Source organism: Cnephaeus nilssonii (genome assembly GCF_951640355.1).
Source record: "Cnephaeus nilssonii genome assembly, chromosome: 17".
Taxonomy (NCBI): Eukaryota; Metazoa; Chordata; class Mammalia; order Chiroptera; family Vespertilionidae; genus Cnephaeus; species Cnephaeus nilssonii.
Genome location: NC_137088.1, coordinates 59,406,333 through 59,550,511, shown reverse-complemented (window position 1 = coordinate 59,550,511; position 144,179 = coordinate 59,406,333). Strand labels below are relative to the sequence as shown.

The following is a 144,179-nucleotide window of genomic DNA, read 5'->3' as shown; positions in this document are numbered from 1 at the left end:
CCATGGTACAAACTGTTCAAACTTCTCAGTTTGTACAACCAGTTAAGGAAAATGTAACTAAGACCTGCCTATACAAAAAAGAATTGACAGTCAGTTTGAGATAGAATTATTAGCACTAAAGTCTACAGTCTTGTAGATGGGTAATAAAATCCACATCTTAGAGAAAAGAATATCCTTGCAGTGTCATTATAATTTTTCCCAGATTTGTATTACCCCCATTCCCTTACGCCCTTGGGAATCAATAAAAAAATCACCTTCTTGGTGCTTGGGGTAAAGGTAACACAACCCTTGATATTTTAGAATTATAACAGCATATTGTACAATTATCCCAGGCAAACTTACAAACTAATTCTTTAGATGCCTGGCAACAATTTTAAAAAGACATGAAAGAAGTTAATATTTTCCACTGGATCTCCTTACATTTGCCTCTTAGCATAACCACTATTGCCTTTATCATTCTTGTTCTTATATGTTTATTTCTAGTCCTCAGATGCAGAATGAAGAGTCTTGAAAGAACTCGAACCTTTCAGGCAGCATTCACTTTTCAAGATTATGGAAACCAAAAGGGGGATATGCTGGAAGATAACTATTGTCTACAATATCAGGAAAGTGCAAACAAGGACCCCAGAAGACTGATGGACCTTGAGTTTTGGCAAGGGCTAAAGCTATGCACCCATTGTTCTGTTGAGACAATGGTGGCTCAAGCAATTTCCTGACCAAATAGTCTCAAAATCTTTACTAATATTTACTGACTTTTAAGATAGACTGTCTCCTACTGGAATTGCCTGCCTGACTAAGGGCAAGATGTTTATGTAAAAATTGAATAAAAAGCTAGCAGGGCTTGGGCATCAGTGAATCCTTTCCTCTTGAGAAAGACTCTCTGCCAAGCCTCCTGTAGTTTCCAAATTCATATTTCTTGTCTAGTCTCTTCATTTGTGTGTGGTCCTTCTCCAGTTCCTGACCCCAAGCTACCCAGGTCATGGCTTTCACAACGGATCACATTTCACAGCTCTTTAATCATGAATTCTCTATCCCTACAGATTTCTAAGCTCTGTAAAAGTGAATTCTAAGTATTTCAAACACATTCATAAATATTTCCCAGCTCACTCAATGATAATTCTAAGTGTTTCAATCACTCACCTACACATTCCAATATCTTGAAACGTGAAATCTAAGGATTTCAACCATTTTCCTACATATAGCCAAACTCCTTCAACATGAATTATAACTGTTTTTAAAGACTTTCCTACATATATCCCAGCGTTTTCAACGTGAATTCTGTTTTCACATTTCCAGCTCTTAAACATGAATTCTCAGTAAACATTTCCCAGCATTTTAAAGATATTTTAAGTGTTTCAAACAGTATCCTAACCATTTCCCATCTCTTTCAATGTGAATTTTAAGTCTTTCAAACACAATTCTACAAATTTCCCTACAACAAATACTAAAGGATACACCTAAAAGTAAGCCTTAACCCTAACCCTAACTACTAACTCTAACCCTAAACCTAACCCTAATCCTAACCTTAACTCTAACCCTAACTCTTAACCATAACCTGAACACTATCTTACACATTGTGAAGCTCTATCAATGTGAATTCTAAGTGTTTTAAACACTCTTCTACACTTTTCCAAGCTTTAAATGAGAATTCTAAGGGTTTTGACAATGTTCCTACACATTTCACAGCTCTATAAACAGATTGAATTCTGTGTTTCAAACACTTTCCTATACATCTCCCATTATATCAACATGAATTCTAAGTGTTTTAAACACTTTCCCACACACTTCACAGCTCTTTCAACATGTACTTTCAGTGTTTCAACACTTTCCTACACTTTTCACATTTCTTTAAATATGAATTCTAAGTTTTTAACCACTTCCCTACATATTTTATGTTGCTTTCAACGTGAATTCTAAGAGTTTTAAGCACTATTCTACACATTTTCCAGCTCTATAAATGTGAATTCTCAGCATTTCAAACACTTCCATAAACATTTACCAAGCTTTTCAAAGATAATTTTAAGTGTTTCAAACAATATCCTAACCATTTTCAGTGCTTTCAAGTGAATTCTAAGTCTTTCAAACACAATCCTATACATTTCCCTAATCCAAACACTAAATGCTAACCCTAACAGTAATCCCTAATGGTAGCCCAAACCCTACTCCCTGACCCCAACTCCTAACTCTAACTCTAACCTTTATACCTAACCGTAAACCTGATTCTAATCCTAACCCAAACCTTAACTCTTACTCTAACTGTAAACCTAAAATTAACTGTAATGCTAACCCTAACTCCTAACCATAATTCTAACCCTAACACTCTCCTACACATTTCCTAGGTCTCTGAACATGAATTCTAAGTGTCTTAAACACTTTTCTAGCCATTTTCAAGCTCTTTAAACATGAATTCTAAGTGTTTCAACCACTTTCCTACACATTTTACAGCTCTTTAAATGAGAATTCTGTGTTTCAACACTTTCCGAAACAATTCACACCTCTTTAAATGTGAATTCTGAGTTGTTCAACCACTTTCCTTCATATATCCCAGTTCTTTCATCATGAATTGTCTTTTCACTTTCCTACATTTTTCTCTTAGCTTTCAACATGAATTTAAGTGTTTTAAACACTATCCTACAGATTTTCCAGCTCTATCAATGTGAATTCAAAGTGTTTCAAACACTTGCCTATATATTTCTCAGCTCATTCAACTATAATTGTGTTTCAATCACTTGCCTAAAGATTTCCATGATCTTTGAACCTGAAATCTAAGTATTTCAACCACTTTCCTACATATTGTATATCCAAGATCCTTCAACATGAATTATAAGGGTATTCAAAAAATTCCTACACATATCCCAGCAATTTCAACGTGAATCATAAGTGTTTTAAACACTATTCTACACAATTCACAGCTTTTTAAACATGAATTCTCACTGTTTCAACACTTCCTTACACATACCACAACTCTATAAATGTGAATTCTAAATGTTCAAACACTTCTGTAAACATTTTCTCACCCAATCAAAGATAATGAAAGAGAAAAAGAAAGAAAGAAAGAATCTCTTTTCTGGCTGATTTATCTTCCGAGGCTGTCTATGCTTAGCTATATGAATACTTAGTATTTAAACCATTGTAAAGAGGTCTTTTTTTAATTTTTATTGATTTCAGAGATGAAGGGATAAGGATAGAGAGAGACAGAAACATTAATGATGTGGATCATTGATTGGCTGCCTCCTGCACGCCGCCACCCCATAGGGATTGACCCCACAATCCAGGCATGTGCCCTTGACTTGAATCGAACTCAGGACCCTTCAGTCCACAGATTGATGCTCTTTCCACTGAGCCAAAGCGTCTAGGGCTCTAGCCCAAACCCTAGTCCCTAACACTAACCCCAACTACTAACCCTAACTCCTAATCCCAACCCTAAACCTAATCCTATCCCTAACCTTAACCCTAACCCTAACTCCTAATCCCAACCCTAAACCTAATCCTAATCCTATCCCTAACCTTAACCCTAACCCTAACACTAACACTATCCCTAAATCTAACCCTAACCAGTTCACTGTCCTACACATTTCAAGTCTCTTTAAATGTGTATTTCCTTAAACATTACCCAGATCTATCAATGTGAATTCCAAGTGTTTTAAACACATTTCCAAAGAATTTAAATGTGAATTCTAAGTATTCCTACCACTTTCCTACATATCCCAGCTCTTTCAGCATGAATTATAAGTGTTTTCAAACACTTTCCTACATATTTCCCAGCATTTTCAACATGAATTCTCCATGTTTAAACACTATCTTACACATTTCATAGGCCTGTAATTTTGAATTCTCAGTGTTTTATATTTTCCTACATATTTTCCCGCTTTATAAAAGTAAATTCTTAAGTATTTCAAACACTTTCCTGAACATTTCCCAGTTATACCAAGGTGAATTGTGTTTCAATCACTTCTCTGAATATTTCCCAGCTCTACTAATGTGCATTCTAAGTGTTTGAAACACATTTCCATGCTCCTTTTTACATAGTGGTAGCTTTAGAATGTCCTGGGACATTAGGTTGGAAAATTGTTTTGGTAAACAATTGGTGGCAATTTTGATAATTGCCAATTGTTTTGGTTGCTGTATGGCATCTAAGAATTCCACAACCAGTTTTCCATTTTCTATGCACTGCCCTGAGGAAGTTAATAAGCCTCACTGCTTCCATAACATTCCACAGTCACGAGATACACCAAATGCATAGTGACTATCAGTTAAATATTAGCTACTGGATCTTTGGCCAATTGACAAGCCCAAATTAGACCAATTAGTTCAGCTTGCTGGGTGGATCTTATTTCAGGTAGATAAGAACTTTCAGTTATGTCCACCATGGAAGTTCCTGCATGTCCAGCTCAATGATTTCCTTGTTCATCTTTGAGATAAGATCTATTTGTAAAACAAATTAAGTCAGCATTTTCAATAAAAGATTGATATAAATCATTCCTAGGAACAAGAGGATGCTCAGTAAGCACAATACAATTGTGAGTACCATATTTTCTGGCGTATAAGACAACTTTGTAACCCAGGAAAATCTTCTCAAAAGTCGGGGGTCTTATATGCCGGAAAATACGGTATTTTCATCCTGTAAAGAGGGTAACAAAGTTCAGGATTAACATGATTACACCAAGTTAAGTAATATTAGGTGCAGAGAAGCCAATCAACTGACAGAGAAGTGTTGAGTATGAGGGTTCAGTAAAGATTAAACAGAATGATGCCTGGCTGGCATAGCTCAGTGGTTGAGCGTCAACCTATGAACCAGGAGGTCACAGTTCAATTCCTGGTGAGGGCATCTACCAGGGTTGTGAGCTCGATCCTGGTGTGGGGAGTGCAGGAGGCAGTCGACCAATGATTCTCTCTTATCATTGATGTTTCTATCTCTCCCTCTCCCTTCCGCTCTGAAGTCAATAAATATTTATTTTTAAAAAAGATTAAACAGAATGAGGAACATAAATAGTTAAAGGAAAGCCCATAAGTATCTCTTCTGTTTGTTTACATAACATGGCTGTAGCAGAGATGGCCCTCATACAGGAAGAGAGCCCCTTTGCTGTGGAGTTTGGTGGCTGACTATAATCTCCAATAGGTCTATGATGATCTCCACGTTTCTGAGCTAGAACTTGTAAAGCATTTTCTTTATTTTTACATGAAAAAGAAAAGTGTGTAAATAAATGCCCTGGAGCTGGAGCTTCACATAGCACTTCCTTTAGGACTTCTACAGCTTGTTTCCCCGCAGGGTTCTGTTGAATTGGACCAGGTGGATCTGACTTTAATAGGACACATAGAGTCTGGACTATTAATGAAAACTTTGAAACCCAGTTTTGATAATATCCAGGCCAACCCAGGAATCATCTAAACTGCTTTCTTGTTTTGGGAAGAGGAAAAGACAGGAATCCTCCAAGTCTTTTAGGGATAATAAGTAGCCCATCTTTAAATATGAGATGGTCAAGGTATTTTACATGAGGCAAGCAAAATGTAAGCTTACCTTTTGAGACCTATGTCCTTTTATAGCTAGCTGTTGTAATGGATAGATTGTGTTTTTTTGGAAGTGTAGTAATGTCCTAGAGCAGTGATGGCAAACCTATGACACGCGTAGCCATTTCTGATGACACACGGCCGCGGAGGCAGCCGCATGCCGAGGATGAAACATTTGCTGCTCCTGAGGATGAAACATTTGCGAAATAATGTTTTTTCCTCAAAGTGACACACTACTCGAGTTATGCTCAGTTTTTTGGCGAAGTTTGACACACCAAGCTCAAAAGGTTGCCCATCACTGTCCTAGAGCAAGGGTGGGGAACATCTGGCCTGTAGGCCACATAAGGCCCAAGAAATTATTTGGTCTTGGCCCTGCCAAGGCATTAGGGGTGATTTAATTAAATGTTTGACCAAATACAATAGGCTAATTTCTAAGTTGATAATTTTCTATGGTCTGCGAATGATGTGGATTTATAGCTCTGAAATCCTGTACAAATTTCCATCCTTATCCATTTGGTTTCTTAACTGGAAGGATAGGAGAATTAGAGGGTCTTGCACATGGAATTATAAGTCCCCTTTTTAGAAGAGAAAACAAGATGGCAGCATAGGTAAACACTTGAACTTGCTGCCTCGTACAACCACTTCAAAACTACAACTAAAAGACAAAACGGACATCATCCAGAACCACAGGAAGGATGAATGAGTGGAAATTCTACAAGTAGAAGGGAAGAGAAAATCACACTGAGACTCAGAGGAGGTGTGAAAGTAACGTGCAGAGGTATGGAGGCACGCGTGTGGGGAGGGCTGGCAACTGTGTACGCGGCTGGCTTTTTCAATCTGCAGGGAGACACAAGCTCCCCACTGTTCTGAACTCCAGTTCCAGGTGAGACTCTGGGGACCCAGATTCATACGGGTAGAACTGGACTGTCTGGCAGTGGGCAGAATGTGAGGGCAGCTTTCTCTCATAGGCACTTGCAGCAATTACTGATTACCATGGGACACTGAGACCTGGGGGCCTCATAGAGCAGGGCTGACAGGAAGCCATTGCTGTTTTCTCTGCCCTGAGAATCTGCCCCATCCAAGCTGTTCGCAGAGGCTTTTGCATATGAATGGCCTGGTCCTTTGAAACATAAACCTAACAAACTGCAGCTGAGTCAGAGAAACCCAGAACATCCAAAAGAAAGCCCATGGCCCCACAGCAGTTTGCATTGCTTTACAGCTGGGCCTCATCCGGGCACCGCCAAAACCCAAACAAAGAAGAGGAATCTTCATATCTCTCCGTAGCTCCTGCTGGGTGGCCTCAGGCAGAGGCTAAATTAGCACCTCCTTGGAGATCCAAGAGCCAGTGTACCCAGGGGTCAGAGTAGGACCATCTAGATTACAACTCCTCAGATAAATAAAGGACACACTCAGGGAACAGACTCAGTGAGCACCAAAGCCCCGCTGAAGCAAGTCTTGCCTCATAAGGGTGTCTCCAGCACAGAAGTTCTCCCATTGTAGACACAGCTGATCCTCACAGCCAATTGGCCTGGAGGTCAATTCCTCCCAGTGATACCAACAACAATCAAGGCTTAACTACAACAAGACTGTGCACACAGCCCACAAAGGGTTGCACCAAGAGTGTCCACCTCAGGTGACTGGTGAGGCTGAGCCACTGGGCCCTATAGGACACCTAGCACATAAAGCCATTCTATCAACTCAGGGAAACAGCCAAAATGCGAAGACAAAGAAACATGTCACAAATTAAAGAAATGGAGGGAAGCAAACTACTGGATATAGAGTTCAAAACCACAGTTATAATGTTTTTCAAGAATTTTCTATAAAAAGCCGATAAATTTAGTGAGACCCTCCAGGATATGAAAAAGGACACAGCAACTGGAAAAGCAAAAAGAAAAAAAGAATCAAAAAATATGAAGATAGTGTAAGAAGCCTGTGGGACAACTTCAAGCGTACCAACATCAGAATTATGGGGGTGCCAGAAGAAGAGAGAGAGCAAGATACTGAAAACCTATTTGAAGAAATAATGAATGAAAACTTCCCCCACCTGGTGAAAGGAATAGACTTACAAGTCCAGGAAGCACACAGAACCCCAAGCAAAAGGAATCCAAAGAGGACCACACCAAAACACATCATAATTAAAATGCCAAGAGCAAAAGACAAAGAGAGAATATTAAAAGCAGCAAGAGAAAAACAGTTAGTTACCTATAAGGGAGCACCCATACAATTGTCAGCTGATTTCTCAACAGAAACTATGCAGGCCAGACGGGAGTGGCAAGAAATATGAAAAGTGATGAATAGAAAGAACCTACAACCAAGATTACTCTACCCAGCAAAGCTATCATTCAGAATTGAAGGTCAGATAAATAGCTTCACAGATAAGAAAAAGCTAAAGGAGTTCATCACTGCCAAACCAGTATTATATGAAATGCTGAAAGGTATTCTTTAAGAAGAGGAAGAAGAAAAAGGTACAGATAAAAATTATGAACAACAAATATGTATCTATCAACAAGTGAATCTAAAAATCAAGTGAATAGAAAATCTGATGCACAGAATAATCTGGTGAATATAATAGAATCAGGAGCATAGAAAGGGAGTGGACTGACAATCCTCGGAGGGGAAAGGGGTGTGGGGGGTTCGAGAAGAGACAGGACAAAAATCATACACCTATGGATAAGGACAGTGCGGGGGAGGGGAAGGGGTTGGATGGGAACTGGGTGGAGGGAAGCTATGGGGAGGGGGGAGAAGAGAGGAACAACTGTAATATTCAGAACAATAAAGATTTAATTTAAAAAAAAGAAATTAAAAAAAAATAAGTCCCCTTTTTAAGTAATCTTGTATAATGGGGTTAATTCCAGCTAGTGTATCAGGTCTAAAAGATATTGGTGAATATTAGGTAAAGGCAGAGTGAAATATGGTAGCAACTATACTTAGGTAAAAACTGCTGTTTAAATTTTAACCCTGCTATTCTGGCTTCTGCACTCACTTGCTTAAACAATAGGGTAGTTACCTCAGCTCCAGATTGAGACCTGGAAACTCACAAAGGTCATTTTCCTGTGCCTGTGAACCAGAACCACAGGAGATTGATTCCCACTGACTCAGTGGCTCCAGGAGTTGACTACCTTTAGAGATTATTAACCCTGCTCAGTTCTGGTTTTGTCGCAAGATAGATCCACATTCCAATGTATTTTGAATTGAGAACAAAGGGAAATTCTTGTGGTTTAGACCTTTAAAAGGACTGCCTACACCTAGGATGGTGCAGTCGTGAGGGTGGCCACCTGCTTTTGGTGCCCTCGCGGCCGTCCTGGCCAGTTCAATAAATCCTTGCCTGCTTTTTTTAATCAATTAGCAGCCTCCGGTGGTCTTATTTTTGACTCCAGGTTTCAACCCCACAACATTTGGAGGCTCCAGCGAGATACCGAAGAGAGAGTTGAGAGGGACCCCCCACAAGGGGCTGGAGGCTCTCCTTCCCGAGAGAGGAGAGAGGGACCCCCCCCCAGAAGGGGCCGGAGGCTCTCCCTCCTGCGAGAGGAGAGAGGGACCCCCCAGTAGGGGCTGGAGGCTCTCCTTCCCAAGAGGGAGGTGAGAGGGACCTTTCAGTAGGGGCCGGAGGCTCTCCCTCCTTTCGGGGACCTTAGCCGGAGACAGGAGCCACAAGGATTTATTAAAAAACGGGGAGACCGGTCTCACAGGAGGTAAGGCGCCTAGGTTGAGATCTCAAGGGTGAGTCTGTCAGAGGGCTGGACGCAGCATAACCTCCAGGCTCTGGCTGAAGGACACGACGGTGTCCTCGGCCCAAGGTGAGAGGAGAGAGGGACCCCCCAGAAGGGGCTGGAGGCTCTCCCTCTCAACATGTGTTTGTTTTGTGTTTTGTCGTGTTGGTGTCAAGACTGTTTGTTTTATCTTTTTGTCTTGTGTTTGTCTGTCATATTTGGGCCCTATGTGTGTATTATTTGTTGAGTTTTGATTTGTCAAGGTTTTGTCAGTTTGTTGTCAGTTTGTTGAAATCCTCTTGGAGGACATTGAGTGGTTCTTCCCTTCTGTTAACCTTTGACTGTGTGAATAGATTACTGAGCTTTTTATCAAGGTTCCTTACCTCTCCTAGAATAACGGTTTTGCCTCTCCTAGAATAACTCTCTATATGTAACCTGTCCCTCCCCGACTAAGCACTCTTTTTCCCAGGTCAATGCCAGACTGCAGGATGACTTTTCCCTCACAGTCTCTGGCAGACTCCAGGAATGGTTTTAACTTTTTTTTTTTCTTCAACATACTGGTCCCGCCCACTGGCCTGCGGCAGCGGTGGCAGCAGAGCCAGAAAAAGCAGAGGCTGCGGTGGGGCAGTGGAGTTTGCAAGTCTTGTTTCCTTTGTCCAACATGAGTGCCATTTCTGTTTTGCTAAAACGTGGGTCAAAAATCCTGTCCTGGGATGTGGGAAAGGGAGGCCCCTACGTCTGTTCCTGTTATCTGCTCAGATCCCAAGACTGTAAGAGTACTTGTATACTGAAAGGGTATAAGTACAGATGTTTGTTTGATATTTTGTCTGTCTGCCTGGGTATAATTATTTGTTCATGTCAGTGTGGAAGTCTGTGAGAAGAAAAAAGAAACATTTAATTTATTTAAGGCTGAGTGCTCTGACAGATAGCAACCCCCCTGAGTGGCCACTGGGATTTCTTTTTCCCAGGAGTGCTTGCTCTCTGTCAGAGGAGGAATCGGCCCGCCTAACAAAATTTCTGTATATGTTTATTAATTTGAAGGTATGAAGTTGTAACAATTGTGGTCCAAAGAGGTTAAAAGCAGGGACCAAATTTTAAAGTTAACTATTTACAAGAAGGAAGCCAGAGCTGGCAAAGTCACAAAGTCTACCCAGCAAGCTCAAAAACTAAATGAATCTTATTTCTGACACCTGCTGCCACCCAGTCTTAATCAGTGGTGGAGAAATGGTCTCAGAAGTGTTTCAATTGGCCATTTAAGTTTGATGTGATTAATGATTACAGTACATTGCAAAGTCTTTAGAAGGAAAGGAAAATATTTTGTGGGCCACTTGGTCCTTGTGTGTGTGTATCAACTCTTAAGTTATAGTTTTAAAATCAGTAATTTTAATGGAAACACACTCAAGCAGAGGTGCTTTTCAGAAAGGTCAGGGAGTCTGATTGCAGTGTAAGGGTCACCGGTTCCCCCCACACCACCTTTGCTGGCAGGAGGCAAGCGCTTTTCCCAGTGGGAACAGAGATTGGACTGCCAGATGAAAACGCTTTAGTGGGAGCCCTCCTTCGCCACCTGGGACCCACGCCGCGCTCCCTGCCTCCAGGAGTTGTTTTGAGTAGCTAGAGAAGCGGCTAAGAGGGAAATTCCCTTATGACCCCCTGCGCCCCAATGAGACCCAAGAACCCCTGGCGACTCCTTGGACACTTTTCACCGTGTTCTGTTAGGGGGCTTAAAGGTGTGTTCTGTTGGGGGGCAACTAGAAATTCCCCCATTATCTCTTAGGAAAAATATAGCAGTTTGAATTTCAAGCAGCTGGAGGCCTGGGAACAGGGTGCTAGGCCTGCTCCCTCCTCCCTCTGCCTTTTATAAATGTTTTAAAATAGCATACAATACTAGAATATTGATTGTTAGCAGAGAAAGGGTTAAAAGAAAGGCCAGCAACAAATAAGAAGGAATTAGTATGCCTATTATAGGAAGCAGGGGCACTGGAAGAGAGAATGTCCTGGCAGGTTAGCTAGAGAAGCAAAAGGGAAGACTCAGACTCCAAGGGTCTTTAACTTAGAGGAAGAGGACTGACAGGCCTGCGGCTCCTTTCCATTAAGCCCCCAGGGTAACCTTACAAGTGGGGGGCAAACCAGTTAGTTTCCTGGTGGACACTGGGGCAGCCTATTCAGTCTTGACAGAGCCGATGGTACCCATAACCTCTATGAAGACATCAGTCCAGGGAGCTACCGGACTAACTGCCTGTTTTCCTTGGACATCAAAAAGAACTGTGGACCTCAGAAGGAACTCGGCCACTGAACTGGACCGAAGTAGAACAACAGGCCTTTGAGGAGCTAAAGAAGGCTCTCATCTCAACACCTGCCCTAGCCTTGCCAGACGTCACGAAGCCCTTCCACCTCTACGTGAATGAGGTAAGGGGCATTGCCAAAGGGGTTCTCACTCAGACTCTAGGTCCCTGGAAGAGACCTGTAGCCTATCTGTCTAAGAGACTAAACCCCGTGGCAACAGGGTGGCCAGCGTGCCTCCAGGAAGTAGCCACCCCAGCATTGCTGGTGAAGGAGGCAGATAAGCTGACTCTGGGCCAGGAACTAGCCCTGACAACACCCCATGGTGTGGAAGCCCTCCTTCAAGGTGCTCCAGAGAGATGGATGTCAAACACCAGGATCACCCAGTGCCAAGCTCTTCTCCTGGACCAGCCCTGTGTCCGGTTCCATAAGACACTGGCCATCAACCCTGCCAGCTTGCTTCCAGATGATAATCCAGAGGAACCCATTCATAACTACATAGAGGTAGCAGACGCAGTACAAACAGCTCGCTCAGACCTGACAGATGTCCCGCTATCATCACCAGACAAGGTACTGTTCACGGATGGGAGAAGTTATGTTCAGGATGGCATCCGATATGCAGGGGCAGCGGTAGTCACCCTGGATCGCACCATTTTGGCGCAGTCCCTGAATAGGGGAACCACGGCACAAAAAGTTGACAGTGCCATCCCCCAGGAAAGAGGGTTACCAACTTCAGCCGGAAAGGACATTAAGAGATTTTAGCCTTATCAGAGGTCATCTGGCTCCCAAGGGCAGCTGCAATAGTGCACTGCAAAGGACATCAGAAAGGAGAGACAATTGAAGCCAGAGGAAATAGAGCTGCAGACCAAACTGCCAAGGAAGCCGCCCTAAAACCAGTGGGGCCTTTACAAGTCTTAGTAACCCTGCCGGACCTGGACCTACGCAGACCCCCTCTTACACCAAACAAGAGGAGGAACTGGCAGAACAGAAGCAAGCCATCAAAAGACCAGATGGTTGGTGGACCCTACCAGATGACAGACTGTTGGTCCCAGAGGCTCTAGGTCGGACATTAGTTGCCCAGTTACACCAGGCTACATCACCTCTGAACCTCTGCGAGGCAGGTACTACCAAGCTTAGATAAGGTGATTTAAAGCATAGTCATGAGAAGTACAGTCTGTGCACAGGTAAATTCTAAGTAAGGTAAGAGGGTCCCTCTGGGAATTTGGGCCCCAGGAAAATTCCCCAGGAGAGCATTGGGGGGTGGATTTCACAGAGATTAAAGCCACCAGCGTCAGGGTACAAATACCTGCTAGTTCTCATAGATACCTTCTCGGGTTGGGTTGAAGCATACCCCACTAGAACAGAAACTGCCTCTATAGTTGTCAAGAAATTACTCCAGGAGATTATACCTAAATTCAGGCTGCCAGTAGTCATAGGATCAGATAATAGCCCCGCCTTTGTAGCCAAGGTATCTCAAAGTATAGCTCAAGCCTTAGGACAGGCATGAGCAGGACTCTAAAAAGGAGTTTAACTAAATTTGTCCTAGAAACCGGTGAAAACTGGACCAACCTCCTGCCCTTCGCCCTCTTTTGGGCCAGGTGTACCCCCTACCAGGAGGGGTTCCCCTTTTTTTGACATCATGTATAGTAGACCTCCCCCCATCCTTCCCAGGGTCAAGGGAGAAACTGAAAGCTGGAATTCATAACCATTCCCTTACTCAAGTCCTTACAGGCTCTGCAGTATACCCAGAGAGCCACCCATAAGCTTGTTCGAGATGCACTGCCAGTGCCCACCGCGGACCCTGTACATCCCTTCCAGCCTGGGGACTCGGTGTGGGTAAAGAAGTTCACTGCCCAAGGACTCACCCCAATCTGAAAGGGACACTACACTGTTATCCTGAGCACGCCCACAGCTGTTGAAGTAGATAGCATCCAGACCTGGCTACACCACTCCCAGCTCCTACACCAGGAAACGGCCTGGATCCTGGCAACCAGCGGCCTCACCCGTGAGATCCCTAGCCTGGGCTCCACGCAGGCCAGGAGACTCCACGCCTGCAGGAGGGGAAATGGACTTCAGTGTGGACAGTACTAATGGGGACTATGGTACTAGGGGCCTTGGTAACTGTAAGAACATTTTTGCTAGCCAGTGAGAAAGTCCAGGGCTAAGTAAGGCTAGATGTGCTAGGGGACGGGAGAGCAGAAACAGAACAGAGAATGCCCTTAAAAGAAGTAAGATGAGTCCATGATTTGACTCATGCATATAAAACCAGTGGGGGATGAAATATGGTAGCAACTATACTTAGGTAAAAACTGCTGTTTAAATTTTAACCCTGCTATTCTGGCTTCTGCACTCACTTACTTGCTTAAACAATAGGGTAGTTACCTCAGCTCCAGATTGAACTGGAAACTCACATTAATTCATCCCACCTCACAAAGGTCATTTTCCTGTGCCTGTGGACCAGAACCACAGGAGATTGATTCCCACTGACTCAGTGGCTCCAGGAGTTGACTACCTTTAGAGATTATTAACCCTGCTCAGTTCTGGTTTTGTCGCAAGATAGATCCACATTCCAATGTATTTAGAATTGAGAACAAAGGGAAATTCTTGTGGTTTAGACCTTTAAAAGGACTGCTTACACCTAGGATGGTGCGGTCGTGAGGGTGGCCACCTGCGTGTGGTGCCCTCGCGGCCGTCCTGGCCAGTTCAATAAATCCTTGCCTGCTTTTTTTAATCAATTAGCAGCCTCCGGTGGTCTTATTTTTGACTCCAGGTTTCGACCCCACAACACAGAGTATTACCAATAGTTAGTTACTCTAATAGGAGTGGCTGATTTGACCTTGTCAATGTCTGTGCTGGAAAGGGCCAAAAGTTGTGGTGGAACATCCTACAACAAATGTTCAGTTTCAGAATTATGTTCCTCTTATGGAAACTCCTTTAAAATCATTACTTTCCCAATTGGTTCAACTGTTGCAGAAGACCAAAGAAATACCAAACATGTTTCCTAGAGAAAGGGAGGGACCTTATAACCTTCTGGGGTCTTTGTCTGGCAGATATGGTTCCGCCCCCTTTTGTGGGCTTACAGGAAGGCCCCCAAGTGTTGGGGATCCCTAGGCCATATCCGATGATCTGTCCTGGGGCCAGTGATAACAACTCTCCCCGCCCCCCTCAGGTCAGTGCATTGTTCACAGTTTTATGGCCTGACATGCCTTGCAAGACCAATTTCTTCCTCATTCCCCACCCTGCCTTGTCCCACAAGCTTCTTTTAGCCTTATAGAACAACAACCATGGGATGTTATGGTGAACAGGGGTGACAACCACTCTTAGCTACTTCCTACTGGAAAGAGACAATGACCAAAGGGTTAGCATCCTGCTTCTTACTCTCAGAGGGGTTGTAGGGAGTTCTTCTGGTGTGTAGGACCATCTGAAGTTTAAAGGCATTCCCGTCCAGTTTCCAGGGAGGCAGAGGTAAGCAGTGGTCCCACAGGCATGGAATGTTACTGCAGGGGTCCCCAGGGGTAGGTGGTGTTTTCAGCCTTGGGGGTAGAGTTGCATAGTTCATCTGGGAGGTGACCTGTTGGATGTTGGCCCTGCATACTGCTGAAACAAATAGGAGCAACATTAGTTAGCTGCACATTGGCCATGACAGGTCCTATTATTATTTATTTCCATCCAATAAAATTCCCCCCCCACACACACACACACACATGCATTTGATAGTAGAGTCGTAACATGCCACAGGCTGATAAGTATAGCTAACAAAAATCTGGCTTGATTGGGTTTTCTCGCGAACTACCCAGTCTAGCATATTTGGGTAGCGAGTTTCTAAGCAAGGAGCAAAGGATGGCATGACAAGGTGTAATCCAACAATTTATGATAAGGCCTTTGTTTCCTTGCTGTGTGGGGAGCAGTAATTTTATTGTGCTTCTGTATCCCAGCAAGAGCAGATGAGTTCTACTCCTAGTACTAGTCTCAGATTCCACTGGCACTCATAAAAAGACAAAATAAGAATTATTAGATAAAACCAGTGATTATCCAGAAATACTAGAGCATGTTACGTTAGGAGGAGATAAGAAAGAAAGATTAGTGTTAGGGAGAATTCAGCAGGGTGTTATCTGAATTCCTTGGAGCAGGTTGCTCAGTCAGGTCTGCTGTCTTCTTGCAGGTGATCTGCACGGGGTGTTTCTGGTCAGAGGTCACCTTCCACTCAGACAGGATGTCACTCGGCTGGTGGGCTGCCTTCACCCAGGAGTGGTGGATCCAGGTGTTTAGTCCTGCAACCTTAAGAGCTGTGGGGGTGGTTAATATGACTGGATAGGGTCCCTTCCAGTCATATTAGATCTAGGCTTGAGGGGCTCCTTTTTCCAATCCTTTACCCAAACCTGGTCTCCAGGTTTGTAAGAATGTACAGCTGTTCCTAGAGAGAATAACCCATCTGTGGACCTCAAAGACAGTTTTTCCAAGTCCTTGTAGTTGTTTCTGGATTTCTAAGTTCCCTATGTTAGAAATAAGGCGAGCCCCCCAAGTCAGGGGTTCTGGTAGAATACAAAACATTTGGGAGCCAGGAAGCAAGGTGTTATGCCCAGATTTCGTGATCCCCAAAGACCACCAGGGAGCCGAGTCCAATGCAAAAGCAAAGAGCCTTTATTCGAGCTAGCTCGAGCTCAGTCCCACACACACACACACACCCCGGCGCAGCGGCGAGGTGGGGAGAGAGTGAGCTTCAACAAGACAAAGGTCTTATAGGGGTCTGGGGCAGGGGAAGAGGTGGGCTCCTGAGTTGGCTGACCTCGATTGGTCAGCTCCAGGTCAGGGTTTTATTTCAGGGTTTTTCAGCAGGGACTTACAGCAGGTCCTGCACACGCAAAGGATAGGGAATGATTAACCCATTCCCGGGTCTGAGCTATGCCTTGCTACTTCCTGATGGGGAAAGCAGCATGCTACGGTATAGCCTAATTTGGGCCCAACTGCTTTCCCACGGCCTTCCGGAAGGGAGGTTATTTTGGGGACAGGATGAAAGGCCTTGCACAAAAATGGAGTCTCTGCCCTTTCAAAGGCAAACATATTTACTTCTACGTAGAAGGGTGCACACACATGGTCTGGAAGAGCGTGCGCACCGAGCACACTGTCTGCTTGGCTTTATAATGTCTCTTGCTCTTGATTGGAGCTCAGGCGCACAGTCTTTCGCGATTGGCTAATTCAAAGGGCAGCCCCCAAGGGAGCTGCAAGCCATGCAGCCAACATGGTGGCTGCCAAGTCACGCGGTCCAAAATGGCGGCTGTCTAAACTGTTCTTTGACAGAAAAGATGACTTGTTTATTCTCACAATTCTCCCCTTTTCTTTATTTAAACTCTTTTCTTCAAACTCGGCTGACATCCATTGACTTTCTTGCTCTGCAGTGTCTAGGACAGTGATGGGCAACCTTTTGAGCTTGGTGTGTCAAACTTCGCCAAAAAACTGAGCATAACTCGGGTAGTGTGTCACTTTGAGGAAAAAACATTATTTCGCGAATGTTTCATCCTCAGGAGCAGCAAATGTTTCATCCTTGGCATGCGGCCGCCTCAGCAGCCGCTTGTCATCAGAAATGGCTACGCATGTCAGTGCTGACACGCGTGTCATAGGTTCGCCATCACTGATCTAGGAGGAGACTAATTTGCTGTTTGGTCAATGCTGTTTCAATTAATCCTTGGATAAGACATGGGATGATGTGACATCCCAACGCTGTAGCTCCTAAACAAAGGGGTGAAGTGGACACCATTGTTCTAGTGCATCAGAGAAAGGACCTCGAGCCTAGGCTCCAGCTCACTCGTCACTAAAACTGCCAGTGCCTTAGGCTCAGTGATAGTCCGTCTGCTGTGTTGTCAGGGATGAATGCACAGAACTGGCCCCAACATTACATCTTGTTTTCCCAGGGCACCCTGCTGCTGGCATCTAGCTGTTCACTATCCCTTTAGCTGCATCTCAAGCCTAGTTAACAAGCCTTGGCTGGTTCTAGAAAATATAACTAATCCACCACATTCTTGTTCACAGTGGGCCACCAATACAGGACTCAAACCCTACAGCAATCTGATTTCTAGCCTTAAACTCCTTGGCACTCCTCCTAGAACCCAATGTGTATATGGGGAATCAAAGAAACCAGTTTGGCTCAGTGAATAGAGCGTTGGCCTGGGGACTGAAGGGTCCCAGGTTCGATTCCGGTCAAGGGCATGTACCTTGGTTGCGGGCACATCCCCAGTGGGGGGTGTGCAGGAGGCAGCTGGTCCATGTTTCTCTCTCATCGATGTTTCTAGCTCTCTGTCCCTCTCCCTTCCTCTCTGTGAAAACATCAATAAAATATATTTTAAAAAAAGAAGAAGAAAAAGGTTTACGATATGCCAACGTGAAAGGGATAGCCAATTGTATCAGAGCACAAGGTCTACTCCATTTTCTGGGCAAGGCCACAAGTCAGGGTCCCCCATGACACCTCCAGACATCAGCACAGGGTACCAACAGTACAGCACGATGGGCTTCTGAGGATACTCGGCCATTTACGCATCTGGATGCATTCTTCATAAACCCTGAGCACTGTTCCCCTCCTTGAGAGGCAGGAGGTATAGTTTATGTCGGAGGATGGGCCGGATTGTTGTCCTAGCTCTTTACCTCTGTTGAATGGGAACAACAGGGCGAGAGTCTTCCAGGAAGCGTTTCCCCAGTGGTTTCCTCCTGGTACAAGGCAAGCACACATCCCATCCCGTTACTGTCTGAGGTCCATCCGAATGGGAATGGGACCACTTGGGCCTCTAGCCTTCCTGCCACGCAAGCGTAGCAGTCACTTTTATTCAGGGCGTGTACAGAGTATTTAATCCATTCCACCCAGGCATTCGTTCCCTTATATCCTACTTCTATTTGCATGGTGGTGGCAGTGGCCTAGGGGATCCTGTGACATCTACTCCTAAATCTAGTCCTAGCCAATCTTTTGACCTAAAGGCTGAAATATCCAAGTCATTCAAGTTATCTATAACTGATAACTTAACTGGGTAAGCATGATCCAGATTGTACACATTTCTCCAGCCCACATTGTAAACCCCTGCAATTTGCCAGATTCCTTAAGCAAATAGAGCCCAGTACATGATGGTTATTAAGACAGCTCACAGTTTTTAGCATCACTTTCAAGGGGATATGTCCTGGTATGGCAGCTCAAGTTGAGATGTGTCCACCCTTAACCCATGTGTAATGGGTCCAACCTCACTCTGCAGTCCAAACAGCAGTCTCTGTGGTAAGCAAGACAGGTAAGGTCCTTCCCAGGAGGGTTCCAACTTGCTTCCCTTCCAAATCTTGATTAGAACAAACGTAGTCTTCCAGTCAATGGTGATAAACCGGAAACTCAAGAGGGCCTTGGGTCAGGCCTTCTAACCTGAGAGAGATTAAAGTAGAAGAGATACCTGCCGAAACCGGTTTGGCTCAGTGGATAGAGCGTCGGTCTGCGGACTGGAAGGTCCCAGGTTCGATTCCGGTCAAGGGCATGTACATTGGTTGCGGGCACATCTCCTGGTGGGGGATGTGCAGGAGGCAGCTGGTCGATGTCTCTCTCATTGATGTTTCTGGCTCTCTATCCCTCTCCCTTCCTCTCTGTGAAAAATCAATAAAATATATTTTTAAAAATATATTTAAAAATAAATAAATAAATAAAGTAGAAGAGATACCCAGTACATAGTTCTTAAGAAATTGGTCTCTAGTTTCCATTGTAGGAAGATCTTGAGGGTCTATTGGAATCACCTACAGCCAACTAACTCTAGGTAAAAAAAAACTTTTCTTAAAATTCAAACCCTGGGAAGATTGTCAAACTTGATTTTACCAAAAGATTATAGTATTAAAAGTATATTAGACAGGAACATAGGCCAGAAAACTTCAGTTCCTATGATTAAAAGATGATCTTTTTATTAAATACCTGATAAATATAACATAATTATTTTACTAGAAAAGAACTAACCAAAATAAGGCTTATTTTCTAACTTCATTTGTCCTTGTGTGTGGACAACAAATGACACTAATTGGATTTCTCCCATTAGTCTTCCTAAGTACTTTGGCATAAGCTATTTACCCTCTGTTTAGGGAGGAAAAATGCAAATCATTGACTCTTAAGTGTCCTTGGTTTAAGGAAGACAGTTTCCTAGGTGGTTGCAAACTGCTGTTTTAATATTTCAGTTTCCCTGCTCTGTCCTGGCTTACTGGCCTATATCATTTAATCAATTTCCTTTTAACATTTCATTTTGATAAACTTCTTATAATTTCCACAGACATTCTTACAACTTTCAAAAACATTTTTACAATTTCCAGAAATAACCACCTTTAGAAACCATCTTCTTTTTCCTTCAAAATGCATAACCATGCCTCAGTCCTGCCATTAAGCATCTCCATTCCGATATTCTTTCTTTCTGTCACACCATCAGCAATTTGTACAGACCTCTTTCTTTTAATGTATTAGAATTCTTCATTCTTAGAAACATTAATTTTTTCAATAATTTCCAAAAAGTAAACATCCAGCATTTCTTAGATTAACATTTATCAACACAGTTTTTGTAATTATTCTAAAAGACATTAATTAAATTTAAACCAGTTTTAATATTACAAATTTGGTTCAGACCAATTAATCCTTTTTCTTTAAATCAGACTAATAAAATATTATATCCTAGGTGAAATTCTACCACACATATTACACATAAAGACTACAATATATTTTGAACTATTTTTTCCAGAGAAAATGAAAGAATTATTTTTCTCAAAAATGAATTTCTATACTTTATGCATTTTTACAACCATATAATTTCTCCCAACTTAATTTGAACTTTTAACTCTAGGAAGCCTCAAATTTTAGGTGGCAAGTTAAATACTTAGCATTTCTCAGGTTAGTAATACATTTATATTTTAAGGATATATCTCAAATAAAATACAAGACATATTTAGTTAATAGATTTATATCTATCCTCTAGATTTTTCATATGAGGCAAACATTAATATTTCATTTTAAAATACCTAGATATTTAATAAATTTTATTATTTAATTCAGCAAACTACAAAGTTTTAAGTTACCAAAGACTTTGGAAAATTATGTATAAACTGTTACCTTCTTCCTTAGAGATACATCACCTAAGGTTAGTGCTGCCCCTTCTGTTTCTGGCCCTCCGGGCCAGCCCTTCCCTAGGTCACTTTCTTGAGATGTCAGGCCAACTATTGGTGACAAATCCTATCTAATAATAGAGTAATATGCAAATAAACATCACTCCGCTACGCCCACGATTGGGCAGCGGGAGGCTGGGGGGCGGGACTCGGGGTGGCCTATCCAGCCATTGAGAGGCGCAGGGGGCGGGACTCGCGAGTCCCACCCCCTGCGCCTCTCAATGGCCGGATCCTTCGCCGCTGAGGGGAGACCCCTCAGTGTTCGCAGGTCCAAGCGGTGGCGGCGGATGGGGGCAGGTCCGGGCACCGCCGCCTCCGCCGCCCCTGGAGAGACCCCGCCCCTGCCGCCGCCGCCGCTGCTGCCTCCGGAGAGACCCCGCCCCCACCGCCGCCACCCCCCCCCCCGGAGAGACCCCGCCACTGCCACCGCCACCGGAGAGACCCCGCCCCCACCGCGGCAGCAGCGGCGGGGGCGGAGTCTCTCCAGGGGGGGGGAGGGCGGCAGCGGGGGTGCCCGGACCCGCCCCCATCAGCGTTCGAGGGGCAGGACGGGGGCGGCAGCGGCGCCCGGACCCGCCTCCGTGCACCTGCACTGGGGAGGGCCTGGTCAGCAGCCGCCAAGGCTGCTTCAAGGGCCAAAGAGGGAGGCAGGGCCAGACCCCAGCGGCTGCAGCTGCTGCGGGGCCGAGGAGCCAGGCAGGGCTGGACAGGCAACCTCAGGGTGGGCCTGGGGGTGGGTGCAGCAGTGCAGCTTGACAGCAGACAGCAGGGCCTGCTTGGTGGTAGCTGCCGGTGACCCACTACAGGCAAGTGGGCCTGCAGGCAGCACCCAGCAGGGCCTGCTTGGCTGTTGCCGCGGCGACCCGGGAACAGACAAGCGCAGCTGCAGGTAGCACCCAGCAGGGCTTGCTTGCCCATCGCTATGGTGTGGAGCAGGCAAGCCCCGCAGAGAACAGAGAACCACAGGGAGTGGGCCTAAGCCGTCAGCAGGACATGCCCTGAGGGCTCTCGGATTGGAGAGGGTACACGTCGGGCTGAGGGACCCCCCGTGCATGAATTTCATGCACCGGGCCTCTAGTGTAATTTATAATATTTCTTGGCCCAACAGGTCCTCAGGGTCTGGCCCAGAGTACTTCCTCATTTGATCTTTTAGTCTTGGTAAATTCAGGAGACCCTTCTTTGCCTTGTTGAATATTAAAGGCTTTACTTAGGTTCTGAGACTGGCAACTGCTTTCCTAATTCCTTTAATGATTAGCTCCCTAAGGTCTCACATGTGCCCTCTATGGTCCATGTTGTTATGGTCCCACTGGGGCTCCTGGTTTGGAATTCTTACCTCTGCTGTGCCCAGGGCCAGCGGGTGCTCTTGTTCCCCGAGAGCCATAGCTGACATTCAGATCACTCCCCGTCTTTTAGTCTGCTGGTCAGCAGAGCCACGAGGCTCTTCCAGCAGCATTTTTAACTCTTTTTTTTTTTTAACTGCTCCTACTCCTTTCGCAGCCTAGAAAAGCTGGTTTCCGGTGGTGCAGTGACCTCGTGGCAGTTGGAGCCTTCCTTATCCACATAGCTCTCCTCCCGAGAGGGAGGCTGGGATTGCAAATTGCCATCTTGGCTCTTCCCTCAGATCTTCCCTGGGTCGCATAGGGAGGGGGAAGGCAGGACAAGGGTCTCATTCCTGTCTGCCCTTGTTCTCCTTTAGATTTTTACTGAAAAGCTTTATATCTTAACAACTTAGAGATTTTTTTTTTAAGCCAAGTATTATCTAACTGGGAGTCATGTGCCTCCAGGACCACCCTTTGCGGACCATCCCCATTCAAGAACCGCCCCTTCTCTAGCTGCTGTGCCCCAGGGCAGCCTTAGTTCCCCCGGCTGGCCTGGGTGGGCTTGTGATGTCACAAACAGGAGCCGGCAACCCGCTTCCCATCCCGGGCCGTTCTGGCCCCGTTCCATTCCGGTCCCATCCTGGTTAATACCAACGCTGACAACTGGATATTTAATGAACATGATGCTGGGCGGGGTTTTGCGAATTTCTCCACCCTTCCCAGTTCGGCAAGCACCCAAGTACCGCCTTCCATTCTGCCTCTTGGAAACCTCCGGCTTTTTTCTTTCCCCTCCCACTTCGCCTCAAGTGGGGAAGATAATGGTTTGTTAACCACAAGCAGTTATCTCCCTTTGTTTTATTTTTTATTTTTTTAATAATAAATCTTTATTGTTCAGATTATTACAGGTGTTCCACTTACCCCCCCATAGCTCCCCTCCACCTGATTCCCCACCCCACCCCATACCCTTACCGCCCCCCCCCCCCCCACTGTCTTCATCCATAGGTGTAAGATTTTTGTCCAATCTCTTCCTGCACCTCTCAGGCTCCCTTCCCCCTGAGAATTGTCCGTCCCCTCCCTTTCTATGTCCCTGATTCTATTATATTCAGCAGTCCATTCTGTTCTTCAGATTTTTTACTCACTTGGTTTTTAGATTCACTTGTTGGTAGGTATGTATTTGATGTCTTTTTGTTGTTCATAATTTTTAACTTTACCTTTTTTTTTCTTCTTCCTCTTCTTAAAGAATACCCTTCAGCATTTCATGTAATCCTGGTTTGGTGGTGATGAACTCCTTTAGCTTTTTCTTGTCTGTGAAGCTCTTCATCTGACCTGCAATTCTGAATGATAGCTTTGCTGGGTAATCTTGGTTGTAGGTTCTTGCTGTTCATCACTTTGAATATTTCTTGCCATTCCCGTCTGGCCTGCATAGTTTCTTTCTTTTTTTTTTTTTTTATTAAGGTATTATATGTGTACATATCTTACCATTGCTCACCCCACACCCCACTCCCATATATGCCCTCACCCCTCGCCAGAGTTTTGCGTCCATTGGTTATGTTTATATGCATGCATACAAGTCCTTTGGTTGATCTCTTATCTTCCCCACCTCTCCCTAACCTTCCTGCTGTAATTTGACAGACTGTTTGATGCTTTACTGCCTCTGTATCTATCTTTCTGTTAAAGTTTATAATGTTCTTTATTATCCATAAATGAGTGAGATCATGTGGTATTTTTCTTTCATTGACTGGTTTATTTCACTCAGCATAATGTTCTCCAATTCCATCCAGGTTGCTGCAAATGGTAAGAATTCCTTCTTTTTTATGGCAGCATAATATTCCATTGTGTAGATGTACCACCGTTTTCTGATGCAGTCATCTGCTGATGGGCACCTAGGCTGTTTCCAGATCTTAGCTATTGTAAATTGTGCTGCTATGAACATAGGGGTGCATATATCCTTTCTTATTGGTGTTCCCAGTTTCTTAGGATATATTCCTAGGAGTGGGATTACTGGGTCAAATGGGAGTTCCATTTTCAGTTTTTTGAGGAAACTCCATACTGTTCTCCACAGTGGCTGCACCAGTCTGCATTCCCACCAGCAGTGCACGAGGGTTCCTTTTTCTCCACATCCTCGCCAACACTTGTCGTTTGTTGATTTGTTGATGATAGCCATTCTGACAGGTGTGAGATGGTACCGCATTGTTGTTTTGATTTGCATCTCTTGGATAATTAGTGACTTTGAGCATGTTTTCATGTGTCTCTTGGCCTTCCTTCTGTCTTCTTTTGAAAAGATTCTATTTAGGTCCATTGCCCATTTTTTTATTGGATCATTTATCTTCCTTTTATTAAGTTGTATAAGCTGCCTGTAGGTGTTGGAGATTAAACCTTTATCAGTGATACCATTTGCAAATATGTTCTCCCATGCAGTGGGATTTCTTGTTGTTTAGTTGATGGTTTTTTTGCTGTGAAAAAGCTTTTTATTTTGATGTAGTCCCATTTGTTTATTTTCTCTTTAGCTTCCATTGCCCTAGGGGCAGTATCGGTGAAGAAGTTCTTTTGGCATATGTCTGAGATTTTGCTGCCTGTGGATTCCTCTAGTATTTTTATGGTTTCCCATCTTATGTTTAAGTCCTGTATCCATTTTGAGTTTATGTTTGTGTATGGCGTAAGTTGGTGATCTAGCTTCATTTTTTTGCATGTATCTGTCCAATTTTTCCAACACCATTTATTGAAGAGACTGTCTTTATTCCATTGTATGTTCATGCCTCCTTTGTCAAATATTAATTGAGCACAGTGGTTTGGGTCAATATCTGGATTCTCTATTCTGTTCCATTGATCTATATGTCTGTTCTTGTGCCAGTACCATGCTGTTTTGAGAACAGTGGCTTTGTAATAAAGCTTGATGTCTGATATTGAGATCCCTCCTACTTTATTCTTCTTTCTCAGGATTGCTGTGCCTATTCGGGGTCCTTTTTTATTCCAGATGAATGTTTGGAGAGTTCTTTCAAGGTCTGTGAAATATGCCGTTGGTATTTTAATGAGGAGTGCATTTAATCTATAGATTACTTTGGGTAGTATGGACATTTTAATGATGTTGATTCTACCAATCTATGAACATGGTATGTTCTTCCATCTGTTTATGTCTTCCTCTATCTCTTTTTTCAGTGTCCTGTAGTTTTCCGTGTATAGGTCTTTTACCTCCTTAGTTAAGTTTATTCCTAGGTATCTTAATTTTTTTTGGTGCAATGGTAAATGGGATTGCCTTTTTAGTCTCTCTGTCTGTAAGTTCACTATTGGTGTATAGAAAGGCCATAGATTTCTTGGCGTTAATTTTGTATCCTGCTACATTGCCAAATTCATTTATTAAGTCTATTAGTTTTTTGACGGAGTCTTTCAGATTTTTTATGTACAATATCATGTCGTCTGCAAATAAAGACAGCTTTACTTGTTCTTTTCCAATTTGGATGCCTTTTATTTCTTCTTGTCTAATTGCAATGGCTAATACTTCCAGTACTATGTCAAACAGGAGTGGTGAGAGTGGGCATCCCTGTCTTGTTCCTGTTCTTAGGGGAAATGTTTTTAGTTTTTGTCCATTGAGTATGATGTTTGCTGTGGGTTTATCATACATAGCTTTTATTATGTTGAGGTATGATCCTTCTATTCCCACCTTGTTGAGAGTTTTTATCAAGAAAGGGTGTTGGATTTTGTCAAATGCTTTTTCTGCATCAATTGATATGACTATGTGATTTTTATCTCTCAATTTGTTTATGTGATATATCACGTTTATTGATTTGCGGATATTGTACCATCCTTGCATTCCTGGGATAAATCCTACTTGGTCGTGGTGTATGATCTTTCTGATGTACTGCTGGAGCCGATTTGCTAGAATTTTGTTGAGGATTTTGGCATCTATGTTCATGAGGGATATTGGTCTGTAATTCTCTTTCATTGTGTTGTCTTTATCTGGTTTTGGTATTAGGGTGATGCTGGCTTCATAGAAGGAGCTTGGAAGTGTTCCTTCCTCTTGAATTTTTTGGAATAGTCTGAGGAGGATAGGTTTTAGTTCTTCCTTGAATGTTTCGTAAAACTGTCCTGTGAAGCCGTCAGGCCCCAGGCTTTTGTTTGCCGGGAGCTTTTTGATGACTGCTTCAATTTCTTCCATAGTTACTGGCCTACTGAGCTGTTTAGATTCTTCCTGATTGATTTTTGGAAGGTTATATTTTTCTAGGAATATGTCCATTTTCTCCAGGTTGTCCAGTTTGTTGGAATAGAGTTGTTCGTAGTATTTTGTAACAATCCTTTGTATCTCAGCGTGGTCTGTTGTTATTTCACCTCTTTCATTTCTGATTTTGTTTATTTGGGTCCTCTCTCTTTGCTTCTTGGTGAGCCTGGCTAGATGTCCATCAATCTTGTTTATCCGTTCAAAGCACCAGCTCTTGGTTTTGTTGATCTTTTGTATTGTTTCTTTGGTCTCTATGTCATTTATCTCCGCTCTGATCTTTGTTATTTCCTTCCCTTTGGTTACACTGGGCTTTTCTTGCTGCTCTTTTTCTAGCTCTTTGAGTTGTAGGGTTAGGTAATTTATTACCATTGTTTCTTGTTTTTTGCAATAGGCTTGTAGAGCTATGAACTTCCCTCTCAAGACTGCTTTCGCTGTGTCCCATAGATTTTGGATTGTTGTGTTTTCATTGTCATTTGTTGCCATGATGTTTTTCATTTCTTCCTTGATCTCTCTGTTGACCCAGTCTTTGTTTAATAGCATGCTGTTTAGTCTCCATGTGTTTGATTTCTTTGGATTGTATTTATTGTAGTTGATTTCCAGTTTTATGCCACTGTGATCTGAGAAGATGCTTGATATAATTTCTATCTTCTTGAATTTGAAGAGACTTTGCCTGTGACCCAGCATATGGTCTATCTTTGAAAATGACCCATGTGCACTTGAGAAGAATGTATATTCTGTGGCTTTGGGGTGAAATGTTCTGAAGATGTCAATTAATTCCATCTGATCTAGTGAGTCATTTAGGATTGATGTTTCTTTGATGATTTTTTGTTTAGAGGATTTGTCCAATGGTGATAGTGGGGTATTAAAGTCTCCTACTATGATTGTATTGCTATTAATCTCTCCCTTGATATCCTCCAGGAGGTTTTTTTTTATGTATTTGGGTGCTCCTATATTGGGAGCGTATATGTTTACCAGAATTATTTCTTCTTGTTGGGTTTCTCCCTTTAGTATTATGAAGTGGCCTTCCTTATCTCTGTTATGGCATTTACTTTGAGGTCTATTTTGTCAGATATAAGTATTGCTACCCCAGCTTTTTTTTTTTTTCATTTCCATTTGCCTGAAAGATATTTTTCCATCCCTTCACTTTCAATCTGTGTGAGTCTCTTGTTCTGAGGTGGGTCTCTTGTAGACAGCATATATATGGGTCATGTTTTTTTTAACCATTCAGCCACTCGATGTCTTTTGATTGGAGCATTTAGTCCGTTTACATTTAAAGTTATTACTGAAAGGTATTTGTTTGTAGTCATATCTATTTTTGTGTCTGTATTCCTTCTTACCTGTTTATTTCTTCTTTTTACAGTATTCCCTTTAGCAATTCTTACATTGCTGGTTTGGTGGTGATAAACTCCCTGAGCCTTTTTTTGTCTGCGAAGCTCCTGATTTCCCCTTCAATTTTGATTGATAGTCTTGCTGGATATAGTAGTCTTGGATTCAGTCCTTTGCTTTGCAACACTTTGTATACCTCCCTCCATTCTCTTCTAGCTTGTTGTGTTTCTGTTGAGTAATCATTTGACAATCTGATGGGTGTTCCTTTGTAGGTAACTCTCTGTCTCTCTCTTGCCGCCTTTAAGATTCTCTCTTTATCATTTATATTTGCCATTGAAATTATGACATGTCTTGGTGTGGGTCTTTTGGGGTTGGTCCTGCTTGGGACTCTCTGTACTTGCGTAACTTTTATCTTCCCCATATCCGGGAAGTTTTCTGTCATTATTTCTTCAAATAGATTTTCTAATCCCTGATGCTCTTCTTGTCCTTCTGGCAGCCCTATTATACGCATGTTACTTCGTTTCATGTTGTCCCGAAGCTCCCTTAGGCTTTCTTCCTGCTTTTTAATTTTTTTCTCCAATTGCTGTTCAGATTGAGCTTGTTTCTGTACCTGATCTTCTAACTCACTAATTTGGTCCTCTGCTTCTTGTAGTCTACTGTTGAAACTTTCCATGGTGTTTTTGATTGTAGGTATATCACTTTTCATTTCTTCCTGATTCTTGCATAAGTTGTTGATTTTCTCATCCATCCGATGTATAAATTCCACGACCATTACTCTGAACTCCTTTTCGGTCATTTTGCAAGCTTCAGTTTCACTAATTTCCTTTCTTGGCGACTCCACATTTTCTTTCCTCTGTGAGTTATTTCGTTTCCCCATTCTGGTTATCACCAGAAAGCTCAAGCTTCCGTTTGCGTGGACCTGGGCTGTGTGCTGTGGGGACTTCGCTCCACCCGAGTTTCACTGAAGTGCTCTGACACTAGGACGTGTGGCTGCCTTTGGTTGGTGGGAACCAGACTTGCCCAGGGTCAGTGTCCCCTGTGTTCCGTGTGGTCTCGTGTGCACACTTAGAATCAGGGGTCCTGTCTGCTCCACACTGTTGGTATGTGCCGAAAATGAGATCCTTACCATGTTCCAGGAGTCAGAGTTTCCCTGTGTCTGCACCAAGAATTGAGTGTCAGAGTCTCTGTTGCCTTGTGTGGTTTATCATTAAGAATCAGGGTCCCTGTGTGTGCATGCACCAACAATTGGTGTCACTGGCTCTTAGTGTGAATGCGCTGTGAGTCAGGGATCCCAGGCAGCTGTGTCCAGTGTGCCAAATTCCCTGAAGTGAAGCTGCGTCCTGTGTGTGCTCTCTCTACTGAGCCAGACCGGCTAGGGCTTCGCACACTCTCAAATTCCTGAAGGGGAGCTGCCTCCGTGCACTCTCCAAGATTCCCCGAAGAGGGGCAGAGTCCGTCCTGCGCGCCAAATTCCCCAAAGGGGAGCCCCTCTGTGCGCGCTCGAAGATTCCCTGAAGGGGAGCTGTGACCCGCAAGCCAAATTTCCCAAATTCCCCGAAGGGGAGCCCTCTGTGCGCACTGTCAGATTTCCCCGAAGGGGAGCTTCTTCTGTCCCACGTGCCAAATTCCCTAAGGGGGAGCGCGTCCCTGCGCAAAGTTCTGCAGCTTGGGGGAGAGGCGGGTCTATCAGTTACTTTGGTGCTATCCGTGATCCTGAGGGCACTCTGAAGCTTGGGCGAGGGGCGGGTCTATCAGTTACTATGGCGCTATCCGCGCGCCTGCGTGGAGGGGGATAGGCTCTTTGACTCACGGAACTCTGCTGCCGGGAAGTCTGGATTCTTGTTGTTTGTTGGTCTGAAGCTGTGATAGCAGTTCTCTGTCCCCTGTGGCTGCAGAGTCCTGGTTTGTGTCTGAAGCCAGGATCCTAGTCTCAGGCAGCTCTGTTTCTCAAGATGGCGTGGTCTCCGCGTCCGCACCAGCCGCCCAGAAGTGTCCGCTTTGTGCGCGGGGCTCTGCCGTCTAGGACTGCCCGTTTAGGCAGCCCCTTGGAAGACCTGCAGAATCTAACTGACCGTAGCTCATATACACACACACACACACACCACACACATCTACACTCTCCTCTATGGGTTCCTCACTCACACTCTCTCTCTCCCTACCTTCCTGCCGGTTGCCATCTTTCCAACTACCTGGCCTGCATAGTTTCTGTTGAGAAATCAGCTGACAGTCGTATGGGTACTCCCTTGTAGGTAACTAACTGTTTTTCTCTTGCTGCTTTCAAGATTCTCTCTTTGTCTTTTGCCCTTCGCATTTTAATTATGATGTGTCTTGGTGTGGTCCTCTTTGGATTCCTCTTGTTTGGAGTTCTGTGCGCTTCCTGAACTTGTAAGTCTATTTCTTTCACCAGGTGGGGGAAGTTTTCTGTCATTATTTCTTCAAATAGGTTTTCAGTATCTTGCTCTCTCTCTTCTTCTGGCACCCCAAAAATTCGGATATTGATACGCTTAAAGCCGTCCCAGAGGCTCCTTAGGCTATCCTCACACTTTTGGATTCTTCTTTCTTTCTGCCTCTCTGGTTGGGTGTTTTTTGCTTCCTCATATTCCAGATCTTTGGTTTGACTCTTGGTGTATGGTGATCTACAGTTTAGTTTCTGTATGTTCTTTATTTCAGACAGTGTATGCTTAATTTCTGACTGTTCCTTTTCCTTTTTTTTTTTTTTTTTTTTTTTTTTGGTATTCTCATTAAGGTCCTTGAAGGTCTCTTCAAAGTCTCAGCAGTTTTTAGAAGATTCTTGAGTAACCTTATAAATGTGGTTCTGAACACTGTGTCATCCAGAAGCTTACTTTCCTCCATCTCTCCTATTCGTGACCTGCTTCGGTGTCTCTGCATTTTGGCTGCCTCCCTGTGTTGATGGAGTGGCTTTGTGTGGTCAGTAGCTGGTAGCTCAGCTTCCCCAATCACCCTAGGTGGTCGCTCTTGGTACATCCCTTTGTGGGCTGAGTGCAAAGTCTTGGTGTTTTTAAGCCTTGATTGCTCTTGGTACACTGGGAGGAATTGACCTCCACGCCAATTGGCTGTGAGGACCCACTGTGTCTATAATGGAAGCACTGCTGCGCTGGAGACACGCTTATGGTACAGGGCTTGTTTCAGCGGGGCTTTGGTGCTCACTGAGTCCACCTCCCGAATGTGTCACTTATGGATGTGAGGAGTTGAAATCTGGTGTCTCACACTGACCACTAGGTATACTGGCTTCTGGATCTCCAATGGGGTGCAGTTCAGCTGCTGTCTGAGGCCACCCTGCAGGAGCTACAGCGAGAACTGCTGTCCTCTCCTTCCTGCTTGGAGCTTGGAGGCTTTAGAGCTGTCTGTACAGGGTTGCAAGTTTGCTAGGTTAAACTGCAATAGAGAAGGCCATTCATATGCAAAAGCCGCTGCTAGGAGCTTGGGTGTGTGTGTAGATTGTGCAGGGGCGGAGTCTCAGGGCGTCACTAGGCTAGGCGTGGCAAACAGCGATGGCTGGCAGTGAGCCACCTCCAACCGCGTCCCCGCATCTCGCACCCGGCGCCACCAACAATTCTACCTCCACGCAGCTCTGCTAGCAAGCCACCCTCACTCTCCGACCCTATGGCAGACAGCCCAGTCTCTCCCCAGAAACTGGATTTCAGAGTGATTGGGGGCTTGTCTCTCTTCGAATTGAAGAAAGCAATGCCCGCCTCCAGCTGGGCTCTGCCGCCATCCCGTTTCGTGCGCGCACGCTCCCCTGTACCTCAGTTTTTCAGCGTTTGTGCCCTGATTGCTCCCGTCTCTTTCGGTCTAGTTGTAGAGGTTCTGCTCAGCCAGCTTTCCCGTGGTTCTGGGTGATAGATGTTCTGTCTTTTAGTTGTAGTTTTGGAAATTGTTGTGGATGGTAGCAGCCCAGATGTTTATCTATGCTGCCATCTTGGATCTCCTTCTCTTCCTTTGTTTTAAACTCCCCTGGATTACAACCTTTACAAATGTTATACTTTTAAATTCATCTAAGACATATAGACAGAAATTTCACAGCTAAGTAAACAAATTAAACAAACAAATAAAAAACCAGACATAAAACATCAACACACACTCTCATACAGCTGCGCACACTAAAAGTTTACACCCAGAGCAATGTCTCTGTCCCTGGTTCGGGAACTTGCCTCCCCAGAACCTCAGCATTCTCCCAATGGACTATTTCAGGGGAATGTATTCCCTAGGCCTAGAATATCTGTTTCCCATCCTCAGCAGGTCCCTTGTGACTATGTACTCAACCCCCCATGTTGGAGGTTTCTCGTACTCCCCGAGATCTGCTTCGTCCCTCTCTGGCCGCTTCCCTCACAGGAGAACAGGACCACATATAGAATTTCAAAGGGAGAGAAACCTACCCTGGCCCTTGGAGCACAGCGTACCTGCAGGAGTACAAGAGGCAAGATATCTATCCAGGGTAAGGTTGTCTCTTGGTATAGCTTAGCCATAGCCTGCTTTAAAGTCTGGTTCATATGCTCTACTTTCCCTGAACTGAGGTCTGTAAGCTGTATGTAGATTCCATTTAATTCCTAAAGCCTTAGCTACCTGTTGTACTATTTCTGCTACAAAGGCTGGGCCATTATCGGACCCTATGGTCAGAGGCATTCCATACCGTGGAATTATATCCTTCAGCAATGCCTTAGTGACTTCTCTTGCCTTTTCAGTGATAGTGGGATATGCCTCGACCCAGCCTGAAAAGGTGCAAAGACTAGCAGGTATTTATTCCCTCTGCTAGGCCCTATTTCTGTAAAATCTACTTCTAAGTCCTCAAAAGGAGCTTGTCCACAGTGCTGAACTCCTATCGGTCCCATAGGACCCTGATTAGCACTGTTCTGAGCACAGAGGAGGCAACGCTGAGAGACTGAGGCACACAAGGAAGGTAGACGAGCAATTAGGTAGTACCTGCCTAACAAAGCTTCTAGGGCAGCCTTTTCTAAATGAGTGAGTTCATACTGCTGGAGGAATACCTTATGGGGTAACTGTTTTGGGACATAGACCCTAGATCTGGGAATATCCACCAGCCTTCCATTGTTCTCTTGCCCCCTTCTTTCTGTGCCCATTTCTCTTCCTGAGGAGTGTATTTTGGAGGTTCAAGTAATTCAGGGGCCAACATGATCCGTGACGGTGCCACTTGTTCTTTAGCAGCCAGCTTGGCTGCGGCATCAGCATACTGGTTTCCTTCTGACACTGAGTCTTTCCCTTTCTGGTGACCTTTGCAATGGATGATGGCTATTTTCTTAGGCTCCCGAACTGCTTCTAATAACTTTAAAATCTCATTCTGATTTTTTATTCCTTTTCCTCTTGCTGTCAAGAGCCTCCTTTCCTTATATATGGCTCCATGGACATGCAGGGTAGCAAAGACATAGCACGAATCAGTGTAGATGTTGGCATGCTTATTCTTACCGAGTTCTAGGGCTCTTACTAGGACCCAAAGTTCTTCCCTCTGTGCTGACCATTCTTCAGGCAGGGCCTGTGCTTCAAAGTTTGATACCACTGCATATCCGGCTCGTCTTTTTCCTTCATCTAAGAAGCTGCTGCCATCTGTGAACAATACCAAGTTCGTGTTTTGCAGGGGCCTATCCCTTAGGTCTGGCCAGCTAGAATAAACCTCCTCTAGGACTTCCAGGGCCCCCTCAGTGATGGATAGAAAGGTGGCAGGATTAAGTGTTCTCACTGCTTCTAATCGTACCCGTGGATTCTCACATAACAGCCCTTGATACTGAATCATTCAAGCATGAGTCAGCCATTGCTGCCCCCTTGCTTCCATCAGGGTGACAACAGCATGAGGTACTTTTACATTTAAGTTTTGTCCTAAGGTAAGCTTATCGGCTTCCTTGACTAATAATGCCGTGGCTGCAAGGACCCTGAGGCACAGGGGCCACCCGGAGGCAACCAGATCAATCCGCTTGGAGAGATAAGCTACTGGTCTTTGCCAAGTTCCAAACTCCTGGGTTAGAACTCCTAGGGCTACCCTGCTGTTCTCATGAACAAAAAGATTAAAGTCTCATGTCACATCTGGTAGTCCTAGTCCCGGGGTAGCTTTGAGCTTTGCCTTTATGGTGATGATGGCTTTCTCCTGTTCAGGACCCCAGTCAATGGGTGCCTTCTCTTCTCCTCCTAAAGCTTCATAGAGAGGCTTGGCCAGGTCTGAAAACCCTGGGATCCAAATTTGACAGAATCCTGCCACTCCCAGGAATTCCCGAATCTGCCACCGGGTGCTAGGGACTGGGATGGCACATACTGCCTGCTTCCTTTCAGTCCCTAGCCTTCCTTTCCCTTGGGTGATCCAGAAGCCTAGATACTTGACTTCTTTCTGACAAATCTGTGCCTTTTTCTTAGACACCTGATAACCTGTTTCAGTTAGTAGTCTCAGAAGGGCTCGTGTTCCCTCCCAGCACTGAGCTTGTGTGGAGCTGGCCAGTAGGAGGTCATCTACATACTGGAGTAGAACACACCCCAAGTCCTGTCCTGGGAACTTAGACATATCAGATGCTAGTGCTCCACTAAAAAGAGTAGGGGAAAGCCGAAACCGGTTTGGCTCAGTGGATAGAGCGTCGGTCTGCGGACTGAAAGGTCCCGGGTTCTATTCCGGTCAAGGCATGTACATTGGTTGCGGGCACATCCCCGGTAGGTGGTGTGCAGGAGGCAGCTTGTGGATGTTTCTAGCTCTCTGTCCCTCTCCTTTCCTCTCTGTAAAAAGAGTAGGGGAGTTCTTGAACCCTTGTGGCAGTCTGGTCCAAATGAACTGCTCCTTGGCCCCCATAGTTGGGTTTTCCCATTCAAAAGCAAACAGGGGCTGACTGGAAGATGCTAATCAAAGACAGAAAAAGGCATTTTTCAGATCTAGGCATGTAAACCATTCCGCCTCTGATGGGATGAATCCCAGAAGAGTGTAGGGGTTCAGCAGTGCTGAATGCAGGGTTATAAAAGCCTCATTAACAGCCTGTAGATCCTGGACAGGGTGGTAGTCGTTAGTCCCAGGCTTTTTGACAGGCAAGAGAGGTGTGTTCCATGGAGACCTGCATCGTTTAACAAGTCCCCATGAAGCAGCCAGTCTAAGTGGACCTGAATTCCTAGGTGTGCTTCCATTGGAATTGGATATTGGCGGATTTTAACAGGCTGTGTCTCAGGCTTTAATTCAGTTAGCACCGAGGCGTAGTCCTTAGCCAGTCCTGGAGGATTCCCTTCTGCCCAGCCCAGTGGGAATTCCTTCTCTAATTCAAGTTCTAATGGTGAGGCATTTGTCTGGGGGGTATAAAGTCTCCATTCTTCATTCCTCGGCATTGCTAAGGACAGGATCGTTGGGAAGGTCTCCTCACTTAGGCGAAGCTGTGCTGAGCCAACTGGAGCAAAAGTGATTTCTGCACCCATTTTGGCTAAAAGGTCTCTACCCATTAGAGGCACTGGGCAGTCTGGCAAGTACAGGAATTCATGAATTACTTGATGACTGCCAAGTTGGCATTGGCAAGGGCGGTAGAATGGTCTACGGGTCTGGTCCCCAGTAGCTCCAATAATGGTGACCTCCTTTCCTGAGAGAGGCGCTATTTTCTGTGTGACTGCTGAGTGCTCAGCTCCTGTATCAACCATAAAGTCCACAGTCTGGCCCTCAATTTTCATTCTGACCATGGGCTCGTGGGGGCCCAGCTGAGAAGAGCCCGGTCTGGTCTGTCCTAGTCGGAATCAGCCATTGCAGCCCAATGAGATCTGCTTCAGGTGCTCTGGCTGATAGCGACTGGGTGGAAGGGGGCCCAGTTTTCTTACTTTGTCGTTTGGGACATTCATTCTTCCAATGTCCTGTCTCCTTACAATAGGCACACTGGTCTCGTCTCAGGCTCTCTCTTCCTTTTCCCCCTGATCTGTATTCTTGCTTCCCTTTCTGATCTGTCTGGGAGCCTGAGCCTCTAAAAGCTGCTGCTATTATATTGGCCCTTCTTTGTATTCTCTTTTCTTCCTCCCTCCTTGCTGCACTGTCTTGATTGATGAAAACATTGTTAGCTATCTCTAGCAGTTCAGTAGCATTCTTTCCTGCAAACCCTTCCAGTTTCTGTAATTTTCTCCTGATGTCAGGCTGGGCATGGCCTACAGAAATGGCATTTACCATGGTTTGATTTTCCGGGGCCTCAGGTCTTAAGGGGGTGTAGATCTGGTATGCCTCACATAGTCTCTCATAGAAAGCTGCTGGACTTTCATCAGGCTTCTGGAAAACCTCAGAGATTTTAGCCATATTGGTGGGCTTCTTGGCTCCAGCCCTGACCCCCTAGAGGAAGGCCAGCTGATATCTTTCTAGCCTGGTCCTTCCATCTTCTGAGTTCGGGTTCCAATCAGGTTCCTCATCTGAGAAGTCCTTCCTGGCCCATCTGTCTGTATATAATATTCCTGCTGGGGCCTGGGTCTGGAGCCACTTCTGAGCCTCTGATACTACTCTCATGCACTCCTCAGTGTTAAAGAACGTGAAAAGGAGCTGCTTGCATTCCACCCAGGTGGGCTTCTGTGTCTGAAAGATTATTTCTAGGAGGTCTATCATGGCCTCAGGTTTTTCAGAATAAGCTGGGGTGTGATGTTTCCAATTCAAGATGTCACTGGTGATAAAGGGCTGATAATAATAGACTGGCCCTCCCTCCAAAAAGGTCCCATCTTCGCCAACTACTTTGGCACCCCAAATCTCCCTTAGAGGCATCTGATGTGCTGGTTGTGGCCTGGGCCCTTGATCAGCTGAACGCAAGCGCTGCCCAACTGGCTCTGGAGAGCCTAGTTGAGGAGAAATGGAAGTGGGTGGTGTTTCTGGACCTTTCAGACTAGCTGGAGAAGCACTTGGTGCTGCCTGTAAAACATATGGAGATGGTAAAAGTAGTAGGACTTCCTCAGGGGATCCTGGCAGAACAAGGGGTAGGGTTCCCTTCTGAGAAACCTGTTTCTTTTCTCCTACTACTAAAACCTTACAGAACCGGGAGGAACCAAGATGGCGGCAAAGTTAAACAACTAAACTGCCGCCTTGCACAACAATTTCAAAAATACAACTAAAAGACAAAACGTCTACCACCCAGAACCACGGGAAAGCTGGCTGAGTGAATGATTTACAACTAAGAAGAGAAAGGAGCACAAACGCTGGAGAGCTGAGGTACGGAGGCGCGCGAATCGGGCTGGCGGCGGGCGACTGGGCATGCGGCTTTTCTTCAACCCGAAGGGAGACAAGCTCCCAATCACTCTGAAATCCAGTTTCTGGGGACACGCAAGGGACCCAGACGCCTACGGGGAGAAGCTGGACTCTCGGCCATCAGGTCAGAAAGTGAGAGCAACTTTTTTGCAGAGGTGCGCCCAGCAATCAGTGTTTACTGCGCTGGAGCACAGGACACGGGGACTTCAAAACACAGAAAGGCAGAGACGGCAGATGGCAGCCATCGCCATTCGCCACACCCTAGCCTAGTGATACCCTGAGACCCCACCCCGCCCTGAGACCCCGCCCCACACATTCTACAAACCCGCCCAGGCGCCACATAGTGGCTTTGGCATATAAATGGCCTGTTCTGTGGCAGCTTAACCAAATTAACTGCAGCTTCAGTCAGACTGCTCCAAAACCGCCCAAGCAAAGAGGAGAAAACTGTAGTTCTTGCTGTAGCTCCTGCTGGGGGACCTCAGACAGTAGCTGACCTGCACCCCATTGGAGATCCAGACACTAGTGTATCTAGTGTTCGGTGTGAGATGACACCAAATTTCAACCACTCTCATAAAGGACACATTAAAGAGGCAGACTCAGTGAGCACCTAAGCCCTACTATGTCTCCAGCACAGCAATTCTTTCATTATAGACACAGCGGGTCCCCACAGCCAATTGGCCTGGAGGTCAATTCCTCCCAGTGACACCAACAACAATCAAGATTTAACTACAACAAGGCTGTATACACAGTCCACAAAGGGGTGCACCAAGAGTGTCCACCTCAGGTAACTGGGAGGCTGACCCGTTGAACCAATAGGACACCTAGTACACAAAGCTACCCAACCAACTCAGGGAAGCAGCAAATGAGGAGGCAAGGAAACAGATCCCAAATGAAAGAAATGGAGAACAAACAAATGGACATAGAGTTCAAAACCATGGTTGTAAGGTTTTTCAATAATTTCATGGAAAAGGCCGATAAATTTTTTTTAATATATTTTATTGATTTTTTTACAGCGAGGAAGGGAGAAGGATAGAGAGCTAGAAACATCGATGAGAGAGAAACATAGACCAGCTGCCTCCTGCACACCCCCCACCGAGGACGTGCCTACAACCAAGGTACATGCCCCTGGCCGGAATCGAACCTGGGACGCTTCAGTCCGCAGGCCAACGCTCTCTCCACTGAGCCAAACCGGTTTCGGCAAGGCCGATAAATTTAATGAGACCCCCGAGGATATGAAAAAGAACCAACTAGAAATTAAACATACACTGACTGAAATAAAAAATATTATACAGAGACCCAACAGCAGACTAGAAGAACGCAAGAATCAACTCAAAGATTTGGAATACAAAGAGGCAAAGGACACTCCTCCAGAGAAGCAAGGAGAGAAGAGAATTCAGAAAGTTGAAGACAGTGTAAGAAGCCTCTGGGACAACTTCAAGCGTACTAACATCAGAATAATGGGGTGCCAGAAGAAGAGAGAGAGCAAGACACTGAAAACCTATTTGAAGAAATAATGACAGAAAACTTCCCCACCTGGTGAAAGAAATAGACTTACAAGTCCAGGAAGTGCACAGAACCCCAAGCAAAAGGAATCCAAAGAGGAACACACCAAGACACATCATAATTAAAATGCCAAGAGCAAAAGAGAAAGAGAGAATATTAAAAGCAGCAAGAGAAAAACAGTTAATTACCTACAAATGAGCACCCATACGATTGTCAGCTGATTTCTCAACAGAAACTATGCAGGCCAGACGGGAATGGCAAGAAATATGAAAAGTGATGAATAGAAAGAACCTACAACCAAGATTACTCTACCCAGCAAAGTTATCATTCAGAATTGAAGGGCAGATAAAGAGCTTCATAGATAAGAAAAAGCTAAAGGAGTTCATCACCACCAAACCAGTATTATATGAAATGCTGAAAGGTATTCTTTAAAAAGAGGAAAAAGAAGAAAAAAGTAAAGATAAAAATTATGAACAACAAATACATATCTATCAACAAGTGATTCTAAAAGTCAAGTGAATTAAAAATCTGAGGAACAGAATAAACTGGTGAACATAATAGAAGCAGAAGCATAGAATGGGAGTGGATTGATAATTCTCAGGGGGAAAGGGGTGTCTGTGTGGGGGGTACGGGAAGAGACTGGACAAAAATCATACACCTATGGATAAGGACAATGGGGGGGAGGTAAGGGCAGAGGGGGGGTGGGAACTGGGTGGTGGGGAGATATGGGGGAAAAAAGGAGAAACAATTGTAATAATCTGAACAATAAATATTTATTAAATTAAAAAAATAAAAATAAAACCTTACAGAACCGGACCCAAGGTGGCAAGGTTTGAGCAATTCCTAACCAGCTGTAAGGGAACTGATCTGGGTGTCCAGTGTCTGTTGTAACTACTATTCCAGACCGCCCTGACCAGTCCTTCATCTAAAGAGCCTTCCAGGGGCCAGCCAACCCCAAAGGCTGGCCATTCTAATTCACAGAATTTCCTCAGTGTTTTGGGGTTCATTTTAATACCATAGTCCTCAATAAAACCCTTTTCAAAATTTTCCAACATGCAATGGGTTTACTTTGTCCCAACCCCATGATTATCAGTGACGAGACCCAGACAAGGGTGCAGGGAAATTTACTAAAAGCCTAGAGGGTCTCCTTAAAGAAAAGATCCTTAATCAGCACATACAAAGGCAGGGCGGGTAAAATCTCTCCACCCTTTGGAGCTGTGAGCCCCACCCCTGAAAGTCCCAGCCAGCCAAAAGAGAAAAGAAAAGCCACAAATACCTTTAAATCTACCCCAGAATTCCAAAACTTCTACCTAACACAGCAAAATCACAGAGCAAACCAAAGCCCCTAGAGTACACAAACATAGACAGAAATTTTTATCTACTATCCCTCCATGATAGAGAGCAAACATCTCTGAGAAAACTAACTCAACAGCGCTGCTTGAGACTTTTGCAGACCATCACGGGTTCAGCCTTCAGTAAATCAAACGTTTTAACCAGATGAGCAAACAGAAAATCAAAGTAGCTTTCTCTTTCACACAGACCAGTTAATCAGCAGATAATTATGCCAATACAGACAAACATCCGTACTCACACTCTCTCAGTAGACTAGCCCAGACTGGAGCTGAGCAGATAATGCCCAACTCCACAAATGGGCATGGGGGCACTCCCAGCACCCACGCCCCAGAACAGAATTCTCGACCGATGTCTCGGTGAGAACCTACCAGAGGAGCTAAGACTTCGTCCAGCCCCCCATCACCCATAATTCCTTAATTGAATCTGAATTCACTCACCTCCGGAGTCCTGATTCCTGATTTACCTGACGAAGTCCTACGACTTCAGGGGAGGTGATCAAGCTCTCCCTTCCACTCACTTGGAGTGGGCCTGACTGACGGGGGCCCCTACCTTACCGATTCTGTCAACAGGTCCAGAGGTGTCTGTCCACTTTCTCCAGATGCCGGCCGGGTCCTAGGCTGAGGTCCGGGAGCATCTGGAGTCCCGTCGTCCCCCCCACCCTGTTCAATTCTGCTAAAATCAGCAGCACGCGCCTTCCGGAGGCCTGGCCCTGGCCCCTGGGCCCCAAACCCTGTCCACTCACCGGAGGCAAGAGCCAAATGCGGTTAGCTTCCCGGTTCAGGGAACCAAATGTTGCAGAAGGCCAAAGAAATACCAAGCACGCTTCCTAGAGAAAGGGAGGGACCCCGTTTATTAACACTAGTGGACTCTGGGAATAATTTCCAAATCAGAGTGAAGAAACATGCACAGGGCTTCACTTTTTATAACCTTCTGGGGTCTTTGTCTTGCAGATATGGCTCCCCTCCCTTTCGTGGGCTTACAGGAAGGCCCCCAGGTGTTGGGGGTCCCCAGGCCATATCCGATGATCTGTCCTGGGGCCAGAGATAAAGACCCTCTCACCCCCCCACCCCCCTACCCCCCACCCTCCCCACCCTCCCCCCCCCCCCCCCCCCCCCGACCCCTGCCCAGGGCAGTGCATTGTTCACAGTTTGTATGGCCTGACATGCCTTGCAAGACCAGTTTCCTCCTCACAACATCCAGTTCAGTTTGTTCTAAATGAATTTCACCCTTTGGGGGAAAGAATATATGGGCAGCATGAATTTCAAGAAAATCTCTCCCTACCAGGTGAATTGAGGCCGATTTGACCAGTAAGAATATATGTTTCCCCGAAACATTCCCTGGCTGAAAGGGGACTGGTTCTGATTTTAAAAGACATTGGCTGGTTAGACACCCTACTATTTGCATAGATGCTTTACTCCAATGGAGAGGGAACCTTAAATGAGAGGGTTAAGAACAGATAAAATAGCCCCAGTATCTACAAGGGCCTTCGTAACTTCCCTTTTTGTGATAATTTCAAATTATCCTAATGTATTAGTAAGGAGAAGGGAAATGCCCTCTCCTAGTTCTCAGAGCAGCCCTATGTTTGCTTCTGTTTGTAAATCCCATTTCCGTTTTCTACAACCCTTCTTATGGTGACCTGGCCTTTTACAGTAAAACAGACTCCTCTCCCGCCCCTGTCTAAGAGACCTTCAAGCAGATCTGACTTATTGCTTAATTGATGGAGCTATAACTTCATAACTTTGGCAGCTTTATCTTTTTCTCTCCTTTGAATAGTTTTAGATAGTTAATCAGCCAGAATAGCCAGTTCATCAGCATGGGTTGTCTTCCCGTTTAATTTATGTTGTTTGATCAACATGTCCTTCAAAAAAATGCTGAATTTAGTAAGGGATCATTTTGGTGATCCTTAAAGTTGTCTGTAGACAGACAAAACATTAAGAAAACAAGCACTGGTTTTCAGATTTCTTTCACATTGCTGGATCTTGGTCCGGTCCATTTTACAGGGTAAAATCTCAGGTATGGCTTGGTAAAGCTAGTGAGCTAATTCCCCGCATGTTCCCAGTCTGTCTTTCTCTGTGTGCCAGCAAATCTTATTTGGCCATTCTGTTGCCTTGTTCTCAGAAACCAATAAGTATATTAATTAGAATAGGTTAGAATAGCCAAGATCAGATGTTCTAACAGTTCAATCAGATTTCTTTGCAAACCCATCAGGGTCCTAGAGAGGGTCAGGGAACTCTTTAGCTTTCTTAATTCTGTTCTCGTCCAAGGAACATGTACAGTCACTGGTTCCCCTCTACCAGAAGCAGGCCTTTCCCTGAAGGAAGCTGCTAGAATCCCTGGATTATCCTGTTTCCCCAGGTCAGTGGTCGGCAAACTCATTAGTCAACAGAGCCAAATATCAACAGGACAATGATTGAAATTTCTTTTGAGAGCCAAATTTTTTAAACTTAAACTATATAGGTAGGTACATTGTTAATAACTCAATTAGGGTACTCCTAAGCTGGCCTTTGCTAAAAACTCAAGGGGCCAAAGAGCCGCATGTGGCTCGCGAGCCGCAGTTTGCCGACCACTGCCCTAGGTCAATAAGGAGTATTAGTGGAGGAGATATAAAAGGAGAAGGAAGAAGGGAGGTGGAGGGCAAGTCTGCACAAGGAAGCTAAGGGAGCAAAGGATATAGTGGAGGAACTATAGAAGGGGAAGGAATGGGGTCTTGGCACTTAGTGGCTTCAGAAGCCTTCTTTAGTTCAGAGACAGTCCCTAAATTTTTCTTATTAACTTTCTGAAGGGAAGACATTTTATCTGAGACTCTCCTAGAAGCTTCTACTTTCCAATCAAGACAAGTTTCCCACTCATTCTATTTAAAGCTGGCTCTTTCTAATTGAGCACACATAATAATAAATCAGGAGGTGTGAAAAAAATTTAAAGGTGTCAACAGTCCCCTATTTTGGCTATTTCAAGCTAATATTAATTTAGTTAAATTTCCCCATTTTTGTAGACACTTGCATGTTGAGATCCCATACAAATTATACATATAAATTATGGGATTATTAATGGGGGACTGAGATTCTTGGGGTTCATCAACCTTAGCGGCACAATTTCCCATTTTAATTTTAGTTTTTATTTGGATATCTGCAGTGTCTGAACACTTTCTCTAGGGCTATTGTGTAGCAGGCCGAAGTGAGCTGCTTCCGGATTGAGCGCCACAAGGATCTTACCCTCTGAGTTGCATCAACCCTCTTTCATGCCTCAGTTTCTCTCCCTGGCTGTCTAATTCAGCCATGAGGGCTCAGAGTGCTACATGACCAACTGTTAAATGTGCAGGGAAATGAGTTGGAATTTCCCTATGAGGCTCCTATAAGTCATGAGGATTGCCCTCTGACACCTCTACAAAGATTCTTAGTTGCCTAAGAATTCAGGCTGGAGGGAGAAAGTGCCTTGTCTTCAGAACTGAATGAGTTCAGGCTCTCATTTCAGCAAAAGATTTTGTTCAGAGTCATAGTAAAGTAATTCCAATTGAAAAGTTTAAATTAAAACTAGCAACCCATCTCAACTCCTAACATTTAGTGCCACCCTGAGGATTTTCTAAGAACAACTTAAATAAAGTTAGACCCCACAACCAAGGGGAGGTCCTGGATTCTAAGAAAAAACTCACCCAAGTTTACCTGAGATGGCAGGGCAGCCAGTGGGGCTCAATGGGTCCCCTGCTGGATCCTAGCACTGGGTGCCTGTCCACGGGGAGGTCCTGGGTGAGTTTCTTTGGAATCCTGCCACACTGTGCCAAGTAAATGTAAACATAAGTAACATTCAAACCTGTGGAGGATTTTTGTGAGTTTATTTGAGCTAAATTGATGACAATTGCTGGGAAACAAAATCTCAACCGATTGAGAAAATACTCTGGAAAATGACAGTTCTGCACCTTGATTTATACATTAAAATAAAAAGAGAAGATGTAAGTGGGTTACATGAAACCCATTGATGATAGATGAGGGAGGCGGGGAAAAACAAAGCCAGGGGTGGAAGCGGGTAACTTCTGGGATTGGATAAAAAGTAAAATGAAAGACACATACTTCTTTTACATAGATGGGTACAGGATAGTTAACAGTCAACAATTACATCATAACAATAACAATGAGGGCATTTATGGTCTCCTCTCTGGTGTGGTGACTGCTTTGAGGGGTCTGGAAAAAGGAATTTACTTTGATATTCCAAAGGTATGTCATTGTAAAGACAATAGATGGGGCTCAATTAAGGTAAAGATTGACCTTTGTCAGAGGAGACTCTAGCCTAGAACATGACTATGTGCCATAAACAGCTTTTAGTTAAAAAGTTTTAATTTCAGATCATTCTATGCGGTTACTTAGGTCTCTGAGTTTGTAAGAACGCCATGCAGGCCTCCCCTGAAATTTCAGGTATAGTATGCGGCCCCTTTTCATCCACATTTGGATGCTGGATGGAACAACCAAGAACCTACAGAATATCTCATAACTATGTGTTAGTGACATTGTTTAAAGCCAAAAGCAAAAACTATATATCTTGGACTATTGCTGTTGTTTAGCTCTCACTGTTTCATGCTTAACTAGCTATGTATTTTATCTTCTCTTACACATTTATCTGGAACTTGCTGTATAGATAGTCCTTCAGAACATGATTAATATACTTAATCTTTGACTATAAACTACATGGGAACCAAAGAACTGGAAACATTAAAGCCTGTACCTGCATCTCCAGGTGTTGACTGTCACCTTCGGTCACTTATATTAAATGACATGGTATTTGCATATTTAACTATGCATACCCTCCCATATACCTTTTTTTCATAGTTTTATTTTTGTTTTATTTATTTTATATATATGTATATTTTAATTGTTGACAGTATTACATATGTCTCCCATTTACCCCCACCTTTAACCCCCTTCTATCAGCCCCTATTCACCACCCCAGGTCTTCACCACACTATTGCCTGTGTCCATGGGCTATGCATATCCTATATAATAAAAGCCCAGTGACCGAAATGGCAGAACGACCAGAGACCAGAATGACCACGGCCCCTCACCCCAGCCAGCCATCCCCAAGTGAGCAGTTAGGGACAATTAGGCAGACAGGCAGAGTGCTTAGGGGCAATCAGACAGGCGTGCAGACTGGTTAGGGGCAATCAGGCAGGCAGGCAGAAGTGGTTAGGGGCAATCAGGCAGACAGGCAGAGTTCTTAGGGGCAATCAGGCAGGCAGAGGCAGTTAGGGTCGATCAGGAAGGCAGGCAGAGTGGTTAGTGGCGATCAGGCAGGCAAAGGTGGTTAGGGGCTATCAGGCAGGCAAGCAGAAGCAGTTAGGGGCAATCAGGCAGGTAGAGTGCTTAGGGGCAATGAGGCAGGCAGGCAGAGGCAGTTAGGAGCAATCAGACAGGCAGGCCGAGGTGGTTAGGGGCAATCAGGCAGGCGAGTGGTTAGGGGCTATCAGGCAGGCAGAGGCAGTTAGGGGCAATGAGGCAGGCAGGCAGAGTGGTTAGGGGCAATCAGGCAGGCAGGCAAGCAGTTAGGGGCCAGCAGTCCCAGATTGAGAGAGGGATGTCCACAACTGCTAGTTTAGGACTGATCTTCAGGGATCCCTGTGGGATCAGGCCTAAACCAGCAGTTGGACATCCCCTGAGGGATCCCAGATTTTGAGAGGGTGCAGGCCAGGCTGAGGGACCACCCCCCACCAGCCCCCAGTGCATGAATTTCGTGCACTGGGCCTCTAGTAAGTATATACATTCTTTGGTTTATCTCTTCTCATTCCCCCATCCCCACATCAAGGTATGTCAGTTTGTTCCAAGCCTCCCTGCTCCGGGTCTTTTGTTCATCAATTCATTTTGTTCATTAGATTTCACAAACAAGTGAGATCATGTGATATTTGTCTTTCTCAGATTGTCTTATTTCACATAGCATAATATTTTCCAGGTCCATCCATGCTGTCCCTCTTTTTTACAGCTGCATGGTGTTCCATAGTATACAGTGTAAATGTCCCAGTTTTTTTGTTTTTTGTTTTGTTTTTTTTATCCACTCATCTACTGATGGACACTTGGGCTGTTTCCAAACCTTAGAACACAGCAATGCCTATTTTCTTTCTGATTGGTGTTTTGGGGTTTGTAGGATATATTCCCAGAAGTGGGATCGCTGGGTTAAAGGGAAGTTCCACTTTTAAGTTTTTGAGGAAACTTCATACTGTTTTCTGTAATGGCTACACCAATTTGCATTCTCACCAGCAGTGAACTAGGGTTCCCTTTTCTCCATATCCTCGCCAGCACTTGCTATTTGTTAATTTGTTGATGGTAGCCATTCTGACTGGTGAGGTGATACCTCATAGTCATTTTAATTTGCATCTCTCTAATGATTAGTGAGATTGGGCATTTTTTTCATATGTATGGTGGCCATTTGTATATCTCTTTGGAGAAGTGGCTGGCTATTCAGGTCCTCTGCCCATTTTTTATTATTTATATTTTTATTGATTTCAGAGAGGGAGAGATAGAAACATCAATGATGAGAATCGTTGATCAGCTGCCTCCCACACACCCCCCACTGGGATCGAGCCCACAGCCTGGGCACATGCCCTTGACCAGAATCAAACCCTGGAACCTTCATTCCGCAGGCTGATGCTGTCCACTGAGCCAAACCAACCAGGGCATCTCTCTGCCCATTTCTAAATTTTTATCTTCCTTTTGTTGAGTTGTATGATTACTTTATATATTTTGGATATTAACCTCTTATCAGATGTATCATTGGTAAATATGTTCTCCCATATAGAGGGCTCCCTTTCCCCATTTTGATTTCTTTTGCTGTGCTTTTTATTTTGATGTAGTTCCATTTGTTTATTTTTTCCTTTGTTTCTCTTGCCCTAGGTGAAGTATTGGCAAAAATATTGCTACATGAAACGTCTGAGATTATACTGCCTGTTTTTTCCTTAGGGTTTTTTTATGGTTTCTTGGCTTACATCTTTTATCCATTTATGATGTAAATTGATGGTCTAGTTTCATCTTTTTGCATGTATCTTCTCATTTTCCCAACACCGTTTGTTGAAGAGACTATCTTTATTCCATTGTATGTTCTTGCCTTTGTCAAATATTGACTGTAATGATGTGGGTCAATTTCTGGGGTCTCTGTTCTGTTCCATTGATCTATATGCCTGTTCTTGTGCCAGTACCAGGCTGTTTTGATTACAATGTCTTTGTACTATAACTTGGTATCTGGTATTGTAATCCCTCCAATGTTGTTCTTTCTCAAGACTGTTGCAGCTATTCAGTCTTTTATGGTTCCATATAAATTTTTGGAGTATTCTAGTTCTGTGAAGTATACCTTTGGTGTTTTAATAGAGATTGCATTGAATCTATAGATGCATTGGGTAGTATGGACATTTTAATTATGTTAATTCCTCCAATTCATGAACATGATATATTCTTCCACTTTTTTATATCTTCTTCTCTTTTTCTGTAGTTTTCACAGAACAGGTCTTTTACCTCTTTGGTTTATTCATAGGTATCTTATTTTGTTGTTGTTTTGTAACAATGATAAATGGGATTTTTTTTCTGAGAATTCATTAAATAAACTATGGCTCATCTCTACGCTGAAATATTACACAGCTATTAAAATGACTGGGACAGCTTTCTGGGTACTGGTATAGAAATATCACAAAAATACATGAAACATTTTTATAGAGACAGGTTGCATTTCAATGTGTGTAATGTGTACTCGCTGTGGAAAGGAAAACTTTGGGCTTGCAATGGTATGAGGTTATCTTTGGACACATATAGCCTATGTCTTTTAAAATGCTATTTTTAAACTCATATGCATGTAGTGCATGCTATATGCCAGACCCTTTTCCAATGGTTAATTCATAACAGCCCCATGCAGTAGGCACTCATCTTACACAGAGATCACACAGCCAGCAAAAAGGCAGAGCACACAAATATATTTTAAAAAAACACAAACCTCTTGATAAACTTTGAGAGATTGACACCTCTGGATAGGTCTTCTAGACAAAAAAAAATCACCAAAGAAACAGAAGCCTTATATAACACACTAGATCAGATGGACCTGATTCTTAGAGAACATTTCACTCCAAAACAGTATGTACATTCTTCTCCGGCCTCCCCAGAGCATATCAGCTGCACTTATGGTCTCACCTGTGCATCTCTTCAAGTCCAGGGACATTGCTATTTTTCCCAAAAGGGACTGAGTTCTCAAAGGTCAGAAATCTGCTCTTTTAGACCCCAGTACTAACAACTCACACAGGCTGCCTCCTCACAAGGGACAAATACTTGTTCGTACCTGTATGTCCTGTGTACTTTTTCTTTCCATTTATTGGAGTGAAATTTGAAAACATAGACTCCAAACTGAACAAACACTTGGAATTTCTTTTTCAAATGTATTTTATTGATTTTCCACAGAGAGGAAGAGGGATAAAAAAAATAATAAATAATAAAAAAAAAAGAGAGAGAGAGGGATAGAGAGTTAGAAACATCAATGAGAAACATTGATCAGTTGCCTCCTGCACACCCCCACCGGGGATGTGCCCGCAACCAAGACACATGCCCCTGATCGGAATCGAACCTGGGACCCTTCAGTCCGCAGGCCGACGCTCCATCCACTGAGCAAAACCAGAATTCTTAAATATATTGGAAATTTATCTCCAATTTCCTATATCTGCAATGTATTTCTAGTATTCAATACAAAAACATGATCACAAGGCACTGCAAATTCTATTATGAATCACCAAATATTAATATACTAGAAGCCCAGTGCATGATTTAATCATGCACGTGTAAGCTGTCTGTCCGCTGGTCGGCAGCTCCGAAGTCCCTGGGCCCCTAGGGCGAGGCGGGGCGGGGGCGTGGTCCTCCTGCGGCCCGAGCCCAGGCCAGGGTCTTGCCTTTGCCTCCCGCCCAGGAAGGCTGGGGCCGCTGCCACTTGCTCCTGCGGCCCAACTGCCGCCAGACTCCTCCCCGGGGAGCCGCGCCGCCGCCCACCGCCTGCCGCCTCCAAACCTCCAAAACGCTGGCTCGCTGCCCCAGAGGCCCGTCTGTGCTGCAGCACAGCCATGGCGCAGACGCTGAGCTCGCGTCGCCGCTGGCAACGCGAGCTCAGCGTCCTGCCGGCCCAATCACCACCCCAGCCACCCCGAGTCCCGCCCCCTGTGTCACCCGCTGGCCCAATCATGGGCGTAGCGGAGTGATGGTAATTTAAATATTACCTTTTTATTATGTAAGATATTTAGTCGTTGATGTTGCCTCCATAAACCTTCTTTAAAAAACAACCTGGCAAGCTGCTGGATCCCCCAACACACCTCAATCTATGGAGTTCAAACTTATACTGCAAACACTGTGGGAGGCGTCTTAAACCCTCATTAGGATTTGGGCCACATTTCCCAACAGAAATACTACAAATGCTTAATTAACTACTAAATCACTCACAGTAAGGACTGAACAAGCTTCATGTGTAGTGGCCTGACAATTAGCTACACTTCTAATAATTTATTTAAGAAACTGTATTCTGAATCCAAGTAACTTAAGTTTAGGTACCCAGCCAGGCTGAAGGTGGGGCTGAGTGCACTACTAAATGCACAGGAGAATGGTCAGTCACAGCAAGGAAGCTTACCCTCCGTACTGCAGCAGTATGAGCAATGCGAAGAAAAACAACCATCTAAAATGAAGACAGCCAAATACCACGTTTATCCCTCAAATAGCCAGCATTAAAAGACTTGGAAGCCTACTCAACTGCAAAGACTTCTTGATGCAAACATCACTGACCACATATCAAGTACCATTATACCACATCTAAAGCAAAACTTGGCTAGCTTACTGATCCGGCCCACTCAGAGAAACACCCGTCCCCCACCACGTGAGGGTGTGGTGTGCCTCTCTATGGTCGGGGTAACTGGTCTTGTCACAAAAGTTTTGTTACTGGGTCGCACATTTCTTAGTGATTGACCGTCTGCCTGAGGCTCCCAATATCACAAACCAAGCAACACAAAAAGCTCAGGGATAAACTCAGTACCTTGAAGTGAGAAAGTAGTCTCACAATACATTTTAGTTTTAATAAATGTATTGCCTTTGGAAAAACCTTGACATTTACAAATAAATTCAAAGACCGGATACTCAAATGCTCAATATTAAACGAAAGGGGAAAAATATCTGTTGTTCTAAGACTGTTAGAACACAAGGGAACAGTATACTCTTCATTCTAGACAGCCAAGAAGCCAGACCTCTCACCGAGTCAGTTGAAGAATCAGTCTTACTATCATTAATTCAAAACTCTGTATTAGCTATACCATCTAGTAAATAAAGTGGGGATAAGTGAAATTAAATGAGTTAAAACTCAAAAGTATTTCCATTTAGAAACATGCTAGTACCCGTAGTTTTTTTTTCACTTCAGAGTATCACCTCTTGTGCAATATGTATAAAGAAATGAGAATCCAGAATTGAAAACAATCTATCCACTTAGGGGGATTCTACACATCTTACCATGTAGTTGTCTGAAAGTGAGATTTCTAAAATGATTCTAAACAAATGTTATAGCAACAACTTAATGCCAAGAGAAATTTGACATAGTAAATATAAATTTTGTCAGATATTGTTTGAATTGCTCAGCAAAGAACAATTGTCCATTCAACTCAGATGCATCCTCTTTGCAAAAATAGTACCACTTAAGCAGCAGAGCTATAATAAAGTAATGAATACATTAACCTTTCCTCCCTGTAGATCAGGAAATGCTAATGGATGCTGGACTATGAGGTCAGTAGGATGGGGGAAGCAGGGGAGGGATTTGTGAATTACTATTGCAAATAAAATATTCCACACACAGTCTTCTAATTTATATTTTATTGCATTATGAAAATAATACATTTGGCAAAGTAATCTATACTCCAAGTTGAAATAAAAATTCTCAAAGTGTACTGATATTTTTAAATGTGAAATATTAGATGTATTCTAACATCCTAGCATTCATATTAGGCCGATAATCCAGTAAACCTAATAATTGCATATGAAATGACAAGGTGATTTTGCATTCATCCATTTTAATAGCACAAATCTCAAGAGAACTGAACTTCATTTGATCAAAATGAAAAAATGAAAGGAATTCCTGTTCAGAAGACAATTTGAAACACTACCCCACTTTTTATTTCCTTTACTTCTACAAGTTGCATTTGCATCCTTACCACAAGATACATTTCTCATAATCACACATTGTAGCGGTTTTAGATGCTGTCCAACTATCTTTATAGGTAAACTAGTATATTATTTTAAAAATCGCTAATTTTGCCCTGGCCGGTTGCCTCAGCGGCAGAGCCTCAGCCCAGACAGAAGTGTCACGAGTGGATCCGGCCAAGGGCATGGACCGCGGTTGCAGGCTCAATCCTCTTGCTTGCCGGGGGAACGTGCAGAAGGCACCAAATCACTCACACTCTCTCTCTCTCTCTCTCTCTCTCTCTCACACACACACACATTGATTTTACTCTCTCCCCCTCCCACTTGCTCTAAAAAAATTTTTTTTTAAAATATCCTCATGTGAGGATTAACAGTGAAGTTGCTGATTTTACAAATGCATAAATACATGCCTATCTACACCAGCAAAGCAAATACTCTGAGCCTCAATGTTTTCACAGGCCATGTCTTCTGGCCACGATTTCATGGATGCCTTTCCATGCTGAAGGGTTATGGCTCCCTACCACTGCTCAGGACACACTTTTGACAGATACAGTTAATAATAAATACTAACTGGATTGAACTTACCTAATAATTAACACTTTCCCACTAATTGCACTCCTGCTATTCAGAACTGAAAAGCTACATTTTAAAAAATGTAGTAGGATAATGTTTTATTTTAAAGAGAAAAGTGCTAAAGATGTATTACCTGCATATTTTTACTTTTTTGACCAGCAAGAATTTCAAATTCTTTTTGCATGCTGGGTTCAGAGTATAGTCTTATAGGTAAACAATCTGCTCCAGGCCAAAAAAGTAAATTTTAATCATTGAAATTAAAATTAATCATTACAATTCTTTAGATCTTTTAATATGACTTTGCTGGTGGTATGTTAAGAAAATGTGCCTAAAATTAGTCTTTTAAAAAGTCTCATCTGACCCTGGCTGGGTTTCTCAGTGGTTAGAGCATCAACACATGGACTGAAGGGTGGTAGGTTCAATTCCCAGGCAAGGGCATATAACTCAACTACAGGCTCAATCCCTGGCCCTGGCCGGGGCACATGGGGGAGGCAACCAATCCATGTCTCTCTCTCACATCTATGTTTCTCTCTCTCTTTCTCTCCTCCCCTGCCCCTAAAAATTAAATTAAATTTTAAAAAATCAATGGAAAAAATATCTTCAGTTGAGGATTAAAAAAAAAATTCACATGTAAATCAGTTATGAGTAGAACTGACATTTTCATGAAGCAAAGTCTAAGTGCACCTATGCACACCTGTGGAAATTTACTTCCAAATGGGTATCAGTATCTTAAATCAGCGGAACAAGGTTCCTCAGTTTAACTACAGAGGTAGTCCATCTATTCTAAAGATATTCATGAGCATTCTACAGTTTTCTGTATAAAAAGCAACAAATTGATCAATATATAAAACTTAAATATGAAATTAAGCTACAGATCAAAATGCAGATCTCTCATAGAGTTAAGTGACAGCATTTTGGACATTCACCATTATTGTACTTTATTTAATAAAGATATACATTTGCCCTTGCAAAAATAACAATCGCAAGTTTACAAATGAACCACAGACCTCAAAGTCATGATTGTTAAAACTTCAACCTAAAGCAACAAAGTAAATCTGTTTACAAATGGTCCATGGCACAATTAAAATAAAAATATCAAAGTTCACAGGGTCTTAAAGAACAGGTTTATTGACAATAATTTCATAAATATGCTAAAGAAAATTTCAAGATTTCTTAACATGTTTACAAATCTGTTCTCATTGGCAAAATACCCTTCAACAAAATAAGGTTAATAAGTCACTAAAAAAGAATATCACATTTAAAATTTGCTTCATTTTAACATTTTTGCAACATTAAAAAATTTGTGTGATTTTTCTCCGAGTACAATAAATCAGTATTATTCTTATTTCGACTACTAGACATATTCATAAACATATCTAGCTGCTGTGAACCTGACAGTCAAGCCAGTCAGTAGTATGTTACCCTATAAACATAAACGGAGCCAAATTGTCCTAGTATTTTTAGTCATAGCAATTTAAGTAGTCAAAATGCAAAACTGTAGTTGCCATTCAAATCACCCAAAAGCATATGATACAGTGTGAGAAATTGTTTGCATCAGTTTTACAAGTTCATCTGTGTACTTCAGGTATCTGAAACTAAAAAAGAGATTTTATTTTTGATAAAAATGTACTCAAATATTTCATAACATTAGTATTTATTGCTTTATATGAATACTGTATTGAAAGCCCAAGCACTCAGTTTACACACAGAAATTATACAGTTATATACCGCGTCACAAAGGCAGTGAACACATTACATCCTACAAAATCTACTTTACAGAAATTTAAAAATTCTAAATATCAAAAGGTACAGCCAAAGAAAACAGGTATAAATTTGGCAGCCAGTAATTTGACAGGAAAATTGCATCTTACATGACATTAGATATGTGAATTTGAAAATATTGAGTTTAAAGTAATTATTGTGCTTTGTGTTGATCTGAAAAATATAACACTGGCTGTTGAAGAAGCATGTTCAAAAATATTTAATTCACTTCAAAATGTCATACAAATTATGGTGATTTCTATGCACCCCTAAAGCTTCTGTCATTTAGCTCCAGTACATTAATAAAGTAATATATTAATTCTTCCAGTACAGTGGTGTTTCATATCATTGACATCTGTATACTCTAGAATAATTTAGAAAGAAATGTGTAATATTCACAATGTTCAGAAAAGCAAGCAAAAAGTTAAGGAAACTGCTCAGTTCTGAGACGTTCTCATGTCAGCTTTATAAGCGTTCATTCTACAAAATAGTAAGCTCATGTTTGAACACAATTTCCAAGATAAAGCACATTTTCTCATAAATAATGAAGTCGTTTTCTCAGGCACCTCAGAGGTATAGAAAAGAATTTTAGTTTGAACAGATCTCTTGGAATGTGTTTAACCTGGTATTTCAACAGACTCTAGATTTCCAGGGTTTCACAAGGGCCAAATTTTATTTGAAGAGAAAGAAACTGTCTTCTGAAAGAGTGAAGTCATGACCAATAGAAAAAGTATCCACTGTATTTATTCATCTCTTATAGAAACAGAAAAATATAACATTTCCCCCCTTAGAATAATATATATGTGTGTATATATATGTATATATATATATATATATGTATGTCTATATGACTTAAAGTTCCATTGTACAGTCAAAAACAATAAAATCTGGAAATCAGCATGAAACCCTAAAATTCACGTTAAAATGTTGAAACTATGACCAAAATATGAAAACTGCTAGAGCTGTCAGAAAAAGACAAGACAAAAAGCTTTTTTTGTGTATGTATAAGCTAAATAACCTCCAAAAGGTTTTCAAAATAATTACTTTCCAGTTAAAAAACTTTTAATTCTAAAAAAAAAAAAAAAAATCTATACACAAACCACTGATTTGACCAAACCAAAACAGTCAGCGGTAAGCAGGACCCATGGAACTGATATTCATAGTTCTTACAACTCTTTCAGGATTTATCCCACAAAATACTTTATATTACAACCTGCTTCTCTTGTAAAACTAAAGGTCCACTTTATTACATAAAAGTTTTATACAGTGTAAAACCAGAACTGTATGTAAAATACTGTATCTAATTAGTCTTGTTCCATTGGTTCCTCTGTGACCTCTGTGGCTGCATCATCATTTTCCATGGATGATTCTGAGAGAATCTCTCCAGTTTCACTAGAGCTGGATTCTACCAATTCCTCTGTTTCATGGCAATTAGAACCACTACTGTGAGGGCCTGTATTTTCACTACCTTCAGAATGTAAATCTTTCCCAGCTTGAGTCAGATCAGATTCTTCCATCTGCTTATTTTCCTCAGAAGTCTCTTCATTCACAGTTAAGGCATCAGATTCTTTTCCTTGATTTTTTCTTTCAGGGACCATTTCTCTTGATGTCATAAAAGACTCTAAAAATAAGCAAATGTTGTTGTAGTTAAATTTTATTTTCAAAATACCTCCAAGAGTTAAGTCTCATGAATTGTGATATTCTACAGTTCAAAATCACATCCCCTGAAATTGAGCAGCAACTAGATAAATGTGGGAGAAAAGCCCAACATCAGCATTATGTTACGCTTTATTTGAGGATCTCCTTACTCCACCCTTTTACAGATGGTTTCTAAATACCTTCTTCTCCCTCCTCTTCCTCCTCTTCCTCCTCCTCTTCTGTACAGTGTTGCCTGGTACAACCACTTTCTTTGTCTTTATCCTGAGATGAAGATGATGCATCTGTTTCTTCTACCGTAACTGAAGGAATTTCACTGGAAGATGTCTGACTGGCCGTCTCCCTGACTTCACTTTCTCTGTCAAACCGAAGCCTTTTTACCTCATGCCCCTCGGCTTCCACGGCATCTTCATCCGGATGTTTAGTTTTCATAGGGCTCACTGAGGAGCTTTCTGGTCCAGGTGTCGGAGAGTTACTGTAAATGGTTTTTCAAAGTGTCATTAATAAAATTATTTTCTTCATCCTCTACATTCTCATTTTAAAGATCTAGTTAATTTTTTTATTGTATTTCACTGTCAAAGTTAAATTATACCACCTGGGCCAAGAAAACACGAGAAAATTTTCAAGGGAACCTAAACTGTTTAATGAATGTTTACCATTAGGAACTAGTCAACAAGTTATATGACCTTTCTGGTTCAATTCTCTGATAAGTTAAATGTCCTCCTATAATAAAACTACAGTCTTCCATATGGGCATGCTCTTTAAATCCTCTCATTCAGTCTTCTTTCCCTTAAGTGATGCAGAAAATTTGATGAGTTATAAATAAAATGTTTCATTTTATGATCTATATAAGAAATTACCCACAAAATTTCAACTCATTTACAAATATATTTTCTAGTAGCTTTCAAAAAAAATTAAAATGCATCATGACCACCTTATTTTCTTAAGACCCTATTATAAAGAGGACCTCCATAATTTAGCAGTTTTAGTCTTTTCTATGCCCATCTTCAATGTGTGCTAATAGCTCCTATAACCACATTAAAACCTGTCTATACATCAAACATTAGTAAATTATGGATAGTAAACAATGAGTGCTAAAAATCACCAATGTTAACATTTTATAAACAGTTTTTGTTTTTAAATATAAATCTCAAACACACCTGTGACTTTTGTCCTCAGTTTGCTGTAAGTTTGACTCTTTGTCATCTGTGCTCTCAGGCAAGCCATTGGTTGTCATGGGGACTGACAAAGAAACCTTTGGTCGATTAATTGGCCTAGGTGTTCCTGGCCCATTTATATTAGCCCTGTGGTAAGACAAGTGAACATCATTTTCCCATTTTGCTAAAAGTCATCCCTTTCAAGGTCATTCTGACTTTCAGATCCACATTAACTAATATATGTTCTATTATCCTCCTAATGCCTAATTTTTTTAAAAAAATATTGAGCCTGCTACTCAAAACTAAGAATATGTTGCCCTAATCGGTTTGGCTCTGTGGATAGAGTGTCAGCCTGCGGACTCAAGGGTCCCAGGTTCGATTCCGATCAAGGGCATGTACCTTAGTTTCGGGCACATCCCCAGTGGGGAGTGTGCAGGAGGCAGCTGATCGATGTTTCTCTCTCATCGATGTTTCTAACTCTCTATCCCTCTCCCTTCTCTCTATTAAAAATCAATAATATATTAAAAAATATCTTTAAAAGAAAAACACCTAAGAATATATAAACTCTTTCTTTAGATATTAAAAATCAAGAATCTCACCTTTCAGTATAAGTTGGTGAATTTCCAGGAAACATAACACCATTCATTCGATTTAAACTATTAGAATTGTTTTTCCTTTGAGACAAAACAAACAAACAAACACTGTTATGGATGGTTTCATGTACTAGTTTTGACAGGAATCAAGAATTTACATCTTTTGTTAAGATATCACTGTTGCAAAACCAAACAATAAGACCTCTGTGAGAAATAACTATCATGGGATTATCTTAATTCATAACATGTATAATCTTGAAAAAATTCTGAACAAATTCAGGTGTTTTTTTTGCCCTGACCGGTTTGGCTCAGTGGATAGAGCGTGGGCCTTTGGACTGAAGGGTCCCAGGTTTGATTCCGGTCAAGGGCATGTACCTTGGTTGCAGGTACATCCTTAGTAGGAGGTGGGCAGGAGGCAGCTGATCGATGTTTCTCTCTCATTGATGTTTCTAACTCTCTATCCCTCTCCCTTCCTCTCTGTAAAAAAATCAATAAAATATATGGAAAAAAAATTTCAGTTTTTGTCTATTAAATCATAGGTATTTTTAACCTTAACACGTTAAGCGCCCAGTCAGTCACCAGTGACTGACACTATACTTTCTGTCTGGAAGACAAAACAGGCTGGGCGCTTAACCTTGTTAAATCAATTTTTTCTCAATGAGAGGCAACTTCCTCCTCACAATCCCTCTACCCCACACTGCATCCCGGAAGACATTTGACAGTGTCTAAAGACTTTTTTTTTTTTTTTGGGGGGGGGGGAGACTAGTGACAGGGGGTAGAGGCCAGGGACACTGCTAAACTTCCTGTAATTTCCAAGATATCCACTCATTAACAAAACGTTTATAGTGCCAAGGACTGTGCCCTTAACCGATATCTTATAAATCTGGAGAACTGGAAATAGTTTTCCATCATGAAGAGGAATGTAATCAAGTAGCTAAATTTCTAAAGATGCCCTGGGAAAGTATCTAGGATAGGGTCACAGGGCCCTGAGAGCCATGACAATACACAAATCCAACAATGTGAAGATTATGGTAAATCACAAATCTCCTTAATCCAAATCCCTTTATTGCAGAAACACAAAGGTAATATTGGTAATATTCAATTTTGAAAACTGGGTGGTAGATTCACAGGTATTTATGAATGTAATTATGTTTCATTACATATAAAATAAATGCAACTTTTTAAGACTAACATATTAGAAATAGAAAAGTTTCTCTACTTACTCCGAAGAAGGATGTACACAGCTAACAACCATCACATTCTGCAAACAAAAATTAGTGATTTAACTTGAGGAAAAGTACTACAACATAAGTTTAATCATTTGTTTCTAATTTCTCAAATTCATCCTAGTAGGTTAAATTTCTATTTATTCTGATTTTACTAATAAAAGTTTTAAAATAAAAACTTACAAACAACAAAAGACCAAAATCTAATATCCTACTAATGCATTTTTTTTGACAGTCTTGTTTATTTCTTTTTTACTCTACTTTAGTTTCTTTGGAGCCCTAACATTATATATTGCATATAATCAAGTAGAACCACCCTCTCCTTATTTTAGTTAGAATCGCCCCCAAGATACTTAGCCATTAAAGTTCTAGGCCAAGTATAAATGAATTTCCTTACAAAGCAGTACCAATCAAAGCCTGATGTGTAGTATCATATACCACAAGAGACTAAAAACATTAATCCGGTAAGGCCTTATGATCTATTGTAAATGACTCATTAACAGTTTTGGATTCCAGCTCCCAGGGTAAATAAACTGAATTTGAATTATAACCTTAAAATGAACACTGGACTAGGATCAATCACCAAGTGAGGGGATTAGCCACCCACTGGTCCAATCTTGGTTTCCAGGGCTCCTTCACCTTCTTTACACAAGTCAACTTCCTCAAACACCTTGATGTTTTTGCTCATAATGCTCTTCCCTCTGTCCAAAATGTCCTTTCCTTATTACTAATATCTCCTCAACTCACAGAAAACCTAATGTTTTCTTCATTCTTCAAGCTGACCTTTACCTTTCACAACATCTAATTTAAATGCTTTGTATCAGTGATTTTCCAGAGTTGTGTACATCTGAATTCCAGAACTGAAATAAATGAATTCCATGGATTAACAAGTTTGCAAAATACTCTATTAAAGTTAAAATATCAATTATAGAACTTCACAGGACATTAAATATACTGATATATACTATGAATATCCAGGAGAGAATTCCTAAGCTACTTTCCTAAACTTAATTAAGCCCTCATCTGCCCCTCTATTAAATCTCTCAGAAACTCTGACCACAATTCAGACAATAATTTGGGAAAAACTTCAAGTAGGTTGAGAAACTTGTTTCAAGAAAAGGTGACTACATTAATTCTTACTCAATGCGTTTTTCTGAAATCTATTATGCTACAGTTTAATATAATTTCAATAACAAAATATATACCTTCTCTACTCCTCTGAGAAATTTGTCTGTTCCTGTATAATTTCTCCTTGGATCAGTTAGCAATTCACATAGCCGCTGAATAGTAAAAGGGATACTGCAAAAGAATATAATTTTATAATTTGAGGTAGTTATTAAGAAAATTAGAAATATTATCAGTCTCACTTTTTAAATCTAGTCAAGCATGTGTTAAACTACAAAAGAAAATGCTACAATAGGGGAATGAATGAGTCATTTGAAAACAGGCAAAACAATAGGCACAACCTATCTTTTTATTTACAAAAATACCCCAAACAATTTTCCATTCCTTGCCTTAAAAAACAACACAGAATATCCAAAAGTAACAGGAAGTTTAAAAACGGAGAAAAAAAATTTGTTTCAACTCAAAATTTTTTCCTCAACCATTCAATCAAGGCATGGGAGAGTTTTCTGGGAGGATGGCCGGCCACGGGAGGTTGGCCGTGAGAGCGCACCTGATCACCAGGGGGCAGCTCCTGCATTAAGCGCCTATCCCCTGGTGGTCAGAGCACATCATGGCTACTTGGCCGGCTGTCCGGTCATCATAAGAGTCACTTAGGCTTGTATATATATATAGATACATTTTAAATATATTACATGATTTCAGAGTATAGCAATATACCTGAACCTCAGCCCCTCTTCTAGATCACTATCTCCAATCATTAAACTCACACATCATCACCTCCACCTGTTATTTCCTCGGTAAATGTCTCATAGTGATTCTGTAATTAAAAGTTTATGTATTAACTAAAAATACACAAAAAAGCATCCTGTGTTAAGAATTTTTAAATCCTTCACTGGCACATACTTAAACAGATAATGTCTTTCCTCAAAGTAAAATTCTTTCACACATCAAAAGCTAATACTTTCTCTTGAATGAAAATAAGCTTTAAAAAATTAGTATCGGGAGAAATCAAAATGGCGGCATAGGTAAACACCTAAACTGCTGCCTCGCACAATTTCAAAACTACAACTAAAAGACAAAACAGACACCACCATCCAGAACCACAGAAAAGCTGGCTGAGTGGAAATTCTTCAACTAGAAGGAAAGAGAAAAGCACATTGAAACTCAGAGGAGCTGCAAAAGGCTGAGGTGCGGTGCAGAGAGGGCGGGCAATTGAGTGCACGGCTGCCTTTCTCTAGCGGGAGGGAGACGAAAGCTCCCGAAAGCTCCCGAATGCGCTGAACTCCAGTTCCAGGGGAGACTCTGGGAACCCAGACTCAATCAGGGAGAAAATGGACTGACAGGCAGCGGGCAAAACTCAAGGGCGGCTTTCTCTCAGAGGTGCCTGCAGCGATTACTGAGTGACACCGAGACCCAGAGGCCTCATAGGGCAGGGCTGACAGGAAGCCAAGACTGTCTGCTCTGCCCCAAGACTCCGCCCCATCCAAGCTAAGCACAGAGATTTTTGCAATTTTGCAAGTCTTGTCTCAGAAGGCTGTCTCCAGCACAGTTCTCCCAGCGTAGACACAGCTGATCCTCACAGCCAATTGGCCTGGACGTCAATTCCTCCCAGTGATACCAACAACAATCAAGACTTAACCTTTTGCACTCGGATGTCGAGTGTTACTCGACACAGTTAGCATCGGTAGCCCATCCCTTTCCTCCCTCCATCCCTCCTCCTTTATTTGGGCTTTTCTTACATTAAATAAATAAGTTTGTATGAAAAGAAACTCCAGTTTTTTATTCTACTGCCGCGCTTTGTAAAATCTGGGGTATTTAAAAAATTAAATCCCGAGTAGAATAAAGGAATCGAGAAAAAAGCAAGCGAGTGCAAATGGTTAGCTACAAAGCTGTACACACAGCCCACAAAGGGGTGCATCAGGAGTGTCCACCTCAGGTCACTTGGGAGGCTGAGCCATGGGGCCCTATATAACACCCAGCACACAAAGCTACTCTACCAGCTCAGGGAAGCAGCCAAAATGCGGAGACAAAGAAACAGATCACAAACGAAAGAAATGGAGGAAAACAAACGACTGGATATAGAGTTCAAAACCACGGTTATAAGATTTTTCAGGAATTTCCTAGGAAAGACTGATAAATTTAGCGAGACCCTCGAGGATATGAAAAAGGACCAACAAGAAATTAAACATACACTGACTGAAATAAAAAATATTACACAGAGACCTAACAGCAGACTAGAGGACCACAAGAATCAAGTCAAAGATTTGAAATACAAAGAAGCAAAAAACACTCAACTGGAAAAGCTAAAAGAAAAAATAATCCAAAATTTGAAGATGGTGTAAGAAGCCTCTGGGACAACTTCAAGCATACCAACATCAGAATAATGGGGTGCCAGAAGAAGAGAGAGAGCTAGATACTGAAAACCTATTTGAAGAAATAATGACCGAAAACTTCCCCCGCCTGGTGAAAGAAATAGACTTACAAGTCCAGGAAGTGCACAGAACCCCAAACAAAAGGAATCCAAAGATGAACACACCAAGACACATCATAATTAAAATGCCAAGAGCAAAAGATAAAGAGAGAACATTAAACGCAGCAAGAGAAAAACAGTTAATTACCTACAAGGGAGCACCCATACGACTGTCAGCTGATTTCTCAACAGAAACTATGCAGGCCAGACTGGAGTGGCAAGAAATATGAAAAGTGATGAATAACAAGAACCTACAACCAAGATTACTATACCCAGCAAAGCTATCATTCAGAATTGATGGGCAGATAAAGAGCTTCACAGACAAGCAAAAGCTAAAGGAGTTCATCACCACCAAACCAGTATTATATGAAATGCTGAAAGGTATTCTTTAAGAAGAGGAAGAAGAACAAGGTAAAGATAAAAATTATGAACAACAAATACTGAACAAAATTATGAACAACAAATATCAACAAGTGAATCTAAAAATCAAGTGAATTAAAAATCTGATGAACAGAATAAACTGGTGAATATAATAGAATCAGGGGCATAGAAAGGGAGTGGAATGACAATTCTCAGGGGGAAAGAGGTGTGGGGGGGTGCAGGAAGAGACTGGACAAAAATCGTACACCAATGGATGAGGACAATTCGGGGAGGTAAGGGCAGAGGGTGGGGTGGGAACCGGGTAGAGGGGAACTATGGGGGGAAAAAAAAGAGGAACAATTGTAATAATCTAAACAATAAAGATTAAATTAAAAAAATTTAGTATCTTTATTTAAGCTTCCCATTTAACAACATTTACACTAAATGGGTAATTTTCTTTAGGAAGGTAAGTAAAACTGTAGTCAGTTATGAACAATTTATGTTTGGGTGATTATCATTACTGCTTTCAGGGGGAAAAGGTACATTATGTTTGCACAACAATGTTGGCAAAATTAGTTTTAATTCACAGACACTTTCAGAAGCCTTTAAAGTCATTTTGTCAAATGTCCAAGAGATGGCACTAAAATGTCATAGAACACTTCCCTTCCTCACTTGAACAGGATATTATTTACTTGTAAATAACAGAATCCATTGGAAATTTTAACATCGTAATTTTGACAACTACACTAAAAGGTGTCTTTACATAGAGTTAGTATTTTCAAATAAATAGGAGAGCCTATTATATGCTGGAAAAACTTACTACCCAAGAAGACATACATGTAAATAATTACAGTAATAAAAGGTAATAATATTATGTACCAGTGCAATGAGGATAGAATAAAATGCATGCCAGGGAAGTAAGCATGAACGTGGGAACATTTAATTTGAGGTAGGTCTTTGAAAGAAGGCATAAGAATAAATCAGATAAATCCAAAATGAATGCTTGGTACAACTATAAGAAAGGTTTGGTTTCTGTTACTCTTCCATTAGACATAGTACACAAAACAGTTTATTTTATCTCCTGAAAATATTAAGGCTCTTCCCAATAAAATTCACTAAACTAAATTCAGATACATGTGCCAAAAGAAAAAGGACGCGACTCACTTTCAATGAAAAACATGAACCAGAATCCCTAAATTTGGTTAATGGGGGAAAGATGTTCATTAGAAAAGGTATACTGTAAAATAAATAACTTAGTAGAAAAAATATTTTGGGTTATTTTAAAAATAATGCATTGTTTACTTTGTAATATATTACCTTTATTTTGCCCACATTGTAAGATGGAATTTTTTCCAGTATTTAAGGAACTGAAAAAAACACACACATTTAAAAAGGCCATGACTAGCCAGCATTTTTTTTTAAATAATGCCTACAAAATCTAACACACACACACACACACACACACACAGCTAGGTGCCTGGGAGACCTTGCCCAAATTGAATTTACTTGTCTTAAATCATCATGTTCTTATATCAGGAAAACAGGGCTTCTGAAAGCAAACTTCTTACATGATATACATAAATCACTAATAGTACCTGAAATATTTTATGAAATGTTCAATAAATCTTAGTTCCTATTATCATCCTGGTCCCTCCTACTATTTAACAGAGAATGTAGGAAGACACAAATACTTCAAAAACCAACTGCAGAGGCACAAAACCAAAGATATATCTGTTTTTAAAAATGTTCCTTTTAATTCCAAGGAAATAAGGTTACACATTTTACATTAGTTATATATCTTACTCTGACTGCAACCTGCCCCCATTTACTGATTTAAAAAAAGAAGTCTGGCCGGTGTTATTCAATGGTTGAGTGACACTCATGGTTCGATTCCCGGTCAGAGCATATGCCCAGTTTTGTGGGCTTGATCTCCAGTAGGGGTCGTGTAGGAGGCCACCGACTGATGCGTCTCCTTCATCATTGATGTTTCAATTTCTCCTTTCCTTTCTCTATAAAAATCAATAAAAATATTTTTTAAAAATTTTAAAGAAAGATCAAGTACCTAATAGCTATGGAAATTCAAATACCAAGAAATGCTACTAAGCAGAAATCAGCAATCCAATGCTATTCTTTAAAAGAAAAAAATTTAGCCCTATCCGGTTTGGCTCAGTGGATAGAGCGTCGGCCTGTGGACTGAAAGGTCCCAGGTTTGATTCCGGTCAAGGGCATGTACCTTGGTTGCGGGCACATCCCCGGTAGGGAGTGTGCAGGAGGCAGCTGAATCGGTGTCTCTCTCATCAATGTTTCTAACTCTCTATCCCTCTCCCTTCCTCTCTGTAAAAAATCAATAAAATATATTTTTAAAAGAAAAAAAATTTAAACAATATGGCTAAGGTCTAAAGGAGTAATTTCTTATCTTTAAAAATGCGCTTCAGATTTAGGAAGGACAACCGAGATGGCAGCATAGGTAAACACCTGTACTAGCAGCCTCCCACAACCACACCAAAATTACAACTAGCCCTAGCTGGTTTGGCTCAGTGAATAGAGCATTGGCCTATGGACTGAAGAGTCCCAGGTTCGATTCTGGTCAAGGGCACATGCCCGGGTTGCAGGCTCGATCCCCAGTAGGGGGCATACAGGAGGCAGCCAATCAACGATTCCCTGTCATCATTGATGTCTCTCTCTCTCTCTCTTCCTTCCTCTCTGAAATCAATAAAAATATATCCTCTCTAATAAAATGGTAATATGCAAATTAACCATCACTCTGCTACATAAGCCACGCCCACCAGCCAAGCCACGCCCACCAGCCAATCAGGGCGAGTATGCAAATTAACCCAAACCAAGATGGCTACAGCCACAGAGAGCAAGGTTTCCCAGGTAACAGAGCAAGCCAAGCTTTCCCATATCCGTTGCAGGCCTAAGCCTCCACTCAAACTACAAAGTTTCAATTATAGAAGGTAAACAAATTCAAACAAATGGCGGCAGAATGGAGCTTGAGAGAGCAGGCCAGGGTTGCCAGCGGCAACAGGGGAAGCAAAGCTTTCCGCACACCCTGGCCGGGCTCACCTGCTTAAGGCTACAAAGTTTCAATTGTAGAAGGTGAATTAACTGCCACAGAAATGGCTGCCGCCCCAGAGGGAACAGCAGGCTTGGCTCCGCTCCAGGCTACAAAGTTTCAATTGTAGAAGGAAAATAAATCCCAGATACCAGGGCCTCTGCTTGGGTTGCCAGGGGGCGTGGCCGGCCTGCAAACCACCACAGGCCCCTCGCTCAGGCCTCCCCACGCCCCAAGGGATCCCCACCCTGATCCAGGACACCCTTCAGGACAAACCAGCTGGCCCCCACCCGTGCACCAGGCCTCTATCTTATCTAATAAAAGAGTAATATGCAGATTGATCATCACTGCAACACATAATATAGCTGCCCCCATGTGGTCAAAGATCCTGCCCCCATGTGGACACAGGATGGCCACCACAAGATGGCCAGCAGGAGAGGGCAGTTGGGAGGCACCCGGCCTGCAAGGGAGGGCAGTTTTGAGGGACCAGGCCTGCAAGGGAGGGCAGTTGAGAGGGACCAGGCTTGCAAGGGAGGGCAGTTGGAGGTGATCAACTCTGCAGGAGAGGGCAGTTAGGGGTGACCAGGCCGGCAGAGGAGGGAAGTTGGAGGTGATCAACCCTGCAGGAGAGGGCAGTTAGGGGTGACCAGGCCGGCAGAGGAGGGAAGTTGGGGGCAAACAGGCTGGCAGGGGAGCAGTTAAGCATCAACCAGGCTGGCAGGGGAGTGGTTAGGGGGTGATTAGGCTGGCAGGCAGAAGCGGTTAGGGGCAATCAGGAAGGCAGGCAGGCAAGCAGTTGGGAGCCAGCAGTCCTGGATTGTGAGAGGGATGTCCGACTGCCCGTTTAGGCCCAATCCCACCAGGATCGGGCCTAAATGGGCAGTCGGACATCCCTCCAGGAGTCCCAGATTGGAGAGGGTACAGGCTGGGCTGAGGGACAACCCCCCGCTGTGCACGAATTTCGTGCACCGGGCTTCTAGTCCTATATAATAAGCTAATATGCAAATTGTCCCCTCGACTGGGAGCGGGGCCAGCAGGACAACTGCCTGCAGCCCCTCCCTCCGACGCCATGGGGCAGGCCGGCCAGACCCCACCCATGCACAAATTCAAGCACCGGGCCTCTAGTATAAAAAAATAAAATAAAATAAACTACATCATTCAGAACTGCCTAAAATCTGACTGAATGAAGTCCTACAACTAGAGAAGCAAAGAAAAAAACACATTGACACTGGTAAGAGGGGTGGAGGCTTGGATAGGGCTGGCCCGACACCCATGTGTGACTTTTTTTAGATCAGGAGGGAGACAGTCCCTGTGGAGGCTGTGTGTGAGGAGCAAGGGGACCCAGCCCAGGGTTCCAGAGCTGGCAAGAGAAAGCCCTGTAAACTACGGGCTAGCTGTAAAAACCAAGGGAGATGGGAGCTCAGTGACACAGAAGCTGCTGAAGACCTTAGTTATCGCTCTTAAAAGGCCAGAACATGAACTTACTCGAACTCACTTCCTCTGAACTCCAGTACAGGGTGACTCTGGGGGACCCAGACACATAGGGGAGAAACTAGATTATCTGGCATCAGGGCGGGAACTTGGAGGTGGCTTTCTCCCAGACTGGGGTGCTTGTAGGGGTCATTGTTCCTGTGCTGGGACCTTCCCTGTCACAAGGCTGACCGACAGCCATATCTGAATCTCCATCAGCCTGGAGCACACAGTTTGCTCTGCCCTGGCGATTCCCTGAGAATCCGCCCCACCCAATCTGTTTGCAGCAGCTTTTCCATATGAATGGCCTGTCCTGGCTCAGGCAAGCTGCAGCTGGTGACAGTGTGTCTCAAACCTATAATAAAAGGCCCAAGACTTGACTCTAGTATCAGCCTGCCTTGCTTCACAGCTGGGCCTCACCTGCACACCTCCAAGCCCAACACAAATAGCAGCCGTCTGCAGAGCCCTCTGTAGCTCCTGCCCAGTGGCCCCAGGCAGAAGCTGACTTGGCACCTCCCTGGAGGCCCTAGAGACAGTGCCCCCAGTGGACAGCTTCAGACCATACCAGATTACAACTCTACACATCCACAAATGAGGCAGACTCAGTGAGCACCAAAGCCCCACTGAAGCAAGTCCTGCTCCACAAGGGTGTCTCCTGCATAGTAGCTCTCCCACTGTAGTCACAACTGGTCCTCATGCCAACAGCAATCAAGGCTCAACTACAATAGGGGCACACCTGGCTCACACAGGGGCACAACTAGATGCCCAATCAGGTGACTGAGGAGGCTGAGCCACTGGGCTCTACAGGACACCTAATACACAAGACCACTCTGCCACCAATCCCAGAAGACATAGCAGCCCTACCTAATACATAGACACTAACACAGGAAAGCAGCCAAAATGCAGAGACAGAGTAGCATGTCACAAATGAAAGAAATGGCAGCAAGCAAACTACTGGATATAGAGTTCAAAACCATGGTTATAAGAGCAAGATATTGAAACCTATTTGAAAAAAATGACAGAAAACTACCCCTATCTGGTGAAAGAAATAGACTTGTAAGTCCAAGAAGTGCAGAGAGTTACAAACAGGAGGAACCTAAAGAGGCCACACCAAGACACATTAAATTAAAATGCCAAGAGTTAAAGACAAAGAGGATCTTCAAAGCAGCAAGAGAAAAGCAGTTAAGTTACCTACATGGGAACACCCATACAACGGTCTGTTGCTTTCTCAACAGAAACTTTGCAGGCCAGAAGGGAGTGGCAAGAAATACTCAAATTGATGAATAGTAAGGACCTACAACCAAGATTACCCAGCAAAATTCTTATTTAGAATTGAGGGTCAGATAAAGAGCTTCACAAACAAGAAAAAGCTAAAGGAATTCATCATCACCAAACCAGTATTATATGAAATGCTGAAGGGTCTTCTTTAAAAAGAGGAGAAAAAATATCCTATCTAATAAAGAGGGAATATGCTAATAGACCCTCACGCTGTTGCAAAGATGACAGCGCCCACAGCCTATAAGGAGGGAATATGCTAATTGACTGCCCCAACCTCAAAGATAGCAGCGCCCACAGCCACAAGATGGTGGCATCCAGTCCCCTCAGCCCCACCAGGGTGTAAGGCACGTAGCCAGGCCGGGCACGTCCCTAGGCTGGCCCAGCCTTGCCGCGTGCCTGTCTCCGGAGTCCCCCAGTCCCCTCAGTCCCCCAGGGCCGGCCCGAGGCGCAGGCAAGCCTCAGATGGCGGCTTCCCAGCTGCCCAGGGCTGCCCGAGGCTCAGGTAACCAGGGCTGGCTGAGGCTTGCACTGCCCGTAGTGGCAGCAGCAGAGGTGTGATGGAGGCGTCGCCTTCCCCTAATCGCAGGGTCGCCTCCCGCCCCTAAGGGCTCCTAGACTGGGAGAAGGGGCAGGCCAGGCTAATGGACCACACACCCCCCCCCCTGCCGCCAGTGCATCAATTTTCATGCACCAGGCCTCTAGACAACAATAAAATTACAAAGAGAGCAACAAGAAAAGCCCAGAGTGAGCAGAAGGAAGGAGATAATAAAGATCAGAGAAGAAATAAATGACATAGAGACCCTCTACCCCCCCCCCCAAAAAAAAACAATACAAAAGATCAATGAAAACAAGAGCTGGTTCTTTGAAAGGATAAACAAGATTGATGAACCTCTAGCCAGGCTCACCAAGAAGCAAAGAGAGAGGACCCAAATAAACAAAATCAGAAATGAAAGAGGTGAAATAACAACAGACACCGCCGAAATACAAAGGATTGTTAAAAAATACCATGAACAACTCTACTCCAAAGAAACTGGCCAACATAGAAGAAATGGACATATTCCTAGAAAAATACAATCTTCCAAAACTCAATCAGGAAGAATCTAAAAATCTCAATAGGCTGATTAACTATGGAGGAAACTGAAGCAGTAATCAAAAAGCTTCCAGCAAACGAAAGCCCTGAGCTGGACAGCTTCACAGGGGAGTTTTACAAAACATTCAAAGAAAAATTAAAACCTATCCTCCTCAGACTATTCAAAAAAATTCAAGAAGAAGCAACACTATCAACCTCATTCTATGAAACCAACATTACCCTAATACCAAAACTGATAAAGACAACACAAAGAGAATTACAGGCCAATATCCTTCATGAACATAGATGCCAAAATCCTCAACAAAATTTTAACAAATCAGATCCAGCAGTACATCAGAAAGATCCTACACCATGACCAAGTAGGATTTATCCCAGGGATACAAGGATGGTACAATATACGAAAATCAATAAATGTGATACATCACATAAACAAATTGAGAGATAAAAATCACAGTCATAATCAATTGATTCAGAAAAAGCATTTGACAAAATCCAATACCCTTTCTTGATAAAAACCATCAGCAAAAAATTATTAGACTTAATAAGTGAATTTCGAATAGAGGGATCATATATCAACATAATAAAAGCCTTCCTTATACGATAAATCTATAGCCAACATCATACTCAATGGGCAGAAACTAAAACCATTTCACCTAAGAACAGGAACTAGACAGGGATGCCCACTCTCACCACTCCTGTTCAACATAGTGCTGGAAGTACTAGCCATTGCAATCAGACAAGAAGAAATAAAAGCTATCCAAATTGAAAAGACGTAAAACTGTCATTATTCCCAGATGACATGATACTGTACACAGAAAACCATAAGACTCCATCAAAAAATTATTAGACTTAATAAATGAATTTGGCAATGTAGCAGGATACAAAATGAACACCAAGAAATGTATGGCATTTTTATACACCAATAGTGAACTTACAGAAAGAGAGATTAAAAAAAATAATCCCACTTACCATCACACCAAAAAAATTAAAATACTTTGGAATAAACTTAACCAAGGAGGTAAAAGACCTGTGCTCAGAAAACTACAGGACACTGAAAAAGGAGATAGATGAAGACAAACAGATGGAAGAACATACCATGTTCATGGATTGGTAGAATCAACATCATCAAAATGTCCATTCTACCCAAAGGAATCTATAGATTCAATGCAATCCCCATTAAAATGCCAACTGCATATTTCACAGACCTAGAACAAACTCTCCAAAAATTCACCTGGAATAAAAAGACAACGAACAGCTGCAGCAATCCTGAGAAAGAAGAACAAAGTAGGAGGGATCTCAATACCAGATATCAAGCTGTTTTACAAACCCACTGTTCTCAAAACTGCCTGTTACTGGCACAAGAACAGACATATAGATCAATGGAATAGAATAGAGAATCCAGAAATCGACCCAAACCACTATGCTCAATTAATATTTGATGAAGAAGGCAAGAGCATACAATGGAGTCAAGACAGTCTCTTCAATAAATGGTGTTGGGAAAATTGGACAGATACATGCAAAAAAAATGAAACTAGACCACCAACTTACACCACACACAAAAATAAACTCAAAATGGATACAGGAGTTAAACGTAAGATGGGAAAACATAAAAATATTACAGGACTCCACAGGCAGCAAAATCTCAGGCATATGCCGAAGCAATATCTTCAAATACTGCTTCTAGGGCAATGAAAACCAAAAGAGAAAGTAAACAGATGGGACTACATCAAAATAAAAAGCTTCTGCACAGCTAAAGAAACCATCAACAAAACAACAAGAAAGCCCACTGCATGGGAGAACATATTTGCCAATGATATTAACGATAAGTGTTTAATCTCCAACATTTAGAGAACTCATACAACTTAACAAAAGGGCACACCACTGTTTTGTGGGCTCCATATCCAGTGAGAGGGTGTGGGGGAGGCAGCCAATCAATGATTCTCTCTCCTCAATATATACCAATTGATGTTTCTCTGTCTCTTTCCCTCCCCCTTCCTCTCTGAAATCAATAAAATATTTTTTAAAAAAAGATGCAAATCAAAACAACAATACGGTACCATCTCACACCTGTTAGAATGGCTATCATCAACAAATCAACAAATGACAAGTCCTGGCTAGGATGAGGAGAAAAAGGAATCCTCGTGCACTGCTGGTAGGAATGCAGACTGGTGCAGCCACTGTGGAGAACAGTATGGAGTTTCCTCAAAAAACTAAAAATGGAACTGCCATTTGACCCAGTGATCCCATTTCTAGGAATATATCCCAAGAAACTAGAAACACCAATTAGAAAGGACATATGCACCCCTATGTTCATAGCAGCACAATTCACCATAGCTAAGATTTGGAAACAGCCTAAGTGCCCATCAGCAGATGAGTGGATTAAAAAACTGTGGTACATCTACACAATGGATCACTATACTGCAATAAAAAAAAAAAGTAATTCTTACCACTTGCAGCAGCACGCATGGAACTGGAGAGCATTATGCTAAGCAAAATAAGCCAGTCAGAGAAAGATAAATATCACATATCTCACTCATTTATGGAATATAATGAACAACATAAACCGATGAACAGAAAGAGATCCAGAGACAGAGAAGCATCGATCAGATGCTCAAACCTCAGAGGGAAGGGAGGGAAAAGTGGGGGTAAAGGGGAGAGATCAACCAAAGGACTTGTATGCCTGCTTATAAGCATAACCAACGAACACAGACACCAGGAGGGTGAGGGCATGAGCGGGAGTGGGAGGCGGGGAGGGGTGGGGGAGGACGGGCAATGGGAGGATAAGGACACAGATGTAATACCTTAATCAAAAAGAAAAAAAGTGAAAAAAATGGCAGTAAATACATATTTATTAACAAATGAATCTAAAAATAAAAATGAACAAGAAATCTAATGAACAAAATAAACTGGTGAATAAAACAGAATCAGAGGCATGGATGCATGGAACAGACCGACGAATCTCAGAGGGAAGGGGGGAGGCAGGGACAGGAAGAGATTAACCAAGGATCTTACCTATGGACACAGACAGTAGGGTGGTGAAGGCCTGGGGTGGGACAGGAATGGGGTAAAGAGGGGCAATGGGAGACATCTCTAATACTCTCAACAATAAAGATTAAACATAAAATAAAATAAATAAAAATATTAAAAAATTAATATGCATTTGACTTAAAGTCTAAGAAAAACAAATTCAGATAATTAACTACCTCATCTCTGTGTGTATAAGCAACTTTCTTCACGAAAAAGGTAAGTACAGCCCAGCAGGTGTGACTCATCAGTTAAACTTGACCCAGGAACCAAGAGGTCACGGTTTGATTCCCTGTTAGGACACATGCCTGGGTTTCAGGCTTGATCCCCAGTAAGAGCGTATGCAGGAGGCAGCTGATAGATTATGTTTCTCCCTCGTAGATGTTTTTATATCTCTATTCCTCTTCAGTCCTCTCTCACTCAAGTCAATAAAAACATAATTAAAAAAAAAGATAAATACAAAATATAACAAAGAGGCCAGTAGTGTAAAAGGCTAAAGAGATAATCATTAAATCAAACATCTTATTTAAGAAAAAAGCTAAAATAGCCAATTCACTTTTGTTCTGTGCTTTAGTTAACACTATTTAGGTGGAAACTAACTTAAATATCTCACAATTTTCAAAGGCTGAATGGGTTCAGTTTTGTTTCCTCTGAAGTCCCCACAAGAGACAGAAATGCCACTGGTTTTCTGCAATATTATCTTTACTTAAACTGCAAGCATGTCACACTCATGGCCCGCCAACCGCGAGTTTGACATGCTTGAAAGCAATGGGTTCTTTCTATACTCAGACTTTATTTAATATGTGGATAAAATATACACATACATCAATATTCATATACATATACCAGAGGCCTGGTGCACGAATTCGTGCACAGGTGGGATCCAGCCAGCCCACCCCAATTAGGGTCAATCGGGCAGGGCCAGCCAGCCCCACCCCCTGGTCGAACTCTAGTCAAACTCCCGGTGATGGGGACAACTTGCATATTACCCTTTTATTATATAGGAGGATTTTATACCTTAAACCAAACTCCAGAAATTCTGAGATTAATTGAAGATGTCATTGTGAAATGGTAAGTATAAAAAATGAAGAAAATAGCCCTAGCCAGTTTGGCTCAATGGATAGAGTGTCGGCCTGTGGACTGAAGGGCCCCAGGTTTGATTCCAGTCAAGGGCACATGCCCGGGCTGCAGGCTCAATCCTCAGTAGGGGACTTGCAGGAGGCAGCCAATCAATGATTCTCTCTCATCATTGATGTTTCTATCTCTATCTCCCTCTCCCTTCCTCTCTGAAATCAATAAGCATGTATTTCTCTTTTAATTAAGAAAATAAAGAAGCAGACTCTTACAATAAGGGTAAATAAACTAATACCTGTACCATTTCTCATCCCAAAATAAATCTCTAGCAATTGTCAACACTTTTAATCAAAAGCCTACCGTAGTATGAATTATTGAACTTGCATCAAATAAAGTCAAGAAAAAATTCATTGGATTTCTGCTAGTTCCTACCTTTCAATTTAAAACTTTTTATTAGAGAGAGCATCACCTCAGACCATATTACCACGAGACAACATTTTGGGGGGGGGGGGGAGGGAAGGTTACTAAATTAATCTGATTAGCAATTAGTTATGCTAAATAGAATGAAAGGGAGTGAAGAAAAAGTAAATAAACACATTTGAACTACTAGAATAAATATGTTCAACCAGCAATGACACAAATACTTTTTAAAAGTGCAAAAACTCTATTTTTCCAACCCAACCAAGCAGCAGAAAATCCAGTAAGTACTAATAGGTCAGGTAAGTAAGAAAACAAAGTAACAAAGAAGGCTAGAATAATCTTAAACTGTAAAGCAAACAAAAATAAAACATGAAGTATGTGTTTTATATCTACAAGCCAGACCTAAGAGTATAAAAATCTCACGTGACTTTTAAAAGACGTGTAAAGAGGTTCTGAAGTGCAGAAACTTACAAGAAATGTCTGTGTTTGTGCATACACATAAAACAATCATGTGAAAAGTTTTCAGGACTAAGCAAAATCTGATTAATCATGTGTATTAAAATAACTTTAGAGAAGAAATTCAAAAGTCGGAAAGACTATCATGCCAGAAGACGATAAGCACCTCTTAGTTATGACTATGCCTGCCTTAGAGATGATGTAACAAAGGTTTTTAGGTATCAGGTGGTTCTGTACTTTTTCCAGACCCCTCTTGCATAGCCACATTATATTTTAGCAACTACGCAAAATAATAAAACTTCCTGCTTATTATTTACTAGAGGCCCGGTGCACGAATTCGTGCACGGGTGGGGTCTGGCTAGCCCACCCCAATGGGGGCCGTGGGCAACTGACCAGCAGGGGGGAGGGGCCACAGGTGGTTGGCGGCGGGCCCTGCCCCCGATCGGGGTATTGGGGGCTGATCAGGACCTGGATCAGGCTGGTTGGCTGCTGCAGTGTACTTCATAACCACCGGTCATTCCGCCGTTCTGGTCACTGGGCTTTTATAGATATACTAGAGACCCATGGCAGGAAGATTCCTGCAAGAACAGGGCTTCTGTCGGGCTTCCCTCCCACCACCACCACCTCTCCCGCCCCCCTGCGCTTTCCCTGCCGCCTCTACCCCCCACCCCACGCTTTTCCTCCCGCCGCCGCCCCCCCACCCTCCGCGCTTTCCCTCCCACAGCCGCTGCACCCCTGCGCTTTCCCTCCCACCGCCACTGCTGCCCCATACTTTCCATCCCGCCGCCGCCTGGTGCTTTCCCTTTCCTCCCGCCGTCTCTGCCCCCCACCTCACGCTTTCCCTCCTGCAGCCGCTGCACTCCCCCCGCGCTTTCCCTCCCGCCACCGCTGCCCCGTGCTTTCCCGCCACCCGCCCCTTCCCTCCCACAGCCGCCTTGCTTTCTGCTTTCCCTCCCTCTTCCTTCTATGCTGTCTTCAGTCTTCACTCCTCCCTCCCTCAGCGTATGCAAATTAACTACCATCTTTGTTGGGTTAATTTGCATACTCGCTCTAATTGGCTGTGGGCATAGCAAAGGTACAGTCAATTAACATTTTTCTCTTTTATTAGTATAGATATATACTTACTTATTTTTCTTCCTGCTTATTTTAGAGAGGTTGTAGGTCTAACATTGTCAAAGGAGAGACAAGACTTAATTAATTTACGTTTACATTCATTAATCCTTTCAGTCTCAATAATTCAGAGGACAATTTTTTAAAACCTCTAGAAATGTAAGTTACATTTTCTCTACCCCTCAAAACCAGGAGTTTCTAAATTATATTCACGGTGTCCATGATAAGAAGAGGATTTTAAAAAGTGGCCCTGGTTTAATAGAATAAGTCCATATACACTTATTGTTTATTATAATACTAAACAGAGGGCATAAAAGGGCAACAAATATGTTTTAATTGACCATCCCATTAAGTTTCTAGTTTTATTTTAATTTTTGGTGCCTTCTCACCTAAAAAAAAAGTAACTTCAGTTCTGGAGAATAACTATAATCTATCTTCTCTTATAAAATCTTAAAGTTCAAAGGTAATCTGAAAAGAACTAAATTAAAAAATAATAAAGGACCTAACTAAACATTGAACCATGTAATTCTATTTAACATTCCCCATCAAGTCTATTTAACATGCCCCATCAAACCAAATATAGATATAGAAATGTGCCTTTATTCCTTTCCTTTATTCATTCAATACCTATATTACAGTTCAGGAAATCAAGCAAACATGTGAATGGACCATTTCCACCTCAAAGTGGGAAAATTTGTAAGATGACAACATACAAAAGTAATTTTAAAAAATTGATAATCTTTTTCATGTCCAAAAACCATGTAGCATTTACTAAAACCATGTAGTTTATACTAATTAAAAACAAAAGCAAAACAAGATGAACTTGCCTATTAGAAAATCAACCAAAAAATAATAAAAAATATGAAACAAATTCATAAGAGTCAATAAGAACATAAAAAGATGTTCAATTTCACCTGCAATCTAAGAAACAAATCCATGCACATACACCCAAAAATAAGGAAGAATTCTACTATCTGCACTCATGTACCCATGGAAGCGTTTATTTGTGAGGTCAATTTGCAAGTATCAATGAAAATTTTAAGTGTACATATAATATGACCTAGCAATTCCATTTCTACAGATTTTAAAAAGGCAACAATAAATCCATACATATAATCAATATATGACATTCATCAACACAAGAAGGTGTGTACCAGGATGCTTGTTATAAGTACTGGTAACAGCCAAAAATTAAACATCAGCCACCAATGGGGAAAGGGCAAATGAATTTATAACCTGTTCATATAATAGAAAATAATGCAGCCATTTAAAAAAAACAAAACAGACGAACAAGACAGAGCTGTAAATGTACTGATAATAAAGATCATCAAAGCTCTTCCAAAAGGAAAACACAACTAGCATCTAACACAGTCCTACTTTGATTCTTTTAGATACTCCTATTGTTACAGGATAGTGAGAAGCTAGGAAAATTCCAGGGCATGCATGAGGAATAGAGAAACTGAGACACAAAGAAATTAAACAAGGCCAAACATGTAGGCTAGCTTGTTGCAAAACCTTATACTGAGAACAAATGTTTCTCCTCACTAACCAAAGAATGCAGGAAAGAGAGGGGAGTTTTTAATGCCTCTTCTCCTCAACCAGAGTATGTATACACAGTGTAAATCACCCTGGAACTGTGAAGGCAGAAGGGGGAAGAAGGAAAGAAAGAAGGGAGAGATTTATCTCAAAGGCAGCCTTTTTGGGGAGTGGGGGGAGAAGAGGGAGTGTTAACTGTTTAAACAATTTATATTCAAAACATGAAAATAAAATCGAAAGATATAGGCATGTTTAATGTACCAATATATGATATTATAGTACAGACAAAAAAGGGTAAATTTAAAAAATATTAACATATCACTAATAAAGATTGGATTATGCTTGATTAGAAAATGATTCATAAACTTTCATTCTAAAAATTAAAGTTCAAAACCACGGTTCAAAGATGAAAAATATTTTAAAAGCAATTATGTTTAAGTATGCTTAGGTATTTAATGACCATTCAAGTCATTTTTGAAAGTAGGTCAGTTACCTGTTTCACAGATTAACAAATTCATTTAGATTTATTTAATAGTCTACATATATCAATGTCTGGTCCAATTTAATTTGAAAGAATTGAAAGTGGTATTACTAATTCAGAATCACAAATAAATTAGCTTAACGTTCACAAAGCAGTGGTACAATTTGACCTGTTTCACCTTAACTCTTATGTTTAAACTAGTGGCCTGGTGCACAAAATTCGTGCAAGGGGGGAAGGGTGTTCCTCAGCCCGGCCTGCACCCTCTTCAATCTGGGACCCCTCGAAGGATGTCCTACTGCCAGTTTACAGGGATCAGACCTAAACCGGCAGTCAGACATCCCTCTCGCAATCCGGGACTGCTGGCTCCTAACTGCTCACCTGCCTGCCTGCCTGCCTGATTGCCCCTAACCACTCTGCCTACTGTCCTGCTTGCCCCCAACTGCCCCCCTGCCAGCCTGATCACCGCCAACTGCCCCCCGTGCCAGTGTGCTCACCCCCAACTGCCTCCCCTGCCAGCCTGCTCACTCCAAACTGCCCCCCCTGCTGCCCTGATCACCTCCAACAGACCCCCACTGATGGCCTGCTCACCCCCAACTGGCCCCCCTGCTGGTCTGCTTACCCCCAACGGCCCTGCCCCCCAGCAGCCTGATCACCCACAACTGCCGTCCCATCCTGGCCTGATCACCCACAACTGCTCTCCCCTCTTGGCCTCTAACCGCCTCTACCTCAGCCCCGCCACCATGGCTTTGTCCAAAAGAACGTCCGGAAGGTCTCCTGGAAGGTCTCCCAGTCTAATTAGCATATTACCCTTTTGTTAGTATAGATGGTAGCCATTGCCCTGGTCGGTTTGAGTGTCTGCCCATTGACTGAAGGGTCCCAGGTTCGATTCACACTCAAGAGCACAACCAATTGATGTGTTTTTCTCAGGTAGATGTTTCTCGCTCTTCCCCCTCCCTCCTTTCCCTCCTATTCTCTCTAAAAGTCAATGAAAAAAATATCCTCAGAAGTGAAGATTTAAAAAAAGAAAATTAAAAAATGGTAGCCATAATTTACTGAAAAGATAAATCACCATAATGTCTAAAAAGCACTCTTATCTTGAACACATTTCAATCAGTAGTAAATCTTATGCAACATCCTCTCTAATAAAATGGTAATATGCAAATTATCCATCACTCCTCTACATAAGCCACGCCCACCAGCCCAGCCACGCCCACCAGCCAATCAGGGTGAGTATGCAAATTAACCCAAACGAAGATGGCTACAGCCACAGAGAGCAAGGTTTCCCAGGTAACAGAGCAAGCCAAGCTTTCCATAGCCGTTGCAGGCCTAAGCCTCCACTCAAGCTACAAAGTTTCAATTATAGAAGGTAAACAAATTCAAACAAATGGCGGCAGAATGGAGCTTGAGAGAGCAGGCCAGGGTTGCCGGTGGCAACAGGGGAAGCAAAGCTTTCTGGACACCCTGGCTGGGCTCACCCGCTTAAGGCTACAAAGTTTCAATTGTAGAAGGTGAATTAACTGCCACAGAAATGCAGTCTTGGCTCCGCTCCAGGCTACAAAGTTTCAATTGTAGAAGGAAAATAAATCCCAGATACCAGGGCCTCCCCTTGGGTTGCCAGGGGGCGTGGCCGGCCTGCAAACCACCACAGGCCCCTCGCTCAGGCCGCCCCACGCCCCAAGGGATCCCCACCCTGATCCGGGACACCCTTCAGGGCAAACCAGCTGGCCCCCACCCATGCACCAGGCCTCTATCTTATCTAATAAAAGAGTAATATACAGATTGATCATCACTGCAACACACAATATAGCTGCCCCCATGTGGTCAAAGATCCTGCCCCCATGTGGACACAAGATGGCCACTACAAGATGGCCAGCAGGGGAGGGCAGTTGGGAGGCACCCGGCCTGCAAGGGAGGGCAGTTGAGAGGGACCAGGCTTGCAAGGGAGGGCAGTTGGAGGTGATCAACCCTGCAGGAGAGGGCAGTTAGGGGTGACCAGGCTGGCAGAGGAGGGAAGTTGGGGGCAAACAAGCTGGCAGGGGAGCAGTTAAGCATCAACCAGGCTGGCAACGGAGTGGTTAGGGGGTGATCAGGCTGGCAAGCAGAAGCGATTAGGGGCAATCAGGAAGGCAGGCAGGCAAGCAGTTGGGAGCCAGCAGTCCTGGATTGTGAGAGGGTACAGGAGTCCCAGATTGGAGAGGGTACAGGCTGGGCTGAGGGACAACACCCTGCCGTGCATGAATTTTGTGCACCGGGCTTCTAGTATTTCTAATAAACAGTATGTGACTTCTTGTGGGTATGTGCGTAAAAAAGTAGCATCAATAAGTAATATATATGTATACTAGAGACTCGATGTATGAATTCATGCTTAAGTCCCTTGGCCTGGCCAGCAATCGAAGCCTATGGAGGTGGAGGGGGTGTGAGGGGACCACAGGAGGCTGGCTGTGGGAGCACACTGGCCACCAGGGGGCAGCTCCTACACTGAGTGTCTGTCCCCTGGTGTGTGTCATAGTGACTGGTAGACCAGTCACTCTGTTTTAACGGTTGCTTAGGCTTTTATACATATACTAGAGGCCCGATGCATGAAATTTGTGCACGGGGGAGGGGGGGAGAAGAGGGAGGGGGGACAGGCGGGGGAGATGTCCCTTCAGCCCAGTCTGCACCCTCTCCAATCCAGGACATCCCTCTCACAATCCTGAACTGCTGGCTCCTAATTGCTCACCCGCCTGCCTGCCTGGTCACCCCTAACTGCCCCCCATGCTGGTTAGGTCGTCCCCAACTGTCCCCTCCCAGCCAGCATGGTTGCCCCTAACTGCCCCCCCCTTGCCGGCCTGGTCGCCCCCAACTGCACCCCCCCCCCCCCCCACTGGGCTCTTACTGCCTCTCCTGCTGGCCTGGTAACAGCCACGCAGCCTGCTTGTTCAGTCATTTGGTCATCCCTCGGGCCAGACCTGGGTGGCTGAGTAGCCACCATCTGAGGCTTGCCTGAGCCTCAGGCCGGCCCTGGATGGCTGTGGGGCTGAGGGGACTGGATGCTGCCATCTTCTGGCTGTGGGTGCCACCATCTTTGAGAGCGTGGCAGTCAATTAGCATATTCCCTCTTTATTAGATAGGACTAAAGGTCCAGTGCATGAAATTCATGCACAGGGGAGGGGGAGGTCTCCCTCAGCCCAGCCTGCACCCTCTCCAATCCAGGACTCCTTGGGGGACATCCCTTTCACAATCCTGGACCACTGGCTCCTAATGGCTCACCTGCCTGCCTGGCCGTCCCTAACTGCCCCCCTCCCCCGCCGGCCTGATCGCCCCTCACTGCTTCTGTGTGCCAGCCTGGTCACCCCTAACTGGCCCCCGCTGCCAGCCAGGTCGCCCCCAACTGCCCCTCCCTGCCAGCCTGGTCGTTAACTGCCCCCTTCCCCCACTGGCCTGGTCACCCCTCACTGCACCCTCTGCCTGGCCTGGTCACCACCAACTGTCCCCCCCCATCGCCTGGTTGCCCATAACTGCCCCCCCCCCCCACTGGCCTAACCACCCCTCACTACCCCCACATGCTGGCCTAATCGCCCCAACTGCCCTCCCTGCCAGGCTGGTCGCTCTCAACTACAACCTCCCCACTGACCTGGTCGCCTCTTACTGCCCCCCCTGCTGGCCTGATCGCCCCCAACAGTCCTCTCCTACTGGCCAGATGGCCCCCAACAGCCCTCCCCTGCCACAACCCGCCTCATCCACGTGAGGCAGCAGAGGCACCAGGACCGGCCTCCTCCACGCCGCACAGAGCTGCAGAACCCCCAGGCCGTACTTCGCGGAGCGGCTACCAGGCCCTGCCTCCGCTGTGCCCGCGGCCATCTTGTGACTACATGAGGGCATGACGACCACTGAGGCTATTATTAGTATAGATGGTTTAATAACTTTCAACAGTACAACAGAGTGCACACTGAAAATAAGTCTCTTTCCCATCCTAAATCCTCAAGGTCAACTATCATTAATGGAACTCGAAGCTGTAATTTTCCTCCATTCCCCAATAAAGTATTTTAGGAACAGGCCTGGCATCAAAGCATAAGGATTTGATATTTTAAGTAAAACTCCTAAACTTAAAAACAAAGGAACATGGAATACTGAATTACACTATCTGTTGGAAATCACATTTGATAAAATAGCTGAAGGAGAGAGACTATTATGCTAACTAAAAATACTCACAAGTGAAACCCCTTCAAATAAAATCTGTCCCTAAATATAAATTTATAGTTAACATACCCACAATTCACTAAATTTGGTATTGTCACTCCACACTCTCAATTGTTAATGCCAAACTAAATACTGAACAATTCAACTTCAGAAATACTACTCTCCCCTTCAATAAAGAAAACCCTAAAAATACTGCCCTGGAAAGTATTTAAAATGACACAGAATGAGACACAGCAACATTTTTTAAATATCAGTTTTATTATAGTGGAGAGTATCTTTTCAAGTGCGATGTTTTACATAGGGCTAAAAATGGTTACTTGGGGAAAAAGAGGAGAACTCCCAAAATATTTTTTTAAAGTCACTAAAGTAAAATACTTAACACAAATTGTTAATTTTTGTGTTTTTTTAAATGTGACATCTCATGTGTAAGTTCTATACAAAGTATAACAATTTATAACATTAAATATAAAATGCAAAAAGGACCCATTAAAATATTTCCTGTTTGATTATTATACCCATTTCAAGTCTGAAAGCCACTGATATCCATTAAGGTAGTTCAAGTTTTTTTTAAAAAAAAAGCTACAGGGAGCATTTGAGATCTTTGTCCCAGGCATATGTTGTCAGTTTGACTCAAACTCATAAAAATTCTCTAAAAGTTTGGATGTTTAGGTCAACATTTATTTGACATAGTCGACAGGATTCTGAAGGACAACACTGCAGACCCGGACCCTGTGCTGGGTAAAAGCAAGGGTCCACTGAGCCCACCAGTTCGCTGCTTCACATCGGGTAAACTGGGTGAGACTTCTTCCATGTAAAACTGTCCTACAGGGACGTCCACCACATCTGGCTGCTGGAAGGACTGGTTTGCATATAAGGACTGTTTTCCCTAGAAGTTTGTTCAAACTCTACAGATCTCAAAATTAATGGAAAAATCATGCCTCCCGGGCCAAAAAGGCCCATGACAGTCAGCCTCCCATTAATACCACGAATACCGTTCATAATGCGGATTCTGTAATCAAAGAAAACACGATAATTTCAAGAAAAACATCAAAAGTGCTTCCTTCAAAGTAACGTTCATTGCTAGCTATGCATTTCCCCCATCTTACAGGTAATTTGTGGATACCATCCCAATAGAACTTTTTTTGTTTTAAGCCAAACCATTCAGAGACCCAATTTTCCACTTCTTCGTACGTTTTGAGGTGCTGCTCAGAAAGTGGATCGGAACAAGTGGTCATCTGAAGGAGCATGTTCTGGTGAATACAGCAGGTGGGTTAATACTTCCCAGGCAAGATCTTTTAACGTGTCTTTGACTGGTTTTGAAGTGTGTAATGGTGCGTCATCATGAAGCAAAATTACTTTGCTGTGTCTTCTGGCCCATTCTGGTCATTTCACGATTTTAACACCACACCTTCCTCATCCCACCAAATGCAGAGCATTGTCTTCTTTTCGAAGCGATTTGGCCTTGCAGTCCATGTTGAATGGTTGACCTGGATCAATCCATAATTTTTTGCGTTGGTATTCTCAAAATAAATGCAATTTTCATCGCCAGTCACAATTCGATGCCAAAAAGACTTTCTTTCGTGCCACTGAAGCAACATTTTACTGATGAGTTTTTGGTTTTCCATTTGTCTTTCGTTCAGTTGATGTGGCACCCATTTTCCTTCCTTTAAAATCTTTCCCATTGCTTGTAAATGATTGGAAATTGTTTGCTGAGCAACGTTTAATCTTTCTGCAAGTTGTTTTTGAGTTTGACATGCATCTTCATCCAATAATGCTTGTAATTGTTCTTCAAACTTTTTCGGTTGACCTGGACGTTCTTTATCTTTCACATCGAAATCATCACTTTTAAAGCATTTACAGCAGCATTCCCAAGTATCTTGAGATGGAGCATGTTCACCATAAGTTTCCCGAAGTATATGATAACTTTCAGCAGCACTTTTCTTCAAAATAAAGTAACGAATTAAAACTTCCCGCAAATGCTCTTTTTTTGGCATGAAATTCATTTTTAAGTATAAAAATATCTGATGTTAACACCTTCAGAAAAATTGACATATGAAATTTTGAAGCTTGTTATCAATACAACAAAAGAGCATACATATCAAATCGCATATATATCAAAATATGTATTGAAAAAAATCCACATTATTAGCCGGTACACCTGGTATTAAGATGGCCAAGATGAGGATCCTTTGGTACTTCTAAAATAATTTTTGCACACACAATTAGAAAAAAGGCGGCTATAAAATTAGGCAGTAAGAATGGAAAGCATATTTAATTGGTCTCTCAAAGCTTCAAAAAGGATTTAGATAAATGGATCAATCTATGTCTTTTAGGTGTCAACCCAATTCTTTGAAGTATTAAAAACATAAAAGGTCATTTGGAACTTGACTTGAAAATAAAATTTGAATCCAACAGTTTTTTATTTTTGTCTATCCTGTACATCTATTATATGTATACTATAAATGTGCAATTTCAATATCTAGATGGTATTGTTACAATTAATTGAAAGGCAAGTGCTTATAAGGACTGGGTATTCAAAAATTCTTAGAAATATGGAAACGCAGTAAGGGCAGAGGGTGGGGTGGGAACCGGGTGGAGGGGAGTTATGGGGGGGAAAAGGAGAAACTATTGTAATAATCTGAACAATAAAGATTAAATTAAAAAAATTAAAAAATATGGAAACACAAATGCTTTTTAAATTCACGTGACTTGAGAAAAATACTTGTAAATAAAAGCTAGCTTAACTTTGTAGGTTTAAGTAACATAGACATATCTTTATTTTTACCTGGGTTTCACAAAAATAAATGTATTTTAATATCTGACTTTGATGTCTATGAAATGTTTCTAGAGGTCACGCAATGCCTTCAATATATCTGCCAGTAAAACGTCTGTTTCTAGAGGTTATAAAGTGTACTCACATATCTGCCAAGCTAAAGAAGGGCACCTGAGCACCGCAAGGGATTTTGTCTTTTATGCTAAACTGCATGGGAGAAGAACTGATTGAAACAAATAATGAATAGTTGGGGCTATGGAAACCCAAGAGACAGCCGCTTGGCTCTTCTCTGCTCCCTGGCTCCCCACTTCTCAGTTTTTTACATTCCTCTATGCATCAGAGTGCGTTTAAGCTGAACTTACATGAAGGAACTTATGAGCTGACATTATTGAAAGGAAATATCTTACACTATTGCCAAGGTTTGACAGAAACACTTCAAGAAAATGCCAAGCTCTAGCCGGTTTGACTGAAGGGTCCCAGGTTCGATTCCGGTCAGGGGCATGTACCTTGGTTGCGGGCACATCCCCAGTAGGAGGTGTGAAGGAGGCAGCTGATCGATGTTTCTCTCTCATCGATGTTTCTAACTCTCTATCACTCTCCCTTCCTCTCTGTAAAAAATCAATAAAATGTATTTTAAAAAAGAAAAAAAGAATAAAAGAAAAGATAATGCCAAGATGGTAGCTGCTTCCTTTCACAGTTAATTCTAAGGAGACACTGACTTTAGATACTACTTTTGGGAAGAGACACTCTCCAACCTGTTTGGCAGGAAACTTATCAGGCACCTAAACACAAATGAACACTTACCCCTGCCTCTGGCACCTGCCTCCACCTACAACAAACATCAAAGACTCCTCAAGGATGAGAACCTGCTGACATCAGAGGTAGACTGCGATCCCAAGACATTGACAAATGGGATTGATACTGAACTCAGAATCCATTTTGTCTTTACCTGTCTGCTAATGATATTAGTCATAATAGTTATAATTGTTCTTTGTGTTTTTCTATATAGCCCAACTATTTATGATTATTGAACATGTATAAAATAACTGTTAATCCTCTTTTCATGGCTTATATAAATGTTATACTAGATTTCAAATATATAAAAATAAGACATGACAAAACTCAGATCATGCTTGTTATAGAAATGACCCAGAGTGGTATTTTTTAGCCTTATGACTGCCTTCCATCTACCTGCCCTTCCCTTTGGGAGAAAATTCACTTAACTCAGATCCCACCCCCAATTGTCAACAGGACAATGTCCATATTGAGACTTCCTAATAATGAGCCCTCCTAGTGCGGTGAGACCACACTATTGGACAAAAGGTTCATCAATGAATCTTTTGAATTGATTTATGACCAAATAGGGGAACTGTAAATGTAAATGGGGTTCTTGGAATATAACCTAACAGGGTGATCTGATCATAAATTCATCACTGGGCAGGTCATGGTTGGTAGTCAAGCCCCAGGCATAGAACTTCTCTACTGAACAACTTATCTTTGCCTTAAACAAGCCCTGTCCACTGTTTCTTTGCATGTGGGATAGCAATTTTTGAAATGTCTCTTTACAGACCCCTCCTTCTGGAGAGCAAATGAGCTATGCTGCAATTCAATCCCCAACTTGCTTTTTCTCACCTTCTCTAATCTTCCTTACTCCCCTCCTTAATTTCAAATGCATGAAAGAAACTGTAAAACTGTCATCTGCATTTGAGATCTTGCTTTCCAGCATGTTTCATCAGTTTGGCTCAAATAAACTCTTATCAAAAAAATTTAATACTGTACATATTTTAAATATTTATAAGCTGAAAATCAGTAACTACTATATATATATATATATGTATGTATATCACAGAACTAAATCGAATGGATAGTCAAACAACCAGATGCATCAAAACTTAATGAAAAATCTAAAGAGCAAACCTTTAAAATAGTATTAAGTGCATACCCATTAAATCCAGTGACAATTTTCAGTATTCTTTCCTTCATTTCATCAAAGGGAATATATTCGACATTAGGGTTGGGTGGACCTCTTGGTTCAGGAGCTGAAGTTCTGAAATCATCCATCACTTTCTCCAGTTTGAAAGTAAAATAGCCTTTAAATTGGGACCACTGAATCCTACAAGCAAAAAAAAAACAACAACTATAATACCATGTAGCTTTACAATTCTTGAACACAAAGCACAAATTCAGAATTTGCCACCAAAATGAAGATCTAATAAGTAGTGAAAGTAAGAATGTCTTTGTTCAGCAGTATGCACTATGCCTGATCAACCTGGCTCATAAGCTCCAATCTGGTTCCATCCATTTCTCCCAACTCTTGACCCAAATGAAATCTAATCTCTGATTAAAAAAAATTTTTTTAAATGAAGTACCTCTGGCTGAAAGCCATTTATGTGCTACACCCTATTATTAGTATTTTATAACACTATTTTGTTTACATTCTCTGCCACATAAAAAAAATCTAACCAGGAAGGTGTAACTGTCCCATTTAAAATACATTATTAGATATTGGCCCACGTTCATATTTATAATGTCAGTGTATAAGTCAAAATGATGCCATACCCTAAGCAATAATCCTATATAATAAAAGCCTAGGTGGCATTACGCCCTCGTGCAACACCCTCCTGTGACACTGCCACAAGATGGACGCCCTCAGGTTGTCACAATGGCCACCACAAGATGGCCGGCAGGGAAGGACAGTTGGGGGTGATAGGGCTGCCAGGGGAGGGCAGTTGAGGGCCATCAGGCCGGCAGGGGAGGGCAAATGGGAGTGATCAGGCCAGCAGGGGAGCAGTTAGGGGCGATCAGGCAGGCAGGCAGAAGTGGTTAGGGGCAATAAGGCAGGCGAGCGGCTAAGAGCCAGCAGTCCCAGATTGTGAGTCGGACACACCCCAAGGGGTCCAAGATTGGAGAGGGTGAAGGCCGGGCTAAGGGACAATCCCCGCCCCCTTGCACAAATTTCATGCACCGGTCCTCTAGTGCTTATATAATCTAGTAAAGAAATCCTACCCCCCTTTCCCCATTTGTTACATAACAAAATGTCTCTGTGTTGATTTTTGGGCTACTGATACAAAAGTAGCAATGGGTAAAAATGATGACACTTTATATAAATCAAGGCAGCAGTACCAAACTGTAATATTAGTAGTCATTATCATTTTCACTGCAACAATTTCATAGTAAAACAAACCAAAGCAAACCTGTTTCACCGAAAGTTTAATAAACAAAAAATTTACTCATTTTATTAAATATCAACTTTTTAATACACATCGTTTTTGTTTTAATATTCTGTATAACAAAATGAGAAGTAAAAAGTACTTCTGCATAGCAATACTATGGACGTCTCAAGAAAAAACAACTGATTATTGTACTTTTCTCAAAAATAAATGTTTATCACTTCAAGATAAACAACTCAAATATTTGTGGCCAATGATAAAATTAACACAAAAAAATAGTCTAAAAAATGTTTATTTGTCACTATGAACTTTGAAGGTTCCTGATACATTCATATGAGGTACTAGAACAGTCTAATTCCAAGAGACAGAGAGCAGAAAGGCATTTGCCAGGGGCTGGGAGACATAAACCAGTATTGATATAAAAGATATTGTGACACCGAAGATAAATAAATGAAATAAAAATAAAGAACTATAACTCAAGAACTCAAACCCCAAACAACCCAATTAAAATATGGGCAAAGTACCAGAATAAACATTTATCCAAAGATGGCCAATAAGTACATCGAAAGATACTTTCAACACCACTAATCATTAGGGATATTTATCAAAACCACAGAGATAGAATTCCACCTATATTAGGTTGGCTGTTATTTTAAAAAGGAAAACAAAACAAACACAAGTATTGTCTGGCAAGGATGTAAAAAAAATGGAACCCTTGTGCACTGTTGAAGGGAATGAAAAATACTGCAGCGTCTGTGTAAAACAGTATAGTAGTTCCTCCATCAGGCAATTTCATTCCTAGGTAGCTATCCAAAAGATCTGAAGGCAGGTACTCGAGCACATAGATGTACCCCAATGTACACAGCAGTATTATTCACAATGACCAAAAGATGTAAACTTCCCAAATGTCCACCAAAAGATGAATGGATAAACAAAATGTGGTATATACATGTACAATGGAATATTACTCAGCTTTAAAAAGAAGGAAATTTTGACACATGATGCAACATGGACTAATGTTAAATAGAGACATAGGCTAAGAGAAATAAGCCAAACTCAAAATAAGTATTTTATGCTTCCATTTTATGAGGTACTAAAATAGTCCAATTCAAAGAGAGAGCAGAAAGGCATTTGCCAGGGGCTAAAAGGGTAAAGCTTTACTGTTTAATTAGTACCGAGTTTCAATTTGGGAAGATGAAAAAGGTCTGGAGGTGGATGGTGGTGGTGGTGGCTTTAGCACAAGATTGTGAATGTATTTAATATCATTGAATTGCACACTTATAATTATAAAGTTTATGTTACATATATTTTACCCCAATTAAAAAGTTTTAAAAAATGGACAAGAGATTCAAACAGGCATATCTCTAAAGATGATGCCTAACAGATGCAAATAAAAACCACAATGAGATACCATTTCATACCCAATAACATGACTATAATTCAAAAGATGGACAGTAACAAGTGTTGGGAAGGATGTAGGCAAATTGCTGAAGGGAATGCAAAATGGTGTGGCCATTTGGGAAAATAGTTTGAATGTTCCTCAAAAAATGAAGCACAAAGCTGACATGTGACCTGACAATTTCATTCACTGAATTATATATATAGCATGTAAATTTTATTACCATTATTAAAAAATTGGATGAGGATGACAATTAAAAGCTATTTGCATAGCTACCTTTTCCCTCCTTTCCTGAAAAAGGGGAATTTGCAGTTAACAAGCAGAGGCAGCACATTATATTTTCTGATATGCTTAATATTAATTTCTGATTAATATAAAATTGTCAGTGGTTACTAAAATTTATTTTTGAATTTCACTAGACTCCCCATATGCATTTAACTAATCCTTAAATACGCATGGAAGGTTATCATTGAAATAGGAGTCTTGCACTTTTCATTCCATAAATTAAAAATTCTTTATGTAGTTTTAATAACCACCCACTAAATCATAATCTGTCTTATGAATTAAGATTTCCACATACATGTTTTTTCTTACCCCATCTTTCCATTAAGCACTTGCCAATCAACCTGTGACACACACACCCAAATCCATGTGCCTGTGTACAAACACATACATGCATGCACCGATTAATGGAAATAATCAGACAAGAAGTGATGAGGCCTAGGTAAAGCTAACTGTGGGGAGCTTCAAAAACCCTATGATGTTAAATTATCAGACAGGAATTACGTAGCTCAACTGGAATAAATTATGAACACATTGTATTTTAAGTTTCAAATACCTAGTACAGTTACTCTAAATTAGATCCAAGAGATGCAATTTGAGTTACACCATAATAAATGAAAAACAAAAACAAAAACAAAAACAAAAAACACGCCTTTACAAAATGGAGAAGATACAGCTTTTTGTTGCAACCCAACTATTTAATTAAAACAAAAAATGCTTCCCTGACAATTACATAATTTGAGTACAAAACCAAGTCTTGAGCAAATCGAATGAAAATTTGATGATAAAAATAATTTTCTCAGAAATGCACTTATTTATTGGGTGAGCAGAAACCAGAAAACAACAACAACAACAACAAAAACCCCTTATTTTCAACATGAAAATAAATTTATTCTAAACAGTCAGGTGCTCAAGAAACATTTTCAACTTTAGAATCAATTCCTCCATATATAAAAATCCCCCTCCAAAATACATACTCAGATTTTTGTTGTTGTTGTTAATCCTCACCTGAGGATATTTTTCCATTGATTTTTTTTTAGAGAGAGTGGAAAGGAGGGGGAGAGACGAAAGAGAGAGAAGCCCCCAATGTAGCCGGGATAGAGCCTGTAACGTGATACATGAGAAAACAAAGATCTATTCAGTAAGATTACTACAAGATTATATTAGAGTTTAAAAATAAAAGATATGTGTGTTTTTTCCTTTGCTGGTTATATCAACAGTAATCATTGTAAAGAAGTAGAATTTACAGAAAGAAACATAATAAATATGTTCCATAGTCTGCCCAGCAATCAAGTACATTTTAATGTATTTTTCACTAACCTTTTTATTCTATTCTTTTTATTTACTTAAATTGGCACTCTAGTTTAATATCCCTTAGTTCCTCCACCTTATACATGGGACAGTCTCTAAAGACTTAGTTTGCATCACATATGGTTATACCATTATTGAACAGCTACCATTAAAAAAAAACAATCTAGGGAGTGATGGTCCTCCTTGGTCTCTGCCCTGTAAGTTACAACTTGAACAGCCATAATTTAACAAAAGATTCCTTGCTCAACACACAAACATTTCTGAGAGATCCGTGCATTGAAACATCCAAAGATGGGAGAGTGGGAGGGTCCAAGGGAGGAGGGAAGAGAAAACGCTGAATTGACACCTTGGAAACAGCCAGCAGCCCAAAGCTGGAACTCAGATCTCACTTTCCAGTCCCAGGAGAGGGAGGAATCAGATTGCCTTTGTCACTCCCTTCAGCCAGGAGGAGCAGAAAGATACAGTGAGGGGGGAGCCAAGATGGCGGCGGAGGTGAACGGCTGATCTGCTGCCTCGCATGGCAGTTTTGGAAAAACAACTAAAAGATGGACTGGTGAGCGCGGCGGCTCCTCTCAGCCAGCACCGCAGCCGGGGCCATGAGCTCGTGGGCGCCGCGGCAGCTGCTGTGGCGGCGACCGCGGACTCGGCGCAGCGGCTCTCGGTGAAGGAAGAGACCATCTTTCTGCGAGACGGGCCCACCCGCGTCACCGACCTGGCCCAGCTCCCCACTGAGATCCTCGGGGCCCCGGAGACCGCCAACACCGACTTAGAGGATTCTTAAGACTTCCTGTCTTACACTCAAGTCCTCTAGCCATTTTGAGAGAGGAGAACTAAGAAGGCAGCGAAGTCAAACAAAGGAACTTCGCGCACAGCAATTTCAAAGTTAAACAAAGGAACTTCGCCGCGCACAGAGCGTCTGCCACCCAGAACCACAGGAGAGCTGGCTGAATGGTGGATTTACAGCTAAGAGAGAAGAGGAAAGAGCGAACTCTGGAGAAGCTGAGGTGCGGAGGCGCGTGGGTCGGGGGAAGGGACTTGTGGCTTTTGTTCCAACCCTAGGGGAGATTAGCTCCCCAGACGCCTGCGGGAAGAGGCTGGACTCTCGGCCTTCCTGTCGGAGAGTGGGAGTGACTTCCTTGTGGAGGTGCGCCCAGCAATCAGTGTTTGCTGCGCTGGAGTGCGGAATGAGGGGGCTTGGAAACGTGGAAAACAGAAAAAGCAGACTTGCAGCCAGTGCGGTTCGCCTCGCCATGGCCTGGTGGCGCCCTGAGGCCCCGCCCCGCCCTGGGACCCGCCCCGCCCTGGGACCCGCCCTGCTCGTTTTGCAGACCTGCCCCGCACGTCTTGCAGGCACACCTGGGCTCCAAGCAACGGCTTTTGCATGTGGGTGGCCTGCCCTATGGCAGCTTGACCAGATAAACTGCGGTTCTAGTCGGACTGCTCTAGGGACGCTCAGACAGGAGGAGGAAACTGCAGTTTCTGCCGTAAGTCCTGCTGAGTGGTCTCAGGTAGTAGCTGACCTACACACCATTGGAGACCCAGAAACGAGGGCATCTAGTGGTCGGTGTGAGATGACACCAGATTTCAACCACTCGCATAAAGGACACATTCCAGAGGCAGACTCAATGAGCGCCAAAGCCTTGCTGCACCAAGACCCGGCCCATAAATCTGTCTCCTACACAGCAACTCTTCCTTTATAGACACAGAGGATCTGCACGGCCAATTGGCCTGGAGGACAATTCCTCCCAGCGACACCAACAACAATCAAGACTTAACTATACAAAGGAAGACCAAGACGGAGGCATAGGGCGGAAGCCTGATTGCTGCCCACCACAACAATTTTGAGTCTACGACGGGAGAGCGGAGCAGACACCATCCAGAACCACCGGAGGGCTGACTGAGCAGACGCTCTACAACTAGAATAAAAGAGAGGGGTACTCGGGATGATGCTGATGCCGGTGACCCAAAGACCACACTTTAAAAACTACGGCTCAGACGACACAGTGGCGGCCTGGAACGTGCTCGGCGCAGTTCCCCCAGCGGTCTCCGGCTGAGGGGAAGGCCCCACTCGCTGCCGAGCACGGACAGACGAGCCCCTGGGAGTCATGGGGTGGGAGACTCCGCGCTTGCTGACCTCCGAGTCCTTCAAGAATCTCAACGCCCCGGAAGCGGCCAGGTGCGCACGCTCGGTGACTGGCCACCGCTGCAGACCCAAGGGCCGACGCAGCCACCCCGGACCAGCCCGCTGCCGCGCACCGGGCACACCGGAGCTTCGCCGAGCCCGCCGCCCAACGAGTTCTGCGGCGGCTGCCCTGGAGCTCTGAGAAAATGGCCAAAGGAATTACTGAGATGGAATTGACCAACAGGAAATGGGATCAAGAAGACGAAACCCCGCTGGGTCCTGGATCCGGGTGAAGCCGCGTGCCCCTGGGTCTGGGTGAGGCTGGGAACTGGGTCAGGGTGAGGCTGGGCCCCGGGTCCGGGTGAGGCCACGTGCCCCTGGGTCCGGGCGAGGCCATGCGCCCCTGGGTCCGGGTGAGGCTGAATCCTGGGTCTGGGCGAGGCCGTGCGCCCCTGGATCCGGGTGAGCCCTGGGTCCCGGGTCCGGGCGAGGCCGCGGGCCCCTGAAGCCGGGTGAGCCCTGGGCCCCGGGTACAGGCGAGGCCGCGGGCCCCTGGAGCCGGGTGAGCCCTGGGCCCCGGGTCCGGGCGAGGACGCGGGCCCCTGGAGCCGGGTGAGCCCTGGGCCCCGGGTCCGGGCGAGGCCACGGGCCCCTGGAGCCGGGTGAGCCCTGGGCCAGGGGTGAGCCCTGGGCCCCGGGTCCGGGCGAGGCCGCGGGCCCCTGGAGCCGGGTGAGCCCTGGGCCAGGGGTGAGCCCTGGGCCCCGGGTCCAGGCGAGGCCGCGGGCCCCTGGAGCCGGGTGAGCCCTGGGCCCCGGGTCCGGGCGAGGCCGCGGGCCCCTGGAGCCGGGTGAGCCCTGGGCCCCTGGAGCCGGGTGAGCCCTGGGCCCCGGGTCCGGGCGAGGCCGCGGGCCCCTGGAGCCGGGTGAGCCCTGGGCCCCGGGTCCGGGCGAGGCCGCGGGCCCCTGGAGCCGGGTGAGCCCTGGGCCCCGGGTCCGGGCGAGGCCGCGGGCCCCTGGAGCCGGGTGAGCCCTGGGCCCCGGGTCCGGGCGAGGCCGCGGGCCCCTGGAGCCGGGTGAGCCCTGGGCCCCGGGTCCGGGCGAGGCCGCGGGCCCCTGGAGCCGGCTGAGCCCTGGGCCCCGGGTCCAGGCGAGGCCGCGGGCCCCTGGAGCCGGCTGAGCCCTGGGCCCCGGGTCCAGGCGAGGCCGCGGGCCCCTGGATTCGGGTGAGCCTGGCCCCGGGTCCAGGTGAGGCCGTGGGCCCCTGGATCCGGGTGAAGCAGTGCCCCTGGGTCCAGCCGAGACCAAACCAGAGGGAGTCGGACCTGCATTACCACCATTTGTCCACCATCCAGAGCTGAGGGGTCAGTGCCGACATGTACTCATAGGGAACCGGTGGACATTGATATTGGGTCTCAAAAGAACTGTTGGTCCAGAAAGAAACTCACTACAGACTGATTCATTTGCCTGTCAGCATAACTATTATTGCTCGTCGCACATTCAATTCTTATAAGTATATCTATAGTGACACATGATTTCGCTCATCTAGGGGAAATGATGAACAACATAGACTGATGAACAAGAACAGAACCAGAAACAAGGAGGCATCGATCGGACTATCGGGCCTCAGAGGGAGGATAGGGGAGGGTGGGGGGAGGGGGGAGAGATCAACCAAAGGTCTTGTGTGCATGCATATGAGCCTAATCAATGGTTAAGTTCAACAGGGTGTTGGGGCATCCGTGGGGAGGGGTGTGGGATGGGAATGGGGGGATGAGGACAAATATGTGACACCTTAATCAATAAAGAAATTAAAAAAAAAAAAAAAAGAAAGATACAGTGAGCAGAGAGAGATGAGTGAGTGTTTGCAGTAGGAGTGATCAGTAGGCCCTGTGCTGAACCCAGGGACCTGGGCAGAGAGAGCACAGAAGTGCCCCTCTGGTTGTCTGGTAACCACCATCACCAGACAGATAAACAAAGCCACAGAGCCTGGCAGTCTCCCCTTGCCCTCTCAGAGCTAGTGAGTGAGTGAGTGTGTTGGGGGGGATGGGGGGAAGGGTAGCAGAGGAAGCTGTAGCAGTGAGTGTCAGGTTGCAGAGCATATTATCTGCAAACCTGAGAACTAGAGCCACAGAAACATTTCCCCCTGAGAGACAGGTGGGGATAATCCCAGCGTGGAGATACAAAGGTGAGGCTGCTGAGCTCTGCAAGTCACCATTATAGGAGAATAAAGCCACAAAGGCAGTGGGCAGCTTTAGGGTTTCACTTTCCCGACAGGGGTGGTGCCCTGAGACCAAGAAAGCCTGCTCACAGAAGAGATGCCCACCTTCCCATTTAATACAGGTCATTTTCCTCCACCCCTACCACCCCCACAAAATTTGAGAAGCTAGACCACTGCAAAAGAAACGAAAAAGACTTTTGCTTCATCACCACCTATTGGAAAACAAAAGCAGGACTTCTTATCAACCTATTACAGATATGCCACTCTTTAAAAAAAAAAAAAGAAAACACCCATTTCATTTCCATAGATGTCTAGACAGAGAATACATCAAATACAATGGATGACTAAGGAAACAAGGCAGCTCAAAAAGAAAATGAAAAACCTTCAGAAAGTAAATTTAAAGACTTAAAAATGTGATTTAAATGGTAGAGAATTCAAGATTGCAATTCTGAAACTCAGAGATGCAAGAAAATACAGATAGTTAAATGAACTCAGAAGTAAAATCAACAAACAAAATGAATACTTTATCAGGTAAGAACTTTAGAATGAACTGGCAAGCTTAGGAAATAGAACTGATCACATGGAAAAAAGAACCAGTGATATGGAAGACATATCTAGAAATGAGGCAGATAAAGAGAAACTATCTTACTCCATCAGAAAGAGTAATCCTGAGAGAGAAACCAAGATGGCAGCATAGGTAAACACCTAAACTGCTACCTTGCACAATAATTGCAAAACTACAACTAAAAGACAAAACGAACATCATCCAGAACCACAAGAAAGCTGGCTGAGTAGAAATTCTACAACTAGAAGGAAAGAGGAAAGCACATGGAGAATCAGAGGAGCTGCAAAAGGCTGAGGTACGGAGACACACGCGCGGACGGCTGAGTGCCTGGCTGTCTTTCTCTAGCGGGAAGGAGACAAAAGCTTGCAAATGTGCTGAACCCCAAGTTCCGACTGCACTGAACCCAGTTCCGGGTGAGACCCTGGGGACCCAGGCTTATACAGGGGGAATCTGGACTGTCAGGCAAAAACTCAGGGGAGCCGCGAAAAGGCAGAGGTCTAGAGGCGCGCGCGAGTGCGCGAAGAGAGGACTGACTGCTGAGAGACGCGCGCGCAGGTTGCTGAGTGCCTGGCTGGCTTTCTCTAGTGGGAAGGAGACAAAAGCTCCCAACTGCGCTAAACCCCAGTTCCGGGCAAGAATCTGGGAATCCAGATTCATTGGGGGAGAAACTGGACTGTCTGGCAGCGGGTGAAACTCAAGGGCGGCTTACTCTTAGAGGTACTTGCAGGGATTATCGAGGGATACTAAGACCCAGGGGCCTCATAGGGCAAGGCTGACAGGAAGACAAGACTGTCTGCTCAGCCCTGAGACTCCGCCCCATCCAAGCTGAGCACAGAGGCTTTTGCAATTTTACAAGTCTTGTCTCAGAAGGCTGTCTCCAGCACAGTTCTCCCAGCATAGACACAGCTGATCCTCACAGCCAATTGGCCTGGAGGTCAATTCCTCCCAGTGACACCAACAACAATCAAGACTTAACTACAACAAGGCTGTACATACAGTCCACAAAGGGGTACACCAAGAATGTTCACCTCAGGTAACCGGGGAGGCCGAGCCACTGGGCCATATAGGACACCTAGCACACAAAGCTACTCTACCAACTCAGGGAAGCAGCCAAAATGTGGAGACAAAGAAACAGATCACAAACGAAAGAAATGGAGGAAAACAAATGACTGGATATAGAGTTCAAAACCACGGTTATAAGGTTTTTCAAGAATTTCCTAGGGAAGGCTGATAAATTTAGCGAGACCCTCGAGGATATGAAAAAGGACCAACAAGAAATTAAACATACACTGACTGAAATAAAAAATATTATACAGAGACCTAACAGCAGACTAGAGGAACGCAAGAATCAAGTCAAAGAAGCAAAAAACACTCAACTAAAAAAGCAAAAAGCAAAAATAATCCAAAAATTTGAAGATGGAGTAAGAAGCCTCTGGGACAACTTCAAGCGTACCAACATCAGAATAATGGGGTGCCAGAAGAAGAGAGAGAGCAAGATACTGAAAACCTATTTGAAGAAATAATGACCGAAAACTTCCCCCGCCTGGTGAAAGAAATAGACTTACAAGTCCAGGAAGTGCACAGAACCCCAAACAAAAGGAATCCAAAGATGAACACACCAAGACACATCATAATTAAAATGCCAAGAGCAAAAGATAAAGAGAGAACATTAAACGCAGCAAGAGAAAAACAGTTAATTACCTACAAGGGAGCACCCATACGATTGTCAGCTGATTTCTCAACAGAAACTATGCAAGCCAGATGGGAGTGGCAAGAAATATGAAAAGTGATGAATAACAAGAACCTACAACCAAGATTACTCTACCCAGCAAAGCTATCATTCAGAATTGAAGGGCAGATAAAGAGCTTCACAGACAAGAAAAAGCTAAAGGAGTTCATCACCACCAAACCAGTATTATATGAAATGCTGAAAGGTATTCTTTAAGAAGAGAAAGAAGAAGAAAAAGGTAAAGATAAAAATTATGAACAACAAATACATATCTATCAACAAGTGAATCTAAAAATCAAGTGAATTAAAAATATGATGTACAGAATAAACTGGTGAATATGATAGAATCAGGGGCATAGAAAGGGAGTTGAATGACAATTCTCAGGGGGAAAGGGGTGCGGGGGGTGCGGGAAGAGACTGGACAAAAATCGTACACCTATGGATGAGGACAGTGGGGAGGGAGGTAAGGGTAGAGGGTGGGGTGGAAACCGGGTGGAGGGGAGCTATGGGGGGAAAAAAGAGGAACAATTGTAATAATCTGAACAACAAAGATTTGTTAAATTAAAAAAGAAAAAAATTTTAAAAAGAAAAAAAGAAAAAAAAGAAAGAGTAATTTTATCCTATCTAATAAAGAGGGACTATGCAAATTGACCATCACTCCGCTACAAAGATGGCATTTCCCAGTCCCCTCAGCTCCACCGGAGTCCCCCAGTCTTGTAGCGCTCCCCATGGCGAGAGGCAAGCAGGCCCCCGCAGAGAGCAGACAGGTCCACAGAGAGCAGAGAACCACAGGGAGTGGGCCTAAGCTATCAGTAGGACATCCCCTGTGGGTTCCAAAATTGGAGAGGGTGCAGGTTGGGCTGAGGGACTCCTCCTCCCCATCTACGAATTTCATGCACCGGCCTCTAGTTTAAGAATAATAAGTATACCAGGAAGCATAGAAAGGGACAGAGAGCCTATTCAAACAAACAATTGCCGACAACTTCCCAAACCTATGGAAAGAGCTAGATCCTTGAATCCACGAAACAAACAGAGCACTTCAAAAAGGCCTTCTCCAAGGCACACTGTATTAAAGCTGTCAAACATTAATGACAAAGAAAAATTCTCAAGGCAACCAGGGAAAATAAGGCAATTGCCTATGAAGGAAATCCCATTAGATTAATGTCAGATTTCTTAGCAGAAACTCTACAAGCAAGGAGAGTGGAATCAAATATTCAAGCTACTGAAAGAGAGAAATTGCCACCCAAAAATAATACATCCAGCAAAGATATCCTTCAGATATGAAGGAGAAATGAGCCTTTCCTAGACATACAGAATCTGAGGGAAATTACTATCAGAAGACCTCCAGTTACATGAAAAGGGGGTTATTCTACTTAAAACAAATAACAAAAGGATACAAAATTATAAATAAGAAATAATGAGATGACTAACAGACAGAAGCCGGATATTACAACCATTTTACAAAATAGGGTACTAGACACTTAAATATAACTAAGGTTAGGGGAAGTAAGACATTAAAGAGAAGACAACAATAGCTACTGCAATTTGGAAAAGAACTCACAGAACAAATAAGATAATTTGTGACAACAAACTCATTAAAGGGAAGAGGTAAAGGTCTGAATTTTGCAAAGTGAAATAGAGATAAGATGTATTCAGGAATAAATGACTACTGTATATATAGAACTTCCTTCTGCATAAATCTAATGGTAACCACCACCACCCCAACACACACACACACACACACACACACACACAATCCAAAACTGGGGCACATAACTTAAAAAACTCAACCATATGCTGCCTTTAGGAGACACATCTCACCTATAAAGACATATACCTAGACTGAAAGTGAAAGGGTGGAAAATGATTCTCAAAGCAAATGGCATTAGAGAAAAGCAGGTGTAGCCATATCAGACAAGAGTTTTCAAGATAACAAAGGTAACAAGAGACAAAAATGGACATTTTATAACAATAAAAGGGGCAATACATCAAAACATAAAACATTGATATATATATATATATATATATATATATGCACCCAATCAAAAAGCACCAAAATATATACAGCAACTACTAATAGAACTAAAGGGAAAAACTGATAAAAACAAAATCGTAACAGGGTACCTAAATACCCTATTAACAACTACAGATAGATCATCCAAATAGAAAATCAATAAGGAAACATTGGCCTTAAAGGACACATTAGACCAAATGGACATAATTGATATTTACAGAGCCTTTCATCCTAGAACACCAGATTATATAACGTTTTTCTCCAGAGCACATGGGACATTCTCAAGGATAGATCATATATTGGGGCATAAAACTAACCTTAAAAAATTTAAGAATGAAATCATACCAAGCATGTTCTTCAACAACATTAGAAATCAACTGCAAAAAGTAAAAAACCCCACAAATGTGGAGATGAAACAACATGCCACTAAAACATGACTGGGTCAAATAAAGAAATAAATGACATAAAAAGATCCATAGAGACGAGTAAGAATGGCAACACAAGATATTAAAACTTTTGGGAAGAAGCAAAAACAGTAATAAGAGAGTTTATGTCATCACAGGTTTATCTCAAGAAATAAGAAAAATACCAAGTAAACAACCTAACACTACATTGTAAAAAAATATAAAGAGAGGAACAAAAGCAGCTCAAGTCAGCAGAAGAAAGGATATATTAGAGAAGAATTATATGAAACAGACTTGTGAAAAGACTCTACAAAAAAATAACGCAACAAAGAATTGGTTATTTGGGAAGATTAATAAAATTGAGAAAACCCAAGCTAGACTCAATAAAGAGAAAAGACGCAAATAAACAAAATCAGAAATAAAAAAAGGAAACGTGCCCTGGCCGAGTGGCTCAGTTGCTTGGAGCATCATCCCCTACACAAAAGGGTTGCGGGCTCGATCTCTGGCTGGGAGCATATGGGAGGCAGCCAATTGATGTTTCCACATCTATGTTTCTCTCTCTCTAAAACAATAAAAATAAACAACAACAAAATACCCAGAAAACATATCCTCGGGTGAATATTTTTAAAAAAGAAAAGGAAAAGTTATAATACAACGGACACTTCAGAAATACAAAGGATCATACAAGAATACTAGGAAAGATCATATGCTACCAAATTCAATAACCTTGATGAAACAGTTAAGTTCATAGAAATCTATAACCTTCCTATACTGAATCATGAAGTAGAAAATCTAAATATACCAATGAACAGTGAGAGAATTGCAACAACAATAAAAAACCTAAAAGCCCAGAAACATGATTTTTCACTAGTGAATTCTACCAAACATTCAAGAACATTTAATGCCTGGCTAGTGTGGCTCAATGGTTGAGCCTAGACCCATGAACTAGGTCAAGGTTCAATTCCCAATCAAGGCAGATGCCCTGGTTGCAGGCTCAATCACCAGTAAGGGGCATGCAGGAGGCAGCCGATCAATGACTCTCTTTCATCATTGATGTTTCTATTCCTCTCTGAAATCAATAAAAATATATGAAAAAGAACATTTAATACTTATCCTTTTCAAACTCTTCCAAAAAATTGAAAAATAATCAATACTTCCTTAACACTTTTTATGAGGTCAATATAACCGTGATGCCAAAACCTGGCAAGGATAATACAAAAAAATGAAAACTACACACTAATATCTCTGATGAATACAGATGAAAAAATCCTAAAAAAAATACTAGCAAATTTCATTCCAAGAACACAAGGATGGTTCAACATATGCAAATCGATCAATATGATACACAACATTAACAAAATGAAGGATAAAAGTAGTATACAGATTCAAAAAACATTTAACAAAATATATCCATTTATGATTAAAACTCTCAGTAAAATGGGTGTAGAAAAAAAGGTACCTCAACACAAGTAAGGCCATGTATGACAAACCTTCAGCTACTATCATACTCAATAGTAAAAATAGTTCAAGCTTTTCTCTAAGGTCAAGAATAAGACAAGGATGTCCACTCTCACCACCGTAATTCAATATAGAACAATCAGGCAAGAGGAAGAAATAAAAGTCATCCAAATTGGGAATGAAGAAGTAAAATTGTCATTTTGCAGATGACATGATTCTTTATATAGAAAACCCAAAAGACTACACCAAAAAGTTATTAGGAACAATAAAAAATACAGTCAAGTTGTAGAATACAAAATCAATGTACAAAAATTCTTTGCAACAATGAAATAAGAAAAAGGAACGAGGAAAAACCAAGAAGGCCGCATAGGTAAACACCTGAACTTGCTGCCTCGCACTTCAAAACTACAACCACAAGACAAAACGGTTATCATCCAGAACCATGGGAAGATTGGCTGAGTGGAAATTCTACAAGAAGAAGGCAAGAAAAAAGCACACTGAGACTTGGAGGAGGTGCAGAGATGCGGAAGTGAAGTTCGGAGGTACAAAGGCGCATGCGCGGAAAGGGGCTGGCAACCGAGTACACTGTTGTCCTTTTCAATCGGGAGGGAGACACAAGCTCCCGATTGCTCTGAACTCCAGTTCTGGGAGAGATTCTGGGGACCCAGACTCATACGGGGAAATACTGGACTATCTGGCATCGGGCGGGAATGCAAGGGCGGCTTTCTCTCAGAGGTGCTTGCAGTGATCATTGTTCCTGCACGTTGCCGCAGGACACAGAGACCTGGGGGCCTCTTCGGGGCAGTGCTGACAGTCAGCCATTGCTGTTTGCTCCACCCTGGTAATTCCCAGAGATCCCGCCCAATCCAATTTACAATTTCACCCTGTGCACAGAGGCTTTTGCATATGAATGGCCAGGCTTTTTACAATCTAAAATTACCTACCAAACTGCAGCTGGGTCAGAGAGCCCAGTACTTCCAAAAGAAGGCCCAAGGCTCCACAGCAGCTTGCATTGCTTCACAGCTGGGCCTCATCTGGACACCTCCAAACCCCAAACAAAGAGGAGGAATCTGCAGATCTCTCTGTAGCTCCTGCTGGGTGGCCTCAGGCACTGGCTGAATTTTGCACCTTCTTGGAGATCCAAGAGCCAGTGTACCCAGTGGTCAAAGTGAGACCATCCAGATTACAGCTCTTCAGATCAATAAGGGACACACACAGGGGGCAGACTCAGTGAGCACCAAAGCCCCACTGAAGCAAGTCTTGCCCCATAAGGGTGTCTCCAGCACAAAAGTTCTCCCATCATAGACACAACTGATCCTCACAGCCAATTGGCCTGGAGGTCAATTCCTCGCAGTGATACCAACAACGACGAAGGCTCAACTACAACAAGGCTGTGCACACAGCCCACAAAGGGGTGCATCAAGAGTGTCTACCTCAGGTAACTGGGGAGGTGGAGCCACTGGGCCGTATAGGACACCTAGCACACAAAGCGACTCCATCGACTCAGGGAAGCAGCCAAAATGTGGAGACAAAGAAACATGTCACAAATAACAGAAATGCAGGAAAGCAAACTACAGGATATAGAGTTCAAAACCATGGTTATAAGGTTACTCAAGAATCTTCTAGAAACGTCCGAGAATTTTAGTGAGACCCTCAAGGACATGAAAAAGGACCAACTAGAAATTAAGCATACACTGACTGAAATAAAGAATAATATACAGAGATCCAACAGCAGACTAGAGGATCATAGGAATCAGGTCAAAGATTTGAAACACAAAGAAGCAAAAATCACCCAACCGGAAAAGCAAAAAGAAAAAATAATAAAAAAATATGAAGATAGTGTAAGGAGACTCTGGGACAACTTCAAGCGTACCAACATCCGAATTATTGGGGTGCCAGAAGAAGAGAGAGAGCAAGATATTGAAAACCTATTTGAAGAAATAATGACAGAAAACTTCCCCCACCTGGTGAAAGAAATAGACTTACAAGTCCAGGAAGCGAAGAGAACCCCAAACAAAGAGGAATCCAAAGAGGACCACACCAAGACACATCATAATTAAAATGCCAAGAGCAAAAGACAAAGAGAAAAACACTTAGTTACCTACTAGGGAGTACCCATAGGGTTGTCAGCTGATTTCTCAACAGAAATTATGCAGGCCAGATGGGAGTGGCAAGAAATATTCAAAGTGATGAATAGCAAGAAACTACAACTAAGATTACTCTACCCAGCAAAGCTATCATTTAGAATTGAAGGTAAGATAAAGAGCTTCACAGATAAGAAAAAGCTAAAGGAGTTCATCACCGCCAAACCAGTATTATATGAAATACTAAAGGGTATTCTTTAAGAAGAGAAAGAAGAAGAAAAAGGTAAAGACAAAAATTATGAACAACAAAGTGGCAACAAATACATATCTATCAACAAGTGAATCTAAAAATCAAGTGAATAAAAAATCTGATGAACAGAATAAACTGGTGAATGTAATAGAATCAGGGGCATAGAAAGGGAGCAGACTGACAATTCTCAGGTGGAAGGGAGTGCGGGGGGTGCGGGAAGAGACTGGACAAAAATCTTACACCTATGGATGAGGACAGTGGGGGGAGGGTTTTAAGGGCCTGGTGTGGGGTGGGAACCAGGTGGAGTGGGTCAATGGGGAAAAAAAGAGGAACAACTGTATTAACCTGAATAATAAAGATTTATTTTTTTTAAATGCAAAAAAAAGGAACGAAAAAAGCAATACTTCTACAATTACAACAGAAGAAAATACCTAATAATAAACTTTCAATACACTGAAAAATACAAGACATTATTAAGATATTTTGTGTTCATGGATTGGAAAAATCAACACTGTTAAAATGGCCATATAACCCAAAGCAATATACGGATTTACTATAATTCCCCCAAATATACCAATGATTTTTTTTAAAGAAATAGGACAAAAAAATCATCAGATTTATGTGGACGCAGAAAAAAGCCTGAATAGCCTAAGCAAACCTGATAAAAAATGACCAAAGCTGGAGGAATCAATCTGACTTGAAATTATACTACAAAGCGACAATAATCAAAATGGCATGGTATTGACAGAAAATAGACACTTAGAATTAAGAGCCCAGAAATAAACCCACATGTATATAGGCAACTAGTTTTTAACAAAGGAGCCAAACACATACAATAGGGAAAAGAAAGCCACTTTAAAAACTGATGCTGGAAAAATTGGAATGCCACATGATTGTATTATGGAAAAGTATTTTTATGATGTGACACAATTATGAACATAATTTTTGGACTCACATTTTGTAATGACTGCTTCAAAAACAAAAACTGTTTTTTTTAGGAGAATTTTTTTTCGTAATCCTCACCCAAGGATATTTTCCCACCGATTTTTAGAGAACGTGGAAGAGACAGGGAAATACTGAGGACAACATTGGTGTGAGAGAAGCACATCAATCAGTTGCCTCCTGCATGAGCCCCAACCAGGTACTGGGCCAGGGAGGATCCTGCAACCGAAGTACATGCCCTTGACCAGAAACAAACCCGGGACCCTTTGGTCTGCAGGCTGACACTCTATCCACTGAGCCAAACTAGTTAGGGCAATAAAAACTGTCTTTTATATAAATGTGGAAGTGATGTTAAAGTATATATTTGTCTAATTTTTTTCAATTTTAAAATTACCTTTGAAATATTACACATTTTCTTGCTCAGAACACAAGTTCATATCTGAAGATGGTATAGTGCCTGACCCAAAGCAATCAAACTTATGACACAAATTCTGAAGAAAAAGTATCTGCCACCAGAAATGAATTTTTCTTCTTTTTTAATCCTCTCCCAAAGAAATGTTTTTATTTATTTCACAGACATAGGAAGGCAGAGAATGAGAGAGAGAGAGAGAGAGAGAGAGAGAGAGAGAGAGAGAGACAGACAGACAGACAGACAGACATTGATGTCAGAAGAGAAACATCAATCAGTTGCCTCCTGGAAACGCCCCACCCAGGATCAAACCCAAAACCTGGGCATGTACCCTGACCTGTAACCCTTAGGTGCACGGGACAATCCTCCAACCAGCTGAGCCGAGCCACACTGGCCAGAGCTGAAAGTGAGTTTTTCAAGTTAGAGTGATAAATATGTCAGGATGGCTGTATACATAAAGAATACAATCAGATGAAAATGAAAACTTCAACAGGTAAAGAAAACATTCAGACAGTACCTCAGTGTAAGCTCAGGTTTCTTTTTTTGGCAACTTGTATATTCATGATAAGGATTCTAGCTAACATTCTAAAGATTCAAGTTACTTTACTCATCTACCTTCCCCTACCAATTAAAACAAAAAAAAAGTGTTAGAGTTAAGTTGATTTGCACTTAACTCTTGGCTCAACCTTCAGCTCCTATTGAAAATTTCTCTAAAACTTATTATATACTAGAAGTCCTACGCATGAATCCTTGCACCAGTAGGTCCCTGCCACTCTCCTGTAGCTCCCCCCACCCCTCCCTCATAGCTTGCTCCTCTGCCCCGTCCTGTAGCTCTCCGCCGCTCACTTGTATTTTGCTGCCCCACCCTCCTGCAGATCAGTGATCAGGTCGTTATTCGGTTAGTCATTATGCCTCAGGGCATAACGGATAATTAGCATATTCCTCTCGTATTAGATAGGATTGGTGTTTGGAAGTTTGACCCAGAGTTGTGTGCTACTTTAAAGTTTCTAAGTGCCCTGACCGGTTTGGCTCAGTGGATAGAGTGTCGGCCTGCGGACTGAAGGGTCCCCGATTCAATTCTGGTCAAGGGCATGTACCTTGGTTGTAGGCACATCCCCGGTGGGGGGTGTGCAGGAGGCAGCTGATCGATGTTACTCTCTCATCAATGTTTCTGGCTCTCTGTCCCTCTCCCTTCCTCTCTGTGAAAAATCAATAGAATATATTTTTAAAAATAATAATAAAAACATAAATTTCTAAGTAAGTTAATTAAATAAAGATATACCCTTGCCAGTGTGGCTCAGTTGGATGGAGCATTGTCCCGTATACTAAAAGGTGGCAGGGTTCAATTCCCAGTCAGCACACAAATCCAGGTTGTGGTTTTAATGTTTCTCTATCTCTCAAAGCAAACAAATATATAAAAAAATAGATTTAGAAAGTTTTTTCCTTTATCTGCATCATATCAAAAAGGAAAAAAATCATCTACTGCAAGAAACATTTGCACTCTAAGAATTGCTTGAACATGGATAACCCTTCCTCAGAATCTCTACCTACATATAATAGAACTAAGAAGATAAATGGGAAAAAAAAATTTAATGGAAATATTTTTAAAATAAAACTGACACAGCTAGTCATACTTGATGGTGAAAAACTAAAAACCCGTTTTTAAAATATCAAAACAGGTGTGCCTACTTTCTCCACTTTTAGTCAATACTAGAGGCCCGGTGCACGAAATCGTGCACCAGTGGGGTCTAGCCAGCCTACCCCAATTGGGGCCGATAGGGCCAGACTGGCCTTGGGATGGGGCTGCGGGCGGTTGGCTGGCTGGCCCTGCTCCCTGGTCAAACTCCCAGTTGAATTATCAACTGAACTCCTAGTCAAAGGCACAATTTGCATATTAGCCTTTTATTTTATAGGATTAGAGGCCCAGTGAATGAAATTCGTGCACGGCGGGGATGGGGGGTGTCCCTCAGGGCAGCCTGCACCCTCTCCAATCTGGGACCCCTCGGGGGATGTCCGACTGCCTGGTGGGATCGGGCCTAAACGGGCAGTCGGACATCCCTCTCACAATCCAGGACTGCTGGCTCCCAACTGCTCGCCTGCCTGCCTTCCTGAGTGCCCCTAACCGCTTCTGCCTGCCAGCCTGATCACCCCCTAACCACTCCCCTGCCAGCATGATTGATGCCTAACTACTCCCCTGCCAGCGTGTTTGCCCCTAACTGCCCTCCCCTTCAGGCCTGGTCCCCCCCCCCAACTTCTCTCCCGTGCAGGCCTGGGTCCCACCCAACTGCCCTTCCCTGCAGGCCCGGTCACCCCCAACTTCCCTCCTCTGCCAGCCTGGTCACCCCTAACTGCCCTCCCCTGCGGGCTTGATTGCCCCCAACTGCCCTCCCTTGCAGGCCTGGTCCCTCCCAACTGCCCTCCTCTGCTGGCCATCTTGTGTCCACATGGGGGCAGGATCTTTTGACCACATGGGGGCAGCCATCTTGTGTGTTGGAGTGATGGTCAATCTGCATATTACTCTTTTATTAGATAGGATAGAGGCCTGATGCATGGGTGGGGGCCAGCTGGTTTGCCCTGAAGGGTGTCCTGGATCAGGGTGGGGGTTCCCTTGGGGTGTCGGGCAGCCTGGGTGAAGGGCCTGTGGTGGTTTGCAGGCCGGCCATGCCCCCTGGCGACCCAAGCAGAGGCCCTGGTATCTGGGATTTATTTATCTTCTACAATTGAAACTTTGTTGCCTGGAGCAGAGCCAAGCCTCCTACTTGCTCTATGGTGGCAGCCATTTCTGTTGGAATTTATGTATCTTCTATAATTGAAACTTTGTAGCCTGGAGCGAAGGCCTAGGCCAGCCAGGGCTGCAGAAGCTTTGCTTCCTCCATTGCCAGGGGCAACCCTTGCCTCCTGCTCTTTCCAGCTCAGTGGCTGCCGCCATTTCTGTTTTTGGATTTGTTTACCTTCTATAATTGAAACTTTGTAGCATTGAGTGGAGGCCTAGGACGGCAAGGGCAGGTGGAAAGCTTGGCTTCCTCTGTTGCCGGGGAAACCCAAGCCATCCTCCTGCTCTCTGTGGCCACAGCCATCTTGGTTGGGTTTATTTGCATATTTGCTCCTGATTGGTGGGTGGGCGTGGCTTGTGGGCGTAGCGGAGTTAGGGTCTATTTGCATATTACTCTTTTATTAGATAGGATAGTACTGGTAGTCCTAGCCAATTAGGCACAAAAAATAAACAAAAGACAACTAAGTCAGGAAAGAATAGTAAAACTTTCTCTATTGACAAATAGCATAGTATTATATGTAAAACACCCCACCCTGGTTGGGTTGCTCGGTTAGAGCACTGTCCCAGTACACCAAGGTTAGGGGTTTGATCTTCAGATAAGGCACACATGAGAAGTAACCAATAAAGGCATAAATAAGTGGAACAACAAATCGATGTCTCTCTCCCTCTGTTACCCTCTCTAATGCTTCCTCTGTAAAAAATTAATAAATTTTAAAAGAAAACAATTCTACTTACAATAGCCTCAAAAACAATGAAATGCTGACAACTTAACCAAGAAACTGAAAGATTGGTATACTAAAAACTATTAAGACAATGATGAAACTTAAGAAACAAATAAATGTAAAGATATTCATGTTCATGGGTTGGAAGAATATTGTTAAAATGTCCACACAACCTAAAGCAATCAAGAGACAAAGCAATCCCAATCAAAATTCCGATGCCATTTTTCACAGAAATAGAAAAAAAAATCCTAAATTTGTATGGAATCACAAAAGACTAAGAAAAGCCAAAGCAATCTTAAGAACAACAAAGTGGAGGCATTATGCTGCCAGATTTCAAACTATTCAATAAAGCTACAGTAACCAAAATAATATGGCACTGGCAAAACACAGAACAAAAAGCCCAAAAACAAAGCCAAGAATGTGGGGTCAATTAAGTTTTGGCAAAGGAGCTAAGAGTATACAATGGGGAAAGGACTATCTCTTCAATAAATAGTGTTAGGAAAACTAAACTACATGCTAAATAAAGAACGAAACTGGAAGATTCCAAAATGGTGGCAGAGTAAGTGAAATCTACACAGACACTCTCCCAGGACCAAACTGGAAATACAACTAAAATACTGAACCACCCTGAAAAATCAATGGAGTTCTAGCTGGAGAGAACCCTGATAACCAAGGACAGAAAGTGGAGACCTCACAGAGACTGGTAGGAAGTGTGGAAACAAGAAAGGGGTGGCTGGGCTCCCATAGACAGCAACTGAAGTTCCAGAGGGATTATCTCAGCTATGGGGGGATTCCCACTGAGAACTCTGGGGTCAAAGCTGGGCTGCAAAGCCCAGACCACCAGAACTGAGAAGGGTGCCCACAAAACATCTGGCTATGAAAAGCAGCAGGCTGCTGGCTGCCAGACAGCTGTAGAGAGGGAGAGAAATGCAGGCACCATCTTAAAGGGCCAACACACAAAATTTCGTGTGAGGAACTCAAATTGGATTCCGGCAGAGGGAGAGCTGAGTAGATTGGAGTTGTGTGAGGGGAGTCTAGGCTTGGGGGTTCTGGGGTTAGAGACTGGAGGGTTGCCACCTAGGTTTGCTTTACTGAGTCATTCCCTCACCCTGTAGTGGACATCTTTAGATAGAATTTTTATATCTAAGCAGTCTTTGCTTGGGGGGAAAGCAGTTGCCCCACCCTGTTGGAAGACCTCTCAACCTACTCTGTGATCAAAAGTCTGAGGCTAATCAAGTCTAAGTGTCAATGGGACTGCAAAGCAGAGGCGGGTCTCTGGAGGCTTTGAGTCTTCCTTTGCATGCTCTAAGCCCAGGCCCCGGGCTAGGAAAAGCAGACCCTGGTGCACATCTTGGTCCCAGCCACAGCAGAGGGAGCAAAAAGCTAATAGCTCCAAACAGAGTACTTAGGGTCAGTCACAAACAGCATCTGATGTTGTCCTGCTCTACAGATTGGTAGTCATAGCAGATCTACCTAATACACAGACATAAATCCAAACAGGCAGCCAAAATGGGGAGACAAAAAAAGTCCCAAACGAAGGAACAGAATTCTTCAGAAGAGCTAAATAAAATGGAGGTAATATATTTATGACACATAAAAGTTCAGAATAATGATGGTAAAGATGCTTAACAGCATGAAACGAGATATAGTGGAAATTAAGAAATGATATAGCACTAATAAAGGACACTGGAAAGAATACACAACATATTCGGAGAAGATAAGGATTGGATCACTGAATTAGAAGACAGGGTAGAAAAGAATAACTCAGAGAACTAAAAAGAAAAAAAAACAATTTAAAAACAGGAGGACAGCTTAAGGCAGTTGTGCGACAACATGAAACGTAATATTCACATCACAGATATGATAGAAAAAGAAGAGATAGAGAACGTGTATGAAGAAATAATGCAGATAACTTCCCTAACCAGGTGAAGGAAAAAGTAACACAAATCCAGGAGGCACAATGAGTCCCAAGCAAGAAGAACCCAAAAAGACTCGTACCCAGACACATCATATAAAAAATGCCAGAATTAAAGACAAACAGAGGAGCTCCCATAAAGCCGACAGCTGATTTCTCACCAGAAACTCTACAGGTCAAAAGGGAATAGCATGAAGTATTAAAAGTAATGAGAAGCAAGGATCTGAAACCAAGATTACTATATCCAGTAAGGCTATCATTCAAAATACGTGGTGATATAAAGAGCTTCCCAGACCAAAAAAAAAAATAAGTTAAAGGAGTTTATCACTACCACTGTAAGAAATGCTAAAGGGACTGCTGTAATGCTGTAATGAAAAGGAGAGAGAAAAAGAGGTATACAGAATTAAAATGGCAATAAATAAGTACCTATAAAAAATGACCTTAAATGTAAATGGGATATACATTCCGCGACTCTACGACCACAACACCCAGCAAACAGCTGCGAACCCAGGAACATTGGATCTCAAACAGCACAAATACGTGGACACGGATGAGTTCTGCACCTTCTCACAGAAAGGTCAAGTTTCGCCTAGGAAAAGGAGAGAGTTACATAACCAGATACCTGGAGAAGATAGATCATGGGGAGACAAAGAAACAGACTGCATATGAAAAGGAGGCATCACCAGAAAAGAAAACAAAATGGAGGCAAGCAATATGTCAGAGAAATTATTCAGAGAAATGGTCATAAGGTCGCTGAAAAGAATGGCAGACAAATTCAACAATATGTGTAAGAACCAAGAGTAAATTAAGAAGAAACAAGAAGAAATGAAAAATAACATCACTGCTATAAAGAACTCAATAGAAAGCATCAACAGTAGAGTAGAAGCAGAGGACCGCATCAGTGAGCTAGAAGACAAGGTAGGAAAAAATACCCAGGCAGAGCAGCATCTAGATAAAAAACTTAAAAAAGAAAAAAAAAAAAACAGGAGAGCCTATGGGAATTGTGGAACAACGTAAAATGAAACAATATCCGCATAATTGGGGTGCCAGAAGGAGAGGAAACTGAGCAAGGAATAGAAAACCTGTTTAAATAAATAAAGACAGAAAATGTCCCTGATATCGGGAAGAAAAAAAAAAAAAATCCAAGAAGCTCACAGAGTCCCAAACAAAATGAACCCCAAAAGTCTGATGCCAAGGCACATTATAATTGAATTGGAAAACGCCAACAACAAAGTAAGAATCTTAAAAGTGGCCAGAGAGAGACAGAAAGTTACCTACAAAGGATTCCCCATCAGACTAATGACTGACTTCTCAACAGAAACACATCAGACAAGAAGGGAATGGAATGAAATATACAAAATCTTGCAAAGGAAGGGTCTGAATCCAAGAATACTGTACCTAGCAAGACTATCAATCAAAATTGAGGGGGAAATCAGGAGCTTCACAAACAAAAAAGGACTAAGGGAGTTTATTACCACCAAACCAGCAATGCAAGAAATGCTAATGGGTCTGCTGTAAAAGGAATAGGAAGCAAAGAAGGAACACAGGCGTCAAAAATGAAAATGGCAACAAACAAGTACCTATCAATAACTTTAAATGCAAATGGATTAAATGCCCCAATCAAAATAGAGTAGATAAGAAAACGTGATCCATATATCTGCTATCTACAGGAAACCCACCTCAGAAAAAAGGACTCACACAGACTGATGGGGAAGGGATGGAAAAAGGTTTTTCAGGCAAATGGAAATGAAAAAAAAAAAAGCTGGGGTAGCAATACTTATATCTGATAAATTAGATCTCAAAGTGAAGGACGTAAGAAGAGATCGGGGAGGCCACTAAAGGAAGCAATCCAACAAGATGAAATAACTCTGGTAAACATATACGCACACAATACAGGAACACCCAAGTACATAAAAAAACTTTTGGAGGCTATCAAGGGAGAGATTGACAGCAATACAGTCATAGTAGGGGACTTTAATACACCACTATCACCATTGGACAAATCCTCTAGACAAAAAATCAGCAAAGAAACAGAAATCATAAATGACTCACTACATCAGATGAAATAAATTGACATATTTAGAACATTCCACCCCAAAGCCACAGAATATACATTCTTCTCAAGTGCACATGGGTCATTTTCAAAGACAGACCATATATTGGGTCACAGGCAAAGTCTCTTCAAATTCAAGAAGATAGAAATCATATCAAGCATCTTCTCAGATCACAGTGGCATAAAACTGGAAATCAGCTATAATAAAAACAATAAAAATATCAATCACCTGGAGGCTAAATAGCATACTATGAAACAATGACTGGGTTACCAGACAGATCAAAGAAGAAATAAAAAGCATCATGGCAACAAATGACAATGAAAACACAACAATCCAAAATCCATGGGACACAATGAAAGTAGTCTTGAGAGGGAAGTTCATAGCTCTACAAACCTACCGCACAAAAAAACAAGAAACAATGGTAAATTACCTAGCCCTATAACTCAAAGAGTTAGAAAGAAAGCAACAAGAAAAGCCCAGTGTAAGAAGAAGGAAGGAAATAATAAAGATCAGAGCAGAGATAAATGAAATAGAGACCAAAATACAATACAAAAGATCAACAAAACCAAGAGCTACTTCTTTGAAAGGATAAACAAGATCGATGAACCTCTAGCCAGGCTCACCAAGAAGCAAAGAGAGAGGACCCAAATAAACAAAATCAGAAATGAAAGAGGTGACGTAACAACCGATCCCACAGAAATACAAACAATTATGAAAAAATACTATGAACTACTCAATTCCAACAAAAAGGACAACCTAGAAAATGGACATATTCTTAGAAAAATACAAGCTCCCAAAACTCAACCAAGAAAAATAAAAAAATCTGAATAGGCAGATAACTACTGAAGAAATTGAACCAGCGATCAAAAATCTTCCAGCAAACAAAAGCCCTGGTCTGAATGGCTTTAGAGGGAAGTTCTACCAAGCATTCCAAGAAGAACTAAAACCTATCCTCCTCAGATTATTCCAAAAAATTCAAGAGGAAGGCACAATTCCAAGCTCTTTCTCTGAAGCCAGCATTACCCTGATCCCAAAACCAGATAAAGACACAACAAAAAAAGAGAACTATAGGCCAATATCCTTGATGAACGTAGATGCTAAAATCAACAAAGTTCTAGCAAATCGATTCAGCAATATATTAGAAAGATCATACACCATGACCAAATGGTATTTATTCCAGGGATGCAAGGCTGGTATAATATCCTCAAGTCAATAAATGTGATACATCATATAAATAAACTGAGAGACAAAAATCAAATAATCATATCAATTGATGCAGAAAAAGCATTTGACAAAATCCAACACCCCTTAAAAACTCTCAGCAAAGTGGGAATAGAGGGATCATATCTCAACACAATAAAAGCCCTATATGAAAAACATACAGCCAACATCATACTCAATGGGCAAAAACTAAAACCATTTCCCCTAAGAACAGGAACAAGACAAGGATGCCCACTTTCACCACTCCTGTTCGACATAGTACTAGAAGTACTAGCCATAGCGATCTGACAACAAGAAGAAATAAAAGATATCCAAATTGGAAAAGTAAAACTGTCCTTATTTGCAGATGACATGACACTATACAAAGAAAACCCCAAAGACTCCCATCAAAAAACTGCTAGACCTAATAAATGAATTTGGCAATGTAGCAGGATACAAAATTAACACCCAGAAATCAATGGCATTTTTACAAACTCATAGTGAATTAGCAGAAACTAAACAATCCCATTTATCACTGCAACAAAATAAATTAAGATGCTTAGGAATAAACTTAAACAAAGGGGTAAAAGACTTAGACTCTGAAAACTACAGGCACTGAAAACAAAGACAGAGGAAGATATAAACAAGAGGAAGAATATACCGTTTTCATGGATTGGAATAATTAACATAGTTAAAATGTCCATAACTACCCAAAGTAATCTCTAGATTCAATGCAATCCCTATTGAAATACCAATAGCATATTTCACAGATCTAGAATAAATACTCCAAAATTTATTGGTACTAAAAAAGACCCTTGAATAGCTGTAGCAATAGTGAGAAAGAACAAAGTTCAAGGGATCAAAATACCAGATATCAAGTTATATTACAAAGCTACTGTAATAACAGCCTGGTACTGGCATAAGAACAGGCATATAGATCAATGGAACAGAGACCCTAAAAATCAACCCAAGCCATTATGCTCAATTAATATTTGGCAAAAAAGGTAAGAACATACAAAGGAGTCAAGACAGTCTCTTCAGTAATTGGTGTTGGAAAAATTGGATAGATGCATGCAAAAAAGTGAAACTAGACCACCAACTTACACCATTCCCAAGAACCAATTCCAAATGAATAAAAGACTTAAATGTTAAGTTGTGAAACCATAAAAAAAAAAACCTAAAAGAAACCATAGCGGAGAAAATAAACAAATGGAACTACACCAAAATAAAAAGCTATGCACAGCCCTAGCCAGTTTGACACAGTGGATAGAGCCTGTGGACTGAAGGGTCCCAGGTTTGATTCTGGTCAAGGGTACATGCCCAGGTTGCGAGGCTCAGTCCCCAGTAGGGGATGTGCAGGAGGCAGCCGATTGATGATTCTCTCTCATCACTGATGTTTATGTTTCTGTCTCTCTCTCCCTCTCCCTTCCTCTCTGAAATCAATCAAAATATATCTTAAAAAAAAACTACCATGAGATAACACCTCATTAGGTGTTAGGATGGCAATTATGAAAAAGACAAGAGGATATACAGAATGGGAACCCTTTTGTACACTGTTGGTGGGAATATAAACTGGTACAGCCACTATGGAAAACAGTATAGAGGTTCCTCAAAAAAGTAATAATAGAACTATCATATAATCCAGCAATCCCACTTTTGGGTATATACATAAAGGTAAAAAACAACCATTATCTTGAAGAGATATCTGTCCTCCCATGTTCATTACAGCATTGTGCACAACAGCCAAAGGAAACAACCTAAGTGTTTACAACAGATAAATGGATTTAAAAAAATATAAGGTGCAAAACAGAAAGAAAAAAATGCTTCTATCACTAAGCCCATGTCCCAGTGGAGGCCAGCGGTTGCGGAACCATTTTTTCGCTGGAAGACTTGGCACGTGTCCTTCCCACCTCCTATTACAGGAGTTAGGGGTCACCCTCCCCGCCCCACCCCCGTCTACCCCCCTCCCCCCAGGTCTCTGTTCCATATAGATCAATGGAACAGAGACCCTAAAAAACATTACTTCATTCAAGATTGTTTTAAAACATTAATGAGATGCCATAGGAACTTAACTCTTGTTTTATATCAATTCGCCTATGGTAAAAATGGTTCATTATAGGTCTTTTCACGTAAAGTGACAGAACCTATAGACAATATTGAGATTCACTGTGTATACAATGGAGTATCATTCACCCTTTAAAAATAAGAAAATCCTGTTAGTTCCAACAATAAAGAACCCAGGAGGGCATTATGCTAAGTAAGATGAGCCAGACAGTGAAAGACAAATACTGCATGGCATCATTTATATGTGGAATGTTAAATAAAAAATAAAAAAAATAAAAAAGTAGCCCTAGCCAGTTTGGCTCAATGGATAGAGTATCGGCCCATGGAAGAGTCCCAGGTTTGATTCCAGTAGGTCCCGAGGGTACATGCCTCAGTTATAAGCTTGATCCCCAGCCCCAGTCGGGGTGATTTCGGGAGGCAAGCAATCAATGTGTCTCTGTCTCCCCGCTTCCTTCCACTCTCTCTAAAAATCAATGAAAAAAGATCCTCGAGTGAGGATTAACAACAACAAAGTTGCCTGTAGATGCAAAATCATGGCCCTGAACTGACCTGTTGTATTAATAAACTCACTAAATTGTGTGGATGTAAAATTTTGATGACAATACAAACAAAAAGGTAAAAAAAAACACACAACACCTATTTAGAAAGAATTGGGTAGTGCTGGAGTCTAGAAGCTTGGTTGAGTTCAAATTTCAGTTCAGTCATTTTTTCATTTGTATGACCTAAGACAGGTAAGCCTTCTTTTGTTTCCCCATCTATAAAATGGGGTAACAGTACCTACCTCACAGTACTGCTGAGGATTGACATCAGTGTGAACAGAGTGCATCTCTAAGCTACTCTGTGGTAGGAAAAGATACAAAAAGAAGAGTCTAGTTGTCTTCAGAGAATTCATAGTCTAAACAAAAAATGATAGCATAACAAAATATATAAGTATAATAATCATTAAATACTAGAGGGGGCTAAGATATGCTTAACCCAGGGTCAAGGAAAGTTTTCTAGACCCTCAGTATATTATCTTAAAAGATAAGCACAAAGGAAAAGAAAGATCTGTTCCAGAGAGAGGGAGCAATATGTAGAAACGCAGTGGGATGAGGGAGCATGATGTACTGGAGAATTTGTGAGTACAGTACAGTAAAACCTTGATACAATGGAATAATATCGGCAAAGGAGTATCTGTTAAAACTGAAGGTCTGTTATTTCCTGAATATGTACATAAAAATTTGGCAAATTAGTTTACCCGTTTTTACTTATGTAGACACATTTATGTAATTAAAATTAAGTATATGTAAAAAGTTTAATTTCACAGAATGGTATTTTATATATATTACTGTAATTTTAAATTTATACTGAACAGATCTAGTAAGTACATGCATTCATCAGTCACCACGAGCAAACAAATGTACATGGCTGGAGCGTGGCTTAGTGCACATTGGAATGTCAGCTGGAAAACTGCTGCAGAAAGCCAAACCATGCCAAGAAAGAATCAATTACTAGCGCAAAGCGGTGTAATTATGTGCTAATCATCCCCCAAACATTGTTTACAAGCATTGATTTCTGGATTTAAAAAGTGGACAATAGCTGTAGAAAAAAATAACAACAACATGATAATTTATTTATAAACATATCTTGGTTAAAAGCATTTAAAATTAAGAGGGTGTTAATTTTCACATGACATAACTAACAAACCAGAAATTTTGTCCATTAAATCCAAAGTCCATTAAATCCAGGTGTGCAAAATCGAGGGTTTACTATGTTTAGGAGAGCAGAAAAAAACAAAGGGACAGCAAGGTAAGTAGAGATTCAATCATAAATCTTAAAATATCATAAGGATATAAATTTTAACTTCAGCAAGGAGGAGGGTGGTAAGATTTTAATCATGGAAATAATATGATATTTACATTGTTGCACAGCCACTGCCAACAACATAGATTAGAGACTAGACCAGGCAAGCAAAACTGAAGTTAGGGAACCATTTACAACAGCGGTCACCAACCTTTCGGACCTCACGGACCACCGATTGGCGACCACTGATTTAGAAAGCCTATACAGAAACTCTGGCAAGATGAGAATGATGGAAAGATAAATGTCTACAGAACCATAACCATATGCTGGCTGAGTCTTGATGTCCATTCCCAATAACACTGCTGTATTTCAAATTCTCATTTCCTCTAGTTTAAATTCCCATAATAATCTCCTTGACTTTCCTGAATTAGACCCAAGTTCCCCATGGAAAGCTGATTTATCTCCCCCTGCTAAAAAACCTTCAATAACTACTTTTACGAAACCTAACTTTTATTTTCTTACATGTCAAAATTGGTGAAAAAAGAACTTGAAACTACGGGGAGGAAAGAAAAGCAGACTCAATAAAAGCATTATTAACATAATAACAACTACTATTTATTGAGCACTTATTGTTTACCAAGCATTTAAGTTTTCCATATATTATCTACTCATACTCTCAGGTACTTTTCATAGATGAGGAAACTAACTTAACAGGACCTGACTTTAAAAGTTTTCCTAGCCCTAGCTGGCCTGCGGACTGAAGGGTCTCGGGTTTGATTCTAGTCAAGGGCACATGCCCAGGTTGCAGGCTCAATCCCCAGTAGGGGGCATGCAGGAGGCAGCAGATCAATGATTCTCTCTCATCATTGATGTTTCTATCTCTCTCCCTTTCCCCACCTCTCAGAAATCAATAAAAATATGTCAAAAATAAATAAATAAATAAATGTTTTCCTAAAAAGTGTAATTCTCAGAAGATGACCGCGGTGCTATAGTTTTCTTCTCTCCAAAACCCCATATATTGGATACAATGAGACAGCAAAGCCTAAAACCAATAAACAAAAACTTTTACAACAAAACTAAACTAGATAACAAGGAAGTTACACACACACACACACACACACACACACACACACACACACACTTACACACACACACACACACACACCTCAAAAAATGGGTCAGGAGCAAGTGATAGTCCTTTGACCTGTGTATTATCAAGACCTGTGCAAGGAAAAAAAGAAAAGAAAGACCTATGCAGAGAAAGCAGAGAAAAGTCACAGTGCATCTGAAGGACCTAGGAATAAATAGGAAAAGCACAAAACTCCAATAGATATTCACTAGAAGTCATGGCAGGACAATTTGGGAACAGCAGCTGAAAGTGAGATGAGTTCTGCCTACTCCAGAAGTGAGCCCATACATTCAGAGAAAGCTGAAAGGAAGAAGCCGTCTTGCCCCCATGAGCTCTTGAAAGTGATCCAACCAACTCCCATCCAGAGATGACCCCACAATGAGAAAGGAACAATAGAGACGAAGTTCTAAATGAAAGTAGAAGTAGAGAAGAAAGCCAACTGCCATGTTCTTAAACACTTCACAAAAACACAATGAAAGAGCTCTGTGAAGTTAGAAAAGATACTCTGAACCATGCCTCCTCAAAGTTCAGGAAAACTAACTTCATATAAAAACACAACAAAAATATATTCAATATGAAGTTGTAAGAAAAAGTGGAGAATAAGGAAAACATCCCTATAGACAACAAAAGGAAGCTAAAAATTTTGGACTTGTCCAAAATCAGATCATAATTGTATGATACTATTTCAAAATTAACTAAAGACACGGAAACAAATGATACGAGTCAGAATTAAAAAACGAAGTGATAAGAAAAAAAGATGGCGACCGGCAGGAAGGTAGGGAGAGAGAGAGTGTGAGTGAGGAACCCATAGAGGAGAGTGTAGATGTGTGTGGTGTGTGTGTGTGTGTATGAGATAGGGTCAGTTAGATTCTGCAGGTCTTCCAAGGGGCTCCCGAACAGGGCAGCCCTAGACGGCGGAGCCCCGCGCACAAAGCGGACACTTCTCGGCGGCTGGTGCGGACGCAGAGACCACGCCATCTTGGGAAACAGAGCTGCCCGAGACTCGGATCCTGGCTTCCGACACAAACCAGGACCCTGCAGCCACTGGGGACAGAGAACTGCTATCACAGCTTCAGACAAACAAACAAGAATCCAGACTTCCCGGCAGATTTCCGTGAGTCAAAGAGCCTATCCCCCTCCTCGCAGTCGCTGATAGCGCCATAGTAACTGATAGACCCGCCCCTCCCCCAAGCTGCTGAGCGCCCACAGGCGTGCGGAAAGCGCCATAGTAACTGATAGACGCGCCCCTCGCCCAAGCTGCTCACAGGCGCGCGCACAGACAGCGCCATAGTAACTGATAGATCCGCCCCTGGCCCAAGCTGCCGAGCTTTGCGCAGGGACGCGCTCCCTCTTAGGGAATTTGGCGCGCGCTCGCGCACGGGACAGAAGCAGCTCCCCGTCGGGGAAATCTGTCAGTGCGCACAGAGGGCTCCGCTTCGGGGAATTTGGGGGAATTTGGCTCGCGGGGCACAGCTCCCCCTTCGAAGATTCTTAAAAGCGTGCACAGAGGGGCTTCCCTTTGGGGAATTTGGCGCGCAGGACGGACTCCGCCCCCCTTCTGGGACTTTGGGAGAGTGCACTGAGCCGGCTCACCTTCAGGTTTTTAAGAATGTGCGCTCTAGCCGGTTTGGCTCAGTAGAGAGAGCACACACAGGACACAGCCCCACTTCAGGGAATTTCACGCCGGACACAGCTGCCTGGGATCCCTGACTCACAGCGCATTCACACTAAGAGCCAGCGACCCCAATTGTTGGTGCGTGCACACACAGGGACCCTGATTCTCAAAGAGAAACCGCACAAGGCAACAGAGACTTTGACACTCGAGTCTTGGTGCAGACACAGGGAAACTCTGACTCCTGGCACATGCTAAGGATCTCATTCTCGGCACATACCAACAGTGTGGTGCAGACAGGGCCCCTGATTCTAAATGTGCACACGAGACCACACGGAACACTGGGGACACAGATCCTGGGCAAGTTTGGTTCCCACCAACCAAAGACAGTCACACGTCCTAGTGTCAGAGCACTTCAGTGAAACTAGGGTGGAGCGAAGTCCCCACAGCACACGGCCCAGGTCCACGCAAACAGAAGCTTGAGCTTTCTGGTAATAGCCAGAATGGGGAAACGAAATAACTCACAGAGGAAAGAAAATGTGGAGTCGCCAAGAAAGGAAATTAGTGAAAATGAAGCTTGCAACATGACCGAAAAGGAGTTCAGAGTAATGGTCATGGAATTTATACATCGGATGGATGAGAAAATCAACAACTTATGCAAGAATCAGGAAGAAATGAAAAGTGATATAGCTACAATCAAAAACACCATGGAAAGTTTCAACAGTAGATTACAAGAAGCAGAGGACCGAATTAGTGAGTTAGAAGATCAGGTACAGAAACAAGCTCAAGCTGAACAGCAATTGGAGAAAAAAATTAAAAAGCAGGAGGAAAGCCTAAGGGAGCTTCGGGACAACATGAAACGAAGTAACATGCGTATAATAGGGCTGCCAGAAGGACAAGAAGAGCAGCAGGGATTAGAAAATCTATTTGAAGAAATAATGACAGAAAACTTCCCGGATATGGGAAAGATAAAAGTTACGCAAGTAAAGAGAGTCCCAAGCAGGATCAACCCCAAAAGACCCACACCAAGACATGTCATAATTTCAATGGCAAATATAAATGATAAAGAGAGAATCCTAAAGGCGGCAAGAGAGAGACAGAGAGTTACCTACAAAGGAACACCCATCAGATTGTCAAATGATTACTCATCAGAAACACAACAAGCTAGAAGTGAATGGAAGGAGGTATACAAAGTGTTGCAAAGCAAAGGACTGAATCCAAGAATACTATATCCAGCAAGACTATCAATCAAAATTGAAGGGGAAATCAGGAGCTTTGCAGACAAAAAAAGCCTCAGGGAGTTTATCACCACCAAACCAGCAATGCAAGAATTGCTAAAGGGAATACTGTAAAAAGAAGAAATAAACAGGTAAGAAGGAATACAGACACAAAAATAGATATGACTGCAAACAAATACCTTTCAGTAATAACTTTAAATGTAAACGGACTAAATGCTCCAATCAAAAGACATCGAGTAGCTGAATGGATAAAAAAACACGACCCATATATATGCTGTCTACAAGAGACCCACCTCAGAACAAGAGACTCACACAGATTGAAAGTGAAGGGATGGAAAAATATCTTTCAGGCAAATGGAAATGAAAAAAAAGCTGGGGTAGCAATACTTATATCTGACAAAATAGACCTCAAAGTAAATGCCATAACAAGAGATAAGGAAGGCCACTTCATAATACTAAAGGGAGAAATCCAACAAGAAGAAATAATTCTGGTAAACATATACGCTCCCAATATAGGAGCACCCAAATACATAAAAAAACTCCTGGAGGATATCAAGGGAGAGATTAATAGCAACACAATCATAGTAGGAGACTTTAATACCCCACTATCACCACTGGACAAATCCTCTAAACAAAAAATCAGCAAAGAAACAGCAATCCTAAATGACTCACTAGACCAGATGGAATTAATTGACATCTTCAGAACATTTCACCCCAAAGCCACAGAATATACATTCTTCTCAAGTGCACATGGGTCATTTTCAAAGATAGACCATATGCTGGGTCACAGGCAAAGTCTCTTCAAATTCAAGAAGATAGAAATTATATCAAGCATCTTCTCAGATCACAGTGGCATAAAACTGGAAATCAACTACAATAAAAACAATCCAAAGAAATCAAACACATGGAGACTAAACAGCATGCTATTAAACAAGGACTGGGTCACCAGAGAGATCAAGGAAGAAATAAAAAACATCATGGCAACAAATGACAATGAAAACACAACAATCCAAAATCTATGGGACACAGCGAAAGCAGTCTTGAGAGGGAAGTTCATAGCTCTACAGGCCTATTGCAAAAAACAAGAAACAATGGTAATAAATTACTTAACCCTACAACTCAAAGAGCTAGAAAAAGAGCAGCAAGAAAAGCCCAGTGTAACCAGAAGGAAGGAAATAACAAAGATCAGAGCGGAGATAAATGACATAGAGACCAAAGAAACAATACATAAGATCAACAAAACCAAGAGCTGGTTCTTTGAAAGGATAAACAAGATTGATGGACCTCTAGCCAGGCTCACCAAGAAGCAAAGAGAGAGGACCCAAATAAACAAAATCAGAAATGAAAGAGGTGAAATAACAACAGACCCCGCTGAGATACAAAGGATTGTTACAAAATACTACGAACAACTCCATTCCAACAAACTGGACAATCTGGAGGAAATGGACATATTCCTAGAAAAATATAACCTTCCAAAAATCAATCAAGAAGAATCTAAACAGCTCAATAGGCCAATAACTATGGACGAAATTGAAGCAGTCATCAAAAAGCTTCCAGCAAACAAAAGCCCGGGGCCTGATGGCTTCACAGGAGAGTTTTACCAAACATTCAAGGAAGAACTAAAACCTATCCTCCTCAGACTATTCCAAAAAATTCAAGTGGAAGGAACACTTCCAAGCTCCTTCTATGAAGCCAGCATCACCCTAATACCAAAACCAGATAAAGACAACACAATGAAAGAGAATTACAGACCAATATCCCTCATGAACATAGATGCCAAAATCCTCAACAAAATTCTAGCAAATCGGCTCCAGCAGTACATCAGAAAGATCATACACCATGATCAAGTAGGATTTATCCCAGGAATGCAAGGATGGTACAATATCCGCAAATCAATAAATGTGATACATCACATAAACAAATTGAAAGATAAAAATCACATAGTCATATCAATTGATGCAGAAAAAGCATTTGACAAAATCCAACACCCTTTCTTGATAAAAGCTCTCAACAAGGTGGGAATAGATGGCTCATACCTCAACATAATAAAAGCTATATATGATAAACCCACAGCAAACATCATACTCAATGGACAAAAACTAAAGACATTTCCCCTAAGAACAGGAACAAGACAGGGATGCCCACTCTCACCACTCCTGTTTGACATAGTACTGGAAGTATTAGCCATTGCAATTAGACAAGAAGAAGAAATAAAAGGCATCCAGATTGGAAAAGAACAAGTAAAGCTGTCTTTATTTGCAGACGACATGATATTGTACATAAAAAATCCGAAAGACTCCGTCAAAAAACTCATAGACTTAATAAATGAATTCGGCAATGTAGCAGGATACAAAATTAACGCCAAGAAATCTATGGCCTTTCTATACACCAATAGTGAACTTACAGACAGAGAGACTAAAAAGGCAATCCCATTTACCATCGCACCAAAAAAATTAAGATACCTAGGAATAAACTTAACTAAGGAGGTAAAAGACCTATACACGGAAAACTACAGGACACTGAAAAAAGAGATAGAGGAAGACGTAAACAGATGGAAGAACATACCATGTTCATGGATTGGTAGAATCAACATCATTAAAATGTCCATACTACCCAAAGCAATCTATAGATTCAATGCACTCCCCATTAAAATACCAACGGCATATTTCACAGACCTTGAAAGAACTCTCCAAAAATTCATCTGGAATAAAAAAAGACCCCGAATAGCCACAGCAATCCTGAGAAAGAATAATAAAGTAGGAGGGATCTCAATACCAGATTTCAAGCTGTATTACAAAGCCACTGTTCTCAAAACAGCCTGGTACTGGCACAAGAACAGACATATAGATCAATGGAACAGAATAGAGAATCCAGATATTGACCCAAACCACTATGCTCAATTAATATTTGACAAAGGAGGCATGAACATACAATGGAATAAAGACAGTCTCTTCAATAAATGGTGTTGGGAAAATTGGACAGATACATGCAAAAAAATGAAGCTTGATCACCAACTTACGCCATACACAAAAATAAACTCAAAATGGATACAGGAATTAAACATAAGACGGGAAACCATAAAAATACTAGAGCAATCCACAGGCAGCAAAATGTCAGACATATGCCAAAAGAAATTCTTCACTGACACTGCCCCTAGGGCAATGGAAGCTAAAGAGAAAATTAACAAATGGGACTACATCAAAATAAAAAGCTTTTTCACAGCAAAAGAAACCATCAACAAAACAACAAGAAGGCCCACTGCATGGGAGAACATATTTGCAAATGGCATCACTGATAAAGGTTTAATCTCCAACATCTACAGGCAGCTTATACAACTTAATAAAAGGAAGATAAATGATCCAATAAAAAAATGGGCAACAGACCTAAATAGAATCTTTTCAAAAGAAGACAGAAGGAAGGCCAAGAGACACATGAAAACATGCTCAACGTCACTAATTATCCGAGAGATGCAAATCAAAACAACAATGCGGTACCATCTCACACCTGTCAGAATGGCTATCATCAACAAATCAACAAACGACAAGTGTTGGCGAGGATGCGGAGAAAAAGGAACCCTCGTGCACTGCTGGTGGGATTGCAGACTGGTGCAGCCACTGTGGAGAACAGTATGGAGTTTCCTCAAAAAACTGAAAATGGAACTCCCATTTGACCCAGTAATCCCACTCCTGGGAATATATCCGAAGAAACTAGAAACACCAATTAGAAAGGATATATGCACCCCTATGTTCATAGCAGCGCAATTCACCATAGCTAAGATTTGGAAACAGCCTAGGTGCCCGTCAGCAGATGACTGGATCAGAAAACTGTGGTACATCTACACAATGGAATACTATGCTGCCATAAAAAAGAAGGAATTCTCATCATTTGCAGCAACCTGGGAGGAATTGGAGAACATTATGTTAAGTGAAATAAGTCAGTCAATGAAAGAAAAATACCACATGATCTCACTCATTTATGGATAATAAAGAACATTATAAACTTGAACAAAAAGATAGATACAGAGACAGTAAAGCATCAAACAGACTGTCAAATTACAAGGGGAAGGTTAGGGAGAGGTGGGGGAGATAAGAGATCAATCAAAGGACTTGTATGCATGCATATAAGCATAACCAATGGATGCAAAACTCTGGGGGTGGGGGCATATATGGGAGTGGGGTGTGGGGAGGGCAATGGTAAGATATGTACACATATAATACCTTAATAAAAAAATTGAAAAAACAAACAAACAAAAAAAAAAAAACGAAGTGATAAAATTCAGCAAAGAAATTGAAATAAAAACATTACTTTGAGAAATAAAGACTAAACTAGAAAGTACACAAGAACAAATGAACATAGCAGGTAATACCAGCTGAAGGAGAAAATTTTTAAAAATTCAAAATGGAATTAATAGAAAAATGTTCACTCTGAAAGACACTTGACAATGAAAAGACAAGCCACATAGTACTAAATTATCTATACATATAAAAGGCTAATATGCTAAGTGTCCAACCGTCCAGATAATGACGTCACATAGCAATGCCCAGCTTCCTCTCCCTAGAGACTAGCCTCCTTGTGGTTTCTTTAGCCCAGGAACAGGACCTGCTTTATAGCCAGGTGCAAACATTTCACACTTTAACCAAATGTCTGTGAAGTGTTTTCCTGTGCCTCATCTCATTTGATCCTCACAGAAGTCCTGGAGTAGGTAGATAGGAGACTTGGTGGAATCCTATTTTCTTTTCATAGCCGGAAAATGGAGATTTAAAAAGCTTAGAAACTTGACCTGACTGAAAAGAAGAAATGGTGGACATTGAAAATGACTTCAGGTTTTCTCACTACGCAGAATATAGTCAAACACTGCTGCACTTAAATATGTTACCCTTTGTTCTCCCTGCATGATCTATAATAATAATGTGCTTCATGTTGATATTTACTGCTGTGTTGCTGACAATTACCTGAAAGAGAAGCTGAGGTGCTTCACTGGGCTGGAAAAAGTTTAGCTAAATCAGAAAGCAGGTCTAATTAAGCAAGTTTATTCTATACATATAAAAGGCTAAGTTGACTCGCTCACGCGCAATCATCTACACTAATAAAAGAAAAATGCTAATTGACCATACCTTTGCTACGCTCACAGCCAATCAGAGCGAGTATGCAAATTAACCCAAGAAAGATGGTGGTTAATTTGCATACGCTGAGGGAGGGAGGAGTGAAGACTGAAGACAGCATAGAAGAAAGAGGGAGGGAAAGCGGAAAGCAAGGCAGCTGCCAGAGGGAAAGCGCAGGCTGGGCGGAGGAGGGCAGAGTGGGCGACGCGCAGGGCCGCAGCGGCCGCTTGCGGGAATCTTCCTGCAATGGGCTCCTAGTATCTAATAAAAGAGTAATATGCAAATTGACCGTCACACCAAGACACAAGATGGCTGCCCCCATGTGGACACAAGATGGCTGCCACAAGATGGCCAGCAGGGGAGGGCAGTTGTGGGTGACCAGGCTGGCAGAGGAGGGCAGTTGGGGGAGATCAGGCCAGCAAGGGAGGGCAATTAGGGGGGACCCAGGCCTGCAGGGGAGGGCAGTTAGTGGGACTAAGCTAGCAGAGGAGGGCAGTTGGGGGGGACCATGCCTGCAGGGGAGGGCAGTTGTGGGCAATCAGGCCAGCAGGGAGGGCAGTTAGGGGTGACCGGGCCAGCAGAGGAGGGCAGTTGGGAGAGACCAGGTCTGTAGAAGAGGGCAGTTATGGGCGATCAGGCCAGCAGGGAAGGCAGTAAGGGGTGACCGGGCCAGCAGAGGAGAGTAGTTGGGGGAGACCAGGCCAGCAGAAAAGGACAGTTGGGGGGTAAGGTCAGGCCTGCAGGGGAGGGCAGTTGGGGAGGCCAGGCCTGCAGAGGAGGGCAGTAAGGGGTGACCAGGCCAGCAGGGGAGGGCATTTAGGGGTGACCGGGCCAGCAAGGAAGAGCAGTTGGGGGCAACCAGGCCTGCAGGGGAGGACAGTTAGGGGCAACCAGACTGGCAAGGGAGGGCAGTTAGGGGTGACCAGGCCAGCAGAGGAGGGCAGTTAGGGGCAATTGGGCCAGCAGGGAAGCAGTTAGGCATCGATCAGGCTGGCAGTAGAGTGGTTAGGGGGTGATCAGGTTGGCAGGCAGAAGCAGTTAGGGGCAATCAGGCAGAGGCAGGCTAGTGGTTGGGAGCCAGCAGTCCTGGATTGTGAGAGGGATGTCCGACTGCCCATTTAGGCCCAATCATACCGGGATCGGACCTAAATGGGCGGTCGGACATCCCTCAAGGGGTCCCAGATTAAAGAGGGTGCAGGCTGGGCTGAGGGACACCCCCCCATGCACGAATTTCGTGCACTGGGCCTCTGGTACATATAATGCTCTCGCTGGTGCCAATCGCATGCAAGTGTTTCGATCTGTCATTGTTGATTGTGAATTTGGTTGACACTTCTATCATAGGAAAAGGGCAAACAGCGATATTAAAGTATTTCTTCTAATTAATTTCCTTTCAATGTGCACGAATTCGTCCTCTGGGCCACTAGTATGTTAGATAAAAGGCTTGTGTCCATAATATGTAAAGAACTCTTAAAACCCAACACAAGAACAACCCAGTTTTAAAATGGGCAGACTTGAGCGAACAACTTACCAACAAAGATATACAAATAGCAAATGAATATAAGGTGCTCTACATCATTACTTATTAGGGTACTACAAAATAAAACCTCTATGCAATATGCACTGATTAGAATGGCTAAAGTGAAAAAAGACCGACCATACTAAGTGCGAAACTGAACTCAACTCCCATAATGCCAGTGGAAAAGCAAACTGGTACAATCACTCTGGAAAAGTTTGACCGTTTTTAAGAAGTAAACATAGTACAACCACCCCACTTCTAGGTTTTGATCCAAAAGAAAAGAATACACGTGCCCAAAGAAAGATTTGCACACAAATGTTCACAGCAGCTTTATTTATAATTAAAAAACTGGAAATAACCCAAATATCCATCAACAGGAGAATGTATAAAAAACTGTAGGATTTCCATATAATACTCAAGTATAAAAAGAATGCAACTACTGATATCTTTAATATTGGATCAATCTCAAAATAATCATTTTCCTGAAATTAAAAAAAAAAAGCTGAAAAACTTGAAAATACATCTTCTAAAAACACACCACATTACCTGACTATACTGACCCAAAATCCCAACACTTAGAAAACTTACTGCACTTTAAAGAAAAAATTGTTTGTGAATCTAGGCAAAAAGAATAGGTGGTTTACAAAGTAAAGAAAATCAGGTTATCATCAGATTTTTGACAGTAACTCTTTCAATTGGGGGAGGGAAGAAACAATGAAATTAACATATTTAAGCTACTCAATGGCAAAAAATGTAAAATAAAGATTTTATTTTCACACAAACCGAACTTCAAGAACACAGGGCACAAAATGTTAGCAACACACAAGAACTCCATAAATACATTTTCAAGAGCCTAAAGAATCCACTAGAGAATAAGCTTCTGACAACCAAACTGACTAGATACACCAACATAAGGATTAGTGGTGAGCACTACATATATAACTAATATAAAACTGAAAGTAAATGATTGATAAACAATCATGCTCAAATAATGTAGATACCAACTAATTTTTTTCAATTGTAGCTAAAATTGGGAGAGTGCATGTAAAAAAATATTTAACATTCTTAGTAGGAATTATATTGGTGGTGTATAATGTTCAAGTCAGTAATTATGGAATATACTAACTCTACTAAGCCCTTAAGAACCAGGATTTTTGGTGTGGAAGAAGTAAAAAACCCTGAAGTCCTAATTTTGAATTTCAAGTAATATGAATCATGAAGTATTTTATCTAGTTCTGTCCACTGAAGAGGCCAGAATGACCAATTCAATATAATAAGCATCTCTAGCACCCAGATTGTAGTCTTTAAACTCCCATTTTCCACTAAAAGAAGACAGGGCTTCTTCAAGAAATGGCTGATTCCAGGTCTGGGGCTGGAAATAAACTTAGAACATATTATTATACCAGAGATAAGGATTCTATCAAAGACTATTATGCTCAAGTCAAAAGACTCTAGAATTGCCGAAACCGGTTTGGCTCACTGGATAGAGCGTCGGCCTGTGGACTCAAGGGTCCCAGGTTCGATTCCGGTCAAGGGGCATGTACCTTGGTTGTGGGCACATCCCCGGTGGGGGGTGTGCAAGAGGCAGCTGATAGATGTTTCTCTCTCATCTATGTTTCTAGCTCTCTATCCCTCTCCCTTCCTCTCCGTAAGAAATCAATAAAATATATTTTTTTAAAAAAAGACTCTAGAATCAATTAGAAGAGGTTCCCACTGGCCAAAGAGACAATTTGATTATCAAGAAGAAAACTGCAACTGAAATCCATCAAATTATTTATATCATTATTAAAACCATCACGTTTCTGTTTATTCACCACCTATTAAGTTAGAAACTGTAACCTTTGGAAAAGTGTTGCTCCATTTTCAGAAGAAAGTAACCTTTTCAACATAAAAGTAATATTTTTGAAATTGCCAAAAACAACCTGGGGTTTGTTATGGATAGACAGATAAGAAGATATCTCCCTTTTCATAACAGTTTGATACCCCATGTTTTGGCATCTTCCCCAACTTCCTACAACAGTGTTCACAGGTAGTTTTTAATAGACTAGGAAGGAAAATTGTTCCAAAGCTCTTTAATCTTCCACCAACCTCCTCCTCAGTAAGAACCTATACTTATAATACTAAAATCTCTCTAAAGCTAAAAACACAAAAGTCAAATCAATTAAAAAAAGTAGCCTAGGCTATCACTGATTTTCATTCTATAAACAAAGTTGCATCTTATTGATGAGAATAAAAACAGAACTATAGAAGTCTTATCTTAAGCAACTCATCCATCCTAAAACATCAGAGACCTGACTTCCTGTTCTTTACATTTTCATTTTATGTTATAACCTTAGAAGTTAGACAAAGCTCAGTTGAGCTATAAATGACAGAAACGGCAAGTTTCAGTATTAAAAGTTAAGGCATACCCATGTTGATTTAAAAAAATAACAAAGGCTAAATGTATAATAAAGCTAAATGTATAAGCATCAGTTACTTAAATGATAAATTTTAAAATATTTTCCATACTCAATAGACAACCTACCAGTACCAATCATCCTTTACAATGAAAGCCCAAAATACTAAGTATCCAGTAGGCCATTCAACCAATCAAAGAGTAATCCTACATAATAAAAGGGTAATATGTAAATTACCATCACTCCGCTACGCCCACGATTGGGCCAGCGGGAGGTGCAGGGGGCGGGACTCGGGGTGGCCGGGGTGGCCGATTGGGCAGGCGGGACGTCTGCGCCATGGCTGTGCTGCGGCACAGAAGGGGCCTCTGGGGCAGCAAGCCCACGTCCTGCTGCGGACCATCAAAAGCAGGGAACGAAAGCGGGGGAGCTGGCTGGCTGTCCGCTCCGGCACCAGGCCTTTCAAAAGAAAGCCTCCGCCGCGCCGGAGGCTTTGGAAAGGCCTGGTGCACCAGCGGACAGACAGCCAGCTCCCCCGCGATCGAAAGCGGGGAGCTGTGTGTCCACTCCAGCACCAGCGGACCCCCTGCCATCAAAAGCGGGGAGCAGGCTGCTAGCAGTGTCCGCGGAGCATGCTAGGCTTTGCGGGGCAGTGGATATGGCCTGAATGGCAGGTTAGGCCTAGGGGACCCTACACGTGCATGATTTAATCATGCACTGGGCCTCTGGTATGTTAATGATATGCTAAGGCCACTAAACTGCTCGCTATAACGTGCACTGACCACCGGGGGGCGGCGCAGAACAAAGGAAGGCCCCAGCTGGGGGCCGCTAGGGACCCTACCCGTGCATGAATTTTGTGCACTGGCCTCTAGTTTTAATACAAAATACTCTTATAATAAATGTACAAATACCTAATAAGGATGGTAGAGACACATTAAGTCTTCTAACAAGAACAAAATAATTGTCTAGAAACATCAGGTTAAATTTAACCACTCCCCTGCCAGCCTGATTGATCCTAACTGCTCCCAGCCAGCCTGATTGCCCCTAACTGCCCTCCCCAGCAGGCCTGGTCACCCCTAACTGCCCTCCCCTGCAAGCCTGGTCACCCCTAACTGCCCTCCCCTGAAAGCCTGGTCTCCCCCCAACTGCTCTCCCCTGCAGGCCTGGGTCCCCCCAACTGCCCTTCCCTGGAGGCCTGGTCATCCCCAACTTCCTTCCTCTGCCGGCCTGGTCAACCCTAACTGCCCTGCCCTGCAGGCTTGATCGCCCCCAACTGCCCTCCCTTGCAGGCTTGATCGCCCCCAACTGCCCTCCCTTGCAGGCCTGGTCCCTCCCAACTGCCCTCCTCTGCTGGCCATCTTGTGGTGGCCATCTTGTTTCCATATGGGGGCAGCCATCTTTGACCACATGACAGCAGCCATCTTGTGTGTTGGAGTGATGGTCAATTTGCATATTACTCTTTTATTAGATAGGATGGCCAATGAATTTTATCCAAAAGGGAAGACAGTTTGTTCAGACCCGATAAGCAGAATAATGCGAGAGGTTTTAAAGTATTTATCTCCAGATAATTTAACATAATCTTGTGTATCAAAATTCTGAAAGTAAAAAATGCTTTTTGTAGAAAGGGGTAAGTATAGACCAAACAGCGACTAGAAAGAAGGAGTGGCAATCTAAGCATTTATGATTTAGACATCAATTTATTTTTGAAATCGAGCATGTACTCATTTTTAAGCTTATCTATATGGGCACCAATCAGTCATTTTGAACAATTTTTTTTTTTTTTAGATTATATTGAGTTTTTTCCCCTAAAAGCTAAATGAAGGGCAACCAAGATGGCGGCATAGGTAAACACCTGTACTTGCTGCCTCTCACAAATACATCAAAACTACAACTAAAAGACAAAACAAGTATCATCCAGAACCATGGGAAAGCTAGCTGAGTGGAAGTTCTACAACTAGGAAAGGAAAAAGCGCATTGAGACTGGTAGGAGGTGTGGTGGCGCATGCAAAACAAACTGGCAACTGAGTGCACTGTTTTTTTCAATCGGGAGGGAGATACAAGCTCCCGATTGCTCTGAACTCCAGTTATGGGTGAGACTCTGGGGACCCAGATTCATAAGGGGAGAAACTGGTCTGGCATCGGGCCAAAAGGCAAGGGTGACTTTCTCTCAGAGGTGCTCCCAGCAATCCTTGTTCCTGCATGGAGGCACAGGACACAGAGACCCAGAGATCACTCTAGTACAGGGCTGATAGTCAGCCATTGCTGTTTGCTCCTCACTGATAATTCCCAGAGACCCCGCCCTACCCAATTTACAACCCCACCCAAGCTGTGCACAGAGGCTTTTTCATATGAATGGCCTGTCCTTTCTGCAGCCTAAAACCTAATAAATCTGCAGCTGGGTCAAGGAGTTCCAAAGCTTCCAAAAGAAGGCCCAACGCCCGACAGCGGCAGTCAGACTTGCTTCCCAGCTGGGCCTAATCTGGGCACTTCCAAACCCCAAACTAAGAGGAGGAATCTGCAGATCTCTCTGTAGCTCCTGCTGGGTGGCCTCAGGCAGAGTGGCCAACTTTGCACCTCCTTGGAGATCCAAGAGCCAGTGTACCCAATGGTCAGAGTGAGACCATCCAGATTACAACTCTTTACATCCATAAGTGACACACTCATGGGGCAGACTCAGTGAGCACCAAAGCCCCACTGAAGCAAGTCTTACCCCATAAGGGTGTCTCCAGCACAGCAGTTCTTCCATTGTAGACACAGCTTGTCCTCACAGCCAATTGGCCTGGAGGTCAATTCCTCCCAATGTTACCAACAGAAATCAAGGCTTAACTACAACAAGACTGTGCACACAGGCCACAAAGGGGTACACCAAGAGTGTCCACCTCAGGTGATTGGAGAGGCTGAGCCACTGGGTCCTATAGGACACCTACCACACAAGGCCACTCTATCAACACAGGGAAGCAGCCAAAATGCAGAGACAAAGAAACATGCCACAAATGAAAGAAATGGAGGAAAGCAAACTACTGGATATAGAGTTCAAAACCATGATTATAAGGTTACTTAAGAATCTTCTAGAAACCTCCAAGAATTTTAGTGAGACCCTCAAGGACATGAAAAAGGACCAACTAGAAATTAAGCATACACTGACTGAAATAAAGAATAATATACAGAGATCCAACAGCAGACTAGAGGACCCCCCGAATCAAGTCAAAGATTGAAAACACAAAGAAGCAAAAATCACCCAACTGGAAAAGAAAAAAGAAAAAAGAATAAAAAAATATGAAGATAGTGTAAGGATCCTCTGGGACAACTTCAAGCATACCAACATCAGAATAATGGGGTGCCAGAAGAAGAGAGAGAGCAAGATACTGAAAACCTATTTGAAGAAATAATGACTGAAAACTTCCCCCACCTGGTGAAAGAAATAGACTTACAAGTCCAGGAAGTGCACAGAACCCCAAACAAAAGGAATCCAAAGAGGACCACACCAAGACACATCATAATTAAAATGCCAAGAGCAGCCGAAACCGGTTTGGCTCAGTGGATAGAGCGTCGGCCTGCGACTCAAGGGTCCCGGGTTCGATTCCGGTCCAGGGCATGTACCTTGGTTGCGGGCACATCCCCAGTAGGGAGTGTGCAGGAGGCAGCTGATCGATGTTTCTCTCTCATCGATGTTTCTAGCTCTCTATCCCTCTCCCTTCCTCTCTGTAAAAAAAATCAATAAAATGTATTTTTTTTAAATGCCAAGAGCAAAAGACAAAGAGAAAAACAGTTAGCTACCTACAAGGGAGTACCCATAGGATTGTCAGCTGATTTCTCAACAGAAACTATGCAGGCCAGAAGGGAGTGGCAAGAAATATTCAAAGTGATGAATAGCAAGAACCTACAACCAAGATTACTCTACCCAGCAAAGCTTTCATTTAGAATTGAAAGTCAGATAGATAGCATCACAGATAAGAAAAAGCTAAAGGAGTTCATCACCACAAAACCAGTATTATATGTAATGCTGAAGGGTATTCTTTAAGAAGAGGAAGAAGAAGAAAAAGGTAAAGATAAAAATTATGAACAACAAAGTGGCAACAAATACATACCTATCAACAAATGAATCTAAAAATCAAGTGAATAAAAAATCTGATGAACAGAATAAACTGGTGAATATAATAGAATCAGGGGCATAGAAAGGGAGTGGACTGACAATTCTCAGGGGGGAAGAGGATGTAGGGGGTGTGGAAAGAGACTGGACAAAAATCTTACACCTATGGATGAGGACATTGTGGGGGGTGGGGATTTAAGGGCCTGGTGTGGGGTGGGAACCAGGTGGAGGGGAGTATGGGGGGAAAAAGAGGAACAACTATAATAATCTGAACAATAAAGATTCATTTTAAAAAAACACACCTAAATGGTTCCATTTTTTAAATGCAACAAATATAAAATTGAACAACACATCATAATCACATTCTTAACACATTGTGGACCAGTAGTTTTATTGCTAGCTTTTACCAGTGGCCAGATAAGGTCTACTGAACGAGTACAAAAAACGTTTTACATAAATGTTAAAAGCACACTTTAGCCGAAACCAGTTTGGCTCAGTGGATAGAGCGTCGGTCTGCGGACTGAAAGGTCCCAGGTTCGATTCCGGTCAAGGGCATGTACATTGGTTGCGGGCACATCCCCAGTAGGGGGTGTGCAGGAGGCAGCTGGTCGATGTTTCTCTCTCATCGATGTTTCTAGCTCTCTATCCCTCTCCCTTCCTCTCTGTAAAAAATCAATAAAATATATTTTTTAAAAAAGCACACTTTAAAATTAAATACCCATTGCAATTTGAAGTTATTTATTACATGTTCTTACAAGCTAATATCTTTTTAAAGAAGTCTTGTGATTGGCCACAAGCCTTAGAACAGAAAACACGAGAATTCTCGTGATCCGTCTGCAATATGTTAAGTTGGCTGGTAATTTTAATAAAGCATTAAGGAGGTTCAGCTTGTCCATATTACCACTAAAGCAAAGAGTTGTTTTTTTTTCCTTCTTCTATCTAAAATTAGGCTAGTTAATGCCCTAGCTCAGTGGTGAGCAAACCGCGGCTCACAAGCCACATGCGGCTCTTTGGCCCCTTGAATGTGGCTCTTCCACAAAATACCACATGCGGGTGCGCACGTACAGTGCAAATGAAACTTCGTGGCCCATGCGCATAAGTCGGTTTTCAGCCTGGGGGAGTCTATTTTGAAGAAGTGGCGTTAGAACACTCAAGGGGCCAAAGAGCCGCATGTGGCTCACGAGCAGCAGTTTGCCAACCACTGCCCTAGCTGGTTTGGTTTATTGGAAAGCGTCAGCCTGCAGACTAAAGGGTCCCGGGTTTGATTCCAGTCTGGGGCACATACCTGGGTTGTGGGCTCGTTCCCCAGAAGGGGGTATGCAGGAGGCAGCCAATCAGTGATTTTCTCTCATCATTGATGTGTTTCTCTCTCTCTCCCTCTCTCTTCCTCTCTGAAATCAATAAAAATAGTTTTTAAAATAAATAAATAAAATTAGGGTAGTTAAGGCTACACTACAACCATAAGCAAATCTTGTGAGAAACAAGCATCCTAAATAAAAGGTTAATATGCAAATTGTCCCCTCCACTGGGAGTTCGGCCAGGGGGCAGGGCTTGCTGGCCAACCTCCCAAGTCCCCTCCTGGTCCCCCTCCCTGGCTAGCTCTGCCCCTAATTACCCCCAATCAGGGCACCCAGCCAGACCCCACCTGTGCACAAATTCATGCACCGGGCCTCTAGTTTGTTAATAAAGCCAAAGTAAATATTCACCACTTGTTGAAGCTTACATTCTTATAGTATAGACTTAAAAAAGAAAATTTTAAAATAGGCATTAAGTAGGGGTGCCCACAGAAATTCCACTTATTAAACCTGCATCCAAAGAAACCTTTCTCCCTCCAGCTCCCCACTCCCTATCCAAAGACAAGACTACAAGCAAGTCACCTAAACTACACTGCTGTCTAGGAATTAACTTTGACCAAGTGTGAAAACAATTCCTGCTAACCAAATACTCTCACAACAATGCAGTGAAATGTTCCTTTTGAAAACAGAACTTCATTGTATAAGTTTTAGATTTACAACATTTGGAAACCAAGCCTAATAAAATGCTGAGCAGACATAACAAGTTAGCTATCCTAGAAAGTTTACAGGACACTCAAAACTGTAGCATCTGGAATCTGTCAGATTTATCACCCTGATTTCTGAAGAGACTATATAGAAATGACACCTTAAATACCCACATACATAAATATGAAAACGAAAGGTTGGCTGTAAGACAATATGAGAAAATATCACCAAAAAAAGAATCTGAAATAGAATCAAGCCACAAAAATCCTGGAAATAAGCCTGTTACGGCGAAAAAGGGTCATGAATGGAATACCCATCCTTCCTTCCTCAAGCTCTTTCAGACAACTAAGCTTTCTAAATGTACCAAGGCATTTTTAAAAATTCATTACAAATCATGCATAAAGTAAGTATATATGCACTTAGTGACTGCTTTAAATGACTGGGGCTTTACACAGATTATTCAGTTCTGAAATACACTTTTCCCCCTTTCCCAAACAATTCTGAATGATACATCGGTCTAGAACAAGGAATATGTTCTCAACTCACATTGTTTCTCCAGTCTTGGCCACATGACAAAGAAATTGATCCAGGACCGGACAAACTTCCTTTTTCCCCCTCTTCTCAAAATCTAGGTAAGGGAAGAAAGAACAGTTATCAGTATTCCTCATAAGCCCACCAACCATTTCCAAATGCCCTCTAAAAACAAAGTTTCTTTCCAGTCCTTCCTCATATTAAGAACAAGAAAAAAAATTAGCCTCTCAACCAAATATCCACTTCAACTCTCCTAGTTGTACTTCCATGTGTTAATCTCTTCACGGATAACATCTTCCTAAAGAGGGCACTAACTTCACAAACCATCCTTAACTCAGTGTTTCTCAAAGTGTGTTCCGGGGGAACAACAGCGTGAGCTTCATCTGAAAATCCGATTAAAATTAATTTCCAAGGACCCAATGCATTGTTTATCTAACTGATGTTCAAACATCTGCATTTTAGGAAACACCAGCCGTCTCACGCAGCTGTCCCCAGATGATTCCGGGTATCAAAGCGTAATTCTCCAAAGGCTGAAATCACACCGTTGTTAGAAAACCAGTTCTCAAACCTGTTGCTCGGAAGACGACCACCTTAGAATTAGGACCGAATGACGACTCCAGAAGCTCTGCATTTCCTGAGGCACAAATTTCAAGTTGCTCCCCCCACCCCCCAAACCTTTTGCTTTCTTCCTCTAACTCGACGCCTGGCGTGCGGGGCCCGACGAGGACGGAGCCGGTGCCCGGAGCAGCGGGACAGGATCGGGGCCCCGACGCGAGCTCCCGGCTCCCCTCCCCCAGCCTAGACCCCGGCGGCGGACACAAAGCCCGGCTCCGGCGGGAGGGAGCTGCCCACAGGGCTCCCGACCCCGGGGAGCGGGAGGGGGATGGGAGCCGGGAGGCGCACCTGCCCCCGCGCCCGGCCGGGTCCCAGGAGCCCCCCGCCCCCCAGGAGAGGAGAGAAGGCCGCGGAGGGTGAGGAGGAAGAGAGAGCGGCAGCTACCCCCACCTTTCAGCGCCTCCTGCAGCCTCTCGACGTCCATGGCTTTCCGGAGTCCCTCGCAGCCTCCGCCTCCCTCCGCGGGTCTCCGGAGACCGGAAGGCCTACCCCCACCCCCCGACGCCCTCCCCCTGCCTCGCACACACTCCCGCACGCAGGCGACCAGGGGGTGGGGGGACCGAAGGGAGCCGGGGAAGCGAGCGAGAGAGCGAGACCGAGAGAATGAGCACCTCCCCGAGCCGCTACCGCCAGCCCTCCAACATGGCGCCGGCACGTCACCGCGCGCACGCTCCCCGCCGCCCCCGCGCACGCTCCCGCTGTCCCCGGGCACGCTCCTTGCCGTCTCCGCGCACGCGCGAGCCGACCCGGAACCGGAAGTAGCGAGACAGAGCGGGTCGCTGGACGCGGGCCTCTCCTGCGTGGGTGGCTCACAGGTGCGGGAGGGCGCTGCTGGCGGACTGGCGGAGCCTGAGTCGGAGGCAGACCCCTTCGGCCGCGAGTCCCTGGCTTTGCTGGCTGTGTGACCGATCCGTTTGCCGAGCCTCTCGGAGCCTCGCTTTCCCGTACGTATAACGGGACACCAGCGTGGACCACCCTGAGTAGCCGCTTTGAGAATTAAGGGAGACACCGCGGTCTGAGGACGCAGTAGAAGTGCACTAAGTATTATGAGTAGTCGTAACGAGAACCTCTCCCTGCCAGAAGCTAACCTTCCTTACCGGTCCAGCCTTGAAGAGAAGCAACCTACACAGCAAAGTAATTAAAAACGTAGGGATTGGAACCAGCTGGAATCAAAGCCCAACTCAAGTATTTACTCCCTGTGTGACCCTGGACTACTTACTTAAAACTCTGGGAGCAAAGGCGCGGTCTCCTCATCTGAAAATGGAAGTTTGTAAAATAGCCATGAGGCTTGAGTGAAATGGTATGAAGTATTTAGCACAGTGTCTAGAACTTGTAAGCTCTCAGTTAACTAGCTGCAGTTTTCATCATTATAATTTTTATTACAATACATGAGCGCCCAGGAAGTTAGGGCAGAGACCTCAGAAGTCCTCTCCAGCCCTGATATTTTGCAAACGTGTAGCTAACTGGTCTGTAAAACAGCACCAGAACCCAGAACATTTGGCTCCCAGTCAGTGTGTGGACATTTTTATTATCTACTCTTGTCTGTAAGCTTCTCAAAAAAAAAAAAAAAGATAATGATTCCACCTTTTCTTCTGTCAACCAATGGTCATTGGCACCAATTCAATGCCAATAGGAATCAGCAATTTGGAGTGCAGGAAGGAAACTGTATTCAGTGGAACAGCAGGACTGCAAGGCACCTCTGACTGGGCAGCTCCGACCCAGTAGGAAAAACACAGTCTTCACCCCTGGGTGGAAAGGTAAAGTGGCTTCCGGAGTCAGAGGGGAGCTAACAGAGCCAGCAGCCCCTGGTCCTGCTCATCCTTATGCAAATGAGGATCCCAGAACCTCACTGTCTGATCTGAAAAGCACTACATGATTGCTCTGAATGGAGCTGTTCTGCAGGCTTGTCGGGTGACGATGCTGAGGAGGACATAGCTGCACAGCTCTGATCGGACAAAAAAAGTTGTGGTCCTATTCTCTGAAATACAATTCCAGGCACTTTGACAAAGGTTGGCTCAGCCTGTAGGCAGGCAGTTCAGGGTATGATTTTCCCTGAAAGGCTGTTCATGTGAGAAGCCCCAATTTAGACAGTTGCTAGGCTGTGCTTTAAAAATTTGAGCCCAGTTTGCCACAGGAGCCCCTTTGGTAGGTAACTTCTTTCTTGGGGTTACACTTCTCAAAGCCATGAAAGGAAAGAAGGGAGAGAAAAGAGGGAGGAAAGAAGGCTATTTCTTGACTTGTCTTAAAAGGTGCAAATTTGGAGACAGCCATTACAACTGTTGACCCTCTTTAAAGACAGTGGTTCTGACCCTGAAGCTGGGTGGCAAATGTGACTAAAGCTTCCCTCCATCCATGCCCCACAAAACAAAAACAAACAACAACACACAAAAAATCCCACACACAAAAACTTCTCTTGATGTTGCCATCAGACAACCAATCTCTGTGTCTTTAGACACTTTCATTGTTCAGAGCATCCAGTTCAATCACAAATAGCCTTGCAGGAGGTTGTAATACTACTTGGCAAGCACTAACCTTGCACTAGATTTAGTTTATCATGGTCGCTTCAGGTCTGAAGGGGCCTACTCTCCATGTAGCGAAGCTTAGCCTCCATTTCTTTCCACTACCATATCCTCTATTCAGGCAGATCTGTTCCTTTAAAAGCTGTGTGGGACAATACAGTTCCTGAGTCTTTCAATAGAATTCAGTTCTTCAGTCATACTAGCTTCATTTCAAGTATTCGATAGCCGCATGTGGCTAGTGGCTTCTGTATTTTACAGCATGAATGGAAAAAAAAAAAAATCCCATTATCACAAAAAGTAATTTTGGAACTTCTATTAGAGAATATCCATGCTAATTTCTTCCACCTTACTTCATCCCTTTTTATCAGATGTTCTCACTTGTGGATGCCTGAATTTCAAACACTGGATAAGGTCCTTTTCAGGAGACAAAGTACACACAGCAGTGATAGCCTAAGCCTTAGGGCCCTAAGGGAATCAGGGAAAGCTTCCCAGAGAAAGTGGTGTTTAAGCTGAGTCCTGAATTATGAGGAAGTAGCCAAGTGAAGTGGAGAGGAAGAGCTTTCAAACAGAAAAACCATAGGTGCACAGGCCTTAAAATGAGAGAGAAGAGCCAGGTGGGTTTTGAAGAGCCATAAGAAATTCAGTCTGGCCCTAACCGGTGTGGCTCATTGGATAGAGCATCGGCCTGCGGACTGAAGGGTCCCAGGTTCAGTTCCAGTCAAGGGCATGTACCTTGGTAGCTGATCGATGTTTCTCTCATCGATGTTTCTAACTCTCTATCTCTCTCCCTTCCTCTCTGTAAAAAAAAAACTCAATAAAATATATTTTTTTAAAAAAAAGAAATTCAGTCTGACTTAAACTGAGAGTACAAAGAGAGAAGAGGAAAAGAGATGAGGCTGTAGAATTATTTCTTTTGATTTCTTCCTTGAAGTTCTCTAGCCAACAGGCATCCCAATATCTGCAGTTACTAAAGCCTCATAGTAATGCTAATTCCCTTGGAGGAAAACAATATAAATGTGACAGCCAGCCTCCAGAATCACCCTCAATGATCCTTCTCTCCTGGGATCCATGCCATAGGACAGTGTCCTCCCACTCTAATCAGAGCTGGTCTGGGTGACCAATAAGAATATGGCAGAAGGGTCCTGGCTGGGTGACTCAGCTGGTTGGAGCATTGTCCAGTACAGCAAAGGGTTTTTGGTTCCATCCCCAGTCAGGGCACATACATAGGTAGTGGGCTTAATCTTCAGTCGGGTGGGTATGGGAGGCAACCAATGTTTCTCTCTCACATCAATGTTTCTCTCTCTCTCTCAAATCAATGACAAAAACATATCCTCCGGTGAGGACTTTAAAAAAAAAACACAAAAAAGAGTATGGCAGAAGATATGGTGTTTGACTTCTGAGGCTAGGTCATAAAAGGCACTGTGGCTTCTACTTGAGCTCTCAAATTGTTCATGCTAGAGAAAGCCAGCTGCCATGCCATGAGAACATTAGAGTAACTCCATGGAAGGGCCCAAAGGGAGAACTGAAGCCTTTGATGTGGGTTTTTCAAATCCAGGAAGCCCTTAGGATGACTGTAACTGATATCTGGACCATGAACTTAGGAAGATACAAAAATATATAATTTGTCCTGGCTGATATGGCTCAGCTGGTCAGATGTTGTCCCATGTTTCAAAAGGTTGCTGGTTTGATTCCCAGTCAGGACACATGCCCAAGTTGTGGGCTTGGTCCCAAGGAGAAAAGGGGTATGCAGGAGGCAGCCAATTGATGTTGCACTCTCAAGTCGCATATTTCTCTCTCTCTCTCTCTCTCCAAAGATACATAAACTATTCCTTTATCTATATATATAAAAGCCTAAGTGACAGTCTGACCGTTCGACTATCCAACCGGTAGCTATAATGCGCAATGACCACCAGAGGACAGATGCTCCAACTGGTAGCTATGACACCTACTGACCACCAGGGGGCAGATGCTCAAACAGGAGCTGCTGAGCTGTGGTGATTTGGCAGCTGCATTTCTCAGGTGCTACACCCGTAACCAGAGAGGAGGGAGCCCGATTCTGGGGTGCATCACCTGAGAACTGCCCTCTCGCAATCCGGGACCCCTTGGGGGATGTCAGAGAGCCAGTTTCAGCCTGATCCCCACAGGCCAAGCTGAGGGACCCCACCTGCGGGAGGGACCCCGCTCACTCCACAGACGCCCTTCAAGCTGCAGTGCCGCCCCAGGTGTGGCTGAACAGGGAGGGGCCAAAGGAGGTTGGCTCCAGGGTGTGTCTGGCCTGTCTCGCCCAGTCCCGCCCCACTGGCCACCTTCTAATTAATTTCCTTTCCGTGTGCACTAGTCTATAATAATAAAAGCATAGTATGCTAATTAGACCGAATGACCTTCCGGATGTCCTTCTGAACGAAGCTTTGGTGGCGGGGCCAAGCCCCAGGCAGGCGAGCGGTTAGGAGCCAGCTGTCCCGGATTGCGAGAGGGTGCAGACCAGGCTGAGGGACCCCCTGCCATGCACAAATTTCGTGCACTGATCCTCTAGTATGTATATATAATTTAATCCTTGCAAAAATTACATGAGATAGATGATATTATTATCCTCACTTGACAGAAGAGAAAACTGAGGTATAAAGAAGTGAACTAACTTTCCCAAGGTCATACAACTGCATACAAGTGACTGACCCATGATTCAAACTTAGTCGGACTTCCAAGTTCCCAAACACTTTCTTATCCTCAAAAAGCTTGCAAACTACCAGGAGAGATTAAGATCTGAGTATTGATTCTGAAAAAAGTAGAAGGCAAGTGTGCAAATCAGGTGGTCAGAGACCTGTGAAATCTCTTCCAGGCAGGAATAGAAGTTGCTCTTTAGAGAGGCTTCACTTAAAGACCAAAGATTCCAAACTATGAAGAAGAGTCTAATAGGAGAGGGAATGGAATTAACCAGGAAAACAGTCTGTGAGGACCTCCTAGATGCCAGGGAGAACTACATGGAACCTCTTCCTCCTTATGGAACTCAAGGTCTAATGGAAAAGATGAACCTTAAACAAACGTGAACATGCAGAAAGACTGGCCCACTGCTCTGGGTGTATGCAAAAGGAAAAAGCCTAAACTTGAGAAGACTGAGAGTAGGAGGTGGAAGGTGGAAGGTGGAAGATGGAAACAGAAAGAGAAATGGGAGAGAAAAAACAGACAGACTATTTCACAGAAAATATGCAAGAATCTTCTCATATCCAAGGGGAATTACTGGAATTTGGTCATCCCTCATACATGAGTCTGTGGGAAGGGACAGAAGAAGAAACTGAAGGAAAGTATAGAAAAACCTACACCCTGCCTGGAAGGGCTGGAGAACAGGGAAGAGGTGGACTAAAATATCACTAGAGAAAAGCCTTGGAGCCTTTCCAATTTTCATGGCCTTTCTTCATGACTTTTCGTTCTTATTTGTATATCATCCTGGGTACTAGTGTGAGAATGAACCAGCGATCTTTGCTGTCAAAGAAAGGAGCTCGCCACCATCTTAGGTCCCACCATTTTTATATGACCTTCAGATTCTCAGGGAGCTGCCATCTTAGGCTTTGTCTTACCCCTCCCAATCCTCTGAATTAGTCAATTGTGCAATAATGGGAACCTGAGCTCTGAAGCCTGACCAATCAAGTCAGAGTTCAGAGTGAGGGGCAGGGCAGACCCGCATCAGGAAATAAAATCCAAAGGGACTTCTGTTGGGTGTTGTGAACGAAAGGAGCCTCATGCTAACCTGACAAGCTCAGGGGAGGCCTGTGTGGCAGTCTTGAAAACTCAGAGACCTAAAATAACCACAAAAGATGGTCTGAAAATTAAATATTTCTAACTACAAACAGGTTATAGTGGGCAGTCATTCCTAGGCTGATATTTTCCCTGACAAAGATCAACTTAGATCAGTGATGTCAAACCTATGACACGCATGTCAGCACTGACACGCGTAGCCATTTCTGATGACACACGGCTGCTGAGGCGGCCGCAAGCCGAGGATGAAACATTTGCTGCTCCTGAGGATGAAACATTTGCGAAATAATGTTTTTTCCTCAAAGTGACACACTACCCGAGTTATGCTCAGTTTTTTGGTGAAGTTTGACACACCAAGCTCAAAAGGTTGCCCATCACTGACTTAGATCTTTCCTGAGCCCATTTGCCTTTTTGCCTCTAAGATAACATATCTGTGAAATGTCTGGGTAACTTGTAACTTCCTTTTTTCTGGAGGCCCTGGGGCACAACCAAATGTGGTGGGCGCCAGGACAGATGCCTCAAATTCCTTCATTATCATGTTAATTGTTCCTGTACCCACCTAAGTATGTGTCCATCATTTTACTTTTTATCCAATCCCAGGGGTTTCCCATCCTTTGACTTTATCCCACCTCCTTAATCCATCACCAATGAATTTCAGGTAACCCACCTATGTCCCTCCTTTGATTGCAATGTATAAATACAGATGTAACCCGCCATTCTTCGGATCATTATCTCAATTCATTGAGGTTCTGCTTCCTGGCATATGTCGACAGTTTGGCTCAAATAAACTCACTAAAATTCTTTACAGTTTCAATGGTTTTTTTCCGTTCACATTACTTGGCGTAGTCGTGGCAGGATTCCAAAGAAAACTCACCCGGTATCATCCCTGGGACTTGGACTCGGTGCTAGGTTCCAGCAAAGGGCCCGTTGAGCCCACTGGTTCTCCGCCCATTGGGTGAACGTGGATGAGTTGTCTCTTGGATCCAGGACCTTCCCTTGCTTTGGTAGAGGGTCTGACTTTATTTGAGCTGTGTTTTAAAATCCTCGAGGTGGAACCAGGGTTGACAGAACCCCAGGTTAAGGGTTGGCAGAACCCAGGCTAAGGCAGGACTGGAGGAAAAAATGGGTGGCTGGTTTTTATTTTGGCTTTTTAATTGGAATTGCTGAGAGTCTGCGCAAAAATAACCTTCACCGTATAAATGAGCTGAACTCATTCAGCTCCAA

At 42.9% G+C, this 144,179-nt stretch overlaps 1 protein-coding gene across 2 annotated transcripts; it reads right to left on the bottom strand.

Moving 5' to 3' along the window:
• Positions 1-49,035: 49,035 nt before the first annotated feature.
• On the bottom strand, positions 49,036-137,367 carry PPP4R2 (protein phosphatase 4 regulatory subunit 2). 2 transcript variants are annotated; one of them, XM_079795243.1, is made up of 10 exons: positions 137,077-137,367; positions 136,087-136,168; positions 85,539-85,709; positions 58,901-58,994; positions 57,693-57,730; positions 56,476-56,550; positions 55,880-56,023; positions 54,902-55,194; positions 54,532-54,684; positions 49,036-52,897 (listed from the first exon to the last, which is right to left on the bottom strand). In XM_079795243.1, the coding sequence occupies exons 1-10, from the start codon at positions 137,108-137,110 to the stop codon at positions 52,884-52,886; spliced, it is 1,098 nt and encodes a 365-aa protein (XP_079651369.1). In that variant the 5' UTR covers positions 137,111-137,367; the 3' UTR covers positions 49,036-52,883. The 2 variants fall into 2 exon arrangements, with proteins under 2 accessions (XP_079651369.1, XP_079651368.1); XM_079795242.1 differs by having other exon boundaries at positions 49,036-54,684.
• Between the last annotated feature and the right edge of the window lie 6,812 nt (positions 137,368-144,179).

Coding starts and splice junctions, on each gene's coding strand:
- PPP4R2 (XM_079795242.1), bottom strand. CDS start 137,110: ATGGACGTCGAGAGGCTGCAGGAGGCGCTGAAAG. Junction 136,169..137,076: donor GCTGCAGGAGGCGCTGAAAG/GTGGGGGTAGCT, acceptor TCCCTTACCTAG/ATTTTGAGAAGAGGGGGAAA. Junction 54,685..54,901: donor GGAAGAGGAGGGAGAAGAAG/GTATTTAGAAAC, acceptor GCTTATTTTTAG/AGTCTTTTATGACATCAAGA.